At 48.0% G+C, this 139794-nt stretch overlaps 7 protein-coding genes, 1 long non-coding RNA gene, 1 other non-coding gene and 1 pseudogene across 27 annotated transcripts; 5 read left to right on the top strand and 5 right to left on the bottom strand.

Annotated features, from left to right (window-relative positions):
- Window positions 1-2361: 2361 nt before the first annotated feature.
- On the bottom strand, window positions 2362-10522 carry SNX12 (sorting nexin 12). Its single transcript, XM_064483072.1, has 4 exons — window positions 10248-10522; window positions 5326-5421; window positions 4640-4764; window positions 2362-4228 (listed from the first exon to the last, which is right to left on the bottom strand). Exons 1-4 carry the CDS (start codon window positions 10410-10412, stop codon window positions 4126-4128), a joined length of 489 nt encoding a protein of 162 aa, XP_064339142.1. The 5' UTR covers window positions 10413-10522; the 3' UTR covers window positions 2362-4125.
- Window positions 10523-30430: 19908 nt separating this feature from the next.
- On the top strand, window positions 30431-37762 carry FOXO4 (forkhead box O4). The gene is made up of 3 exons (XM_010978753.3): window positions 30431-31448; window positions 34940-35999; window positions 36328-37762. The coding sequence occupies exons 1-3, from the start codon at window positions 30984-30986 to the stop codon at window positions 36333-36335; spliced, it is 1533 nt and encodes a 510-aa protein (XP_010977055.2). The 5' UTR covers window positions 30431-30983; the 3' UTR covers window positions 36336-37762.
- A 454-nt stretch (window positions 37763-38216) lies between these two features.
- On the bottom strand, window positions 38217-40481 carry CXHXorf65 (chromosome X CXorf65 homolog). The gene is given in 6 exon segments (XM_010978754.2): window positions 38217-38336; window positions 38561-38667; window positions 39105-39173; window positions 39495-39629; window positions 39832-39918; window positions 40046-40481. Coding segments are annotated over 6 exon segments (543 nt in total). The 5' UTR covers window positions 40071-40481.
- Window positions 40482-40590: 109 nt separating this feature from the next.
- Window positions 40591-44265, bottom strand: IL2RG (interleukin 2 receptor subunit gamma). The gene is made up of 8 exons (XM_010978755.3): window positions 44102-44265; window positions 43725-43878; window positions 43316-43500; window positions 42977-43116; window positions 42422-42584; window positions 41778-41874; window positions 41454-41523; window positions 40591-41123 (listed from the first exon to the last, which is right to left on the bottom strand). Exons 1-8 carry the CDS (start codon window positions 44214-44216, stop codon window positions 40938-40940), a joined length of 1110 nt encoding a protein of 369 aa, XP_010977057.1. The 5' UTR covers window positions 44217-44265; the 3' UTR covers window positions 40591-40937.
- Window positions 44266-46473: 2208 nt separating this feature from the next.
- On the top strand, window positions 46474-68328 carry MED12 (mediator complex subunit 12). Of its 11 annotated transcripts, none has more exons than XM_064483069.1 (46): window positions 46474-46734; window positions 47243-47347; window positions 47555-47746; window positions 47883-48042; window positions 48592-48773; window positions 48965-49075; window positions 49191-49445; window positions 49801-49947; window positions 50106-50205; window positions 50336-50472; window positions 50699-50830; window positions 51190-51316; window positions 51912-52141; window positions 52668-52748; window positions 52879-53049; window positions 53256-53400; window positions 53567-53617; window positions 53956-54074; window positions 54250-54393; window positions 54840-55003; window positions 55194-55325; window positions 55758-55985; window positions 56161-56305; window positions 56477-56597; window positions 56951-57052; window positions 57154-57267; window positions 57523-57698; window positions 57878-58057; window positions 59119-59190; window positions 59636-59769; window positions 59937-60098; window positions 60634-60745; window positions 60912-61001; window positions 61460-61569; window positions 61797-61932; window positions 62210-62371; window positions 63517-63891; window positions 64109-64259; window positions 64414-64610; window positions 64777-64854; window positions 64947-65001; window positions 65077-65164; window positions 66841-67096; window positions 67448-67600; window positions 67767-67848; window positions 68053-68328. In XM_064483069.1, exons 1-46 carry the CDS (start codon window positions 46636-46638, stop codon window positions 68094-68096), a joined length of 6507 nt encoding a protein of 2168 aa, XP_064339139.1. In that variant the 5' UTR covers window positions 46474-46635; the 3' UTR covers window positions 68097-68328. The 11 variants fall into 11 exon arrangements, with proteins under 11 accessions (XP_064339139.1, XP_064339138.1, XP_064339137.1 ...); XM_064483068.1 differs by having other exon boundaries at window positions 64414-64619; window positions 64780-64854; XM_064483067.1 differs by having other exon boundaries at window positions 64414-64619.
- Window positions 66422-66493, top strand: TRNAT-GGU (transfer RNA threonine (anticodon GGU)). Its single transcript has one exon. It is a non-coding gene; the product is annotated as a tRNA-Thr (tRNA).
- A 1797-nt stretch (window positions 68329-70125) lies between the features above and the next one.
- On the top strand, window positions 70126-92165 carry NLGN3 (neuroligin 3). 3 transcript variants are annotated; one of them, XM_031446425.2, is made up of 8 exons: window positions 70126-70242; window positions 72834-73490; window positions 74134-74193; window positions 78061-78120; window positions 79841-79990; window positions 86392-86577; window positions 88707-89496; window positions 90298-92165. In XM_031446425.2, the coding sequence occupies exons 2-8, from the start codon at window positions 73034-73036 to the stop codon at window positions 91139-91141; spliced, it is 2547 nt and encodes an 848-aa protein (XP_031302285.1). In that variant the 5' UTR covers window positions 70126-70242; window positions 72834-73033; the 3' UTR covers window positions 91142-92165. The 3 variants fall into 3 exon arrangements, with proteins under 3 accessions (XP_031302285.1, XP_031302286.1, XP_031302287.1); XM_031446426.2 differs by lacking the exon at window positions 74134-74193; XM_031446427.2 differs by lacking the exons at window positions 74134-74193; window positions 78061-78120.
- On the bottom strand, window positions 83212-114008 carry LOC116150939 (uncharacterized). The gene is made up of 3 exons (XR_004134781.2): window positions 113790-114008; window positions 83937-84243; window positions 83212-83338 (listed from the first exon to the last, which is right to left on the bottom strand). It is a non-coding gene; the product is annotated as an uncharacterized LOC116150939 (long non-coding RNA).
- Window positions 114009-126042: 12034 nt separating this feature from the next.
- On the top strand, window positions 126043-133092 carry GJB1 (gap junction protein beta 1). Of its 7 annotated transcripts, none has more exons than XM_010978756.3 (2): window positions 126043-126144; window positions 131564-133092. In XM_010978756.3, exon 2 carries the CDS (start codon window positions 131580-131582, stop codon window positions 132432-132434), a length of 855 nt encoding a protein of 284 aa, XP_010977058.2. In that variant the 5' UTR covers window positions 126043-126144; window positions 131564-131579; the 3' UTR covers window positions 132435-133092. The 7 variants fall into 7 exon arrangements, with proteins under 7 accessions (XP_010977058.2, XP_031302282.1, XP_064339129.1 ...); XM_031446422.2 differs by lacking the exon at window positions 126043-126144 and adding an exon at window positions 128425-128501; XM_064483059.1 differs by lacking the exon at window positions 126043-126144 and adding an exon at window positions 129924-130012.
- On the bottom strand, window positions 129011-129136 carry LOC116151122 (U2 spliceosomal RNA; annotated as a pseudogene).
- Window positions 133093-139794: the final 6702 nt, after the last annotated feature.

The raw sequence follows: 139794 nt of genomic DNA, 5'->3' as shown, positions 1-139794 counted from the left end.
TTCTGATTGATCTTCAATTGGCAGTGCCTCTTAATTCTTTACGTTCAGTTTTTCTATATCAAGTAGTTGACAATCTATATATAAACACTTATAACAACCATAGGAAGCACCTATTTAAAGGAAGCCTGCCGTGATTTAAAGAACCTTTTATTCTGTATAATGTTAATAATTACCCAAGTTTGTCTCTTTGGTAAGGAATGAGTTTTCTGTTCTCAAAAGCAAAGATAGATAGACAGATAGATAGGTAGGTAGGTAGGTAGATAGGCAAGCAGGAGGGAGTGAGAAAATAAAAGTAAAATAGGGAATAATTTTCTATGTGTGCAGGGCAAAAAAAGGAAGAATAAGGGGCGGTGGGTGGTCGGGAAGGGAGTGGCAGAGAACCATAAGCTAAATTAGTCACAAAGTGTTTATATTTTAAAAGTAAGCTTGAATACTGCAATGTATAAATGGACTAACAACCACCCAAACTTCAGGCTATAATTAATGTCCAGTTTTAGACTCTGTGACTTAGGGACATGTAAGGACCTTGGAGAGATTTCAGAATAACAAAGATAAAAGGGTTAAAAACGAGCCAAGTGAAGAAAAATTAGAACTGTTATTGTGTCTAAGAAGAGAAGACCAAGAGTGACAACAGTCCTCAAGGACAGGGAGAAATACCCATTTCAGTGAGCAGCTGGTCTGCATTTCTACAGCAAAAAAGTAATTTTACTTAAATTATTACAGCACATATTTGAAGACAGAAGTGTCCTACGTAGGATATCTCATCAAACAAAAACTCCAGAAACACCTGAATGCTGTCCAACTTTCCCACCCTTCACTAGCTCAACTCATCTCAAAGAATGGTTCAAAGGGTAGATAAGACATCTTTGGAATGTGTAATCATAGAATGTGAAGATTTAGGCTTCTTTTGGCTCTAGGTACTATGTTCAAAATTTTTTGTTAGCTTCTGTCCCCTGGGTCCCAGTGTAAGGTTGAGCTGCTTCTGTGATATGGATAAAGGAGATTAATTAGTAGTAAAGACCTAGATGCATGCATAAACTTGAATTCCTTATAAAAGTATGCTTCTTCTCCTCAGTGTTGATGGGCTTGGATCTAGGGTTCTTTCAGGACAGTTACATTTGACTCCAAAAAGAGGGAATTTACCAGACCTAATAGTAAAAAAGACTGACAACTAACTAGATGTTTCTGAACTATTTTGTCTCTAGCATTTTTTTGCCTTGTATAGACATCTCCTAAACAAAGTGTAAGAAGTATAAGGTCTACGAAGAAAGAGAATGTAATCATTTTATTTGTACCATGAGCACCCCACCCTACCACAGCCCAGCTTTTAGCATAAGCCTGGGCACACAGGTAGCTATTAATTAGTATTTGTTAAATAATGTTACATGTCCAAAATTTTGTTAATATTTTACTTTATAGCTGCTTTTTCGAGTTAGTCTCTAATTCATTCTTCAACACTGCTGCCTATGAAGGTTGCATTTCTCTTATTACTCTTCCTTTCTCTAATCTCACAGAAACAGCTATTTTTCTCTATCCCCCCAGATATCTTTAGTCATCTAATTCCTGAACTACCAAAACCTCTTAACTTCAATTCAGCCCCCACTCTTCTACTTAAGATTCAAAGATCATTGTTAAGTCACCTTAATTCATAACATTTTGGCCACATCACTTTCTATACCTTCTTTCCCTGCTCAGTTACACAATTAAAATTAGTTCTGACTTCCCAAATGCCAAGATTCCTACTGACCTCTCATTCCAAACCTTTCCCAAAACCCCATTTGTGTATGAAGCCATTTCAGAACCCGTTGGTCATGTGAAAATATCCATCCGTCAGAAGTTCTCAGAGTTCACTCACCTTTCTGCCTGCATCAAATCTATCTGAAAGAAAAATGTCTCCATTAAGGTAAAAAGCCTCTGCAAGAAACAGTGTTTGTAGGTGAGTGGGTATGTTTGAGGATGAGCGCATGCACACATGTGTTTATGTACACAGACAGCATATGCATATACATACACACACACACATACTATAAATATATTCTGCCCAAATTAGCACAAACCCACAAGCTTAAAAACCAAATCTGCTAAATCTGACCCAAACCACAGTTACTGAGCCCTATGGCTACTTCCTGCAAGCAGATACATTTCTTCTGTGACAAAGTCAATTGCATGTTGCAAGAAGGATAGGTAAATATTGCTACAGGCAGCTAGGATTCAGCTTTCTTTCAACTTAAATGAATTTAAATGTAAAACTTACTTATCACTTCAGGACACTGACCATGTTGTATGATTTCTGCACAATACCCAGAATATCTGAGAAACTAAAAACTACTAAATTTACGACTTAAGCAGGAAAACAGAGGCTTGCTTCACAGTGGTTTAATATGAACAGAGTTGAATATGACATTGTCTGACAGAAGAATGAATATTTTGCTGAATAAAAGCCCCGAGTCAGGATATATACACAGCAGAAATGGGGCCTCAGGCTCTCAGAACTTGTGCACAATGAAAGAAGGAATCTTTAAAAAAATCAGTAACAGAGGATACAAATGAAAAAGGCAGCAACACCACCAACACTGGGGAGATGGGAAAGGGAGCAGAGCCTCTCTCTAGGCGCTGCTCAGCCCCTGGCACAGGCTCGGCAGCTGGAGAGCTGATCTGTCTCAGGGAACTTTAACATTTAGATGGACTCCAAATCTCATGTCAAACTCCAATCCTAATCTCTCCAATCATGGTCTTGTCCCTTTTCCCCAAGACCCTATATAAAAGAACTCCAATCCTCCCACGACAGGGAGTCTAAGCAAAGAGCCCTCACTTTTGACCTAACACCAGAGTTAACCTGCTCCCAACCCACCACTTGGGACAGATATCGGGCCCCAGCAAACAAACCACTACCTCTTAGACAGAAGCTCAGGAAAGTCGCCAGCCTCAAGAAGCTGCTTCAGACTCTAAGATTTTGGAAATCTATACCCAGCTGCTGTCCCTAGCTCAACTTCCAGGGAGAATGCTGGAGTCCCGTGGGAAACAAGTGCAGGCAGTTCATTAACCCTGTGACCAAGCTGGGGAGGGCAGTGACAACTCCTGCCCCTAAGCCCCATTCAACAGCTCAAAGTGCTTAGGAGAAGTCAGAACTGTGTGGTTTGCTCATGTGTTTCTGCCCCATGGCAGCACTAAATGGGATGAGGAGAAGGGAGAATGGAAGGAAGAGAATGGTGATGTCCTTCCCTACCACTGGGAGGTACCTAGAAAATGATCCACTCCCACCCTTCAGGGAGTTACCTGGCAGTGGTGAGTTTCCCCCAGCCCTCACACCACCAAACCTGCAAAGTTAACCCATAAGTAGCGAGGGCTTGGGGGAGGAAGAACTGCTTGCTCAGCCCATACTGACTCACCGCTGGTGAGCAAGAAAAGACAGCCAGAGCGGGGAGCCACAACGGAGAGGGGCTAGGCAACAGGAGCTCCCTTACTGCCCTATGGCTTTCTTCTGATCTGAAGCAGCCATGATGATGGGCCCAGAAAACCCACACACCTTGTGCCACTAAACAGACTGCTTAGACTGTAAGAGGATTACTGCCATGAAAAGCAACAAGGGAGAGAGAAAGTAACAAAAGAAACTGTTGAGAAAACTGGGAACAGGCCTAGAGAAAACAAGGAGAACTTTTGGGTCTCTGCCACCTTCCCAAAAAGGAAAAAAGTTCATGCAGGTAGGAAAGGCAGGGTCTTTCCCTGCTCAGCGTTCCTGGTTAAACCTAAGAGTAAGAAAAATCCCCTGAACTTGCAGCATCAGTATGTATCCAAGTGCCCCACCCCAGCACAAGACCCGCCCCCCTCAAGGTTAGCCTTCTGGCATGGGTAAATGCCCAAGAAATTGCCTTCCAGTCCAATCCCCCCACCCACTCCCCAACCCCAAGCAAAGGGCATCTGCCTGTGGTCTCCCACATCTCCTCAGAGAAGAGGATCCCAGCAGAGTGCCCACGGTATAGTCAGGTACCAAGGAACACAATGCCAGACAGTCTATCAGGCCAGGGGATGGGCACAGCCAACTTCAGATCAAAGAGAGAGAGAGGCTTAGTGTAAAAACCAATGTCATTTCAGCAGGAAAGTAGAGGGCAGGTGGTAGAGGGTCTCCTACTGGCGCACCTTCCCAGGGACGTAGTTCCTGTCAATTGCCTCCTCCTGCAGGAACATGTGTAGGCAGCGTTCATTCTGAGCCAGTGGGTGCCCAGCAATTCTATAAAGAGACCAAGATGGTTATCAGCAGTATTTGGGATCAGAGAGAATTCGCAGAAGGATGGTAGTGAGGATATGGAACAGGGGAAGAAGGACAAAGTCAGCTCTGAGGTTCAAGCAAGTAGAGGACAGCAGCAGGGCACCGCTTCAACCCTAACATTGTAGAGGGGAAGGGGACCGAGGGGTAAGGCACAGGGAAATCCCTACACACATCCAACATGCACTGCTTTCTCGGGCTCTGAGGGACAGGATCAGCATTCTGCTCAGTGGAAAGGAGTTTTACTGTCCACTTAGCCCACCACACAATCGGCACCACGTCATATTACCCATTACAAAAGAGGAGAGAGATGAAACATACAGAAAGATCAAGATGGCAAAAGTAGCAAGAGGAATCCCCAGGATCGTGGCTTACTTGTTAATAAACTGTTCGAGGCCCTGCCTCCTTTCTTCAATAAAGGATTCCTCAAAGATGCCTTCGTCTCCTCGGAAAGGGAGCTGCCGCTTCAAGGCTTTCCCAGGCAGTGGTGGTACTACAATCTGCAGGCAGACACAAAATATCAGTCACACGGGAGAGGACAGAGAGGGGACGAGATGATAAAGCACTGTATACTTCATTTCCTATTAGGCATAGGGTCCATCCTATGCCATAGCCAGCAACTTGCAAAAACTGAGACCATAAGAACAGTCAGGATGCCTCAGGTCAAAAATTAATCCAGCTCAGTTTTTGTGGGAGGACAGGTTTACCATCTCAAAAGAAAGGAAATAAACTCCAAATATTCTTCACTACCATCCAAGAATTTAGCCATACTTCCCATTTGTAGTACCTACAGGAATTAAGTTATATGACTTTACTAGCCACTAAGTCAAGTAATGATTTTTCTTTAAAATTTCTCCTGAACTTACCACTTTCAAGTTTCAATATATTGGATTCAATATATTGGATACTCAATATCCGATCCAATATATTGGGATTTGGTAGATAGAGTACGTCCACCCTCTCTACTGCCTTCGCGGTTTTATAGACTATGCCATCTTACGCCCTCTCAGCCTATGCAGATCTCCTCTCCCAAGGCTGCCACACAGGGCACAAGGCCATACCTTACTATCTCGTTCCAGCTCATTTTTCAGCCACTCAAAGTCACTGTAGCGCCGCCGAACACAGGACTCCTTCAGCTTGAAGATAGGTAGGTTTGTCTACAGGGAATAAAGAATGAGAGAAGAGAGATGGTTAGTAATGTTCAGCCTGTGATGGCCGCCTGTCAGAACCACTTGGAAAGGTCTTAAGAAACAGCTCCTATGGACCATGGTCCTACAACCCTTTCAAAACACCAGCGAGTGAATACCAATCCTTACCACATCCAGCCTTGTCACGGGTGGTGACCAGAAGTCCCTTGCTGCTTAGAATTTATCCTACAAGGAGACTTGAAGCTGTACATAAAAATGTATATACACTGTATAGGCATACCATAATTTACTTAACCAATTATCTATTGATGGACATTTATTATTACTGCAAATCAAATTCAGTGAAAACCCTTACATTTTGGTTTACATTGGTTAAATAAATTATGGTATGCCTATACAGTGGAATACAACTATGAAAAGAATGTGAAAGATACATATGACCCAGTATAGAAAGATATTAGGCATTAAAATCAAGGTACATAGGGAACTATGTAAATATCTTGTAGTAATTTATGGTGAAAAAGAATATGAAAATGAATATATGTATGTTTATGATGACTGAAGCATAATGCTGTATGCCAGACTGACACATTGCAAACTGCCTATACTTCAATAAAAAATATATATATACAAATGAAAAAAAATCAAGGTACAGAACAGTATATATCACCTGTCTCTATTTGTAGTTTTAAAAGGGATATGTACATGTGTATACATGTATATTTATGAATAAAATATTTATGAAAAGATACTGGTAATAGTGATTGACTTTGGAGAATAAGACTAGACAACTAGAATGGGTGGGTCATTTTTCACTGTAAAATTTGAATTTACCATCTGTATGTATTACATTTTCAACTGAAATGTGAATTTAAGTTCTCTGTAAAGAACAAGAGATAAGCACCCCCAAAGCATGGCTTCCTCTGCTTTTCCTGTCCAAATCCTCTCCACTCTACGAGTCCCAGCTCAAGTCCCACTTCATCCAGGAAGTCTTTCCTGACACCAGCTTAATTTATTGATCTCCCACTCCTCTGAACTCTTATGACACTTATACTTTTGTACTGCCTGACACACTATTGTTTTATGCATTGTGTTAGTCTTGCTACCTAACTAAACTATAATTTCATTGAAATCAGGAGTCATGACTACTCCTGCCATTTCCCTAAATGCAGACTATGCAAGTTACTCAATACTCAATCGATTAACAGAGGCCCTATGTATGTTCACCCTCTCCTTATCTAGCAAGCGCACCAGAAATAGCAATGTTTAAGTTGGTGTGCTCCCTGATGTAAATCAGCTTATTCTCACATCTTAATCATTGAGAATTTTCCCAAGGTTCCAAGGGCAACATGAACCCCAACAAGCAAAAAACCCTGATCCTCACTCCGATCTACAAGTTCTAAATGGAAATGGCCAACCAGAAGTATTAATACTAACTATATTTCCCTCCAGCCAATTCAAATCAGCAGATGGAAATAAAAGGAGTTAGTTCCTCTCCTTTCTCTACAACTGACTCAGAGCAGGAAAAGGGCATCCTGCCAGGATGCTATGCTAGAGCTTCTCACATTCCTCACTATGTCATGCCTTGTAGTCAGTCCTCAAGTCTGCAAGATGTCTTTTCAGGATCCAGTTCTAGGTATAGGGCATCAAAAGCCACATAACTGGTCATCTTACATTAGATACAACTCTACTGAGGATCAAGGTCCAAGGAATGTCAATGTTGAAGTGGAGTGAGATACATGTAAAGTAGTATTTTATTACCTAAACTATTCTTTAGGAGACTAAATTAAAAAGTAGAAACAGTTGTTTATTCAGAAAGAGGGCAGAGGGAGAGAGGGAGACTTTGTTTTTACAGTACAGTGACTGTTGAACAATACAGGTTTGAACCGTGCAGGTCCACTTATACATGGATTTTTTTTCAATAAATATAGTCTTTTTTCTACCTTTTGATTTTGTTCCATGTGCATGTATTAACTACTCAAAATAAACCATTATAGAGAACATTCTCAGATCCCTGCATGAAATACATGTGTATCAAATCATCACATTGTATACCTTAAACTTACATAATATTATTTGTCAATTATATCTCAATAAAGCTAGGGATAAAAATAATCATGCAAGAAAAAATGCCCTTCGATATCATGTGATTCTAAGTTTCCACCAGAATTCATGACACTGTGATCCCCAAACAGTAGAACCTTAACTAGCAGGCTTTTACAGAAGCCAACAGAAGGGCCTAAGAAAAGAAAAAAAATGCTGAGTAGATTCTTCCAAGACACAGTGAAAACCACTACTGCCATTTTGTGGACTTCCTTCTTTGACTTACAAAAATACTATTCTTTCCCTACCCCCACAGGATGGTGACAATAATGGCCTTTCATCTCAGCACCTAGCCATCTAAGGAAGGGGCTACTATGTACCAGGATACTCTCCCAGCTCCAACCTACAAATTGTATGAGGAAGACAAGATTGTGCACTACAGCATAGAGTCCTTCAGCTCTGATCAACAAAAAATCAAGGAAAAGGAGCGTAAGAAGCAAAATTTAAGTCCACAAGACAACTGACATTTGAAAAGTTCCATACATATCATGTGAAGTCACCAGGACACCTCTCCAGAATCCTTATTTCTTCCAGAGCAGGGGGATCCTTTCCTGAGCTATTACACAAAGAAAAGAAGTCAGTGCCATCTGCTTCTACCATACACAATACCTACCTCCCAAAGCCCATTCTCTGAGTCTCATGCTCCCTATCTATAATGCCTAACATGATTAGGCACTTAAAATAGCAATTTAAAACCAACTTATTTTACCAGTTTTCCCCAAAACAGAGTTAAGTAAAAATATCAAAAGCCTATATTGCCATACAAATTAACATAAACAATACAAATTAACTCAAACCCACAGAACTAGGAACTGCCATCAACCCTATCATCACCATATAATTAGTGATTGTGGAAAGGATGAAAAGCTCAGTGGGTAGAAAAATTCTGCATGCTAAAGTTTTGCAACTAAGCATTGCCAAAGAGACTAAAGTGTAGTGGAAAGCGTGTGATGGGCTTTGGAGTCTGACAGACCTGGGTTCAAATCCCAGGCCTATCACTTAGCTATGTGTACTTGGGCAAGTTACTTAAACTGCATTCCTCCTCAGTTTCTTATCTGTAAAGTGGTGTTTTGTAAGGATTTAGAAACTAAAACCTAGTTCAATGCCTGGCACATAGTAGGCACTAGATGAACACTGCCCGCTGCTATTAGTATGCCTGAACTAGAGAACAATTCCATTCACAATCCCTACGGGGCTCTTGGGTAATTTGTCAAGACAATGTCTCCAAAACTCCACAGCAGAGAGTTCTTACGCCCGGGCTTCCTCAGGTAATTAAGTTCTCTACCACTAACAGTTCCTAGCTTTTGTCATATGTTAAAGGCTCTAACTTGCATTCTTCCTCAAAGAGATGATTTCAAACAGTTCTTATGTGGATGAGTTTCTCTTTCTCTCTCTCTCTCTTTTTTTTTTTTTTTTTTTTTTTTTTGCTATTCACTTTTCTTTCTTCAGTTTGGACTTTGCCAAATCTGGAATTTGGAGATCATCATTTCTCAATCAGATTTCAAAGCCCAGAGAGGAGCACACTCTCATTCAATTCATTCATTCCAAAATGAAAGCACATACACTCTTTTAGGTCTTCAAATGCTGTTTGAGCAGCATGCTGTCCATAGAGAACATTCTGGCCCTCTAGTCTGAGAAGAAAACATAAGGAAAATTAGAAAATGGTCTTCAAACTTTCTTGCCTGTAACCACTTCAACTCGGCAAAAGAACTTGCAAACCATGTACTCTATCTCCACATTCCCTCTTTGCATTGTGGACTAAGAACTAGAGAATAAAGTCCTCTGTAGTGCACACTGTTAGAAGCCACTCCTAGGGCAGTCCTGAAATGTAATATATTAAAGTTAACTACGGACAAGGGGCTAAAAGAATGAATCCAAAAGGTTAGTCTAGGACCAAAAGGGCAAATGGCCATTCATATAGAGAAAACCCAAATGAAAGCCAATAAATATTGAAATAAACATTCTGGATACTTCAGATCTAAAGGCTCAGCAAAGGATGAGGGCAAACTTGACAATCCACCAATCCCCATGCAAGGCCAGGTTTCCCAGTGAGACTTGGCATGTGGTACATGTGAAAACTTAAACATAAAACACTTCTCTCCTTCAGATGTCAATTCTGCACAAGTCTGGGAAGCACTCAGTCTCAAGGAGACTCCCCTTATTTCTGCTCCACCAAGCCCACAATCTCCCTTTCCTGGAATCTATCTTCCCTTTATCCAGGCTTTGCTTAACTCCATCATTCAGGGAGACCTCATTAGGAAGAAGCCGGGCTTTTCTGTCCCCCGTCTTCAGACTGACTTCACACAATCTAGTTTAGTTATGGGACCCTGCGACATATCGCCTGGGCTTTCCATCCCCCAGCCCTCTTCCACTCTTCCTTTCCTCCTTCTGTCGCTACAGTCCTGATTCCTATTTTCTTGAATTCCTCACTCTAACCCTCTCCATCCTCCCCACCAGATCCAGCCATGCTTCACTTCTTGCTCATGGGTTCTTGTTTTCCCTCACGCCCGTCAGATGTCCCCCTCAGGAGTTTTCTGTAGCCTGGGGCCACAACCGAGTGTACAGACCTCTCCGCAAACCTAGTAAGCCCCTACCCCGCAGATGACCCCTCAAGCGTCTTCTGCACCGGCAGTCCTCCCTAGGGCAGCCTCCCCCCGCCCCCCCCCCGCCCCCTCCCTCCCCGCCCAGTCGCCGGGTCCTGGCTCAGCTGTCTCCCTCACCCCGTGACTCACCCGCATGCGAACCTCATAGGTGGTGAAGCGCGCGCGGCCCACGCCCACCGTCTGTGGATTAAAGATGTCGATCTCCAGGAAGTTACTTGGCGGCCCGTAAGCGTCGGTCAGGTCCTGCGGCTTCGAGTTAAGGCGCCGAGTATCAGCTACTGCTGTGTCCGACATCTTTCCGAAGGAGAGACCGGGACCAGGGAAGGGGGGGTGGGGGACAGAAGCCGGAGGCAGGAGCGCGCACGGCCCCTCCCGCTTGCAAAATCACCAGCCAACCCACAGACGGCGGCGCCGCGCACGCGCGCCCACGCACGCACGCACGCGCACGCGCACGCCGCCCCGGCCCGGGCCCGGCAATCTGAATAGCGGCCACGCTGACGACTGTAAGTCCTGCGCGGAAGAGGCCTCATTCAGACTTCCGGGCGGTGTTTGTGGCGGCCCGGGAACCTGCATCAACAATACGCACCTCCTCAGTAGCCTGGGAAGCACTACAGTCGAGATCCGCCAATCGCTGCTCCTCAAACCAAGAAATTGTCTTACACCTTGCATCAATCAGCAGTGGGCACTGCCCCGCAAGCTAGGATCCTGCAGTGATAGGCCGAAGCCCCGTGACCTGAATAATCTGGGTTGTGCGCGAAAATAGAAGGGTGGTCTCCGGAGGGTGGGGTTCCAACAATAGTACTAAGAACGTAGAACGCAGCCCCGCCACCGGTGCCACTGATAGTTTCAATTCATTTCACACGCAATTGAGCACTCAGCACAACTTATGGTTCCAGGAAAGCAGCGAGGATGGGATAAAGATGATTTCTCATTCTTACTTTTCAGGAAACTTCGGGCATATCTTCATCCTCCACTTGTTACCACATAAAAGCTAATTTCAGGTGTACTCAGTTAATTTCATTTCTCAGCAAATTGAGGGCATTTCTTTCATACCTTGTATCTCTACCCTACTCTGCAAAACTCCCTACTTGGCGCTGCTCTGGGGTTGCTTGCAGCTCACAATGGAGATAGAATGTATGTCTACATGAGACTATCTATAGAAATACTAATATTTATATGACTAATTTACACATGGCCCACATAAAGGGGTAGTGCCCATGTTAAAGGTGGGGCGGGGCGGGGGATGTAGCTCAGCGATTTAGTGCATGCTTAGCATACACACTGGGGATTGAACCCAGTACCTACTCTAAAAATAAATATGTAAACCTAATTACCTCCCCCCAAAATATAAAAAAATTAAATTAAATTTTTTAAAAGGTGGTGCCTTTAGGTCATCCTTTATTCTTGCACTGGCCTTTTGCTCAAAAAAAAAAAAAAATTCCCATATCATTGATGCCCGAAATTCTTTCAACCAAGTACAGGCCCTATAATTTCACAATTAAGTTATTCAATTCAATTTAACTGATATCTACTAAACAACTACTTATGTGTCAGGCACCATGCTAAACACTAGAGACCTAAAGTTCAATAAGAGAGTCCCTGCCCTCAAAGAGTTAACATTCTGAAAAGGGAGACAAGTAAATAAAACTAACATAATGTGACAAATATAAAATAAGTGAAAGTTCAAAGCAGCACATAGGACATGAATAATTGGAGGAATCAGGGAAGGCTTCCTGGAGGAGGAAACATCTGCGTTTGACAGACATGAAAAGATGTAAAGGGACAAACAGGAGTGGAAATTGGGAAAGGTAGTTTCTTGTAGAGGGAATAGCATATGCAAAGTCATCCTGATTAGAAGCAGCATGCTACTTTTAGGTAATTATCCTCAATTCAGATTTATAATGGAAGTGCTTAGAAAGGTAGTCTGGCTGGGGATGGGCAGATGAGAATGATCCTTCTATACTAAGCAAAGGATATTTGGCTTTATGGTGTAGGCAATAGGGAGCCACTGAATGATCTTCAACAGAAAAAAAAAGATGATCTGACTTATGTTTTAGGAGGATTATTTTGCAGTCAACATAGAAGATGTATTTGAGTTGAATGTGAGTAATGATAAAGAGTATCTACAATAATACTTGGAATCAGGCGGGGGTGGTGGGAATGGAGAAAAGAAAATAAAGAAGACTGAGATTGAGGAAATAAAATAGATAGGACTTGTATCTTATTAGATATGGTGGCCCTATAATAGAAAAGAACAAATCTGACTCCATGTTAGATCTGTTCCTTTAACTTTAACCCTATGCTCTGTTTCCTAGGCTTCGACTTGCTGATTCTGCACCTTTTGTAAAAGAATGTTGCCTATAGCCTGAAATATACAGGAGAGCCTTTTCTCAAGTCTCTGACCTTTAAGGATATTAATACTTTTTCATTCATATAAAGATAATAAGTTGCAGAATAGAAAATAACATTTGTTTTGTTGGAGGTTTACAGGGACACCATGATCTGACCCATGTGGACAGCTGCAAGAACAAAGGATTCCAAAAACAAACAATTCTCACACCAAAAAGTTTGCAACAACCAAGCAAACCCCCGTCCCCTTTTTATATTAAAGGAGCCTGAATTCTAACTTGGGAAAGATGGTTCTCCAGGACAGTAGTCTACCGTCTTCTTAGTCTGCCGGCTTTCTGAATAAAGTCATTACTCCTCGCCCCAACACCTCGTCTCTTAATTTATTGGCCTGTTGTGTGGCAAGCAGAACGAGTTTGGGCTCAGTAACAGTAGAATAGTATAGGGCTTAAATGTGTGAGCTATGGACTTAGGCTGCCTGGGTTTAAATCCTTGCTTCCTAGTTGTAAAATCTTGAGCATGTTATCCAACAAGTTTTCCTCCTCTGTAAAATGGAAATAAGCCTAAAACCTACCTCTGGGGTTTTCATAAGAATTAAATCAAATAAAATTTGTGCAAATAGTAAGTGCTCAGTTAACTATTAGCTATTATTACTATTTTAGGGGAGAGAGAGGAAATAGATAAAATGACTCCTAGGTTTCTAATTTGGGTAACTAGGTGGATGCTGGTACCACCAATCAAAATTGGAATTACAGAAAGAAAAGTAAGTTTAGGAGGGAAGACAATGAGTTCAGTTTAGGTAAATCAGAGGTGTTGGTAGGACATCCACATGTCCAGGAGGCAGCTGGAAATACTGGCCTGAAGCTCGAGAGTGTGATCAGGGCTAGAGATACAACAGAGACTTGGGAATCATCAGCATACAGTGTAGAAAGAAAACCGTGAAGAGGCAAGGACAAAATATTTTAAAATTGGTGAAGGCCTGCAGTGTTGATGAGAGTATAAGTCCATACAAACTTTCTGGGAGGCAAATTGGCAGTACGTATTAAAAATAAAAATCTTCGACCTCAAGAAACTTGTAATACTGGTTTTCTCTGGAGAGCAGAACTGGAGAACAGGAGTCAGGGACCACAGGGAGAGTTGTTTTTTACTTTCATTTCATTTCTGTTCAAGTACTTTCGTATTTTTTTTAATTAAAAATATTGCTTATCATGTAGGTCAAAAATTTCACTTTGATCATAAAACTCAGTATCTTGCGTAAATGGCCAAATCCAGGGTTCTCCTCTGTATCCACTTAAAATAATGTTCTATACTCATTGAGAAGGAATAATGCCCATGAAAAATTGGGGGGGGGAGCTGGTAAAATATTGTAATATGATACCATTTGTATTATAGTATATGTAATTTTTTAAGATTAGAAGGATATAAATCAAAATGTGTGGAGGTGGGGTTTCAGTTTTATGTTTTAATTTGTCATTTTCTGAAGGACTTGTTTTTTGGTTTTTTAGTGTAGGTACTGGGGAATGAACCCAGGACCCTGTGCATGCTAAGCACGCGCTCTACCACTGAGCTATGCCCTCCCCCAGGACCTGATTTTTAACAATAAACATATACCTTTTTTAAATCAGAAAAAATAAAACTATTTCCATTTGGGAAAAAAATTAAAGGACAGGCACAAGAAGAGAAGCTTGTGAAGGAAATCCTGGAAGGAGTTGTCAGAGAGGCAGAAAGAGAACCAGGAGACAATCGTGATCTGAAGGGGGGGGATAAAAATGTTTCCAAAAGGAGCAAGTAGGTGGTTAACAGTGTTTAATACAAGAGAACGGTCAAATAAGGTCTGAGAGATGTCGACTCAATTAGTCAATTACCTAAATGTGAGAGTTTTCGGTAGAGTGCAGGAAATAGAACCCTGATTGCAGTGGATTAAGAATTGAATCAGACGTGAAGTGGAAACATTTTATAGAGACTATTCTTTTGAGAAGCTTTCCCAAGATTCAAGGAATGCGGTAGTTAGAGGGCAATGCATTGTCAAAGAAGGATTTGTTTGTTTGTTTAAAGAGAAAAGAGACTTGAATGTATTTAACAGCTGGGGGGAAATGATTTTATAGAAAGTGAGAAGTTGAATATACAGGTAAGTAAAAGGAAAAGGCTTAAAATCAAACAGCCCTAGGAGCATTGTGAAAGTTAAATTCACAATGAGGTGTAAGTACAGTCTTTTTTAAGAGAAAGATTTGATAGGGTGGAGAGGCGAGGAGTACTGAGCTAGTTAAATCCTTTGCAATAATAACGGGATTAACAGCTATTATCAGCTGGCTCATATACACACACATGCACATGCACACACGCACACATGCACACACACACCTTTTTACTTTTCATAAGAGGCACAGAGCTTCACAGTTACCAAGTTGATGTTGGGCAAGTCACAGTTATCCTCTGTACTTCAATTATCACACACACACAAAGAATAAAATAGCCAAGTCAAATCTCTTGGCAAACAGGTGACATCAGAAGTTGATGTGAGAGCCATGTTCATTTTCCTCTCTATTGGGTTTCCTTGACTATGTTAATTCTTTGCCAAAAGGAGTCCAGAGTGGGGGGCAGGGGAATGAGGGAGAGAGATTTAGGATCCTCAAATTGGAAGGAATCTCATTAGTTCATCTTCCTGCCCACAGGCAATACTGTACCTTAATTAAACAGACATCTATCCATCTTCCTGCCCTTAAATTTTTCCCAAAGAAGATTGCACAATCTCCAGTTCAGTCATATGCAACCATACTGACAAGAACTTCTTTCTGGTCTCTATTCAGACTGTCTTGAGGAATTGGCAAATCAAGACCTCCTATAATTTGGGATGTTTGAGAACAGGGGGTCTGGAACTGTAGGGAGAGAGTAGGGGGAGGGTCTGAGTGTACAAGAGGTAGTGCAGTGAGGAAAACCAGAGAGCAGGGCTCATGATATACAGTCTCTCCAGGGAATACTGATCCAGCGTTTACCTGCCTTTCTGTGGAGCCCCGCTCTTTCTGCACACACCTATCCAGCTGCCAACTACCATTAGTGACTTCTCCCCTTGAAGTTCATTTAATGCTAATTTCACCTGGCACCTCCCTAGGGATCGTCTCTAGTTTAAACTAAATCCCTCCTGAAAGTTGTCAGTTCCCTCCATATGTTGATGAAATGTTCTTTAAATACTCAACTTGTCTACTTAAATTGGTAATTGTATTTATTTTACTAAAGTATCTCTGGATGGCGTAGGGGTTAGGGCAATCTAGGGGGAAATGGTGTGGCCTAAGAGTCTGTCTATGCATGTTTATCAGGTGTTGCTAAAGACCGAACCCTTTAGCTGACAAGAGTCTGACCTGCAACTTCCATACAGGTGTTTGTTAATTATATAATGAATTATCGAGCAACAATAAGACTGGGAAAGATAATAATGTTGCAATTAGCCAGCCTTCTTCCCTTCATAAAAGCTAACATTTATGGAACACTTACTATCTGCCAGGCACTCTCTAAAGTACTTTATATATTTTAACTCAGTTAATCCTCAAAACAGTCTTATTGTTACCGAGTCCAAACTCCTGCTCGCTGCACGACAGGCCAATAAATCAGGAGATGAGGTGTTGGAGCAAAGAATAGGGACTTTTGTAGGAAAGCAGGCAAACTGAGACGATGGCAGACTTCTTCTCCAAGTCAGAATACAGGCTCCTTCTATACTAAAAAGGTGTGGGGGGTGTGTAGTTGGTTGTTGCAAACTTCTTGGTGTAGGAATTCTTTGTTCTTACAGCTGTCTTTGTGGGTCAGATCATGGTACCCCTGTGAAACCTCCAACAAAACAAATGTTATTTTCTATTCTGCAACTTGTTATCTTCGTATAAGTGCAAAAGTGTTAATATCCTTAAAGGTCAGAGCCTTGAGAATAGGCTCTCCGGTATATTTCAGGCTATAGGCAATGTCCTTTTACAAAAGATGCAGCGCTAGCAAGACTAAGCCTAGAAAACAGGGCACAGGGTTAAAGCCAAAGGACCAGATCTAATATGGATTCAAATTTGTCTTTTTCTATTACATTATGACATAAGTGCTATTTTTATATCTGCATTTTATTGATGAGACACAGGCCAGTTAGGCAACTTGCCCCAAATCACACAGCTGATAAGTGGTAAAGCCAGGATTTGAACCCAGATAGTCTGATTTTGGAGCCCAAGTTTTCAACTTGCCTTCCAGAGAAGATTCTTTTAGCCCTGTATGTCACATAAAGGGAGTAAGATGGGGGAAAAATTAGGAAAGGAAAAAGAGAGAAAGAAAGACCAAAATGGTGGGAAGGGATAGAATGCCACTAACAACTAACTGCTCAGTAACATTCTGGTATAAGTTGCCTCCTCCTGCCTGGATGTTTTTCTTCATCTGCTTGGCCTTTAACTAGAAATGTTTTGTGTTGAATTTTTATCTTTTTAATACCTATGAGAACTTCAAGCCTATTTAATTTCTGCCCATCCTTCAAAGCTCAGTGCAGGTCCCACTTCCTCCATAAAGCCTCCATATCCATCCAGGCTACAATAATCTGTACTTTCAAGATTTCTTACAGACTTCTTGTCTGTAATGTTCATTGGCTCTGACTCGCATTCTTAATTAGCCTGTGTGCATTTATGTCTCATCTTACCAACCATGCTGTGAACTCCCAAAGAGAAGACACTGCAACTCTTATTCCTCTTGCATTTTGCATCCCTCATAATGCCTAGCATGGCATATTGTAAATAATAGGCATTCAGTAAATATTTGTTGGTTGACTGATTGACTGAAAAAGGCTACTTCAAATCTTGTTTAACGCCCGCATCATTTAGTGAAGAACTATGCACTCAATGTGTACTCAATAAACATTAATGATGATTACAAAATCATTCAGAAAGTCTTTATAGAGTTCCTACAGTATGTAGAGAATGGCTCTGTGGGGATAGAAATGAAATAGAGGACACAACTTCTGCTTTTGGAGAACTTGGCTTAGTCTTCTTTTACTACTTCAATGCACACTAGCTCCTCTCTCTGAATTGCATTTGAAGTCAGGAGCAGTTATCACTCAATTGTTGTCTCCCCCAATTCAATTTTGAGTACCTTAAAGGAAATGGATAGCACTGTGCTGGGAACATAATGGAATTGCAGAATTGGAAGGGACTTTAAAGCTTTCCCTATTGTCAAACCTCCCACCCAATGTAAGAATCCCTTTTGCAACAGCCCTGGATGCACCTATTATTTAATTATTTGCTTCCAGTATCAAGAATTAACCAAAATAAGCACAGGAGGAAGAGTAGGTTCAGGGTCTGGATAATAAGTTGGATTCTGACTACATGCAGTTTAATGTGATTGGTAGACAACCAGGTGAAGACAAACAACTGCAATTCAAGTCTCAATCTCAGGAGAGATGTCAGGACTGAAGATAGAGACCTGGGAATCTTGGCCATGGAAGTGATAGTTGAAACACTAAAACTGAGTAAAACTGCCAAGGACAAGAGAAGAAAGGAGCCAAGGACAAAGTCTCTGACAATTCTTCTATTTGGGAAATGAGAGGAGGAATCATTGAGGTGAGAGAACTGGAAGACAAAGAAGAGAGTTTTAAGGAGAGGCTGGTCACCAGAGTCAAAGGAGGATGGATCAATGAAGTTAGAAAGGATAAGACTGAGATAAGGTTATTTGATCTGGTGATTAAAAAACCAGACCTTTGAAGAGAGTGGTCTCAGTGAAGTAAGGTCTACTTTTTAAAAATAGTATCATTTTATTTTATTTTTTATTTTTAATGGTGCCATCTTAAAGCAGACAACTTAGAAATGTCTTTTTAAAATTCTTTTTGTGGGGAGTAATTATTTATTTATTTTTTCGATGGAGTTACTGGAGATCAAACCCATGACCTTGTGCATGGTAGGCATGTGCTCTACCACTGAGCTATACCCTCCCCCCAAGTAGGGTTAATTTTACTTTCTCTTTTTGCCTATAATGCCTAGCTCAATACATATTTGCTGAATAAATGGATGGAAGAATTGTAGTTCCTGTTAAAAAACAGGAGGTGTTGGGGAAAAGTAAACAAGCTAGCCTTTTTTTTCTCTGAAGCAAGAGGAGAATATGGGTAATAATGCAGAGAAATGTTAAGGTGAAAAAGAGAAGTTGAGGGCTATAATTTCCCCCAAAAGATGTGAAGTAAGCTCATTTGAGAATCTCTTAAAGTTTCCATTCTCAGTTTGATGGAATAAACTATCAACAGGTAACAACTACAAACACAAAATACGCACGCACGTGCGCGCACACAGACACACACACACAGCAGGAGCTACTCTCTGAAAGCTCCAGAGAGTAAACAAAAGCAGACAGATATTGGATGGAGATTGGAACTTGGAATAAGGGAACAGCATGGACCAGGTTTCCCATTTTTATGGATTTAGCCTGAGGGCAGGCTGCAGTCACCTACCACACTGCTAAAACTACATTAAGAAACCCTCATCTTTATAGCCTGAAGAACAGAGAAGAGGGTCTGGGGAAACTACAGTCTCCAGAAAATGAGGAAATATATCAGAAAGAGATCCTGAGAAAAGGACCCCTAAATTATCTGTATAAATTCCTCCCAAAACATATCCTGAACCATGCATGCACAGGGCAGGCTGAAAGCAACTTCTATCTAAGACTAAAAGAATGGAACTGAGATTTGAGCTGCCACCCATCACAGACAAGGCAGAGTTTCCAGTCTGAATCTAATCAAGTGCTAAAACAAATTCATCCTCACTCTTCAGAGAAATACAACAGAATCCAGAGATGCCACAACATAGACTTTACAATGTCCAGGAAACCCTCTAAAATTACTCAATATATGAAGAATCAGGAAAATGTGACCCATTCTCAAGGGAAAGACAATTAATGGAGGCCAACCCTGAGATGATGATGCTCAATGAAAAGGGAAAAATACCCTTGTAATGAATGAAAGCCTCAGCAGAGAAATAGAAAACATGAAAAAGAACTAAACGGTAATTCTAGAACTGAAAAACACAATATCTGACATTAAAAGAAATAACTAGATGGACTGACATTAAAAAAAAAGATAACTAGATGGACTTAATAGCAGAATAAAACAACAAAGGAAAGAGTGAGTGAACTTGAAGATATGGCAATTAAAAGAATCCAATTTGAAGAAGTAGGGGTGGTGGGAAAAAAATGAAGAAAGCCTTATAGACCTGTAGGAGAACATCAGAGATCTAAAATATGTGTGATTAGCATCCCATAAGGAGAGGAAAGAGAGAATGGGATCAGAAACATTATTGGAAGAAATAATGGTTGAACATTTCACAAATTTGGTGAAGGACATACATTTACAGATTTAAGTTCAGCAAAGCTCAAACAAAATAAATATGAGAAAACTGCACCTACGTGTTTCATGGTCAAACTGCTGAGAATCAAAGATCAAGAGAAAATCTTTAAAGCAGCCAGAGAAAAACAGCACATTACATATAATGATTCAAATAACAATGGACTTCTCCCCAGAAACTATGGATGCTGGAAGACAGTAGAAAAACATCTTTAAATTGCTGGGAAAATATCACTGTCAACCCAGAATTCTATGTTCAGTAAAAATATTCTTTAATAATGAAGGCAAAATAAAGACATCTTTAGGTAAAATAAGAGTCTCTCTCATACTTGTAAGCCTTTATTCTGCTGTTCCCTCTGTCTGAACACACAGTCTCTTCCCTAGTCCCCTCCCTATCTTCAGCCTGCTAACTCCTACTCATCCCTCACAACTAAACTTAGATGCCACTTCCTCCAGGAAGCCTTCCTGATCCCCCAAGTCCAAGTTATGTGTCCCTCATTGATACACCTATATAGCCCCTCATATTTCTCCAATATTAGTATTTATCATACTGGATGTAATTATGTGTTTGATTGCCTGTGAACTCCACTAGACTATATGTTCCATGAGGGCAAGCACTGTGTTTTCCTTATTGGTGTATTTACAGTCCCTGGCATGTAAAAGGCACTCTATTAATATTTATTGAATAAAGAAAAGAATGTCTGATTCCAAAGTATTTTTTTTCTATTATGCCAGGTGTCATCATAGAGGGGGAGGTCCTGACACTACTATTAGATTGACTACAATTATACTTTCTTAAACTTTATGGAGAAATCTACTGTGCTCTGAAAAACTGCAGCTTTCATTGAACTGTCATTTTCCTGTGATTTCATGGGCAATTACTGTTTGGGGACTATCCATATGTGCTTTACATAGATCCTTGGTAATCAATGCTTGTGAAAATCCTCATTTAATACTACTTCAAGATAAATAACTAACGATATGAAAATGACTAAACTATGGTACATCCAAATGCAAGAGTATTATGTAGGCACTAACATTATTTTTATGAACCTGTGTAATCATTTGAAAACATCCTTATATGTTAAGTGGGAGAAAGACAAAACGGAAAATACAAAACTGTGCGCAGTGTGATTACAACAACATTTTCTTTTTCCTGACCCTGTTCACACAGGAAGTTCTGACCTTCTTCACAGAGTCCCTTCCCTCTTCACACAGGGAGCGCTGACCCTTCTCACACGGAACCCGACCCTCTCCACACAGCAGAGGGTACTGACTCTAGTCACACACTGAGCTCCCACCCTCCCCACAAATAGGGTCCTGACCCTCCTCACACAGGAAATCATGACCCTGATCACACACTGAACCCCAAACCTTTTCACACAGAATCCAACCCTCTTCACACTTTTAGCTCTTACCCTGGTCACATACAGAACACCAATCTTCCTCACATTCGGAGCACTGACCTTCACACATGGAGCCCCCGACCCTCCTCACACAGGGAGCCCCCGACCCTCCTCACACAGGGAGCCCCGACCTTCCTCACACAGGGAGTTCTGACCCTGGTTGCACACAGAACCCCAACCTTCCTCACATATGGAGCACTGACCCTCTTCAGACACATGGAGCCTCTGACCTTCCTCACAGGAGAACCCAGACCCTCTTCACACAGGGATTCCCCAACCCTCCTCACACATGGAGCCCCCACCCTCTTCACACAGGGAGTCCCGCCCCTCCCCAAACAATTTTTTTTAATCTATGTAGAAGGGAAAAATAACAGTGGAAAGAAATACAGCAAAATTATTAACTGTGGTTTTCATTGGGTAATGGAATTACAGTTACTGTAAAAAACTGTTTTCTGTATTTCACAATTTGTCTTTAATAAACACACATTATTCTTATATAATGAGTGTGGGGGAACTTTCTTTTTAAAAACTTTAAAACAAAGTGTCAGGGTAGGTAGAAGTCCCCTGGTACACCAGACCACGATCGCAAGTAAAACAGGACTGTGTTTAAGCCTCCTTTCTCTTTAACTTGTACCTTAATGGCCTAATACCACTTACAGATTAACTGAGGGCGTGCAAGTCATGACCTTGTTGAAGGATGCTATAGGACTGGCCTCAGGAAAAGAAGAAAGGGGATCAGCAGTGGAAACTGCCAGAGGCAGAAGGAGAAAGACTAAGCAAAGAGATCACAGAAAGTAAACATAAAAGAACAGGAAGGGGGAGGGGAGAGGGAAAAACAAGAGGATAGGTATACACATATAGACATACTTTCATACATCAGCACCCATATGGAAAAGAAGAGCTGGTCATGGATTTTTATCACAGGCATAGCTAGCATATTTTTCATGTTATTTTATTATTATCTGTATTAAGAGTATGTGTGTTTGTGCCTCGTGCCTCACTGTTCCCCGGAGGCAGGCTGTGTATTTCTTCAACCCACATGTGCCGTCATATCTGCCTGATGTTGCCAGGGAAGATCAACTGGACACAAGGTCTGGACATTCTGGAGCCTACACTGGAAGCAAATTGCATAACCACGTGCCTATCTACGTGAGCTATAGATTTAGCAGACTATGTGGGACAGTCGGGAACATTCTGGGTGATAAAGGAGATCTGGTTGGGGATTCGGGAAGTCCCAGAGGCATTTGTGGAAAACAAGAAAGTAGATTAGTTCTCTCTGCGCCTAAACCCGATTTATGACAAACAACCCGACTAACCGGACAACGTTTGCTCATAGCCAAGACTGATTTTGTAAGGTGTTCATATTATTCTGTTGACTTTGTATACTACTTCTGTCATCCTTGAAGGTTTTACTGGGTTAATGGGATGACTGACGGGGGGGGGGGGTTAGTTTATTAAATGTCAAGTGAGGGAGTTGGGATTAGAAATTAATTTCTACCTGGTTTGGTTTGAGTATAGTCATTTCCCAGAAAAACAGGCTCTCTAACAACCTTGTCTTTTCCGTGTGATAATTCATCTTTTAACCCATCTGGATACCAGGAACAAGGAGACTTAACCTTAAAAGTAGAATGTGTAGAGGGATCAATACGTGATCTTAAAATCATCCATTGACCTTTAGAGAGTGGACATAATTGTCTCAGGGCTCCTGATGTAATTTGTAGTATAAAAGATTGTAGCTTCCAAAAATAATAATAAGCAAATTAAAAAATAAAAAAACAAATAAAAGATTGTGGCTTCCATTACCCTATGCTAGAGTCTTGCACCATCCAGTACAGTAGCCACTAGCCATATGTGACCAAATTAAAATTAAATTAAATTAAACCTTCAGCTCCTCAGTTGCCTGGGCCATTTCAAATGCTCCGTAGGCACATGTGGCTAATGACTACTGTACTGGACAGTGCAGATATAGAACATTTCCACCATCACAGAAAGTTCTGTTGGACAGAACTGTGAATCTAGACTCACAGGATGCTCATCTGGAGACCAGGCATCTCTACATCTGCATGTAAAGTGACTTTTTTTTCTTACTTCAGATTGTCTCTTTGCATAGATGTGCTCAGAATGACACCAGGGAAACTGAGGCAGTTTGGCAGACTGATTAGCCCTCTTGCCCCCCCCACACACGCACACACAAAGATAAGAATTCTCTTAGCGAATGGCTAAGTAAAATGTGGCATATTCATTCAATGGAATATAATAGAGCAGTTAAAGAGAATGAATTAGAAGTATCAATAAGGGTAGATCTCAAAAACATTTTTGTGTGAAAAAAGCAAGTTGCTGAATGTAATCATTTATTGCACACAAGACAATGCTACATTTTTCCTATGTAAGAGTATTTTTTTTTGGTGTGGGAAGGAGGTAATTAGGTTTATTTAGTTAATTAGTTAGTTATTTACTTATTTAATGGAAGTACTGGGGATTGAACCCAGGACCTCGTGCATGCTAAGCACACACTCTACCACTGAGCTATACCCTCCCCCCTCGTCTAGAGTATTTTTTAAAAGGTCTGGAAGAATATACATCAAACTCATAAGTGTTAACTTCAAGGAGGGAGGAAAAGTGAATGGGATAAGGGACCAAAGGGATTTTTTAGATTTTTATGTAATGTTCTAAAATTTTAAAGAAAAATATATTCATGCATTACTTGTGAATTGTGAAAATATTACTAAAACAAGACACAAGTTTATATACACAACATGAATACAAATATGTGAAAATATGGTGCTGATGAGAACAAGGGAAGGACACAAAATCCTGATGACAGTTGTATTAAGATAGTGGGTTTGTGGATAATTATTTTCTTCTATTTCTCTATTTTTATTTATTTGGGGGGGTAATTAGGTTTATTTATGTATATATTTCCATTTTTTAAATGGAGGTACTGGGGATTGAACCCAAGACCTCATGCATGCTAAGCACGTGCTTTACCACTGAGCTATACCTTCTCCCCTCTCTATTTTTAAAAAGTTTTGTCTTGTGGCTGTCATGCTAATACAATAAAAAATTTTTGAATAGAAAGATGAATCCTCCTTTATGCTGTTGACATAGTATTATCACACATGAGGCATAGTTCTTAAGAGGCAATGGGCCCTGGTATATAATTAGTAAGAAATAACAGCTCAACATCATTTATGTAAAAAATTTCAACCGTCCTTGGTGACAGTCTCCAAGATTCAGTTGGTCTCTAAAACCCCATTCTGCAGCTAATTCATACTGGCAGGCACACCCGGACCGTGCATTTCCTAAAAACAGAGGTTCCGTTTGCATATTCACGAGACTTCCCTTCTTATGTCCAGGCCACCTGACTGGTTACAGGCTTTGAAAATTGTTCAGATCCAAAATACCGACCCTGTGATGTGGAACTCATTTCTAAAAGCTGCTTCCTAAGAAAAATCTAGCTTCACCTGCACCTCCCTCCATGGGGATGTGAGGTAAACTTCCATGCAGGCAATAACACTGCTCAGGCTTCTCAACTTTCAAGCCAGAATGTTAACTCTGTCACCCAACCACCTGTCCATCTGGCTTCCAAAACCTATGGAGCCTGCCTCAGTCGACAACAGAGCAAGATACCCACACTTCTGGCCTCCATCAGAGAGTAAGTGTAGTCAGCCTCTGGGGTCCTGTCAAAAACCAGGCTGCGAGAAGAGATATTTATAGAATATATTGTAAGGGACATTCTATCCATCCATTCCTTTAGGTGGCATTTTAACTTGTGTCCTTGGGTCAAGTTCAAGCACCAGAAGGTTACATGCCTGAACCATATTAGCTCAGCCCCTGCAGCACAGCTTTAATGTTATACCCTTGGCTTTTAGCCAGGGCAGTTACAAGAACGTAATATGAAAATCTCTTCTGTGGGCATTCTAAAACTGTTACTAAGGACATTGTCCCTCATGGTAATTCCATGTGAGAAATTTCTTATGGAATTTAGCGCCAGCAATGAACCATTATGTAGCTGTTAAAAATTATAATTCTGGAAGACTAAATATGAAAATGTGTTTATGATATCTTCATTTAAAAAAAAGACAAAACGGTATAGAGACTCTAATTACAGTCATGTAAAATTATTTGTATCTGTGGACAAGGACTGAAAGCTATACGTGAAGATGAAAATTCTATGAGGGTAATAAATGTTTTGCTTTTTCCAAAAAAATTTGTTTGCTGTAGCCTGTCTTTTCAAGTTAGGGAAAAAAGAATTTAGTGACGAAAATCTCTATCTTTCGTTGAGGAATTGCCACGTGCCTTTCTTCCTGATAAGAAGAATTGTGTAACTTACTGTGTTTTCCCCTTTCCCCTGGGCGGCCCAGAAGATTAATTTAATGTTCAGTCATTGCACATTAGCTTCTTCTTCCTCTACACGCCTCTGATGTTCTACTTCTATAATCTTATGACATTTGTACTGTTTTTTTCTGGTAAAGTGCCTCAAATCCCTTATAGAACAAGGCAAAACAGAAAGCACTCCCCGCCCCAACCCAGTTTAAAAGTTACACGCAGTCATAGTAAATTGGAAAAATATAAGAAAGTAAAATGAAAAAAGAACCACTGTTAACACTTTTTGGCATGTTTTCCTATTTTTTCTCAATGTATTTTGAACAAAATTACGAGCAGAGTGTGTAAAGTTCCATCTTTTCATGGAACTTTAAAATACAAGCATCTTTCTGTGTATTGGAAACTCTTCTGGTAATAAGTCTAGTAAATAGCATGCTGGTAGGACTTTTGAAGGTTGGAACCATAGAGGCCTTCAAGAATGGTTAATGAGAAAGCTCAAAGGTCAGTTCAGAGAGCCTGAAACCTGAGAGATGAGGCTTTGTGGACCTTATTCCTGCCGGAGGCCAGGGCCGAATTTGTGTGAGTGTGAAGTGTGAGCTCAGGGCAGTCTCAAGCCAAAAGGGCAATCTGGGTCTCGTACCCATATTGAAGATCACAGAAAGTAGGATTTTAGACCTAGGAGAGACTGTAGAGGTCATCTAAAACCGCATTCCCATTTTACAACTGAAGAAACCAAAGCCAAAGAGGCAAATTGATTTGTGTAGGTTCTGGAGTCAGACTGCCTGGATCTGTAACTCTGTTCTACCACTTAGTAACTCTGGACCTTAAGTAGGTCCCTTTACCCTCTCTCTAAGTCTCATTTTCCTCCGTGAAATGAAAATAGTAATAGCATTTAATTTACATGCTTATTATGTGCATTAAATCAGCTAATCCGTGTAAAGCACTTAGCACAGTGCCTAAGACACAATGAAAAGTCAATTGGTGTTACTTATTAATAGTAGGGTAATTATTATCACTGTTCATCTAGTTAGTGACAGAGCTATGACAAGGACTCAGCTCTCCTGACTCAATCTAGTGCTCTTTTCACTATATCGGGCTGACTTCCAGGGTCCAGAGAGGACTGACTAGCTGCCTTGAACTTAGTAGTGGTGCCAAATCAGATCTACTTGGGGCTAAATCTGAGGACTTTAGTCTGGGGTGTACTTTATGTAAAAGCACGTAGCCTGGTGTCTGGAAAAGTAGACTCTTACGAAATGTTTATTAACTGAAAATATTTTCAAAAACAACGACAGGGTTGGGAGGTGCTGCTGGCTTCTAAGAGAAGAACAAGAAATCTTTCACGGAAACACATAAAGAAGGACTTAGGGAAGAAGGCTACACAAATATGTATGTTCCATACACATCTGTGAAGACCAAGGACAAGCAGAGGTGGTGTTTTCTGAGATTCCTTGAACTTGCTCATCGTTGTTTTTGTTAACCCCTGCGTCTTTCTCTGTGGTTACTAGCAAAAATCCTATTCAAACCCTAGGTGGAAGGGGGTGTTTTTTCAGAGCTGGGCAGGGTAAGAAAGAAGTGGGGAAATGTCTATCTCAATTCAAATGAATAAAGCCAGTTTGGCAGCCGGATTGGGGGGTGGCACCCAGTTTGAAGAAGAGTGGGCGGTTGTAGTGAAAGAGGCAAGAGGGCCAAACCCCTATGACCTTCAAGAGGAAAAAGAAAACACTGGGAATGCGGAGCGAGTTGAGACCATAAACTCTGGGGTTGCAACTGGGAAAAAGGGCTGTGCCCCCCTCCCCATATCCTGCCGTATCTCTTCGTGATTTGTGACTCCATCAGTTTTCTGGGGTCCTGCTGTTGGTCCTCTTTCATGATCGATGTGTCTTCTATGCTCCAAGGCCACCCTACTAACTCTGTCTCTTGGCTAATGTATATTCTAACACCGCCACAGTAATAAGCTGCATAGCTCTGACCTCTCTCATGCGTTGAAGTCGTGGTGTCCTTGCCATTCCACCACTCCTTCAGCTCACCCTCCTAAATCATCTGGTCCTATGGTCTATGGTCATTTTTATCTGTCCAGAGTTCCAAGGTGTACTCTCATCTTTTTATTTTTAATGGAGGACTGGGGATTGAACCCTCATAGTGCATGCATGTTAAGCACGCACTCTGCCACTGAGCTATACCCTCCCACCCAGTATATTCTCATCTTAACAGTAAAGGCTCAATAAGCATTTATGGGTTGATCACAGAGTTTATCACCTAGTTGGGGAGACAATACACGCTTGTGAAATGAAAAGCCATGTAACCACAAGCACAAAGTTAAAGAATACAAACTGAGCTCAGAGAGGTTCAGGAGATGCAGTGTTGTTAAGTGATCTGTCAGGTTGGGCTAGTTGGGGAAAGTTTCCAAGAGCATGGAGCAGGTAAGTTTTGAGCTTTGAATGGGAAATTTAAAGTGATGGACATGAGTTGGTGGAGAGGTGGACCTTTTCAAACAAATGCACAAAGGGAGACAATGCAAGATATAACTCAAGCCAAGACAGGTGCCTGCCCCGCCCTGCCATTTCCCTGTCTCAGCAGCTCTGCGTGATCTGCCACCACACCTGTTTCATTTAGAAGAGAGCTCCTTGCAACCTAGTGCCCACCAGGCTCTCTCTACCAAATTCACTGCTCAGGCAGCACTTACCAAGTACTGCAGGCTGTGCTGGAAGATACATAGGCAGGACCTGTTTGCAGACGTTGTGAGCAACTCTCTCCCATCTCTCTAGTCTGGACCTCAAGTAGGAATACAGTCTTCTTTTTACCGTCTATGTGACAAATGCATGGAACTGCTAGTAGGGTGCAAATGGAGCAGAAGGAAGCAGGAATACATAGATCCAAGATGGTTATGTTACCATGAGGAGACTAATACCACTTTGAAGGCTCAATGTGCTGGCACCTCTGAAAAAATCCCAGGTTGTATGGATAGGAGGAAGGCCTGGTCATCACAGAGTACATATCAAGCAATGCTGTCAATGGTACAACACTAGGCTCTATACAGACTAGTTAAATTCTAGTCCCTCCCCCTAGGAGCTTGCTGTCTAACAGGAAAAACGGGACATGGCCAGGCAGAAAATAAATACAATATTTAAAAGTTGTAAAATGTACAAGTGCAATGTCACTCGATTCCTGATCCCCATTTATTCAACTGACATTTACTGAATGTCTACTATGTGGGGTCACAGAGATATATACAACTTGTCTCTGCCTTCAAGGAGTTCACAGGTCAGTGGAAGAGACATACACCTAAGCAAATAATTACAATACAATATGGTTTATGCTATATAACATAAGCCTGCACAAAATGCCTGGGAATGCAGGAAACAGAGAACTAACTGTACCTGAGCAAGACAGGGAAGGCTGAATAGGAATTTTCCAGAATAAGAGACTTGGGGAGGGGATGATGAGAGGGAGGACATCCCAGGATGAGGAGGGAAAGGTATACAAGGGTATGTACGGTATTTCCAGGAAATAGTGTGACACTCGGACTGGTCAGAACTTAATGTGCCCAGTGAAAGAGGACGCAGGAAAGATGGGAAGTGGCCTGAACCTGAAGAGACCTGTATGCCTTGCTAAGTTTGAACTTTATCACACAGGCAGTGGGGAAAATTAAATGAAGTTTTAAGCAGGTAAATGCTATGATCACATGTAAGTGATATCCCAGGTCTCCTGCCTCCTAGTTGTGTGGCTTTGGGCAAGTCACTAAGTCTCTGAGCATTAGTGTCTTCTGTACAATGGGGACAACAGTGGTACCTACCTCACAGGGTTGATTGGAGGAGTAAATGAGCTAATGCCTGTAAAGCAATCAGCACAGCACCTGGCACATAGTAAGTGCTTCATAAATTTCAGTTGTTATTACCGGGAGTGTTTCTTAGAAAGGTTACTTTGTTGGCGGCACAGAATGTAAACAGCAGCTGGGAAAAGATTCTTGGTGTGAGGTCCAATTAAGACGCTGCTGCGTCTGATAAATTAAGATCTTGAACCGGGATTTCGATGTGGAAGGTTCGGGAGATGAAAAGATGAAGAGTAAGTCTAGTTTAGGAGACTGGGTAGGTTAGGACAACCATTAACCAAATTCAGAGATAAGAGTGTCCAGAGGATAGGGGTGTGGGTGCAGGAACAGATAATGAGTCCTGTTTGGAACCTGTTGAATGAGAAGTGAAGCCGCCGAAGATGGAAACCTGGAGAGTATCAATATTTTAAGGAGAGGCCAGAAGAGCCAGTGGGGAAAACAAGATTGGTCAGCAACCTCGTATCAGTGGGAACTGCGTGTGGGGAGTTGAGGGCAGCGGGGGAGACCCTATCATCAGCCAACCATTTGTTTATGTTCCCCAAGCCCTCCACCCAACTCCTCAACACGCATACAGCCTATTTTCTAGTCCAGTTCCTTGCTTCTCGCTTCTCGGTTTTCTGTTTCTTGCAGAGATCGCATTTTTTTCCTTTTGCCCTCTTCTGCCTGAAAGAGGGAAAGGTGTAGCATCTCTCAACGCGGTCATCCAGGCGACCCCTAATCACAAGGGAGGAGGTGGGAAGGGAGTAAGAGGAGGAAAATGATTTTTAAAGAAAAGAAAAAGTCCGCAACGACCTCTAAGGATTAAAGTGCCACCTCTCTATATCCTGCCACGCCGCTCTCCTGCCTCCCTTATCGGGCTCCTGGCAGCGAAGTAGGACGGGAAATGTAGTCCTCAAACCCGACCAGGGTGGCACGGCTGAAGAACTCGGTTTCCCAACCGGCTCTCCAGGCGCGTGCGCAGATGGCTGCCCCGGCGAGTGGTAAACAGAGACGTCAGGCGGGGGCCGCTGCTTGGAGCAAAACAAAAGGGAAACCCGGGGGGCGGGGGGTGGGGGGGTTGATAGGGGGATCGGTGCGGGAATTCGAGAGGCCGAGGCGGCGGGGACTTGGACCCGGTTGAGAGTCGGGGGGAGGGAAGAGGCGGAGGGAGGGGGAAGCAGGGGAGGGGCAAGTGACGCGAGGGAGCGGGGCGTGGGGGAGGGCAGTGATCCGGGTGGAGGAAATTTGGGAGGAGTGTCCGGGGGGCAGCAACTTAAAAGGGGGAGGGAACTGCGGCTAAGGAGACGTTCGGTGATGGGAGCGCGATGTGTGCATCAGGTTTAAAAGAGCAGGAAGCTGAGTGAGAGGTTGGGGAAAAAGTGTCTTCGCTAGGCGGAGGTTACAGGTGGTGTCTCGGAAAGAGCTCCGAGGCTGCAGGCAGTAGTGGAGAAGAGGATCAGAGAACTGTGTGGAAGGGACAGCTTAAGGGCTAGCGTCCTGGGGCGAGGGGGAAGTTCGAGACTTTCTGAGGACTGGTAGGAATGTGCCTCCTGGCCCTCGGTGCTTCCCCCCTGGGGGGAGGCATCGCGAGGTACGGTGGCAGGCTCCTCTGAACGCTGAGCGCCGGAGGTCCAACTCCACGTATGGATCCAGGGAATGAGAATTCAGCCACAGAGGCTGCCGCGATCGTAGACCTCGATCCCGACTTCGAACCCCAGAGCCGTCCCCGCTCCTGCACCTGGCCCCTTCCCCGACCAGAGCTCGCTCCCGAGCCATCCGAGTCGCCCGAGGTGGAGTCAGGTCTGGGAGAGAAGGTACACACGGAGGGGCGCTCGGAGGGGCGCTCCGAGCCGACCCTGTTGCCCTCCCGGCTCCCAGACCCGGCAGGGGGCCCCCAGCCCGGGATCCTGGGGGCTGTAACAGGTCCTCGGAAGGGAGGCTCCCGCCGGAATGCCTGGGGAAATCAGTCATATGCAGAACTCATCAGCCAGGCCATTGAAAGCGCCCCCGAGAAGCGACTGACACTCGCCCAGATCTATGAGTGGATGGTCCGCACTGTGCCCTACTTCAAGGACAAGGGTGACAGCAACAGCTCCGCAGGATGGAAGGTAACTATGACCCCCTTACCTCCGTCCCAATACCCGTCTGCCCCTGAGCCCTCCAGTCTCCTTACTGCTACTCCTTTTACACCCCTACCCCAGAGATCCACCTTCAGTCGTGAATTAGACAAACATTTACTTAGTCCATAGTATATTCCATGCTCGGTGCTTGATGCTGGAGGATCATAAATGAATAAGACACTGTCCTTGCCCTGGAGAAAATTGAATTCTCTGCTCACTGCTCAACACTCCCAGTACTTTGGCTTGGGCTGCCCCAAACACTTATCCCCACAGAGAAGTCTTTATCCTATGTACAGCAGGAACTGTGTGGATTCCCTGCAGGAACCTAGCCTTCCCTCCTCCCCCACCTCCCACCCCAACACCTTTTCTCCCATTTCTGTGGGGTTACTTGGATTCCCTGCTTGCCTCTCAACACCTCAGGGTAGAAGTACTATTCTAGAACTCTGCTACCCAAGAAGATGGAGTGGAGTGGCAAAAGGTAAAAAGAGCGATACCCAGGGGGTAAGGTAGCTGATCCTGCGCACTGAGAAAAAACAGGGTGTGGGGGGCTGTGAGCGACTGTCTGTCTCAGTTTACCCTATATAATGCCAAGAATATCTCCCTGGTAAGGGGCTCTCCAAGTTGTGGGGGGAAGTTTTCACTCCCTGTTGAGGAATATTCGTGAAAAAAAAGATAGGGCTCTGATGGGAGAGCACAAGGTTGGGAGTTCCTTGGCCTTCCGTGAAGAAACTGTGAGGAGAGATCTCACTAGATGCTCTGAAACTTGTCCTGAGAAATATGGGGCTCTGATCACGAAATTGGGGTGCTTCAACTCCTATCGAAGTCTTGGACACTGGTAAGTGGTGAGATCAGGATGCAAGGAAATACAGAGGATCAAATGAGCAGAGGGTCTTACCTGAGGTGTAAGAGATCAAGGGATCAGATCTGCAGTATCCCTAGGGGTTGGGCAGAACAGAAAACGGGACAGCTGAATGAGACCCTTGGCACTATTTCTGGGTAGACTGCCACGCCACAGTCTCAGCTCATAAAGAGCTCCCCTCCTTGGACCCAGCCTACACAGCTGTTTTTCTTTTCCCTTAGGTTCATTTTCCAGGGTAGAAGAAATAACCATGAGTTGTTAGTTATGCTGTGGGAGTGTAGTCCCTCCTTATAATTTATACTTATAGGGGGGTTTTTTTGTTTGTTTACAAAGTAATTAATTTTTTTATTTTATTAGTCTTTACAGCAATTCCGAGATTCCTCATTTGACAAATTAATTAGGAGACTCAGGTCTAGAAAGCTTAGGAAACTTGCCAAGATCAATAGAATGAGAACTTGAACTCAGGTCTAAGCTCTTTCTGTTAATCCATGCTGTCATAGAATAATGGCAAAGCCAAATCAGGCCAAGTCTGGGGCCTCCAATGCTCTCACCTCTCACTCCCCACCCCTGCCCTGGTCCAAGGTAGCCTCAAGCCTGAACTGGCTTCCCTGGTGATGGGCCAAGGTTACTACCACCCCACCAGGGGGCGGCACTCACATAGAACAAGAAGGCTTAGTTTAGGTGGTTAGGGGAACAGTGTGCAGTCACCCCTCTTCCAACAGGTAAGAATTATAGGCTTCTAGGGAGCCGATCTTTCCAGGTAGGAGGCTGTACCACGTACTAGTTCCAAGGTCTAAAGAAGAGGGGATGAACAAATGGGCCTCACCGGTACTGAGTAGTAGGGAAAGGAATGAGCCTTCTCAATAGACCCAGAGTTAGAGGCTGCAAAAGGGTGGGGGGGAAATCATGGTGCCGGAAGTCACTGTGGTTCTCAGTTACTAAGCTCAGGCTGGATGGACAAGTGTGATTCCTTGAAGGAACCAAAAATACTAATGCAGCCAAAGTAGTTGGAGTGCCATTACTGCAGGGTCCCAGGGAGACAAGGAGTTCTTCAGCTAAAGAGCCCTGGAGCAAGAAGCTACTTAAGCATCTTTCCCCAGGCAAAGAGTCCCCTTATCTCCAGCATCAGTCTGAAACACATGAAGTGATTTCTGACTGTCCAAAGCTTCAGCCTCCTAGCTGCTCCAAGCCCTTCTGGGCTCTTCCCAAGTTTCTAAACACCAAAGAGCTTCATGTGGGAGGTCAAATGCCCCTAAGGTTGGAGATATTCTGCACAAATTCCTGAGAAGTAGGGGAAAGGAGGTAGGAAAGAGAAGGGAGGTTCTTGGGGGGGGGGGGCGGAGCCGGAGGGGGGCGGGACACAAAAGGATGGTGTAAGTAGCCTGAGGCAGCCAGTGAAAATAAGCTGCTCTGGGGGCCCAAGAAGCTGCGAATCTCAGCTCCCTGGGCCCCTGGGAAAAAATACTTATCTCTAGCAGAATATCTGCAGCGAGGGAGGAAGGAAGAACACAGCTCCTAATACCCAAGGCACTCAAGAGCTGACGGAGCCTCAAGGGGAGATTCACCATCTGTCACCTGAGGGCCACCCACCAATCAGGCAACAAATATTGATTATATACTGGGAGGTTGGCACTCTGAGGGGGGCACTGCTGGGGGCTGCCCACCTGGACAACGTGATCTGTGTCTTGGAAGTTACACTTGATAAGGCAGATTGCATGGAAATGAAGAACAATATACTATAGATTGGGCCTGTTTGAGGGGAACAGCTTTAAATACTGTACCAGAATTTTGGCTGCAGGAGTCAAGCCACCACTTCATAAAACGGGGCACTTAAGCTCGGTTTGGTCTTGATGAACTAGGAGAATTTTAGAGAGGGGAGATCCTTCCCCGGACCAGGAAGGCTGGAGGAATGTGTTTTGGGTATTCGAGGCACTAGGAGAAGCCTGGCCTGAATGTAGTTGAGGGTGTGCGTCCAGAAACTGAGAGAAATCGGAAAAAAAGGAATCTTCAAATCCTACAGAGAGCCAGGACCCAAATGCCCAGTGGGAGAGTGGAGCATCAGCCGTGCTGAGGTTCCAGCCCCTCAGCCTCTTCAGAAAACTGGCTTGGGACAGGGTGGGTCAGTCCTGGGCTGGTGTTGCGCCACTGTCCTGTCAACTCCACCCAAGCAGGCGCTCAAGGAAAGGGGTGGAGCTGTGGAATGCTCTTTTCCATCTGAGCCGAGTTCTTGCTGAACCCGGAGTGTGTCTTCCCGATGCTGGCCAGCCCCCAGAGACTTGGGAGGACTAGAGTGCTGTGAGCTTTTCGGGGGGGTGGGGAGGAGGGGCGCAGTGCCTTCTGAATTGGTGGTTGCTCGGGTTGTCTCCTGGGATCCCTGTGCAGAGAAGTCCGGAGCAGAGACCAAGCAGCTGGTCTTCAGGTGGGAACAGTGTATGGTCTCCTCCCCTACCGCCACCCTCCACTCCTACCCTGGCCTGTCTGCCCCTTGGATTTGACTAGCTTTGAGTTTCCAGGAATGTCCCTGCTGTGTCCCACCCAGCATCCTTGTAGACTGGACTGCTGGCCCCTGACTCCCCTCCATACATCTCATGCCCCTTTCCTGTTGCCTCTGCCCCTCCAGAACTCAATCCGCCACAACCTGTCGCTGCACAGCAAGTTCATCAAGGTTCACAACGAGGCGACTGGCAAGAGTTCGTGGTGGATGCTGAACCCCGAGGGAGGCAAGAGCGGCAAGGCGCCCCGCCGCCGGGCAGCCTCCATGGATAGCAGCAGCAAGCTGCTCCGAGGCCGCAGCAAGGCCCCCAAGAAGAAACCCGCTGTGCTGCCAGCTCCACCGGAAAGCGCCACTCCGAGGAGCCCCACTGGCCACTTCGCCAAGTGGTCGGGCAGCCCCGGCTCTCGCAACCGTGAGGAAGCTGATGTGTGGAGCACCTTCCGTCCGCGGAGCAGTTCCAATGCCAGCACTGTCAGCACTCGGCCCTCCCCCAGGAGACCAGAGCCTGAGGTGCTGGCAGAAGAAGAAATACCAGCCTCAGCCAGCGGCTATGCAGGGGGTGTTCCACCCACCCTGAAAGAAGATCTCGAGCTGTTAGATGGGCTCAATCTCACATCTCCCCATTCCCTGCTATCTCGGAGCAGCCTCTCCGGCTTCTCTTTGCAGCATCCTGGGGTTTCGGGCCCGTTACACACCTACAGCACCTCCCTCTTCAGCCCAGCAGAGGGGTCCCTGTCAGCAGGAGAAGGGTGCTTCTCAAGCTCCCAGTCTCTCGAGGCCCTGCTCACCTCTGATACGCCACCACCCCCTGCTGACGTCCTCATGACCCAGGTAGATCCCATTCTGTCCCAGGCTCCGACACTTCTGTTGCTGGGGGGGATGCCTTCCTCCAGTAAGCTAGCCCCGGGGGTCGGCTTATGCCCTAAGCCCCCAGAGGCTCCAGGCCCCAGCAGTCTGGTTCCCAGCCTCTCGATGATAGCACCGCCTCCAGTCATGGCCGGCGCTCCAGTCCCCAAGCCCCTGGGGGCTCCTGTGCTCACCCCTCCAACTGAAGCTGTAAGCCAAGACCGAATGCCTCAGGATCTCGATCTTGATATGTATATGGAGAACCTGGAGTGTGACATGGATAACATCATCAGTGACCTCATGGACGGGGACGAAGGACTGGACTTCAACTTTGAGCCAGGTACGGCACCCCATAATCACAGCAGCATCTCGCAACCTATACCCACTCCTTAGGGGCCCACCAGGCCTGTGATTTGAGCAAGGGGGAGATTTAGAACATGGCGGTGTCTGGGGCCCCTGGGGAATTGGAGGGAGGATGTCATATTAGAATGGCATCGTTTCCGGATGGGACCCCCCCCAGGCCCCTCAGTGCCTACCCCTACAAAGTAGCCCAGGAGAGGTGGGGGGAAGGGCTGTCTCTGTTTCCCTTGGTCTGAATCCTGATGATGGAAAGTCATCACACCGCAGACGAGCCTCTTACCTTGTCCTCCCATTTGTTCTTCCCACAGATCCCTGAGCCATGGCCAGAAGCTTTGTTCCCTGCATCAGAGGTGGAGCCAGGCGTGCCCATATTCACTCTTTACCCTTGACCCCTCCCCGGGAATTTGGGACCCTGCTTTAGGGCTAGGGTAGGGTCTGCTCACAGGGGTGTTGAGGAAATCATAAAGCTGCCCCATATGGGAACTCTAGGGGGTGGGGAGGGGGAGAGGGAGAGGGTTTATTCTCACTGTGCCAATTAGGGGGTAAGGCCCCCCTCTCAGGAGCCAGCCCCGGCTCCCCCCATCCCCACCCTCTAGGTCTTGCAGCAGGGGCAGGCAATGCTGTTGGAAATGCGAAGTCACCAGTGGCCTTACCCCTGCCTTTGGGAGCAGGATTTTTTGTAGAGTCTTATCTGAGCTGGTCCAGGCTGAGTCCAGCCTGGGATTTTTATGCCGTGGCCCCTTCGGCCAGCGGTGTGGGGTTGGGAGGGGGTTAGTGGGGACCTAGAAGGGCCAAGGTCTGAGCACTGGAGTAGCTCACCAGGCCAAATCCCCCTTGGAAGGCTGCAGATAACAGAAAGGCTTTTTATAAACTTTTAAAGAAATATAAACACAAATCTAGAGATTTTTAACAGTGGCAAGGTGCTAGTGATGGGGAGAATGCTTTTTTTCTTTCTGAAGGCTTTGTCATAGTGACATGATGTAAACACTACAGACATTACTACGGGAAACAGAGGGGAAGTGACAGAGAACTCCAGGCCAGCAGGGTGCAGGGAGCAAGTGTGGACTGGATCTAGAACAAGGTCTGTGCAGCACTAGCTTGGCGGTACCCTGAGGAAAAGCTAAGCCAGGGCCTCTCGTTCTGTCACCTTGTGCCTGGGAGTGTGTGGCATTGGGGTGCAGCCACCCTCTCACGTGACCCCCTGTGGCTTAGTGCTCCAGTGGGAGAGTGCGTTGAAGGCCTGGAATTAGTTTGTGGCCTGGGAAGGGGGTGGGAGGAGGGAGAAGAGGAGGGAAGGATTTAGGGTGGTAAAGTTAGGCACAGAGACCTCCCTGTTCAAGGCCCCAGGCAGCTGTCCCTGCCCTTCTTCCCCTTGCCTGACTGCAGGGGTTATGTGGAAGTGTGTGTGGTAGCAGGCAGGGGGAGGGGCGGAACAGGGAAGGGGGAGCTGGGGAGCTTGGCTGAGGGTCTGGGAAATGAGCAGGGATGGAGGGGAATGTGGATCAGGTTTACTAGCACCTGCTAGGGAGGCCATCTGGGGCTCCTTCTCCACCCCAACCCCCAAAGCAGCCCCTCCCCCAGTCCCCTTTGCCTTGTCCCCTTCCCCCGCCCCTGCTGTGGGTTCCCATCACTTCCTGTGTCAGCGCCTGGCCTACCCAGATTGTATCATGTGCTAGATTGGAGTGGGGAAGTGTGTCAAATCAATAAATGAATAAATTCAATAAATAAATGCCTATAACCAGCTCTGGTTTTTGCTGCCTCACTGTTCTTGGATAAGGAGGGGAGGGTGGGTGGTAGGGACTGCCCAGAGGCAGACCGGTGGGGGGTGGGGGAATTTCAGCCGGGGACTGAGGTGGAGTGTGGTGGGGGGAGGGAAGATGCTCAGAAGTCACCTAACCCCAGCAGGAGTAGGCGGGCTTCGATAGGCCTCCCAAAGGGAGGTAGTCTGGTTGGAGAAGACCCCACCCCCTACTCTGTCCCTCAAAGGCTCATTGTACTGGACTTCGCTGTCTTTCCTCGCCCCCACAGCCCCCACCCATGTGCTGGTCCCTGCCCTCTCCCGCTGCTCCTCCCCACCGTTAGAGCCTCCTCAGTGCTGGGCGACTTAAGCCTTGGTGCAGATAACTGGGAGAAGTCTTTCTTGAAAACAGGAACCCCACGTTCAATCCCACTAATTTCATACCTAGTATTACTGCTCTCACTTGGTCACTTTATTTGGTCAGCGATATTTATCCCTCCTAGTGACAAAGTCCACTCTATTCTTAAGGATTGGACCCCTGCGAGTGGGCCCCTCTTCGTCTGATCGTCCTGATCTGGACTGGAAAAGGAAAGGGTCAGTGAGCAGATAAAGAAGTCCCTTTGCATGGCAGCTTGCTTCAAACTAGGGCCAAAGGCTGGACAAAAGAGGTTAGAGGCAGGTCTTGGGAATGGGTGTTGGATTTGGAAAGGAAATTCATCCCAGAAGGCCGGGGTAGAGGAGCCTTGGGTTGGCTGGGGCGGGGAAGGAGGTTGCTGGGAGAGACCACATTTGGGAAGTCTTACTGGGGGGTTCATGGAGGAGTCAGTTGAAACAATTCTTCTGGCTTCTTGGCTTCTAAGCATTTTCATTTGGTTCCTCTCCAGGACTTCACATTGTGTACGCAAGGCATCTAGGAACCAGGAAAAGGCACCCCACCACCACTGAAAACTAGAGACCTTACCTACCCATCCTGTCCTTCCCGCCATTCAAATGATCCCTTGGAGTAACCGAGCCGAAAGCTACGCTTTGCTCTCTTCAGCAGAAATTGGGACACCCAGACTCCAAGAGAAAAGGATGAAGGGAAAGATGGAAATGATGTGGTGGTGATAGGGAGGTGTACTGAGGAGATGGTTGAGAAATGGTGAGGAGGGGTGAGCAACACACGCACACTCCTCCTGGTTTGAGCTAAACATCCCTCCTAAAGCGGACCTCAACCCGATCCCCCCTTTCCGAGAATCCTGTGACCCAACCTGCTGTATTCTAGCAGTCCCACCTGCCCTATATTCTCCATCACCTAGCTGTGTACAGTACTATCTGTGTTCCTCCTTCCTCCATCATACTCCTTACCAATTAGCTCAGGTTCTGGATTCTTCAGGAGGGGCACAAAAGCTCGGTAGATTTTCTCAAATCGAGTTCCTGTGAACACAGCAGTATGCACTCCCCAGCTTCCCGTCACCCAGTCTCCAACCTTCCAAAGCCCAAGATTTCAGGACTTTCACAATCAACACTACCTTGAACTGGTGTCCCTTATTTCCTCCCCTCAGGTCCATCCCTAGGATCAGGTGAGGGGCAAAGAATGTGCTAACCTACCCATGGTCATAGTGGCAGTGCCCTTTCTTTGGCTGACTAGAGACGGTCTATTTGGAGCTGGTTGAAGGTGCCTTATCTGAAGGACAAGGTTCCCAGGCCATCTCGAGGGCTTTGTTCTATCTCTAGGGAATGCTCCCAAGCCTCTACCTGGTGGCCCAAACTTCACCCTACAAACGTAGTAGGTGCTTCGAGCTGTAAGGAATTTGTTGGCATATTCTCCAGGGGTCTTCATCAGGAAAAGCAACTTCATGGTCCCCGTTTCATCGCACAAATCGATGGTGTCTGGAGGGAGGCCACAGGATAATTGGGGCAGCTAAGGAAGGAGAGTGGGAGCAAAAGGGGCCAGTGACCCTATCCAGAATGGGTTGGAGGAAGCTGTCAAGATTCAAGAAGCTCTCCTTTTGCCATCAGGAGGACTCAGGGGCTGGAGATGACCCTACCACTTCTGACCCTTGGGCATCAGTCCCCTCCCCACACTCCTCACCTCTTTTCGGCAGCCCCAGTTTACGGCGGGTATAAAGCAGCAACAGGAATACAGAACAATTAGTATTGGCCAGAAACTGCTGATCATCTGAGAAGAGATGGGATAGGGTGATGTGGCCCTTCTCTAGGTAGACACCATCCCTGAGATCTCCATTGCCCTCAAACACCCCTCACCCTCAGCCTAGACTGGATGCCAGCTCTGTGGTACTCCTCACCTCCATGTTTGATAAAGATGAACATGCTCTCAAGATCTTCTCACTCTTCGGAGGCAGGCTTGATGATTCATGGCAGAAGGAGGGAGTGTTCTAGGGGACTTGGGGGGCCATATGGGCCCATAAATTTGGGGGACCGGAGAGGCAGAGGGATTACATTGGCCCAGACTGGGCAGAGAGGAGAGAGCTATTGGCAGCTGCAAACAACCAGCATCCCTAGGGGTGGGGCCTGAGCCTGCAGATGAAGGATTATGAGGTCAGAAGTGGTATGTGTGGCAGAAGAGGGAGAAAGGATAAGGCGAGAAGAATCTGGGTAGGGTCTAGAAAAGGTTGGTTGGCAATGGGGGCAACATGGTAAATCTAACTCTAAGCGGCCCCTCAGAAGGAGCGCAGGACACCTAGAGAAAAGTAAGTTTCTGGCCCAGTCTTCTTTTCTAGTGAATTTCTACTGCCTCCACCACATGAGTCCACGTATCCATTCCCTGGCACCAGGCCTCCCACCCTCACTGCACCCCCGTTTCCTTTGCTCCCCGCCCCAACAACAGACATTCTTGAGGATTCTCAACAGAAATTTTATTTCCCATTGATTCTGGAACAACTGAAGGGTAGATGGAAAGAGGGAGGGCGGGAGGGATGGACATAAGAAGCAGTCCTCTGAGGAGGAAGAGCTGGGTTGGGGGAAATGAGATACCGGGCCATGTCGGGGGTAAAGGGGCAATTCTCAAGTAGGAGATATTGAATGAGGGGGCAGCTGGAGGGGGCACAAAATTCAAAATCAGCCACGGAGGGTGGGGCACAGGGTGAGGGGAGTGTTGGACCCAGGCTAGTTGGATGAGGAGAAGTTAGTACAGTTTAGGGCTACAGGACTGTCAGGGTTGCTGTAGGGTTTCAGGGCTCAGGTTTCAGGTTTCAGGGTGTAACATGGGGGAGCCCAGTAGGGGCTGCGCTGGCTGCAGGGGGAGCCCCCAGGCCCTTCCCCTAGAGTCTTTCCTTTGGGGGCAATCTCACTGACGTGGCAGAGCCGCTCACTGTAGTCTGGCTGTAGGCTCTCCGCCAATCCCTTAGAGACTCCACTCCAGGCCTAAAGACAGATATCGCCAGGTCAGGGGTCAATTAGGAGCAGGAAGTGAAAGAGCCAGGCTCTGTGCCAAGGGAACTCTCACAACATCTGCAACCCCTGTGATTACAGAAGGGACCCGCACATACTTCTGGGCCCCCCATACCACTGTTTCTGTCTGCCTCACCCAACCTAGGATCTGTCCTTCTGTGTGTCTTCCTCCACTAGCCCATCCCCCAATTGCTGGCCACATCCTAACTGTTAGTGCAGCCCCTCTCCAGCCCCCATACTCTGTCTAGCTGGCAGGCAGCTGGCAGTTGACAGACTGCAGTCAGCCTATGACAATGCGCTCACCGAAAAGTTTCCGTGGTATTCAGTAACCAGATCCTCTAGGTTCTTGAGGGTAGGAATTCGGGGCATAGTCCTGAGGGGGAGAATGAGGGAGCAGGGGAACATCGGTTATGCTCTTTTATTCCCCTTCTCTCAGTTCTCCCATCTGGAGTGAAGTGATTCTGTGTTCTCTGTGCTGGCATCTTCCTTCCATCACCGTGACCACTTGGATGATCCCTCATTCCTTACTGTCCTGCCCTCTACTCCTGGAGACCGGGTGATAACCCTCCTCTACTCTTCCCAGCCACCCGCCTCCCACCTCATTTTGCCAGGATTCTGAAATCTCACCGTTCCAGCCAGCAGTACACACAGATGAGGCTAACAATCAACCCCATGGAGCCAAGGGGGATAAGCACAGCTTCCAGTGCAAACCATAAAGGATTCTCTATAGAAAAGAAAAAGGGAAGAGACTGAACAAATGTAGTGCCCCTACTATGTGCCAAGATTTAGAGCCCCCACTTGGTGCCAGGCACTGTGCTATACACTTTCCATAGACTGAATGCTCAGAACTCCTGAGAGGGGGGAGCACTTACTATCTGCATTTTACAGATGAGGAAACAGAAGAAAGGAGGTGAGTGATGTGCCCAAGGTCAAAGAGGTGGTCAGTGGCAGAGGCAGCTTTCAACCCTAGATTTGCCTGGTTCCAAGGCCATCTTCACCAGGAAGGCTTTCTGGGAATGCTGAAGGCAAATCTACATTCTATACCCTCTTTGACTACCCCTCAGCCTCCTCCTCCTCCCTCTATCTTCCTACTCTAACACACCAGTCCCACCTTACACAGAAAATCCCTGCTTTCTGGGGGTTGGCGTTGCACACTCAGTGAGGGGAGATGGGCCACCAAGTTTGAGGGAGGTAGAACAAAAGATAGTGGTGCTAGAAAGGTTGAGGGTACTGGGCTCATGGGGTGGGGTGATGCCTTAGACTCATTTTACCCTTTGAAGTATTGCTGCCCCAATGGATTGGGTGGCTCCAGTCACTCCAGTGCTGAGCACTTCCACAGAGTGGGTTATAGCGGCTCCGAACACGGAACGTATAGAATTTCTGCGCATCCACACTAGGCAGAGAGAAGCTTTGTCTGTGGTACACGGATTGTTCCTTGGGAGAGAAAGAGGGCGAGGGAAAGATGGGTGTCTATACAAGTAGGGAGAATTTAAACTGCTGCCCCCCAACCCACCCCATGTCTTCTTCCAGTTCTTCCTAGTTTCTCCCTCTTCCCTTGACTACTCAAGCCACTCTGCTCCCTTCGCTGACTAGACTTGAATGCCTCCTCTCCAGACCCCCTTGAAGGCTTCCTTTTGTTTACTTGCCTGTCTGGTATTGGGAAGAGTAGGGGTAGGGAAACCTTAAGGAAAACTCACTGGCAATGATAGAGAAAGGAGTTGGCGGAGGGTGGAAGGTGGGCAGGGGAACTGGGAGGCAGGAGTTTGGCTGATTGAATCCTTTTATCCCCACTTGCTTGGCCTTCGCCACTATCCCCATGCACTCACAGTCCAGCCTCGGTCCCGGTCACTCCGGTACTGCACCAGGTGCTCCAAACAGTGGTCCAAATATCTGTTGCTCCAGCTCAGTTCCAGCTGGGATTCACTCAGGTTGCGAAGTGTCAGATTCTCTGGAGCCCAGGGGATCACTGGAGATATGTGTGCGTGTGTGGTCAGTCCCCTGGCCTAAACAAGTCAGGATCCTGAAGGTAGTGCCCCTGACCCCTCCTCCCTTCCCCATCCCATCCCTCACCTCCCCTCTTCTGCCCAAGTACTCTTATGGTGAAAGAACCCCATTCCATATACTTCAATTCCTCCCACTATCCCTTGGCCCCCTTTCCAAATTACCCAGATCCTGCAGTTTTAGCATTTGTTCATCCTGCCTCCTGGGTTCCTGTGGATCCTGGAGGTGGACAACAAATGTTTCGTAGAGACGGATCTCCTCTTTCCCCAACCAACAGCCGGAAGTGATCCCTTCAGAGAATAGATAGTGGCCACACTCCTGGACTTTACCATCGTCAGGGTTCTTGTACCTGGAAGAGGGTTTAAAGGCAGAATAACAGTGAGGTAAACTTGAGTACTACAGATTTGCACAGCCCAGCCTCAGCTCCTCTGAACTGACTTAGGACTTACCCCACGAGAAAACAGTGGGGAGCCTGGGAGGCTGGCTACCCTCCTTCTTGGTCCCCACGCAGTCTCTCATATCTAACCCACCTCCTCTCCCTCTTCTGTGCCATCCCCTCTTCCCTTCTCTTACCAATAGTGCAGAGTCAGGTTGGTGGGCTGGGGCTCGGAGCTGCTGTTCCAGGTGCAATTCATGTACTCAACATTGAACACGAAACACTGAACCTTTGGGAGGGGCAGAGTGGAAACGCTGAGGGTCCCGGAGGGTGTAGAGGTCAGGAAGAAACCTAGGTGAGGGAGAAAAAGAAGTGGGGGAGGGGAAGAGAAGACATGATGGTCAGCAGAAGCAACAGCCTGAGGCCGGGAATCTTTTTCCTCTTGCCCTCCCCCACAGTACTCTTAAGTTCTACCCACATCCTTCTAATGTCCAGTGGCAGGTTCCAGATTTCTGTACGACCCCTTCCTACAGCCTCCCTTCTCACCAATACCCTCCAGTCCCAGGTTTCCCACCAGTTGTGCTGTCTTCATTTCCATTGGGCGTGAGGACTGTGGGGTTCAGCCCCACCCCCAGCAGAGGCAGCTGCAGGAATAAGAGGGATCTGAGTGGCAATGGTGGCTTCAACATGGCGCTTACTCTTCGTTCCCTGGGTGTAGACTGTGTCAGGAACCCGGGCCCCTTACCCACTACCCCTCCCCACCCACACATTTCCTTCTGTCATAACTTCCGGTGGAAAGAACCTTAGAAACCAGGGCTTTACAGAGGGTGTGGCGAATGTGTGCTATGACACAGGCTAAATCCTCTGGGAGATTAGGTGTTAATCTAATCTGTAGGTGTAACACCACCACTGTAACGTGGTGTTAAGTAGAGACTAAAGTGGGGTATCCAATAATGTCACAGACTCAAGAATCCTCAGACTACCTAGATCCTGGGAAGGATTTATCACCACCACCACCACCATTCCCAACCACCTTCTCTTCTAAATCATTTTATCCTGTAGAGTGGAGGGTCTGAACTCTCCCCACCACATCCTATGCTATGCTTCTTCCTTGGCGTAGTCACCTTGAAACTTCTATCAAAGCTCTACCATCTTGGCTGGATGGAAAATACAGTCTTGGGTCTTGTGGGCACGTCTATAGCTACCTTTCCTCTGACCTAATTCAAACCAGAATATCCACCCTTAGCTGTTGTTGGAGCTGGGTCCCTGTTGAGACTGGTAAGGAAGCTGGGACTTAGAAGTAGATTCTGGAAATAGTAGAACAGATACTAGCTCAAACTCCTTATCTTTGCCTGAATCTGCTTCTCTTCCTTTGTCGATATCTCAGTTAATGGTATCATCACCGTCTCAGTCACCCAGACTTGAAACTTCAATGTCATCTTCAATTCCTCCCTCTCTCTCACCCTGAGAATCCAATCAGCTCTACTACTTTGTGTTCCTCCCAGCAGTGTCCTCCTTTCCATGATCACAGTCACTGTGCTAAACCATCCTTTCATTCTCTCAACTCATGATTATTACTAGAACTCCCTTTCTAAAGGCCCCCTGCTCTCTCATCCATTCTTCATTCTGCTGTCAGATTTATCTTCCGCCAAACAGAGCTGATTTGAGACACTAGTTACAGGAATGGTTTCTTTAGTAAACATTTATCGAGCCTTTAATATGTGCCAGGCACTGTGCTTAAGTTCTAACTCACCCTAATTTTCTGAGGGTTAAAATTCCTCAGGGTTAGCTCAAATGTTACCTCTTCCAATGTTTTCCTCTTCCCCAATCAGAATGAATTTGTCTTCCGATTGTGATTCAATGGCATTTTGTTACTGTTACTTTTATTTGTTATTTGCTAGTTTTATTGTTTTAAATTTATTTTGGGGGGTGATTAGGTTTATGTATTTATTTAATGGAGGTACTGGGGATTGAACTCAGAACCTCATGCACGCTAGGCATGCACTCTACCGATGAGCTATATAGCCTTCCCCTATTTATCGTTATTTGTTATTTTTATTATAGCACTGTCTTTTCTCTAAAAGGCCATACATACCATCATAGAAAGGGTATCGAGAGTCAAGAAAAAATCCTGGTCTCCACTCTGTTATTCAATAGCTGTATGATATAGGGCAAGTGAACTTCAACCACAAAATGGAGACAGTAATAACCCCTAACTCATGGGGTTTTTTGCGGATTAAAGGAGGTAATGTCTGAAAAGCATCTGACACTTAGTAGGTGCCTCTTTAGATAGAGCAAGGGTTCTTAACCTGGAGTTCACCGACACTCAGAGGACATATGTTTTAATTTCGGGGGGGGAGGTTGGAATCTAAGAATCTCCCTGGAAAGTGTCTACCATTTTGTATATCTCTACGTGCATTTTTCTGGGAAGAAGGGCCATAGCTTCCACCAGCATTTTAAAGGTATTGTGAATCAGAAAAGGTTAAGAACCTCACTGCTAGACCATAAAAACCTTGAGGTATTAAAGCCGGCCTTTCAGGCTTTAATGGGTGCTTTCTTATGCATACATAGTCTCTAATCTTCACGATAGTCCCTCTGAAGGAGGTGTTAGTACACCCATTTTTCAGATGCGGAAACTAAGACATGAAGAAGGGGTTTGTAAAAGGCAGAGTTCCTACTCAAGGCACAGACGATCGAGCACTTATTCTAGGCCAAGAACTGAGCGAGGCGCTGGGAACCCTGTTCCAGTCGGCTCCCGCCTCGCAGGTTCGTATCCCCAAACGCAGCGCACACGGCTGGCGGATGTTGCCGAGCTACTCACAGCGTGAAACCGATCTTCGGCCGCGGGGCCGAAAAGCTCCGGGCGCGGAGCTCCGCCCCACGCCGGCTGGGTCCCGCCCCCCGCTGCGGTCGGTATTGTCCGACAGTTCCCGGCGTCCCTCGGTTTCCCTCGGTAGTTTCCGGCAATGATCGAGAGTTTCTAACGTGCCGCCTTGTTGTCTCTCGGCTGCCGTCCTCGCAACCGCCGCCCCCTCCTTTTCGGCTCCCTCTCCCCCTCCCTCCGCGGCCGGGCCCGGCTGGCGCCTCTGGCGCTACGGGCTGGGTAAGATGGCGGCCTTCGGGATCTTGAGCTACGAACACCGGCCCCTGAAGCGGCCGCGGCTGGGGCCTCCCGATGTGTACCCTCAAGATCCCAAACAGAAGGAGGTGCGTTCAAAAATCAAGGCTTTCGATGGGCCAGGGGCCAGCGATCGGCAAAGGAGGAAGCACTGATGGCTCGGGAAAGGGGGGGGCGGGGCGGTTTGGTGAGAGCGAAAGTCCCGAAAGGGGGAAGAGTAAAGTGGGCTGGTGGAGGAGAGTAGGACCTGGGGGTCGGGGGTCGGAGGAGTGGTCCCTGGGTGCGAATAGGGAGTGATGTAGGGGCTGCGCTGGAGGCGCCCCCCTCTACGCACACATACCTCAGAAAGTTGTCTGAGGCAGCTTGGTGAGCTACGGCTGCTTGCAAGGGAAGAGTGCTGTGGAGCGAGCTCTGGGGGATTGGGAATCTTAGTGACTGTGGGGGTGAGGGTGGGGTCCAATGACTATAAGGGCCTAGCTTTAAGTAACAGTCTGTTCTACTCAAAAATTTCCGCCTTGTTCCCTTCTCTTCTGCCCTCCTCTCCCACCACTCCCCGCCCAGGGGAAAAAAAGCTAAAATGTCGTTTTCTTGCCTCAGGATGAACTCACGGCCTTGAATGTAAAACAAGGTTTCAATAACCAGCCTGCTGTCTCTGGGGATGAACATGGCAGTGCCAAGAACGTCAACTTCAATCCTGCCAAGGTGAGACAACCCTGCCAGGCTGAAGGAAAAGGCTGGAAGAATCTGAGAAGGAGCAAAGGCCCTGGGTTGGGAAGACTTAAAGGGACGACCTAAAGGGCCGAGTTTTCCTTCAAAACGTAATGCTACCATATTGGCATTTGCCCATCAGAGGCTCGACCACTTCTCTGCCCCTTCTTGCCACCCTGAGGTGTAGTTTTCTTCCCTCAGATCAGTTCCAACTTCAGCAGCATTATTGCAGAGAAGTTACGTTGTAACACCCTCCCTGACACTGGTCGCAGGAAGCCCCAAGTGAACCAGAAGGACAACTTCTGGCTGGTGACTCCACGATCCCAGAGTGCCATTAACACCTGGTTCACTGACCTGGCTGGCACCAAGCCACTTACACAACTAGCCAAAAAGGTGAGGTACTGTTTCCTGTTCTTCAGGCCAGGGAGGGGAGCCTGGGTGCCAAGTACCCTCCGATTCCTGAATTAAGCTACATGGATGCTAGCTCACGGGGGTAACAGAGGTCTCACCATTTGCCATGTCCATCCAGGTCCCCATTTTCAGTAAGAAGGACGAAGTGTTTGGGTACTTAGCCAAATACACAGTGCCTGTGATGCGGGCTGCCTGGCTCATTAAGATGACTTGTGCCTACTATGCAGCAATGTCTGAGACCAAGGTTAAGAAGCGACATGTCGTTGACCCCTTCACGGGTGAGTAACTCCTAATACCAGGCGTCCCACCATTGATCGCTTCAAGGAGTGGTAGAGAGATCCTTGAAATTATTCCCCTTCCTCATCTATATTCCTTGTATCTTGCATTTACTCAGTCAGTAAACATCAATTATCTTGAGTATCTACTGTGTGTGTGTGTGTGTGTGTGTGTGTGTGTGTGTGTGTGTGTGTGTGTGTGTGTACTGGGCTATAAAGATGACCACCACCCAACCCCTGCCCTTAGGATGCTTATAGCCTAGTAGAGATGCTAAGGCATGTGTGTGACTCATATGATTAAGTATAGGATGTAGTGTCAAAAGTAGAGGCAGAAGTTTCTTTGAGACTTCAGTGGACAGAAAGATGACTTTTTTTTAAAGATGTCTTTCTTCTGAGGACACCTAGGAAGGCTTTAGGAAGGTGGCATTTGACTAGAGCCTAAAAGGGATGAATAGGATTTAGAAGTATGGTGATTGGGGGTGGGGTGGGGGACAGAAGGTGTTCTAAGCAGAAGGACGGGATCAAATCGCCTTTTTCCCATCTTTCCCCTAGAATGGACTCAGATTATTACCAAGTACTTATGGGAGCAGCTGCAAAAGATGGCTGAATACTACCGGCCAGGGCCTGCTGGAAGTGGGGGCTGTGGTTCCACTATAGGGCCCTTGCCCCATGATGTAGAGGTGGCAATCCGGCAGTGGGACTACAACGAGAAGCTGGCCATGTTCATGTTTCAGGTAGGAAGGAGGGCGTGGCGTGTGGGGCGTGGGATTGAGCCTGCCCTCATACCCTGCCAGCATAGAACAGAATCCGCCTGCCACCTTGCCCCACTCATGGTTCTCTTTGTCCTTTCATTTGCTTTATCAATCTCATCTCTGTAAGAGTCCCTGGGTGAAACTAACCCTGTTCCGACCCCTGGTACCCATAGGACGGAATGCTGGACAGACATGAGTTCCTGACCTGGGTACTTGAGTGTTTTGAGAAAATCCGCCCTGGAGAGGATGAATTACTTAAACTACTGCTGCCTTTGCTGCTTCGAGTAAGGCCTAGGATATGGGGGGGGGGGGGTCTAGGGAGGATGTGAGGAGGAATAAAGCGTGAGAACAATGTCCCTTGGAGAGAACTAAGGGGGTTTGATGGTCATGTCTTCACAGTACTCTGGGGAATTCGTTCAGTCTGCGTACTTGTCTCGCCGCCTTGCGTACTTCTGTACGCGGAGACTGGCCCTACAGCTGGATGGCGTGAGCAGTCACTCGTCTCATGTGATGTCCACTCAGTCAACGAGCACACTGCCCACCACCCCTACTCCTCAGCCCCCAACTAGCAGCACACCCTCTACACCCTTTAGTGACCTGCTTATGTGCCCTCAGCACCGGCCCCTGGTTTTTGGCCTCAGCTGTATCCTTCAGGTAGGTACTATATGGGCCTGAGGAAGTATTAAGAGGCATCTTGAGAAGAGTTAGGTTCTTGTCCTGGAGAACAGGGGTGATTCTAAATTGGAGGTGACGGTAGGCACTGAGTACTTGCTTGGAGAGTGTTGCTTCTCGCTCATGGCGTGTTAGGTCCTTTTCAGTTAGTTAGTTCTCTTGTAGGTCCAAAGCCTTTAGGAGGGTGGATGAGGGGAGGGGCTCAGAAATGGACTGATGACACCCCAGGGATTCAGAATAACTTGGGATCAGAAATTTAAGGGTTGGGTCTTATGATGGGATTCTAGAGAGGTGGCCATGGTAGTGGAGTTTGACTTAACTGTTTCTGTCTTGGCAGACCATCCTCCTGTGTTGTCCTAGTGCCCTGGTTTGGCACTACTCACTGACTGATAGTCGAATCAAGACTGGCTCACCACTTGACCACCTGCCAATTGCCCCCTCCAACCTGCCCATGCCAGAGGGCAACAGTGCCTTCACTCAGCAGGTGAGTCTGACCCGTAGCCTGGTACCCCCAGATTGGGATGTGAGAGGCTTAAGTGACTCTTTTGGAAAGAGTGACTTGGAGTCTGGTGCTCTTGTTTTATCCTGGAGCCCCGGCCTTTTGTATGCCTTGCTACATCCTTAAAGCCTTCCTTCCTGCAGGTTCGTGCAAAGTTGCGGGAGATTGAGCAGCAGATCAAGGAGCGGGGACAGGCTGTTGAGGTTCGCTGGTCTTTTGATAAGTGCCAGGAAGCGACTGCAGGTGGGTGCCAGAGTACAGACAGTAAGAAGGATGCTTGAGGAAAGAATGGGGATGATAAGGACATATAGATCTGAGACTCGGAGTACATTGGACCTCTAATTAAGTCCCCTTTACCACTTTCCCTCCTTAGGCTTCACCATTGGACGAGTGCTCCATACTTTGGAAGTGCTGGACAGCCATAGTTTTGAACGTTCGGACTTCAGCAATTCACTTGACTCCCTTTGTAACCGAATCTTTGGATTGGGGCCTAGCAAGGATGGGCACGAGGTAATAAGCAAGAAGGGGAACAGAAGGAGTGCATAACATAGCAAGAGCAGCAGTATATATGAGGGGAAGGCATGGTGAGGCATTAAAACCAGGGGCTGTCTGAAGAGACGGATGGTCTTACTGGGCATCCGATGGTTTAAGATGGGGCCCAGTCATTGGGAAATTGGAACTCAACTCTTTGTCCCCAACCCTCCCTTACTTATCCCTGTCTTCCTTTGGTCTCCAGATCTCCTCAGATGATGATGCTGTGGTATCATTACTGTGTGAATGGGCTGTCAGCTGCAAGCGCTCTGGTCGGCATCGTGCTATGGTGGTAGCCAAACTGCTGGAGAAGAGGCAGGCAGAGATTGAGGCTGAGGTGAGGGGGCAGAGAAAAGAGAATGCAGTCAGCCAATGGGGCAGTGGCAGCTGGGGTCGGAGCCAGATTGAGCTGGTTGTGAGACCACAGTTGAAGTTGTGAGAGTAAAGAAGTGGTCGAGAATCTCAAGGGAAAGTTGAGGACATCAGGCGAAAGTAGAAAGGAGTTGATCAATGTCAGAGTTAGAGAAGCGATCCAGGCTGCAGCTGGGAGGTGGTCAAGAAAATGGAAGTCAAGGGGGGAGTGGACGTGAAAAGCTTGAGGTGGAGGCAAAACTGGTAGTAGTTCAAGGATTGCGCATGAAAGAGTGAAGAAACCAGTGAAACCTCCAAGCTTACCGTTTGCTCTCTCTCTTACAGCGTTGTGGAGAATCTGAAGCCTCAGATGAAAAGGGTTCCATCGCCTCTGGCTCCCTTTCTGCTCCCAGTGCTCCCATTTTCCAGGATGTCCTCCTACAGTTTCTGGACACACAGGCTCCCATGCTGAGTATGACCTCTGTCACCCTCTGTTACCTCTCCCGAGACTCAGTTACTCATCCCTGTCAGGAGAAAGCATTGTGAAGGGCCTTCTGGGGTATATTCTGTCTTGAGCTCAAGGCAGAATGACTTTTGGACATAATTCTAGTCTCTGATCACCTTACAGTTGAACAGAGTAGAGAAGTAAAGAGAAGAATCAAAATAAGAGCATACGGGGGGAGGGTATAGGTCAGTGGTAGAGTGTGTGCTTAGCATTCACAAGGTCCTGGGTTCAATCCCTAGTACCTCCATTAAATTAAAAAAAAAAAACCTAAATAAATAAATAAATAAACATAATTACCTCCCTCCCCCCAAAAAATTTTTTTAAAAAAACAAGAGCATATGATTGAAGCATTTTCATGTATAAATAACAGAGATGCTGTATTCCTTTATGAGATGGTGTGCGGGTGGGAGGTGGGGTAACTGAGCACACTTTGTCCCTCAACAATTTTGGAGGTTTTTTTGAAGGATATCATTCTTATTCTTGCCTTAGGTGTGTCCCTCTCTCTTTCTTCCCATCTCTTTCCCGCTCCCCTAACTCATCTTTTCTCATTGCTTGCCTCCAGCGGACCCCCGGAGTGAGAGTGAGCGGGTAGAATTCTTTAACCTGGTACTGCTGTTCTGTGAACTGATTCGACATGATGTTTTCTCCCACAACATGTATACTTGCACCCTCATCTCCCGAGGGGACCTTGCCTTTGGAGCCCCTGGTCCCCGGCCTCCCTCTCCTTTTGACGACCCTGCCGATGACCCTGAGCGCAAGGAGGCTGAGGGCAGCAGCAGCAGCAAGCTGGAGGTGAGCAGGCTTTTCCTTGCCCTAGTTTCTTCTGAGGTTCCATCTTCCTGGTTCCTAGAGTCCTCTGAAAACCCTTTACCTGGTAACGAGGGTAGGACCATCTTAGTGCTTCGCAGTTTACCAAGCCCACTTATGTCAGTTTTTTTTAATTTGATCCTCGCAGCATCCTTGTAAAGTGTTCTTTTTTTAAATTTTTGTTGTTGTTGAGGGAGGTAATTAGGTTTATTTGTTTTTATTTATTTATTAACAGAGGTACTAGGGATTGAACCCAGGACCTCGTGCATGCTAAGCACACACTCTACCACTGATCTATACCCTCCCCCTACTTGTGAGGTATTCTTATCCTCATTTTAAAGCTGAAGGAAACCAAGGCCTGTGGAGATTATGTGACCGGTCAAGGCCTGACCCAGATCTGGTGCTTTTCCCAATGTGATCTCCTCTCTCCAACTTCCCGGTCAGCTTTTCCTGATGGTGGGAAGCAGCCCCCTGGAGCTGAAGCAACTTCACATCTGTTCTCTGCCCTCAGGATCCAGGGCTCTCAGAGTCTATGGACATCGATCCTAGCTCCAGTGTGCTCTTTGAGGACATGGAGAAGCCTGACTTCTCAGTAAGTTAGATCCCGCTGTGGAAGAATCTGGCTCCTGAGGTCCTCCCGTGATGCCACTTTGGGGAATTTCTTTATGCCCCCAATCCCTTTGTCTTCCTCTAAACATTCTGCCCTCTCGCCTCTCTCTTAGTTGTTCTCCCCTACTATGCCCTGTGAGGGCAAGGGCAGTCCATCCCCTGGGAAGCCAGATGTTGAGAAGGAGGTGAAGCCCCCACCCAAGGAGAAGCTAGAAGGGACCCTTGGGGTTCTTTATGACCAGCCGCGGCATGTGCAGTATGCCACGCACTTTCCCATCCCCCAGGTACCGTTCCCCACCACCTCGCGACCATCTGTTCTGAGCCCAGGTTTCTGTCCAAGGACTGTGCCGAGGGGTTGGAGCTGTTCTTGAGGGTGTGGTATGCTGGGAAGGGCTTGAGCACTGGGATGCTGAGGGGCATGGAGCATGCTTTTAAGAGGAGGGAGAGCGATCCGTGCCTACTGGAGTCTGACGGTGCCGCTGGGATGCAGGAGGAGTCATGCAGCCATGAGTGCAACCAGCGGTTGGTCGTACTGTTTGGGGTGGGAAAGCAGCGCGATGATGCCCGCCATGCCATCAAGAAAATTACCAAGGATATCCTGAAGGTTCTGAACCGCAAGGGGACCGCGGAAACTGGTGGGTGTGAGGCTCCTGAAACAGATCTCCCCCCAAGAGCGCCCTAGTCAGTCTTCCCCTCCCCAGTGTAGGGAACTCCCAGTCATGTCCCGATGTCCTGTCTCTTGGAGTCTCCTGAGAGCTCTAGTCCTTTTGAAACTTCCCCCCTCATTCCCCTCCTCTGCAGACCAGCTTGCTCCTATTGTGCCTCTGAATCCTGGAGACCTGACATTCTTAGGTACCTCACAGTAAGCCCCATACTGCCCGCCCTCCCTCTCCCTTCCCTCCCTCCACCTAGCACCTCCCTGTACGTATTCCTCTAAGGTCCACATAGTCTGTGGTCCTCCAAACCTTTGCTTCGCTGTCCCCTTCCCTTCATCCCCTCACCCACCCCTCCCTTGACCCACCCTTCCCATGTCCCCTCTTCCTTCCTTCCCTCCCTGCCTCCCTCCTTCCCTTCCTTCCTTCCCCTTTCCCTCCCTGCCCCCATAGCCTTCTCTCCATACCCCCCTCCCCACCCCCAGTCACCTAGTCATCTTCCCTGTCCTGACTGGTCCCTTTCAACTGTCCCCTCAGGTGGGGAGGATGGGCAGAAGCGGCGACGCAACCGGCCTGAAGCCTTCCCCACTGCTGAGGACATCTTTGCTAAGTTCCAGCACCTTTCTCATTATGACCAACACCAGGTCACGGCTCAGGTATGGGCCTAAGTCCAGGCCGCTTTCCCACATTCTGGCCTCCTGTTCTGTGCTCCTTTCCTCCTTATCTTCCATCTACCCCCCAGGTTTATCCCTTTCCATCATCATCCTTTCTCGCTTCCTGAGTTCTCCCCGCCTCTCTCTGCTCCCATCTCACTCCCACTGCCCTTATCAGGTCTCCCGGAACGTTCTGGAGCAGATCACAAGCTTCGCCCTTGGCATGTCATACCACTTGCCTCTCGTGCAGCACGTGCAGTTCATCTTCGACCTCATGGAGTATTCACTCAGCATCAGTGGCCTCATCGACTTTGCCATACAGGTGGGGAAGTTGGGAAGAGAAGGGCGGAGGAAGGAGTTTGTGCTCCACAGGCTTGTGAGGACAGGGGAAGAAGCTCAGGCCAGTGGCGCGGGCTGTTTGTAAGGACTGAGAGACTAGTGTGGGGGGAGAGACCCATGAGCTAAGCCAGCAGGAATAGACTCAGGTGCTCCCTGGGGAGGCTGGAGAGACGGAATTGAGCATTGGGCCCAGACTGTCTTCCCATTGTGGAGTTCGTAGGATTGGATCCTGGAGACTGGTCACCTCATCGATGTGGCGTGTTTCGTGAATAAAATAAAGGACAGGCATATGACTGGGGCCCTCCTGTACTGAGGTGGCTTCTTTAGGAAGTGGCTCGGGCCGGCCTTGCCAGTTTCCTGGCGGGAAGGGGGTTTGCATGTAACCTGCAAGGCCTCTTCTGGTTTCTCATCCACCACTTGCTCTGCTAGCTACTGAATGAACTGAGTGTCGTGGAGGCCGAGTTGCTTCTCAAATCCTCGGACCTGGTGGGCAGCTACACTACCAGCCTGTGCCTGTGCATTGTGGCTGTCCTGAGGCACTACCACGCCTGCCTCATCCTCAACCAGGACCAGATGGCACAGGTCTTTGAGGGGTAAGCCAGCCTTCAAAATACCCGGAACACGCAGGGCTTGGGTGGAGGCTAGTGGAAGTGGCCTGCAGAGAACACACCGGGCTCTCACAGTGGGGAAATGCATGCTGTCCAGTCATGGGGGGAGTATTGCCAAGGGCCGGGCATCTTTGCTGCTCCAGGCACACCTCCTGACCTTGCCCCCTCGTGACAGGCTGTGTGGCGTCGTGAAGCATGGGATGAACCGGTCCGATGGCTCCTCTGCGGAACGCTGTATCCTTGCTTATCTCTATGATCTGTACACCTCCTGTAGCCATTTAAAGAGCAAATTTGGGGAGCTCTTCAGGTAAGAGAGGTGGGAGGTAAGGGGTAGAGAGAGTGGGACCTCGTCCCATCTTCCCGCTCTCACCCGACCCAGAAGCAGAGCACAGCCCAGGACCCTGCTGTTTCTGCTCTGCAGGGTCATTTGGGGACTGTGTCCACGTGTTCTTGGCTCCTGAGAGTGGGCCTCCTTCCTCCTCAGTCTGTCTCCAGCCCATCTCCATGGGGCCTGCACTCCTCCTCCCTGTCTCGGGAGGCCCCTGCGCCTTATTCTCACTGGGTTCCCTTCCTCCCCAGTCAGTCTGCTTTGTCCCATTTCCCTTTTTCTTGTCCTCAGGCCCCTGGTCCCTCCCTTTCTCCTTTTTTTTTTTTTTTGCTTTTCCCCCCTTTCCTGACCCTCCCTCTGCCTCTCCAGATCTTCCTCAACACTGCTTTCTCCTGTCCCCCACCCCTGCAGCGACTTCTGCTCCAAGGTGAAGAACACCATCTACTGCAACGTGGAGCCGTCAGAATCCAACATGCGCTGGGCGCCCGAGTTCATGATTGACACTCTGGAGAACCCGGCCGCTCACACCTTCACCTACACGGGGCTAGGCAAGAGTCTTAGTGAGAACCCTGCTAACCGCTACAGCTTTGTCTGCAATGCCCTTATGCACGTCTGTGTGGGGCACCATGATCCCGATAGGTATGGGGCGTACTGAGTGAGGCATGGGCACCACGCTCCCGCCTGATATTGGGAGGGATGAGATGCCCGGGAGGTACTGCAACCTTGGCGATTGCCGGGGTGGAGATGAAAACTTAATGAGTCTGAGGTTTTGCAGAACGAGGTTTTTCCTGAGGGCGTTTGTACTCCTCCCCAGGGTGAATGACATCGCCATCCTGTGTGCAGAGCTGACGGGCTATTGCAAGTCGCTGAGTGCGGAGTGGCTGGGGGTGCTTAAGGCCTTGTGCTGCTCCTCTAACAATGGCACCTGTGGTTTCAACGACCTCCTCTGCAACGTGGATGTGAGACTGGGGCTGGGGGCACACCAGGCACTGGGCAGTTCCCAGGGCGGAGGTCTGCTTCCAGAATCGGGGGAGCAGAGGGATGGAGTCTGGCAGAGTGGAGGCAAAGCGCTTTGAGTAGGCATCCTCCCGCCATACTGAGTTGCCGCCTATGTCTGCTTTTTCCTCCAGGTCAGTGACCTGTCGTTTCACGACTCACTGGCTACTTTTGTCGCCATCCTCATCGCTCGGCAGTGTTTGCTCTTAGAGGATCTGATTCGCTGCGCGGCCATCCCTTCCCTCCTTAATGCTGGTGAACTACCAATCTGTAACCCCTAGAATATCTAGACCCCACATCCCAATACACCTCGATGGCTGCTGCTGTTTGGTGTGGGGCTCCTGGTGGCAGCAGAGGCCAATCCTGTGGTGTGCCTCAGGCTGGGAGGGGCCTCTTTCTACCCCTGCATTGGCAGCCCTGATCTTTCCGGTTCCTGACCCTTCGAGGTACTCTCTTTATCCTGCAGACCAGTTCGCTGCCCCACCTCTCCTCCATTGTCCTGTTTTTCCTCCTTTCACCTGACCTCAGCTCCCCTTTTAGCCCCTCACCACCCACAAACCCACAGTCAGCCTTCATCCTTTCCCCCTGCTTTGTCTTCCTCTCTGTAGCCTGCAGTGAACAGGACTCGGAACCAGGGGCCCGGCTTACCTGCCGTATTCTCCTCCACCTTTTCAAGACACCTCAACTCAATCCTTGCCAGTCGGACGGAAGTAAGTGACCCCGATCCCCGCCAGGCAGCCATAGAAACGGTGGCTGCCCCACCCCCACTGTTTCTACTTTTGCTTCCCCCTGACTTGGGCTCCCTCCCCAGACAAGCCTACAGTAGGAATCCGCTCCTCCTGTGACCGCCACCTGCTGGCTGCCTCCCAGAACCGCATCGTGGATGGAGCTGTGTTTGCTGTTCTCAAGGCTGTGTTTGTACTTGGTATGAGGGTAGGAAGGGAGTGGTGCCAGAAGTGTGTATAGGGTGGAGTGCCAGCTAAACTACAAAGGACAGTCTTTCTCTCTCCTGAAGGTGGTCTCTCTGACCTTTGGGGAGGAGAGGAGGGCAGGAAGTATATTTCTGTCCCATAGGGCAGGATTTGGGGAGTTGCTGCGTCTGTGGGTCCGGGGCGGGTCTCCACACAGCATTCGTTCGAATCTCACTCTGCCCTCCCTATCTCCCGCCCGTGAACCACAGGGGATGCGGAACTGAAGGGGTCGGGCTTCACTGTGACAGGAGGAACAGAAGAACTTCCAGAGGAGGAGGGAGGAGGTGGCAGTGGCGGTCGGAGGCAGGGTGGCCGCAACATCTCTGTGGAGACAGCAAGTCTGGATGTCTATGCCAAGTACGTGCTACGCAGCATCTGCCAGCAGGTCAGTCTTACCGTCCCCCCACACCTCCTCAGCGCCACTGTGCGATAGCGTCCTGTTTCCAGCCATGATCCCACTACCTCCTGACCATACTTCGTGTCCCTCACTAACTCCCGGTCCATCCCCCTTATTCCTAACCCCCTCACCGGTCGCCCCAGTCTCCTGATTATCGGCTTCCTCAGGAATGGGTAGGAGAACGTTGCCTTAAATCGCTGTGTGAGGACAGCAATGACCTGCAAGACCCAGTGTTGAGTAGTGCCCAGGCCCAGCGCCTCATGCAGCTCATCTGCTACCCACATCGACTGCTAGACAACGAGGATGGGGAGAACCCCCAGCGGCAGCGCATTAAGCGTATTCTCCAGGTAAGCCAAGGTGACGGGGCTCTTGGAGGAGGTGGTGGGGCCTGAGTGTGGGGTGAAATGATGGGAAACCTTGAGAGAGAAAGAGGCGGAGAGTTAAGGAGGAGGACGGATGAGGATGTGGGTGGAAGATGGTGAGATAAACAACTCCAGCATGGGTTTCCACGTCAAGCCAATATGGTCCAGACTCTAGAGTTAACTGTGAGTGAGGGCACAGCTCTCTGGAGTAGGACTCTAGCTTATCCGTCGGAGGCATAGCATCCGGGAGACCTAGGTTTTGGCCTTGTGTGTTTGGCACGTTGGTCACGGCTCAGTAACGAGTAGCACCCCTATCGAAGAGCTCCCACTTGTCGAGTGTCTGCTTCATGCTGGGTGCTCTGCTCAATAGTCCTGGGACATCTTCCCATTTAATCTTTACAACCTGTGAAGTGATCTGAGCATCCCTGTTCGACCAGTGAGAAAACTGAGGCTTGAAGAGGCGAAGTGACCTGCCCAAGGTTAAGTAACTCACACAGCTGGTTAAGTTCAGAGTCAGCATATGAAGCTAGGTCTGCCTGTGTCCCTTCTGGCTGGCCACGGTGCTGCAGACACTCATGTGACTGGAGGGTGGAAAAAGAAAGCCGTTGTGGAAAAGCTCAAGGAATGAGGCCTGTTCAGCCCAGAGGAGATAATGACGAAGAGAGATTAGCTAAGACTAGCCTTCGGGTCTGTAAAGGACTTTGAGCAGCTGGTTTAAAACAGGAGCGGCAGACTTCAACTTCAACATCAAAGATTTAGGTTAAGCATTAAGCAGAACTTCCTGATGCTAAGGAATGTGAGGCTCTGGAACAGGAAACTGGGGAAAGATGTGAAGTCTTTCCAAAACCGCTTTTCAAGTAGGCTAGATTTTGCAGCCATTTTGGATTATTTATGTGTGATCTTTCCAAAAGAAGGGACGTCGAGGTCCCTTCAGACCCATGGGCGTATGTGATTTTAAGATTGTGAGAGATCAGGAACTGTCCTCTGGGTGATGAGTGGCTGGGGTGACATGCTGATGACTAGCCTGGGGTGGATCTCTATCGCAGAACTTGGACCAGTGGACCATGCGCCAGTCTTCCTTGGAGCTGCAGCTCATGATCAAGCAGACCCCTAAAAATGTGAGTGGTGCCCGGGCCCTGTCTTTCCTGTGCTCACTTCCAGCAACACATGTCAGAGAGGTGGGCCACCACAGAAGAACCTAGGTCCTACCTTTGGGTTCTGGAGATAAGACAGGATGGGAAGATGGCAGACGTGTGGCACTGATGATAAGGGAAATGGGTTGGGAGCACTGGGGCTCTGAGCTGTGGGGAAGGTTGGCACTGGCGACGGTAGAGGCTGTTTCTGTGGCCACAACCATAAGGAGGTATGTAAAGGAGAAGACAGTGGGGTGTGGGAGAAATCTGAGGTGCTGGAGGGCATGACTCCCAGAAGAGTGGTGTTACTAGCCTCCCATCAACCTCCACAGATGCCTTTCTCCATTCTCATCTCTCAGCTCTCCTACCATCTCTTTTCCTTTGCCCCCAGCTCCCTACTTAGCACCCCTGTGCCTTTCGTCCTCCTCAGGAGATGAATTCCCTCCTAGAGAACATCGCCAAGGCCACAATCGAGGTTTTCCAGCAATCAGCAGAGACAGGGTCATCTTCTGGAAACACTGCGAGCAACATGCCCAGCAGCAGCAAGACCAAGCCTGTGCTCAGGTTGGGTAGAAATATACTAGACCCCATCCCCTTGTGAGTGTCTCTCCTGGTGGCAGGAATGATTTTGGCCATGGGGAGGTACCAGGTATGTCTGTCTGCAGAGGAGAGGATGGATGATTCCAACCCTGCCTGGCTCTTCTGTAACCCCTTGTCTGCCATCTCTCCAGCTCCTTAGAGCGCTCTGGTGTATGGCTGGTGGCGCCTCTCATTGCCAAACTGCCCACCTCGGTCCAGGGGCACGTGTTAAAGGCTGCTGGGGAAGAACTGGAGAAGGGCCAGCACCTTGGTTCCTCTTCCCGCAAAGAACGTGATCGACAAAAGCAGAAGAGGTACAGCAGCTGTGGGGGCGCCAGGACTGAGGGGAAGAAAGGAGAGGCAGGCCCAGGGAAGAAGAAAAGTTGAGGCACAGGGGTGAGGAGCAAAATCAGAGAAAAGTGGACAGTTGGAGGATGAGAGTGGGTACGGTTGAGCAAGAGGCTAGATCTTTTTGTCTCTTTTCTTGAAGTATAGTTGATTTACAACGTAGTATTAGTTTCAGGTATACAGCAAAGTGTTTTAGTTATACGCACACACACACACACACACAAATATATATAGGGGGTAGATAATTGGTTTGTTTGTTCATTTGTTTGTTTTTTTAATGGAGATACTGGGTATTGAACGCAGGACCTTGTGCATGCTAAGCGGGCACTCTACCCCTGAGCTATACCCTCCCACTATGTATATATTGTTTTTCAGATTCTTTTTCATTTATGTGTGAAACTGGATCTTAAGAGAATAGAGTCTGAGGGCTCAGAGGAATGAGATTGGAATTTGCCTGATCTCCAACCCATGGTCCTGTTCTGTTCTGTTCCTCCCGTCTAGCATGTCCCTGTTGAGCCAGCAGCCCTTCTTATCCCTCGTGCTGACATGTCTCAAAGGGCAGGATGAGCAGCGTGAGGGACTCCTTACCTCCCTCTACAGCCAGGTGCACCAGGTACAAGTCTCTGGGCCCTGGAGCCGAGCAGGAGGGCAGACAAGGATGCAGCCACGAGGCCGCTTACATACTCCGAATCCACAGTATTTTCGGATGAATGCCCTGAGTGCTTCTCATGGCGATGAGAAGATCCTTGAACTGTGTGTTGTGCTTGTTTCTCTCTTAGATTGTGAATAATTGGCGAGATGACCAGTACTTAGATGATTGCAAACCAAAGCAGCTAATGCACGAGGCCCTCAAACTGCGGCTCAACCTGGTGAGAGGGGAGCAGGGGAGAAGAAAGCCTGGGGTGGGGCGAGGACCGCAGACAAAGAAGCCGCAGCCTGGGGAGGTGAGGGTGAGGATGGTGGGCCCAGGCTCTCCTAAAGGATGCAGGACCTGGAAGTGGTTAAGGGGACTGGATCCTTTCAGGGGCCCCACCTCAGGATCCTAGATTCGGGCTGGGTCTGAGCAGCCCTTGAAACCTACTGTGGAAGGCTGAATGGAATCTTGGACATTCTCTAGTCCAACTCCTATCATTTTATAAGTCAGGAAACCGAGGCCCAGAGATGTCAAGAATTAAGTCCTTGGCCTGAGGACGTGTAGCCAGTCATAGGTACAACTGGAACATTGACCTCAGGGGTCCCGCCTCCAACCCAAGTTCTAAGCTAAGCTTTCCTTAAATGCTGGGCTTTGCCCCTGAGCCATCTGACCGACTCATTGTGGCCCCGGCAGGTGGGGGGCATGTTTGACACGGTGCAGCGCAGCACCCAGCAGACCACAGAGTGGGCTGTGCTCCTCCTGGAGATCATCATCAGCGGCACTGTCGACATGCAGTCCAACAAGTAAAGCATCCCCGCCCCCTCCCTCCAGTTTGCTACCCGAGAGGATCCCCTCCCCCCACACCAGGTGACCAACCCACCAAGATTCGGTGTGGCTGGTACTGTGGACTCCGCAGTCCGGGGTTCCCCGCATTGTTTTGGCGCCCACTCCCTGCCTATGTCCAACCTGGAGCTCTCTGTCTGTCTGAACTTCTTTCTCCTCCGGTTTTCTCCCCGACTTCCTGCCACAGTGAGCTCTTCACCACAGTCTTGGACATGCTGAGTGTGCTCATCAATGGAACACTGGCCGCGGATATGTCCAGCATCTCCCAAGGCAGCATGGAGGAAAACAAACGTGCCTATATGAATCTGGTGAAGAAGCTGCAGGTTAGTGGAGGGGGCAAGGCCGAGGCCTGGGGGCCTGGAGTGTTGGCTCCCGCTCCCCTGACCTTGCTTTCGGGGGTCCCACCTCTATGGCCTTGTGCTGCCCAAGGCCCCCTACTCTCCCCTTGCGCTGCCCAGCCAGCCGAGTTTTCTTTGTTACTCATATGGTAAGGATTGACTAACTGTCTTCTTGGGGCTGGCTTCTGTGCTGTCCCCAGAGAATTCCTGTTCCTGTTTTCCCGTGTCCTTGAACTCTTGTCCCATTTTCCTGTGCCTGCAGAAGGAGTTGGGGGAGCGCCAGTCAGACAGTCTAGAAAAAGTTCGCCAGCTGCTGCCACTGCCTAAGCCGACCCGAGATGTCATCACATGTGAGCCACAGGGCTCCCTTATCGACACCAAGGGCAACAAGATTGCTGGCTTTGACTCCATCTTCAAGAAGGAGGCACGTTCCATTGTCTTCCCGTCCCCTGCTCCCTGCCCCACCCCAACTTTGTTCCCCTTTGGGCCGGAGCCTCCCCTGCATTAACCTTGTAGCTACAACAGACTCATCAGGCTCTGTTGATGAGAGCCATCCCTGGGGTGTTGAGCCAATCACGTAATTTTCCTCACATTTCTTCTCCCCACCTTGGGAGTCTTGCTCTCTTTCCTTGGTGTCTACCCACCTCCCCTCACCCCCTCTCCCCTGTTAACATACCACTCATTTCTCAGCACCCAACTCTCCTCTTTCCTCTGTTCCCCCCACCTCCTGTCCTGCTCTTCCCCAGCTGGCACCCCACCTCTCTGCCTGACTGACGGCCTGTACCTCTTTCATCCTGCGTTTCTCTCTCCCCACACCCACCCACCCATCTCTGCAGTTTTCTCTTTCCCTTCTCTCTGTCAGTTGCAGTATTTGTTGAGAAACCATAATCTTTGTGTGTAATAGAGAGAGAGAGAGAAAGGAAAAAGAGGATGTGGAGCTTAAAATCCAAAGTCCAGCATACTCATCTAGCCATCCTCTTTATTCCTTCCCAGGCCCATCTGTCTCTGTCTGTCATTCTGAGTGTCTCTGTCTCTCTGCCTTTCTCTCTCTTCCTGTTTTTCCCTCTCTCTCCCTGTCTCTGTCTCTCTCTGCCTGTCTCTAGTTTTACTGCCTTTTCTCTCTTTGCCTTCCTGTTTCTATATCTGTCTTCCTCTGTCAGTGTCTGTCTGTCTCTGTCTGCTCCCCCATCACCCTTCCCCTCTCAATTCTCTCTCCCTCCCCACCGTGTGTGTGTGGAGGGGTGGTCTGTGTGCCCATGTCCGTCTGTGTTCCTCTCATCATCTGCCCTGAATTTACCCATAACTTTTGGTGGGGGGGGGGGTTGGGGGTGCAGGGAGGTAATTAGGTTTATTTATTTTTATCTATTTTTTAATAGAGGTACTGGGGATTGAACCCAGGACCTCGTGCATGCTAAGCATGCTCTCTACCACTGAGCTATACTCTCCCCTCTACCCATGACTTTTTTCTTTTACTGCCGACAGATACTTTCCCCTCTCCTCCAAATCCTTAAGGTCTGTCTTCTATTTTCCAAGTTTCAACAGCTCACTGTTTCTCATTTTCTGGAGCAGGGTCTGCAGGTTTCCACCAAACAAAAGATCTCTCCCTGGGATCTTTTTGAGGGCTTGAAGCCATCAGCACCACTGTCTTGGGGCTGGTTTGGAACAGTGCGGGTGGACCGGCGCGTGGCCCGCGGAGAGGAGCAACAGCGGCTGCTGCTCTACCACACGCACCTGAGGCCGCGGCCCCGTGCCTATTACCTGGAGCCGCTGCCGCTGCCGCCGGAAGATGAAGAGCCCCCTGCCCCTGCCCTGCTGGAGCCTGAGAAAAAGGCTCCAGAACCCCCCAAAACCGACAAACCTGGGGCTGCCCCACCCAACACTGAGGAACGCAAGAAGAAGTCCACCAAGGGCAAGAAACGCAGCCAGCCTGCCGCCAAGACAGAGGTCAGTGCCCCCGCCCCGTCACCCCTCTTCCCCAGGCCCTCTCTCTTCCTGATTCTGTCCAGTGTCTACTTTGTGGGAGGGATGGGGGCCCTGGGGATGTACCTTTAAGATGAAAAGAATGAACCATGTCGATCCAGCTCCTGTCCCCACCCCCCGCACCCCACCTCACCCCACCTCACCCCAGCCCTCTCACTTCCATCCTCTGCTGTTGACCCAGGACTATGGAATGGGCCCGGGCCGCAGTGGCCCCTATGGAGTGACAGTGCCTCCAGACCTCCTGCACCACGCCAACCCTGGCTCCATATCCCACCTTAGCTACAGGCAGGGCTCCATAGGCCTGTATACCCAGAACCAGCCACTACCGGCAGGTGAGTGCCAGCCACGGGGCATGAGGGACTGACCTGAACATCCCTCCTGCCTGAGGAATGATACCAGTGCTCCCAGGAGCTCAGGATGCCTGGGGCACTGAGCAGGAGATGAGGCATGAGGAACCTAGAGAGGTCCACCTGCTCCCCTTTCCAGGCGGCCCTCGCGTGGACCCATACCGCCCTGTGCGGTTACCTATGCAGAAGATGCCAACCCGACCACCTTACCCTGGAGTGCTGCCCACGACCATGACTGGCGTCATGGGGCTGGAACCCTCCTCCTACAAGACCTCCGTGTACCGGCAGCAGCAGCCTGCGGTGCCCCAAGGACAGCGCCTTCGCCAACAGCTCCAGGCAAAGATAGTGAGAGGGGCAGTAAGGAGGGCCGTCAGGGAGAGGGGCTTTTGAGGACTGAGGGGACACTCGGGACCTTCACAAGGACACGGAGAGTGGGAGATTCAAGCAACGAGGTGGCAGAAAGCATTTCCTGAGTTTGAGTCGGTCTCCTTTTTCCCTTTAGCAGAGTCAGGGGATATTGGGACAGTCGTCTGTCCATCAGATGACTCCCAGCTCTTCCTACGGTTTGCAGACCTCCCAGGTAAGGGCACGAGGTGGTGGGACTCAGGGAGCTCGAGGCAGGTGGCTCTTCGCACTCTTGGCCCTGACACCCTCTCTCCTCCCTCCCCCCAGGGCTATACTCCTTATGTTTCTCATGTGGGATTACAGCAACACGCAGGCCCCGCAGGTACCATGGTGCCCCCCAGCTACTCCAGCCAGCCTTATCAGAGCACCCACCCTTCTACCAATCCTACTCTTGTAGATCCTACTCGCCACCTGCAACAGCGGCCCAGTGGCTATGTGCACCAGCAGGCCCCAACCTACGGACACGGGCTGACCTCCACTCAAAGGTACCCAAGGGAGCCGGAGGCTGTGAAGACACACTGAGGCGTTTGATCTGGGCCAACCTGTGCCTGGAGGTGATGGGACGGGTCAGAACTTTTGGAGGCGCCAAGAACACTTATCCGGCCACACAGCCTGTCGCCACAAAATGCCAGAGCCGGAAGGGACCCTGGCGACTAATAGTCTCACACCTGCTTCCCCAGCATTTCTTCTCGGACCAGAGAGGGGAAATGTTTTACGGGACTCTGAGAAGGCAAGACCTGGGGTTCACAGATGCGCTGTGGGATAAGGAGTCATCAAAATGCTGTTCGAGCCATTTAGCACTAGAATGGACTAGCGAACACATTCTCCCACCAGGCTGAGTGTTAGTCAAGCTTTAGTGAAGACATTGTACCCTTGACTTGAGGCTCTGCTGCTTAGGGTTTAGAACACTGTGGGGTGGACCAGAAGGAAAGTCCCTGACTTAGAAGTGTTGATGAACTGTCCACTGTGTGGCCAGCACTATGCTAGGACCAGGTGGGATGAGAAAAAGTATTTTTAAAAAATACAGAGTTCCTCACCACAAAGAGCTTTCACTATAGCTGGAGAGATGAGACACAGAACACTGAGGGAACACTGTGCTGACAGATGCAATCAGCTGTGTAGTTGTGTGCTGTGAAGGAAAATGGGAATTCAGGAAAAGTGTGGGATGAGATCACTGTGAGCCTGACTCATCAGAGAAAGTTTCGTGAAGGAGGTCAGACTTGAGTTGGCCTTTGAAGGCTAGCTGTGATTTGGATTTGTGGAGAGGAGGGGAAGGAGAGGGTTCCCTGGTAGAGAACGTAGCAAGAACAAAGGCATGGGGACCTGAAGAAATGGGTGACTGGGAGGCCAGGAAGGAAAAGAGCTTGGATGGGAGTGTAAGATTGGTGCCAGGGAAGTCATAGGGGATAGGCTGGGAGTGGGCAGGGGAGAGAGAGCCTTGAGTGCTCTGTGTAGAATTGAGACACAATCTCAGAAAGGGCTCTCCTGATCAGGAAAGTGATAGGATGTGTTGGGAGCCTTGAGAGATTAACATGGAATGCGTGGGGAGGATGTATAGGGAAGGTGAGAGGAGACTTGAGACCAGTAGCCTGTTACAGTGATTTCAGATCAGGGTCAGGAACGTGTCCGGAGCAGAAGAACTCAGCAGTTTTTAAGACCCTGAAATGCTATTGGGGCCCAATGACGACAATAACTGAAACAATTTCAGTGAGTGTTCATAGAATGCCTAGCCTGGGGGGCGGGGGAGTATAGCTTAGTGGTAGAGCACGTGCTTGGTGTGCACAAGTTCCTGGGTTCAATCCCCAGGGCCTCCACTGGGGGGAAAAAGTCAAATAAAATAAAACAATAAAGGGTGAACTTAAAAAAAAAAGGCCTAGCCCACACTCAGACCGTTTTTCATTTTCATAAGAGAAAAACAGCGACAGCAGAATTCAGAAGTTCCTGACCACAAAGGTTAGGAGACATTCAAATAGGGTGTTGCCTCTGCCCCTCACTCCCCAACTGAGAAATCTGTCAGAACGCAAAAGGGCCCTTCCGCTTGGTGACAGGAGGAGTGAATGAAATGGCTCGTTGACATTTCTTTCAGGTCAGGGACCTGGGGCTTATCCACCTCCTCTGTCCCCAGCCCACGCCTTGGTCTCTGGACCTCCTTGTCTTGTAGGTTTTCACACCAGACCCTGCAGCAAACGCCCATGATAGGCACCATGGCCCAGCTGGGCGCACAGGGCGTCCAGGCCGGCGTCCGGTCGGCTTCCATTCTGCCTGAGCAGCAGCAGCAGCAGCAGCAGCAGCAGCAACAGCAGCAGCAGCAACAGCAGCAGCAGCAGCAGCAGCAGCAGCAGCAGCAGCAGCAGCAGCAGCAGCAGCAGCAGCAACAGTACCACATCCGGCAGCAGCAGCAGCAGCAGATCCTGCGGGTGAGGCTCTGGGATTTCATCTGGGACCTGGGACCCCGAGGAGGAGGAGAAGGAGGAGAGGCACAGGCTCAAGGGTGCTTCTCAGGGCGCAATGAGGCAGCAGCTGGCATGCAGTGGGAGCTTAAAAACCAGTTTCCTCCCCTCCCCCCTTTTCCCAGGGGTCCTGGTGGGAGAGAGTTGGGGGATCGTCTGCTGGGTACTCCAGATTTGATTTTCCCTGCAGCTCTCTAAGCAGGGAGGGCAGGGGACCCAGAGTCCCCTCCATCTGCTTCACTCCTTTCCCCATCCCTCCGCCACTGAGGCTCAGCCCCATGGTCTCCTTAGACCTGCATCTCTCTTCTGTCTTCACAGCAGCAGCAGCAGCAGCAACAGCAGCAGCAGCAGCAGCAGCAGCAACAGCAGCAGCAGCAGCAGCAGCAGCAGCAGCAGCAGCAGCAACAACAAGCACACCAGCAGCAGCAGCAGGCGGCTCCGCCCCAGCCCCAGCCCCAGTCCCAGCCCCAGGTAGCTGCCAGCCAGCCCCAGGCTCAGGGACAGCGGCCCAGGGTGGGCAGGAGGCCAGTGAACCAGATGGGGGAAAGGTGGGAGGCAAGGCAGGGCCCTCGACATGAGGATGGAGAAGGACACTCAAGGTTCGAGTTCCATCTTCCACTTCCCATTTTCAACTCAGTTCCAGCGCCAGGGGCTTCAGCAGACGCAGCAACAACAACAGACAGCGGCTTTGGTCCGGCAACTCCAACAACAGCTCTCCAGTAAGCCCGCCTTCCTCCCCTAGGAGAGCCCCGTGGTGGGGGCAGTGGGGGAGGCCAAAGTAGCTGAGGTGGCTTGCTTCCAGCCCAGGTTGTGCGGGAAGTGTTGCACTCTATCCCCTCGCTCGGTACCTGAATGGCTCTCCTCATGCATGCCCACAGCCCCTGCTTGGCCTCGCACCCCTGACAATCTCTGGTTTTTCACAGATACCCAGCCACAGCCCAGTACCAACATATTTGGACGCTACTGAGCCACCCGGAGGAACTGCTTGTGCACTGGATGTGGCCCCACCCTTTCTTCTTAATCCCCAGCCCCCTTCCTGGGCTAGCACCAGTAGTGGTTGGGGCTCTTCCCTCAGGCTCCATTTTTAATGAGTTTTTAGTATTTTTGTTAATGTGAGGCATTGAGCTGTTGGGTTTTGTATATTATTTATATAGAGACCCCAGAGCTGTTGCACCCAATACACAGAGCTTCTTTGCAAAGGGATTGTGTGAGTTTTGCATGTCCGGGAAGGGCGGGCTTTCGGAGCTGGGTTGGGGGCTGGACTGATGACTCAGAGCCTTCATTCTGTTGGGCTCATCTCCCCTGTTTACCTTCTACCCCCCAAATTTTAAAACTCTTAATTGGATCGCTACCCACTCTTCCCTTCTCCAACCTGCCAACACATTAAGGGTTGGGACCTTAGTCTCTTAATGAGGACAGCATACCTCCTCGGCTAGATGGTGCGGCTGGTGTATGGCTTTTCTCCCTGGGAGCGTACACCACTGGGGTTGGGGAGGGGCCGTTGGGCCAGAGGAAAAAAATCACTGGAACCTGATTCTCCTTCCACCTGACCCATGTGCTGGGTTTTGAACAAGCTTCTGGGTGGAGGGTGTGACGGACATGGCCTTCTCTTTTTGCCACCTTGTGCGGTCCCCGTCATGCACCGAGTGGTACCCTAGACAGAGAACTTCCCTGAGTCACATTTGTGGGATGAAAAATTGCCCTCTGTTGGCAAGTGTCACCATCAGATAGGTGGTGGAAGGACAGACAGTGTGGTCCTAAGAGGAAAAGAAACCAGCCAAAGGAAGCACCCTTTTCTCTGCTCTCGCTGGAACGGCTTGTTTGCACACGACCCACCTTGTCAGTTACCCCGGATGACCTGCTCACTCGTATTTTACAGTAGAGAAAATGCAAAACTGGCTGCAGAGTCACATTTGGAGCTGTGGCAGGGCCATTCTCAGCCCCCTTGCCTTCAAGTTTGGGGCATTAGATCTAAGGCTCTGCAGGAGAGCCAACCGGTTTACTACAATGGAGTCTTCTGGTGTGCCCAGCTGGGGCTGGAAGAGGGCCAGCCCCAGCCTCGTGGGTGGGTGGTACCGGATGATTTGACAACTTCAGGACACCGTCCAGGCCGTAGAGTTGTACTCTATCATCACTGGGAAGTGTCAAGTGTGCTGGTAACACCAGGAGCATCAGTCAATACCCAAGTTATAAAACTTTTTAAAATTAAATCCCTCTTCAAAGTCCACAAAGCTCTTGCTCAGATGGGACTTAACCAAGTCTAAGAGTTGTGTGCGCAAGGAATGGAAATCCCCGACGGTAAAGGTGAACGTGACTAACTGAAGCTTACTTCTGACCAGTTCTGTCCCTGGCAGGAGCATTCTGAGGAGCTATGGGGGTGGAGGTTTGGCTGGGATAAGGGACACTCAAGAGGGGCTTGGGGGCAGGGGCTGAACAAACTGGACAGGTGCATGACACACAGAAACAGAAGACACAAAGACAGCCGGATCTGGAGGGGAGAGACTGAAATGGTCGGACAACTGGCATGCTGACAGTCCAAGTCTGACATGCCCCTACAGAAGCAGCAGAAAGGAACAGCACTGACCTTTGGGAGAGTGACGGGATGAGGGCAAAGCACCCCCCACCAACCTACTGGTTGCTGCTTGAGTAGCACTGGTGCTGAGGAGAGGTGAGGGATGCTGAGTGAGGCAGAGGCGGGTCTTTGTGGAGGATGACTGGAGACTCCTGCAGGCGGTGCCTCAGTTTCTCCCTTTGTTTCAAGGTCTCAAGCTTTGCAGGTAAAGTTTGGACTCGCTGCCTGGGACGATCACCTGTCTGATTTGAGGGGTGTGTGGGAGAGAGAAGGAGAGAGAGCTTAAGCAGAGCATGCTTGAGCCTGAGAGGAAGTGGGCCATGCCCCAGGACTTGAGCCATCTCTGGCACAAAAGGAGTTAATGGCAGGGACCGCGCCCCCCCGTGTCCGGGCACGCGCAGCGCGCCCCCTTGGTGCGCGGGCACAGCAGCCAGGCTGCCGGAGAGCAGATCTCGGGGATTCGGGTGCGGAGCCCTTGGCCTGGAAGCGATATGGGTGGTCCGTGGCCCGGTTCAGTCGCTCGCAACAGCCCGGGGAACAGGTGAGGCCGCCTGCCCCGGTCTCTCATCCTCTAGCTGCCCATACCTTGCCTCGATCCTGTCCTCTCCCCATCCCGGGGTCCTCCACTCCCCAGTCAGTGCTCCTCAACCTTCTCAACCCCATGTTCTCCATCGGCATCCCTGACCCCGCAATCCTCCCCCGCTTCTCTTTTCTTCTCCACCTCCTCCCTGAATCCCGCATCCCTATCATCCTCCTGTCCGTGGTCCCTCTATTTCCACAGCCCGGGCCGCATGCTCATCAAAATACCCCTCCTGAGGGCCCCCAGCCCCATTCCTGAACTGCACATCGACAGTCCCCCTCCCCCGCAGTGCAGCCCCATCCCTCTTCCATCATAGCATCTCACAGCCAGGCTCCCTCCCCCACTCTCTGCAGCCCCCCCCCCATCAACAGAGGCCTTTATCCTATCCTCCCCCATTCCAATGCAGCTCCGTCCCCCAATACCATTCTGAACCCGCGTAGCCCCCAAAATTGCAATTCTCAACACCAGTCCATTCCTGCACAATGCCCCTCGCCCAACACTGCTCCAGCCCCAGAAGTACCTCCAGATGCCATTCTAATCCCCGGCATTTCCGCCTCCCCTTGTCTTCTCCCAAATTGCAAGTTGGATCAGGATGGAGATCTTGGCCTTGGGGACTCACAGTGGGTCCTAGGGTACAGAGGGCGTTTGGGGGTCGGTCGATTTGTCTAGGTGTTCCCGGGGGAGGGGCTGCAGGGAATTGACTCAAAGGGGAATGGCATTTGGCGCCGAAGGGTTACTGGAGAGGTAGGCATCCTGAAAGGGTTAATGGAATTTGCGGGGAGGGGTGGCACTGAAAGGGTTAATGGTGTGGGGGGGGTTGCTGGCGGGGAAGCCGTGTGAATGAGCGGTCTGTGCCCCAGAGTTGCCATGGAGACGGTGAATGGGGGGATTGTGTGAACTCAGCTGCGGACTATCCCCCCCCAATACACACATACACACACACACACACACACACACACACACATACACACACACCCACTCCCTCCTGCCCCACCTCCCTACTCCTACCCCTTCCTTCCCCTTCCCCTCCTTCCCCCCACCCCGGGTGCATTCTGGGCTGTGTCTGGGATCTAACCACCCATACTTTGCTCCCCATTTCCTCTGAGCCCCCACCCCTTTAGTCGCTTTGCCCGCCCTCCCTCCTTCTCCTCCTCCTCCTCCTCCTCCTTCTTCTTCTTCTTCTTCTTCTTCTCTCTCTCTCTCTCTCTCTCTCTCTCTCTCTCTCTCTCTCTCTCTCTCACACACACACACACACACACACACACACACACACACACACACACACACACACACACACACACACATTGTCATTCCCCTCTCGTGGTGGCCGATTGCCGGGCGTTCCCAATCTCCCTCCCCCACCCCTTCAGCTAGTTCTTAAAGGAACAGGCCTACAATCTTGGAAGGCGGGAGAAATGGGGGGAAATGAAATTGTGTGTGTGTCCACGTGGGAGTGTCTGTGTGTGCCGGTGTATATGTGTTGACCGTACAACCATTGTGTCAGAAGGCCTGTGTGCCTTGAGTGTGTGGCTATTTCTGTTCCTGTCTCCACCTATGTGTCACCGTCATGCTGCATGTGTCTTTGGATATTTACCTATGCGGTGTGTATGATTATGTTTCAGTAAGTCTGTGTGTGTCTCTGAATGTATCTCTGTGATTCTCTGGCTCTGTGAAGCTCTCTGTCTCAGAACGTGGGACTGTACGAGGGGATCTCTATGGATTTGGAATGTATGTCTCTGTGAGTGAATATCACAGTGTCTGTGATCCTGGCTTGGTCTCTGTCACTCCCTCTTTGAGTCTTTGTGAGTTTATTTCTCTGAGTTTCTGAGTGTGTGTCCTCCACACTCCGTTGTTTCTTTTACACTGGCTGAGCATCCACAATGCCTAGGGTGCTAGGCAGAACACTTTCTGCCTCAGTTTCTGGCACCCCATGTGAATTAGAGATAGCCTACAGAAAGGACCAAGGCTTAAGGATTTAGGAGCAGTGAGGGCTGAGGAGAAATGTACAGGATGGTCTGGGGAGTCTGATGAATGGCCATCCTGCCCCTGCCCTGCCTGAGGAAGAGGGGGGATCTCTCCGTGGGACCCTTTGCCTATCCACTGCTTTCCCTTCTTCTGTCTTCGTCCTGGAATGAGGTTCTCAATTCTACCCTCTCCTGATGTAGCGGTCCCTGTGTGGGGTGACAGTCCCAGGGGCTAGAGAGCTCAGTATCCCCACAGTGTGCCCGGGGACCAGAGCTCCACTTCCCTGTGCTCCTCTGGCTCCAGCTGACCCCAGTGAGCTCCATTGGCTGAGGAGTTGAAGTTGGGGACTGGGCACTTGCAGTGGCAACTACTGTCCATCTGTCCATCCCCTTTGGCTTTTCCAACTGCAGCCAGGTGCAGTGAATGGCTCTGACTGGCAACAGAGATCATCTGTGGGTCCCTGGAACCCGGGCACTGGAAACCCCTCCTCCCAGGAGGAGAAGAGCCCAAGCCCAGCGGGGCCCCAAGCCCGACTCCCTAGCCCTCCCCAACCATCTTGGATGACGCATCCTTCCCTCTTTCCACAGGCCTGTCTGGCCCTGAGGGAGTCCCCTTTCTGAAGCTGTGGTGCTTGGACGACCTGCTCTCCACGGTGCTGGGCACCTGTAGGTGTCCCTCGAGAGCTCAGTTTTGAGGTTCAAGTCAGTGTGGTCATGAAGGGGCCGCCTGTCGGGCTGATGCTGTGACCCCGGAATCTGCCTTTCCTGCCAGTCCCCCGGCCCGGAACATGTGGCTGCGGCTTGGCCCGCCCTCGCTGTCCCTGAGCCCCAAGCCCACAGTTGGCCGGAGCCTGTGTCTCACCCTGTGGTTCCTCAGCTTGGTGCTGAGGGCCAGTACCCAGGCCCCAGCACCCACGGTCAACACTCACTTTGGGAAGTTAAGGGGTGCCCGGGTACCACTGCCCAGTGAGATCCTGGGGCCTGTGGACCAGTACCTGGGGGTGCCCTACGCAGCTCCCCCAATCGGCGAGAAACGCTTCCTGCCCCCTGAACCACCCCCATCCTGGTCGGGCATCCGGAACGCCACACACTTTCCCCCAGTGTGCCCCCAGAACATCCACACAGCGGTGCCCGAAGTCATGCTGCCTGTTTGGTTCACGGCCAACTTGGATATCGTGGCTACTTACATCCAGGAGCCCAACGAAGACTGCCTCTACCTGAACGTCTATGTGCCCACGGAGGATGGTGAGTGCGGCCAGGCACTGTGCCCTCCCCGCCTCCCACCTGCCCCGTGGTGTTTGTGGCTTGCATGTGGTGGTGTGCCCTGCAGCATGCCTCTGTCTGTCTGTAAAAAGGCTTCTCACCATCACTCTGCTTGGCCTCCCCCTTCCTCCTCCCTGTTCTTCCCTCTCCCAGCATTGTCTGAGCTCCCATGTGTGAGTGAACTGTTACCAGGAGGGGCCTGGCCAGGCCTGAGAGCTTTGACAGGTCTAGGGCCAGAGTGCTGGCTGGGGGTCCCCTGGGGGAGTATGGGTCACGGCTGGCAGCTGCCCGCGGGAGGATGCTGGCTCCACCGGGCCCACCCACCCCCGTCACCATTCCACCTGCTCTGAGAGGTGGTAGGTGCGTGTGGCCGAGGAAGCTGGGTGTGTGGGGGGCTGGGGGGCAAGCCCGGTGGGCAGTGCTTAGGTGCCTCCTCTTTCACTAGCTGATGCCTCCTCCCGCGGGGGTCACACTAAGGTAAGTGACAGAAACAAGGAGATGGTGGGACAGGCTCTCTGCCATGTGCCGCCTGCAGAGCAGCTCTTGGGGCCTGGGGGGGGTGGGGGGGTGCATGCCCCTGGGCAGAGGCCTCCTGTTATTTTTTAGTTTTTTATTCATTTTACAGTAAAGCGGATTTCCAAGGAATGCGCCCGAAAGCCCAACAAGAAAATTTGTAGGAAAGGAGGTAGGTAGCGAGCCGGCGGGGAGGGAGAGAGAGAGAGAGGGAGGGCTGCCTGCCCACCTGCCTTTGCCCCTGAAGACCCAGCCTTCCTTCAAGTAGCCCGGGCTTAGGGGGCGGTCGGTGAGCAGGCATAAGCTCCACCTCCGCCAGGGGCCCCGGCTGCTCTTCAGGGAGGATCTGGTGGCCTAAGTCAGATTCAGAGCAGAAGCAACCACCCCATTTCTTCCAACCTCCCCAGCCCCAAATTACACCCTAAAGTGTATGTTAAAGAGAGAGCCAGAGGTTGTCTCCGGGACACCTCAGGAGAAACTCTAGGCCGCCAAGATGGAGCCAGAGGCTCTGACCTTTTTCCTGGTGAAGGAGCCACCAGCTCATCCTCTCGTGCTCTTTCCTGGGGACAAAGTGGAGATTCAACTCTCCAGCCCTGGAGCTGAGACCAAACCACCCAGGTGTTAGTAATGCTGCCCCCGACTCCGCCCACCACCTCTGGCCATGGCATAGCTGAGCCGGCCTAGTCTGGTGGCAGACCTTGGGGGTTTCTGGGGAGCTGTGGACTCTACAGGATGCGTGCGATCCTGAATTTCAAATTCACCCTCTTGCTGGGAGGAATTTGTGCCCCCTGTTCAAATCCCCCTTTATGGTTTCTGCAAAGCACTTGCCTACTTAGCTCAGAAAATCCTCTCCACATCTCTGGAAGCTTATGAGGCAGGCATTGATATCCCAATTTACAGATGCGGAAACAGGCCCAGGAGAGTGACTTGCTGCTGCTCAAGGCCCCAATCGCTGGTCTGTGGCAGGGCCGGGACCCAAACCTGGGTCTCGTGACCCTCAGGGTGACGTTCTTTCCACTGTAGCATGTGAGGCCACTCTCATCTGGTCATTCCCACGTCCCCGACTCTGAAACAAATGGTGAAACGTGGATGGTTTAGGTCGAATTGGAAACAGAAACAGACTCAAGAACAGGTGGAAGAGCACAGCCTGGTCCCTATAACCCTTTGGCAAGCTTGCAGTTTGTTTTCCTTTGAAATCGTAGGGGCAGGGTTCCCCAAATGGGGTAGTCAGGATTCCTGGGGCTGGATGCTCCCTATTGAGTAAGAATCTCTGGGGACTGAGCCTGGCAATCTGCATGTCGAGCAGGAGCACTGAGTGCTTTCAATGCATCCAGAAGCTTTGAGTGAGGTCTGCTGCCCTGAGGATAAGTGGTCCATCACCTCCCGGCACCCAGCCCAGGACCTCACAGTCAAGAGGCAATCAGTAAACACGTTTTTGCACGAATGAAATATTGTGATGCTGCAAAAAGAGTCTGGGTCTGGAAGCCACTAGCTTGACTGAGTCCCAGACCTGCCGCTAACTCATGGGGAAACCTTAGGCACGTCTTTTCCTTTGAGAACCTCTGTTTCCGCATCGGAAGGTGGTAGGAGACGATTCTGGTCTTAACATTCCATTAACCTAGACATGAGTCCAGGAAGAGGGTGTCCTCAACCTGCTCCTACGAGGACTTACTTGGGTGCAGAGGTGAGGAGGTGCCCTTCACTGCAACCAGTTCCTAGGAGCAATGAGCCCTTCCCCCACCCCAGCCCCTGGCACCAGAACCTAAGTCCAGTCCAGAGAGTTTGCCTTGAGAGCTGACAGGAAGCTCCAAATCCAAACATTTACCAATCATGATTGTTGATTATGGGCAAGGCCGTGTGCTAGGTATTATTGAGATGTGGAGGGATGGGAAGGAGAGAAAAGAGTTAGAAATAACTAAAGAGCTGATTGCTACTCTGCCAAAGTCCCTAGCCTAGCTTAGCTAAGCCCCACAGCCCAAGCTGGGAAGTGGGTTCCAGACAGCATGGAAAAGGGGATCTGGTCACTTAGCTGTTCCAATTTGTTCTCTATCCAGGGCCTGTAGGCCATTTGGAACAGACTTAAAAAGCCTGCCTCCTGGGAGGTGCAGGGAGACCCGTCCCCAGAGGCAGTGAGGGTTGTGGTGGGCACAGGGCAGACAGGGACCCTGCAGCAGCAGCCCAGCGCTGGGATGAGGGACGGTTGTTGAACTAGCCTGGGAGACAGGCCTGGCCGCAAGCAGTTGCTGAAGGAGTGCTAAGCCAAGGGAGCAAAGGCATCTGTGTGGAGGAGGCTGAGACAAGGCAGGCAGCAACCCGGGGACCCTCCTAAAATGGGGCAAGAGGGACGCAGCTTCAAAGTCAGGGCCCAGGGGAGTTGAAGATGTGTCCTGTCCCCCCTAACCTTCACCCCCATCAAGTTGAAGGGAATTCGTGTTTCAGGATGAGTGATTCCTTTCCATTTGCTGGGGGGCTGTCCACTGGGTGAGTGATGATGCCCCAAGTCCCCTGGAGTTTCAGAGGGCAGTACCGTCGGCAAGTGTGAGGACAGTAGGCGCCACTGGAGGTGCGGGAAGCTCGGAGGCAGTTTCTGCCCCTCAGGCTGGGCTCTTGCCCTAGTTGAAAAGCCATTTTGTAATATGAGGGCGGCTTCTGTTTTGATTAATAGCTGTAAGGGAATTCAGTCACAGGAACCCAGACCAGCTGAGAAAGAGGGCTATTTGCTGCCTCCGGGCTGAGAGTATCTGGTGTCACAGGCAAGAGGGTAGAAGCCCCAGGGTGCCAGCAGAATGAGCTCTGTTTCCATACACTGACCAGCATCCAGGCAGTGGGTCCTCTTTCTCAAAGCCATTCTCGTCTCCTTAGACCAGGAAGGCAAATTGGTGCCAGCTCACCCGCGGGTCCTAAAGATCTCTCTTCTCTAGTCTCTTCTTTTCTCTCCTTTCCTCCCCTCCCCTCCATGCTCCACCTCTTTCCTGCCTGATTTTTCCCCTTCCCTCTCCCCCATCCCAGAAGGGTAGCATGATGCAGTGGAAAGACCATGGGCTTTGGAATCAAGCAGACCTGGGTTCGAATCTCACCTCTAGCACCTCCTAGCTGTGAGATCTGAAGCAAGTCACTTTACCTCTCTGAACCTCAGTTTCCCCATCAGTGAAACAGGAATAAAGATAGTATATTCCTCACTGGGGTGTAAGGATCAAACAATATGGCAGAAGTAGTGTTGGGCACATGGTAACTATTCGGTACATGGTAGGAGCTACTGCCATTATTCCTATCTTTCTGTTCCTCTCTCTCTCTCTCTCATATGCCCCTTTCTCCTTTTCCCCTTTCTTCTCTCCCTCTCTCCCTCCCTCTCTGGCTCTCTTTAGATCTCAGAGCAATGCTTGCTTCTCTCAGGCCTGGTTCCTGTGGGCAGGAACCCCATTTGCCATTACCCAGAGCAGGCCCCAGCGAGGAAGACCAGAGGGAAATATTCATCTCCCATTTCCTCCTGTGGGAATCAGGGTCAGCTGAGGCCCAGCTTGAGCCCGCCCACTGGGCCCAGGTAGCTCAGGGCTGGAATCCTAGGCTCTGCCCCAATAGCCCACATCCATATCTACACGTGCTGGCCACGCCGCCTCTCACCTTCGGTGCCTGCCCCTGCTCTCCAGCTTGGCCGGCCTGTGTACACACGTGCAGCCCCTTCCACCCGGGAGAAGTCCTTTCCCTGAGTGGGTCTCTGGCTCTGTGCCTGGGCCCACCCGCTGCTTCCTCCTTCCCAGCTGGGAAGGTAGTTGGTTGAGATGGGCTGTTGGGGACAGGGCGGGGGGGACAGGGAGGTGCAGGGAGGCCGGCACAGCAGGGGCCTGCAACACCATCATCCTGATGAAGGTCTGGGCCTCAGCCCACCCATTCCCTCAGTTCTTGCCATCCCTCCTGCCTGTCCTGGGCCCAGGCCCAGAGCTGGCTTGCTGGGCCACACTGCAATCATGCTGTTTTTGAATTCTCTCTCTGTTTTGTTCTCTGTTCTGTGCTGTTGTGTCTCCCCGTGTCTGGTCCCCAGGATCCGGCGCTAAGAAACAGGGCGAGGACTTAGCGGATAATGACGGGGATGAAGATGAAGGTATTTGGGGGCTGCAGGGCGCGGCGGCTGGTGCATGGCACAGAGCCCCTCCCCCTCTCGATGGGGAGAAGCCCCGTCTGTCTGTCTGTCCGTCCGTTGGTGTGTTTCTGTTCCTGTACAAGGCCGTTGGGCTATTCATCCATCTTTGGCCTGGTCGGCCACGGGGAGTTCCAGGGTGATGGACACGGCTGGGGGGAGCAGGGGACCATGAGCAGAACCATGGGGAGGGCATCCTCCTCGCCCGGGTCCTCCACTAACACTGCCTGGAGACAGCTTCCTCCTCCATCTTCTGTGGTTCACGGGCACCTGCCCCTACCGAGCAGCAGGGAGAGTGGAGAGAAAGCAGGGCTGAGGGAGGGCAAGGAGAGGCACAAAGGAAACTGGATGGCAAGGAGATGCCTGTGTTTCTCTCATTGAGGAGACACCTGTGTTCTGTGGGGAGACTGGCTCCTGGGAGAGGGGCCCAGCAGGCGGTTGAACTGAGGAGGGAGGCAGTGACCACTGAAGGGGCTGGGGCACAGCGCCACCTAGAACCTCCTCAGCCTTCTCCCAGAAAGCGAGAGATGGCCTGGGGGCCAGGGGCTGCAATAGGTTCAGGACAGGGCTCGAAGGACTGGGCTGCCACGCCAAGCTGAGGCCAGGACACCGCAGCCCAGTCCGTGGATGGCATAAGATCCTTGGGTGACAGTGGAACCAGTCTTCCTTCCTCCTTGGGAAAACAGGTGGTGTTTGCTCGGCAGCAGAGAGCATTCCGTTCTACCTCCAGGCCCTGGCCCTGCCCCGGGGGCCAGACAGCTCAGGGGGGCCCACTGGTGGCTGGAAGGGCTGTGCTGGTGTGGCAGAGTGTTGGTCCAACGCACAGACTGGGAGGCTGCGGGTCAAGGTGATCAGGCTGGGAGCCTTCTAGTGGCCGCCCCACCCTGATGCCTCCCTGCCTGGGGCTTGGGAGCGGCCGCTTAAAGGTCCCTGGTTGAATAGCCTCTGTGGAGGCACCATCTTCATCTTAATGCTGACTGGGGGAGGCTCTCTCGTTCTTAGTTCTGCCCCCTCCTCTTCTCCATCCCCAGCGTTGCCAGTTAAGTCAGCCTGATGCCCGGGGAGAGTGGGGTAAACGAGCACATGGCTGAGAAACCATGTCAGTAAGGTCCCCTCCACCCCATCTCTGCCATTCACTCCCCTGTCCCCACATTCTCCCTTGTTCTCTCCCTGTGCCACCCCTGATTCCCACCCCTCTTGTCTCTGTCTGCACTGGGGGGCCAGCTGCTGCCAATGGCCGTATTTCCATGTAACTGGTCTAGTCTCGGGGGTTTCAGGGCTCCCCCGTCCCTGCTATCTAAAGCCATGTCAGGTCCCAGGACTCCTGGGTGCCCAGGGCAGGGACTCACTGATCCAGCTAAGGGACCAGTCCTTCCTCTTCCTCCTGCTCCCTGTCCCCAGGGCCAGGCCACTGCCTCTCTAGGCCCAGCTGTACCAGGCATGCCTGGCTGCCTTGAGCTGGGAGGCACTTGAAACCAGAGTCTTTAAAAACATCACTGAAGTCAAACTGTCTCTGGCCAATGCTTGAGCTCCAGGCTGAGCGCCGGATGAGTCCCGCCCTCAGAGCAGGTGGTGGTGTCCTGGCACCTGGGATAGCTTTGCTTCCCGCACCCCCCCAGGGCTGGCGGGGGTCGGGGAGGACGGGCAGCTTACCCAGCCCGCGTCTCACCCCTTCTCCTTGCAGACATCCGGGACAGCGGCGCTAAGCCCGTCATGGTCTACATCCACGGAGGCTCTTACATGGAAGGCACGGGCAACATGATTGATGGCAGCGTCCTGGCCAGTTATGGCAATGTCATCGTCATCACCCTCAACTATCGGGTTGGGGTACTAGGTACGGTTCCCAGCTGGAGGCCTAGAAGGAAGCCTGGGTTCTCAGGGAGGGAGTTTCAGAATGCTGAGGAGTTAAAAGCAGGCCACCTGGGTTCTCTAGCTAGTGCTAACAAGCATAGTCACAATGTCGTCATCCCGTGGCCCCTGCCCAAGGGCCGGGAGCTTCCCGGCTTCCATAGGTCCTTTCCTGGAATGTTGAGATGCCATTGGAAATTCAGGTCAAACTTCACACCTTCTCTGAGGTCTGAAGCCAGGTCTCTGCTTCTAGGCTTGTGCTTGGCTGAGCTTTGGAGAGTCCATTAATTTTCTAGTGTCCTGTCCTCATCCCTACCCATCCACCCGTATTCCTTCTAGCTAATCATATATCCACACACCCACATACCCTCCCATGTCTGCACACATACAGTTATTTCTCTCACCCCCCACAAGCACACACACATACCCATACACTTATAGACCCTTACAGCCACATCCACAGACCCCCTCACCTATATATACTCCCCCACTGCTCCATACACACTCCACACAGATAGTCTCCCCTGTGCACATGTCCACATACCCATATACCTCTAGACACTCCACATCTGTACCCCACATCTACACAGATTTCTCACACCTTCCATGCGTGTGTACACACACGTTCCCATAGATCTCTCCCTCCACATCACTATATTCACATCTATACCCATATGCACTACACATGCCCACACTCACACTTTCCTCTACCCCCAGATGTACATACTACACAAAGATCCACGCCCTGCACATTCTCATCCACACACAAACCCCACACATATATACCTTCAATGTATATAAATATTCCTTCGGCACATACACAGACATGTCCCTGTCCCCCAAAACACCCCATTTCCACATCTACTCCAACACCTACATACACACAGATGTCCCTCACCTTCCCCACACAAACAAAAACCAACATCCCCCCTCCCTAGACATACAGGAGTCATACCTGCATGTCCACACCCCCCCCACAATATACAAAAGCAACCCCCACACAACTCCTATCCCTGCTTCCACATCTACACACACATCCCATGCACTACACTTCTATATCCCCCATATACACACACCCGCAGACCAACCCCCCGTACTCCCACACACACACATACACACATTCTTCCAAAAAATATTTGGCACATATATATTCAATACATATATATGTACATATTCCCCCTCCCTACCCCACAAATATATTATGTGTCCACGTATCCATATCCCCGCACCTGGCCATCCATATCTATACACTCACCTCCACTCATCCCATGCTCGTGCACACCCCAGATATACACACTGCACATCTTCTACTCTCTCCACACGTACATCCCCATACACTCCCACCTGTCACACAAATGCACGCCCACCCCTATACACTTATCTCCCAAAGGCTTCACAGACACCTACATGCCCTTCCCCACACATACTCTGTCACCCACAGGCTTATTTTGATTATTATATATGCTTATTATATATTACTTGGTCATTATATATGCTTAGTTAGGCTGCCCCACTAGCCTGTGCCTTCCCTGGTAACTGTTAACGCCTAACTGTGCCCAAGGCCTTGAGGTAGACCTGTGCCTCAGGGAGAGCAACTAAGCACACAGGGCCTTGCCCCCTGCTGGATGCCCACCTAGGCCGCTGAGGGTGCACACGGCCCACAGCCCTTGGAGTGGTGCAAAAAGAAGCCAACTTCTTGCCCAGAGGGCTGGTGTCCTCAGAGTGCTGGTGGGAGTCTGGGTCTAGGCGGTTTGTCAGGTCTGCAGGCCTGGGGTCTGAACCAGCAATTGGACCTGGCTGACGCCAGGGCTGGTTGGCTGACAGGACCTTATTTTAATTTGCTTTTGAGTGTGTTGCTTTGCCAGTTCAAATCCCAGAGGCCCTGGAGCTGCGTTTCACTTCTGGGTACAGTTATGTATGCAGAAAGTCCATCTCCTCTTGACTTCCCCATAATGCCATGTGGGATAGCAAGACATCTTTTGGGGGTTCAGGCTGGAGAAAGGATAGTCCCTGAGAAAAGTGGAGCCTGCATCCCCTTCAGGGGTGTCTGGCTATTGGGTGTGACGTACACGGGGCATCTCCCTGGTCTTACTACAGTCCAGTGGGCTTTGGGTTTCAGGGTTCTGCTGCTGCTCCTCTGTCTCACTAAGTTGCCCCAGACATCATGGCAAAGCTCCTGTAACATGTTCTGTCTTGAGTCTCCAACAGTAAAAATGGTACCATGAAGGTGGCTGCAAACCCACACGCTAGGGCTGCACAGTTCTTGAAGAGTAGTGAATATACAAATGTAATCACACCTAGATACACAGACACACGAGCATGGGAGTTGAAGGCCAGAAGCCATGTGGTTACTTTATTTTCTTAATGAAAGTGATAGAAAATGTGCAACTCAGCTGCTTTTAAAAATTATCAATACAGCCACTGTGCGGGTCCGGCTGAGCCCCCAGGGTTGGGCCAAACGTGAATCAGGCCTGGCGTGGCAGGAGAACTGACAGCTGTGCAGGACTGCGGGCCAGGTGGTGACCCACGTCCCCCCAGTGCGGGTAAGGCCTGCACGGCCGGGGGTCTGCGCCCCAGAGCATGAGTGTGTCGGGGCCTGACCGGGCCTGACCCCCGTCTCCTCCAAGGCCAGTCAGACCTAGTGCATGATCTATTCCCACATCAGTTCAAGCAAAAAAAAAAAATTGTCAATACAAAGCACCATGCCATAAGGATCATTGGAAAGCGCGGAGACTGCTAAGAATATGCTTCAGTTCCAAATGATCAGACCAGGAATGAAGGGAAAGAGAGAGTGGAGGGTCGGGGAAAAGAGGAGAGAAACTAAGGAAGAGAAGGAAAGGACGGGGGAGAGAAAAGAGGACACGAGTGACACAGAGGAAGGAGGCAAGAAAGAGGCAGAGGAGAGACACAGGATCTGAAGTGTCAGTTGGGAGCTGTGAGCCGTACAGGAATGATATCCTGGTTTGCTGATTACTTCACAACCCTTCAGCTGCCCTAATCCTTAAGCTTGTATATCAGAAGTTTTTAACTTGTGGGGGAGTCTTCGACCCCTTTGAAAATTCTGATGAAAGCTATGGACTCTCCCCCAGAAAAATGCGCATGCGCACACACACGCACACAAACATCCCACTGAAACTCATCCATGAAATTCAGGTTGAGACCCCACCACCGCCGTTTCAATAACCAGAACAGCACATCTTGGGGCAGGATTTTTATTCTTTGGGCTTAAATAGTTAATAATCAAAATAATATTACCCAAACTTCAGAAGGAGCCATAAACCGAGATTTGGCCAGAAGTTCTCCACCACTTTCTCTGTCCCCTTCAGTGCCTGCCCTGGAACACAAATGTAATCAGTAAGCCCTTGATTGGATTCTAGGTCCATACAAGATGGTTTGGTCTCTTGGAGCCAGATATAGAAGATGGGTTTGACCTGACTTTTGGGGATTTTGCTGTATAGCTGAAGCTTTATTGTTTTGTTTCCCAAAACATCCTGGAACAGGAGGCCAGTTTTGGACCTCAATTATATGTATTCATTCACCTTCCCTCTCAACAGCTTCTCTGGAGCCCTGAGCTTCTCTGGTTCCCTCTAAGGAGCTTCTTTAGACATCTTGGGTTTTTCATGTATTTGGAGAATGCCACAGGCTAGTCCACGGATCCCGTCCAAGGCAGAGGGGTGGCTATTATTTCAGATGCCCCGACACCTTGAGACCCACAAAAGAAAGGGACCCCAGCAGGATTTAGGCTGTGGTTATCCCTGGGGCTGAGAAATTAGGGGCTTGCCAAGTTTTATTCCGGGTTTTGGAATTTGATACTACATCCTTGCTCAGGTACCCTTCAGGCAAACTGAAAACCTGGTCAACACCAAGCCTTGAGATATCTGGTTTTGCTACAGTGCGCCAGATCCTCTGTCTTCTGTTGACAAGCAGCTTACCATGTACTGCAGTAGAAACTTGGGTCCGGGAAGACTGGCTCAGATTTGCTCTGACAGTTTCTGGAGTTTGGTATTTCAGCCCTCATTCTCACATGGTTTCTGTCGATGGCTGAGTTACTGGGGAGCTAGCAGCAAGTGACTGCTCTCCCAGACTGCCAGGTTTTGCGTGCTTGTGGTCAGTGGGGTTTGCTCTATTGTCCACCTGAGCCTGTTGGGTAGAGCACTTCAAGGAGAATGCTTGTAGCAAGATGGCTGACATGGCGTCATCCACGTACTTCAGTGCCTTTTATCCCGAGGTTTGTGGGATCTGAGAGAGAGCAGAGAGTGATGGTTAAATCCTCCACTCTGCCCTTTCGGGCCTTTGTTCCTAACCCAGAAAATTGGTACATGTCGGAGAAATCGACTTTACTACATCCCAATGCAGGCTCTTCCTGCTGATTAGGATGGACATATTTGACACATTTCACCAAACGATACCTTGGCAAAGGCTGAAGTCGAGTCTGCTATTGCCTAGATAAGAGAACAGGAAGAGAGAAAATGGGGGAAGGAGAGAGGCGGGAAGGAGGACAGGCAGGCTGAGAGAAGCACGTAGTGATTTTTGCTGGAGGGTCTTAAGGCTTGGACAGCCAGGTTGGATCTCGGTCAGCACACTTTTTCAGACTTGCGGGAGCAGCATCAGCCTGTGAACGGGCCAGGCAGAGGAGAAGCTGGTTCCCTTGTCTAGAGGAACACGGGCTCCAGCGTTCATCCTCATTCAGGCTTTCTCTAATTCCTTCTCATTTCCTCATCGGGAACCTGGGGCTAAAGAGGGCTTGTGACTAGGTCCTGAGAGGAATAACTAAGTACTTTACATACTTAATTGCACCAAGAGTAAATTAATAACACACGTGAAGATGGGGAAATGAGCTCTTTTGCAGAAGCTAGAAACAGAAGGACTCGAGAAAGTCAGTGATGAGGTCTTGTGCCTGCTTGAGTCTATTTGAATTCAGCTTCTGCCCGTGGACTGCCAGGACTGTCAGAGAACACTCTGTGAGCTGAGGGAGCCTCCTCAAACGTGGCCTCCCACAAAGTTGATCCCAGGTGCCGTGAATGAGCTTTTAAGTGTGGAGTCAAAAAATACTGACCTGGGTATGGGTTTCCAGTGCATAGGAGTGCCACAACTACCCACTTGGAAAGAACCTTTCCGAAAGCCTAAGGCAGGAGAAGACAGAGCCTTCCAAGGAGCCGAAGGATCAAGGAAGAGAGATGAAACGAAGCAGCAAGATCAGACTAAAATGGAAGCAGGGTAGGGGGGGGAATATAGGACATCTCTGTGGGATAGCCAGCAGGTGGGCGGGAAGGTAGTCTCCATGGCAACAAGTCTCCACAGCAGCAAATCCCAGCAGGTGGGTGGGAAGGTAGTCTCCATGGTGACATGTCTCCTCAGCAGCAAATCCCAGTGGGTGGGCGGGAAGACCTGTTTCTGTGGTAACATGCTGCACTGACTTCCCCATTTCTCCACCCGACAAAAAAGATGGTCTAACCCAGCAGTTTTCCAACTTGAGGAGGCAGCAGAATTACCTGGCGAGCTTGTTAAACACACAGACTGCTGGGTCCCCTCCCCAAAGTTTCTGATTTATTAGGTCTTGGAGGCAGGGGAGATGAGGACCTGCCCTGAGAATGAGGAGAAGGGGTCATCTGAGGCCCTGGAAGGAAGTGGAGATGGACGAACTTGGACAGGAAGGGCAAGGAGAGCTTAGGGATTGCTGCCTCTTGGGATCTTCACTTCCTCCAGAGAGAAAAGGAAGGAGAGAGAGAAGTAACTATAGATTTACAATATGCTGGGCATATTAGAGATGTTCCTGTTGGTTTTATCCTTGTTACATCCCTCTGAAGTGTTTTTTTTTTTTCTCCCTTGACGGAGGTACTGGGGACTGAAACCAGGACTTCGTGCACGCCAAGCACATGCTCTACCCCTGAGCTATACCCACACCCTCCCCCTTTGAAGTATTTTATCCCCATTTCACTGAAGAGGAAACTAGAGCCCAGAGATTGTAAACAATTTGCCCAAACCTACATGGCCAGGAAGTGGTAGGGCTAGGACTCAAACCAAGGACTATTTGACTCCAGGGTCCCTGCTCTTCCCCTCTCTCTTGCCAGGTGCTAGGGTAAGGTCCTGGCTAGCACATCAGGGCAGAGAATTTGCAGTTCCTGCAGTTTGTCTCCCACCTGGAGGCATCCCCTTTGAGTGGTCTGGTGACCCCTCCTTCTGAACTGGAGAATGGGTGGGAGGTAGGGAGCAGACCCTTCTTACAGTGATGCTGCTAGACCTTGCAGAAAAGAGCAATGGTGAACACTAGCTCGGTGGAGAGAACTATGCTGCATGCTCATCCTCTGTCCTCACGCCCCTGACTGCCATCGTCGTCCAAATCCTCCATCCCTCCGCCTTCACTGTCATGCCCTTTGTTGAATCCAGGTTTCCTGAGCACTGGCGATCAGGCCGCCAAGGGCAACTATGGGCTCCTTGACCAAATCCAGGCCCTCCGCTGGGTGAGCGAGAATATCGCCTTCTTCGGTGGTGATCCCCGCCGTATTACTGTCTTTGGCTCAGGCATCGGCGCATCCTGTGTCAGCCTCCTCACGCTGTCACATCACTCTGAGGGTGAGTAGCTCTTGGGACAAAACACGAACTAGCCAAGCACTGGCTGCCTGCCCTGAGGATCCAGGGTGCCCAGCTCCATGTCCTCAGAGCACCCAGGGGAATGAGGAGCCCTGACCTGCCACCTGGCTATCTCTTTGGGTAGAAGTGGAGGGGAAATGTTTCTCTAGGGGTAGACATAATTCTCCCAGTGTGAGAGAGCGAAGGAAAGGATCCCGTTTACCTCTTGAGAGAGGAGGGTTCTCCTTCTAACGGAGTCTTATTTAGGAGTGTGGGAGTAGAATGTCTCTCTCTGCAGGGACGATGGCTCTTTTGGGGTGGGGGAAATCTTTCTGTGTGGGAAGGACACGTGACTTTGGGGAGTGATCTAGGGTGGAAATTAGTTTTTAGGTGTAAGAAACACTCATTCTCTGCCCTTCTCTCTGAAGACCAAGTCTGTGCAAGTAGGGGACTGTCCTGGATGCAGGAGGTAGGACCGAAGTGAGGGTTACTAACCTGCAAGTGGGCTTTCTCTGAGGGATGGGTAACTCTGATCAGACTCCAGATCTGCCCGCCATGGCAGTATGACCCCACCCCAAGGGAGACTCATTTTTAGCCTGAAGGGAAACCTCTCTCCTTGCTGTGGGTCCCTCTGCCAGTGACCCCTCCAAAGCGGCCGACAAGGCCCCTTTTTTGCTCAGCAGGAAATCTTCTCTTCACCTTTGGACTACAGAGTACTCTTGATCTCTGAGAGGCAAAGTTGAGCTTCTCACAAAGAAGAGATCTTCCCGAAATAGGTGCCCTTCTAGGAAGTAAGGAAATCTGGGAGACAGGAGATTTTTCACTGAGATCAACCTTAGGAGATCGAGATAGTCTCACAGGAAGACTTGCAGTTTCTCTTTGAAGAAGGCCTGTCTCTCTGAGAAAGAAAAATCACCTTCTCTGACCTAGAAATTCTATCTCAGTCCCTCCAGGGACTCCCCTGGTGAGAGAAGCCTAAGGTGGGATGTAGGGGATGTAGGATCTACATCCCAGATTAGAATGCGCTTCTAGGTGACAGCAGGAGCATGGAAATCTCTTTCTTCCACAGAGGAGGGTGGAGTGACTGGCTATGAGGGTGCCTCTCTCTCTGAAAAGAGGAACGGTGCCTCCTCTGTGACGCTCTATTTCCCTGGGAGGAGATAGCCTTGCTCGGTGTGCTGCTGTTCTGTCTCACAGCGGGCCTGTGACCCTGGAAGCCCGGCTGCTTTAAAGATTTGTTCTCTCTGTCTTTCTGTAATTGATCAATGGAGAATAATCTTTTGAAAAGTGAGGCTCTCTTAAGTAGTAATCTATATTTCTCTACCCATCTTTTCACCTGTGCACACCGCCTTCCTCTTAGAGGAGCAGAACTGTGCACCTTAGGGCTGGATTCTCCCTTCCTTGGGAATGTTGGGACTGGAGAGAGAATGGTACCTTTTTTTTTTCCCTTGCGTGGAGGAATAATTTCCTTTTTGAGTTCGGGGGACTGGCTTCCTCTCGGTGAGGGGAAAATACGGATCTGAGGCAGCAGTAGCTTCAGAAAAAGCAAATTCTCTGTGGAGACTATGGACTGGGAGGTCAGGTTCCCTGGAGACTTTCAGACCACAAGGCCTTTGCCCTCGGGACTCCTTCCCCAAACTCCCAGCATGTGAAGCTCTCTCCTGCCTGCATTTCTCATCTCTCATGAAAAAGACCCCTTTGTGGTGGAAGCGCCAGCTCCCTGGTGGTATGCTGGCACAGAGCTGGGCCCAGCTGGGCAGGAAGCAAGAGGGGAAGACAAGGAGAGATAAAGAGAGGGAGTATCAGGAAGCTGATGTCTGGGACTCAAGGGGTTAATTCTTCCTGGCATGTCCTTAACCCCCAAGTTACCAACCACCACCCCAGAAGAAGGAAGCGAGAAGCAGGCAGGAACCAGTCGGGAAAGGGGCCCAGCAACCCCTCCTCTGGTCCTCACCCATCATTCTGGCCAAAAGGGTTATTCTTCCTTCACAACCCGTTCAACCCAGAGGGCAGTCTTGGTAACAGAGGAGTCAGAAGCCATCTGGTTTGTCCATCAGGGACAGGCCGGGGGGGGGGGGGCTGGGTCGTGGGTGACATGACAGATCTGACCTGGTGCTGCCGATTTTCTGTAGGGCTTTTCCAGAGGGCCATTATCCAGAGCGGTTCTGCTCTGTCCAGCTGGGCCGTAAACTACCAACCAGTGAAATACACCAGCCTGCTGGCAGACAAGGTGGGCTGTAACGTGCTTGACACAGTGGACATGGTGGACTGTCTTCGGCAAAAGAGTGCTAAGGAGCTGGTGGAGCAGGACATCCAGCCGGCCCGCTACCACGTGGCCTTCGGCCCCGTGATTGACGGAGATGTAATTCCCGATGACCCTGAGATTCTCATGGAACAGGGCGAGTTCCTCAACTATGACATCATGCTCGGTGTCAACCAGGGTGAGGGGCTCAAGTTTGTGGAAGGGGTGGTGGACCCTGAGGATGGGGTCTCTGGCACCGACTTTGACTACTCAGTCTCCAACTTTGTGGACAATCTGTATGGCTATCCTGAGGGTAAGGACACTCTGCGGGAGACCATCAAGTTCATGTACACAGACTGGGCAGATCGGGACAATCCTGAGACCCGCCGGAAAACCCTGGTGGCGCTCTTCACTGACCACCAGTGGGTGGAGCCCTCAGTGGTGACAGCTGATCTGCATGCTCGCTACGGCTCACCCACCTACTTCTACGCCTTCTACCATCACTGCCAGAGCCTCATGAAGCCGGCTTGGTCAGATGCAGCTCATGGGGATGAAGTGCCCTATGTTTTCGGTGTCCCCATGGTAGGCCCCACTGACCTCTTCCCCTGCAACTTCTCCAAGAACGACGTCATGCTCAGTGCTGTTGTCATGACCTACTGGACCAACTTTGCCAAGACCGGGTAAGGAGAAAGTAGTTCTTCTTCTTCAAGACCCCAGCACACCCTCCCCTCTGCTCCTCTATCTAAATCTCTTCCATTAGCTCCCTTCCTAAGACAGTCCCCAAATCTTGACTGGTAACCCTTCTCCCACCTCCTACATGCCCCTTTTGAGTCTTTCATGTCGTTTTTCTTCCCCCCAAAATTTTGTTGAGGCTTAGAACTCGGTTAGCATTAGGACTGAGCAGGAGTGAGAGTTACTGGCAGAACTACGGGATTCAAGGTTAGATGGTTAGAGGCCCTGTGAAGTGGGAATAAACTCCATTCAGAAACAGTCTTTAGCGGGGGAGGGTATAGCTCAGTGGTAAAGCGCATGCATGCACAAGGTCATGGGTTCAATCCCCAGTACCTCTATTAAATATAATAATAATAATAATAATAATAATAATAATAATAATAATAAATAAACCTAATTATCTCCCCCATTCCCTCCGCAAAGAAAGTCTTTAAAGGGTTCTTGGAGAAACTGGGCAGCTGAGAATATTGACGGGTGCTCTGTAGCATGTGAGAGTCCGATAGTTTGATCTTACAGGACGGGTACAGGGAAGGTTGAGATGGTTTCCATGATGCCATGGGCTATTGGAGCGAACGCCTGGGGAAGAGGAGGGGTATGGACAGAGGGAGGGACCCTGCAAAAGATGGAAATGGTGGGAAGTTTTGGACTGGGGAAGAGGTTGAGGGGTGGGTGGGAGAGGAAGAATGTTGGGAGGCCCTTTGCCCATCTAGGTAGAGTGGTGACCCCAGATTTCCCATGTGGTATTTCAGGGATCCCAACAAGCCGGTCCCCCAGGACACCAAGTTCATTCACACCAAGGCCAACCGCTTTGAGGAAGTGGCCTGGTCCAAATACAATCCCCGAGACCAGCTCTACCTTCACATCGGGCTGAAGCCAAGGGTCCGCGATCATTACCGGGCCACTAAGGTGGCCTTTTGGAAACACCTGGTGCCCCACCTATACAACCTGCATGACATGTTCCACTACACGTCCACGACCACCAAAGTGCCGCCCCCGGATACCACGCACAGCTCCCACATCACCCGCAGGCCCAACGGCAAGACCTGGAGCACCAAGCGGCCAGCCATCTCCCCTGCCTACAGCAACGAGAACGCCCAAGGGTCCTGGAATGGGGACCAGGATGCAGGGCCACTCTTGGTGGAGAACCCTCGTGACTACTCCACTGAATTAAGTGTCACCATCGCTGTGGGGGCCTCCCTCCTGTTCCTTAACGTTCTGGCCTTCGCTGCCCTCTACTACCGGAAGGACAAGCGGCGTCAGGAGCCCCTGCGGCAGCCGAGCCCTCAGAGGGGAGCCGGGGCCCCTGAATTGGGAGCAGCTCCTGAGGAGGAGCTGGCCGCCTTGCAGCTGGGCCCCACCCACCACGAGTGCGAGGCGGGTCCCCCCCATGACACCCTGCGCCTAACTGCGCTGCCCGACTACACGCTGACCCTGCGGCGCTCCCCGGATGACATCCCACTCATGACCCCCAACACTATCACTATGATCCCCAACTCCCTGGTGGGGCTGCAGACATTGCACCCCTATAACACCTTCGCCGCCGGGTTCAACAGTACCGGGCTGCCCCACTCACACTCCACTACCCGGGTATAGCTCCAGCCCAGAGCGCAGCCTGTATCCCGGCTCCGTCCCGCCCAGATCCACGAACGCGCACATGCGCACTCGCGCACACAGACACACCCCCCTCCCCCCCCCCACAGAGACATATATGTATACACACACCCCCACACCCTACAGCAGACCCACCTGCACAAACACAGACAGATGTGGACATGCACCCGCATGTACAATGACACAAATAAGCAAGTGAACCTGAACAAACCCTTCAAATGGGGACGCAAACGAGTCCTCGGGAAACCCCGAGGACCTGTGGAAAAGCAGCTGAAGCTGGCTCCCTGCGCCTGACTATAGTCACTCCTGGGGAGCCTGAAGCACCAGCTGGACACTCCCTTGGTGCTCACCTTCCGCCTCTCTTGGAACTGCACCACCGACCAACTCCAGACTTGGGAGCTTTAAAGAGCAGAGTCGCTCTTTCTCCCCCAGACTTGGTCTTTTTCTGGGTCTTGTTTTTGTTGATTTTTAAAAACAAATTTTGGAACCAATGCATCTCCAACCTGTGGGAGCAGAGAGGCTCCAGAAGGGAGGGCTCCAGGCCCAGGTCTCCCTGGCTCTGGAACTCCCAGTGCTCACACAATCCGACCAAGGAACATGACCCCCAAGAAGGAAACGGTTTTGAGCAAGACTATGGGGTAGAAGGAGGAAGGGGCTGCCACTGGATGGGGTTGGAGGGCCGCAGGGGACGACTCCCCAGCCATCTCTGTATCCCTGCGGAGGGCTGCAGAGACCTGCTTGCCCCCAGAGACCAGGTACATCGGCCTGGCTAGACCAGGGGACCCCAGATGTGGTGAATGAGGTTTTGCAGAGGCCGTGTTATTATCAGGGGGGCCCCCGGGTATAATCTGGGTCCTGCCTCTGCCCTTGGGGTAATGCTATCAGAAATTTGCCCCATTTTCTTTACCAGAGTCTCTTTTGTGTCTGTCATTTCTCTTTCCAAAAGGCGGTGTTTTTTGGTTGTTGTTGGCTTTTTTTTTTTAAAGAAAAATTCTTAAAACACTAACGGAAACCCATGGAGTTTGTCCTTTGTAAAAATTTTAAACACAGTGTCTTGACAAAAATAAAAATTCCAGTTAGCACTCCCAACCTGCCTCCCTTGCACAGGCCCAGCCCCAACAGACCTCCCAGTAGGGCGCCTCAGTGGGGCTGGGAATCGCAGCCTCCCTCTGCATCCTGTGCCTTTAAGCTGAGACAAGTCCGGGCGGGCACCTCTCCAATCTTAATCAGGTTGCTGTCCCCAGCCCCCCACTCCCGGCCCCCCCGACGCTCTGGGTTCCTGCGGCTGAAGCCTTCTCTCAGCACCTCGGGCCTCCTAATGAAACGGCAAAAATAACACTTCCTTCTCTGCTGCACTGCTGCCACCGCCTCGACACCCGCCACCGCCACCGCTGCCTCTCCACTGCCACCGGCGCCACCACCATGCCCTCCTCCTGGACCAGGGGCTGGGAGGAGGTCTGCCCTCTAACATGCTGAAATCCTTTTTCGTATCTGAATCCAGTGCAGCATCAGCTCTGTGGACTCCCTGGCTTTGGGTGACTGACAGGGCAGGGGCCTTCTCCTCCCCAGGGATACTGGTTTTCTGTTTTGTGACTTAGAATTGGAGAAGCCCTTGGGGCCCTGGGAGCGATTTCTCTCCAGGACTGTGATCAGTGGCTCCCTGTCAACCCCCCGGGGGACAGATTCAATGGGCTCCACAGAGTTAACGTTATGGTGTCTCACATTCTCCTCAGTGACTTGAAGGACTGAACCAGGAGTCTGCTCATCAAGTGTGACAGTTGGGCGGGGTTGCTGAAACCTCAGAAACCGGGAATAGAATTTTTCAAAGTGACCCTGACAAAATGAGGGAGATGAACAACACCACAGGAGGATGTTCAGAGGGGACGAACACGAGGTGGTACAAAGACCAAAACCGAGAACTAATATACTAATATGGTACGTGGGGGACGAGAGAGATAGGCAACGATTGTCTTGACACAGGTTAGTTCAAAAAGAAAAAAAACTGGGGGGAGGGTGTCAGGGTGGGTCACGAGTTGACAGAGTTCATAGTGTAGAACTGGTTTTTTCCTCCTCCCTCCTCCCTCCCACCCTCTCCCTTCTCCCCTCCCCCACTCCCTCCCTCCCTCCCTCCCTCCCTTCTTTCTAAAACTAATGCGAATACTAGCATATAAGATAGCATGGAGTTGCTGGGAAGTAACCAGAGTCTGAGTTTTTAGAATTAGAAGTAACCTCAGAGTCATCTAGTCCAACCCGCTTCTTTTATAATTGGGGAAATGGGCTCAGAAAAGCACAATGTCACAGTTAGTGTTAGAAACAGACCTAGAATGCCGGCCAGTAATGTGGGACCTTTCCCACGGTCCTCAACTTTCCCCACTCTACCTAGTATCGCTTCGTTCTTTGGGAACAGTAAGGGGTCTTGCCCTCGGTCAACCCATTTTCCTCACCTGTGGAAAAGCTGGAGAGGGTCTGGAGAAGAGCAAAATCAACCCGCCAAAGGACTAGGGTTTTTGTCTTTTTGTTTTTTAATTTAGAAAGGAAGAAGCCAATGAGGTAACATTCAATCATTGTGGAGCACCTACTGTTTGACAAGTGTGGTATAGCATCTTCAAAAATGGAACTCGTAAATAAGGACAGAGCTGATGATCTAGTCTCCATTTCTTCTGAGAGGGATAGAGGGGGAAAGATTAAGTTAGACACAGGGCCAAACTTGGCTGGAGATAGGAGTTGATCACGGCACAGAGTAAGTCCTCCATAGCAGTTGCCGAATTGAATGAATGACACTAAGGGAAGCACTGGTGCTCATCTTCCTGAAAGCAGAGGGCTGGGTTACATGACCATTTTAGATCGATTCAGAGTCTTTGCTGTTAGGATCCTTTGATTGCTCAGATATTACCAAATTGGGCCTCCTCTTCTAGGGTATGTGTGTCTGTCTGTCTGTCTGTCTGTGTGTACCTCCATATTAGGAGGCTTTCTATTTGGGGAGGATTTAGACATTGCCTCTCCTCTAAGAACTCAAGGTGCCATAGCAAACCCAGCTCCAATCCTACTTAGGATCCATCAGTGAGAGATTACAGTTGGTCTTCACAGCTTTGAAAGGTCTGGGTAGAAGTGACCTCCAAGGCAGGCAGGGTTTCAGTCGAATTGGCAGTCAGCACTGTGCCCAGAGAGGGGTTTGAGTGTTCTCGGCCCCCTTGCTGACAGCCAGCCCTGAGTCCCGCTAAAAAGCCCAGGTCCTTGTTTGAAGAAGGGCTGGGAATATACTTGGATTTTATTTCACACTGCAAAAATCACTGGTGCCTAGACTGGGTCCAGTCTGCATCCCTAGATTTATCTAGTTTCTCTATTAGTCCTTTGGGGAGCTGGACACAGCTATCTTGGGATCTGAACTTGTGGTGGGTGTGAAAGGCCAGAGGTTGATCACTGTGGAACTATCCAGAGGAAACAAGGATGGCTATCAGGACTGTAGGCCCGGCCCTGTGCTGATTTATATACTATGAGAGATAAAAGATACCCCCGTTGGGGTGCATACTATCAGGAAGACAAAGCTGAACTATGATCAAATGAATGAATTGTATAATCTATGTGACTTCAATTGTATGGTAAAGGTTAAAGGGGCTGAGAAGTTGCAAGGAAGGCTATGGTGAGATTTGGGTGGGTGGGTAGAACAGTGGGGATCCCAAATTGGGAGAAGGGCCTCAGCCAGAGCATGGAGATAGGTTGAGACATGCATGAGGTGTAGTGAGGGGTCGGACTTGATCCACATAGAGGGTTCAAGTTAAATGGTGGGAAATCAGATTGGAGAGGTAGGCTGTGGTGGTCTTCAGAACAGCAGAGGAGTTCTGAGTGTTCCTGGATGAGTTATGGGGCGCCCTAACTTTTTCTTTGGCTAATGATCTTCCAGAGAGGAAACAAAACCTCCTCAGCAACTCTTGTGTTCCTTGTCTTCTGCAAGGAGAAGGATTTTTGGAGTAGAAGGGACAAAGTGAGCACCAGAGACAGGCTCCTCAAGGCAGTCTAGTCCCAGGGAGCCCTTAGCTGCTCTCTGCACCTCCATCTCATAGTCTGGGTCAATAACAGCCTCAGGCATTGTGATGACCTGCAGCTCAAGTTGCAGGACAACTGGTGGTGGCTTTGAAAATCCCACATAGAGTGAAGGGGACAACACACAGCCGCTTCACGGAGATCAATGAGTTTCATATTGATTGAGGGCAAGATTCTAGAACAAATGATGAAAAGGAGGGTTGGTGAGCATTTCCAAAAGGCAGAGATCACTCAGCCCCTGCACAGATTCCGGAAAAACAGATCATTCCCCAATCAGCTCATTTCCTTTGATAGGGTGACTTGATGGGTAGATGAGGAGAATGCTACACCTACAGTGTATCCGGCATTCAATGGAACATTCGCTAATCACACTCTTGGGACAATATGAAGAAATGCGGGGATTCTAGGCAGATTCTTAACCGGTTGAATGACTACACACAAAGGGGTTCTGTTTTCACATTGCTAGATCAAATTTGAAAATTACACATAGCTGCGAGAGAGAGCCAAAATGTGAGATGACAGAATAAGAATTCATAGAGATGTCAAGAGGCCGCTATGATGGACTCACTGTAGCAGAATCAAAGTTTCCAAGGACAAAGATGAAGTCACCTATTTGAGTTCCAAAATGTAACAGTACAACTGTAGGAAGTGAGAGATGGGGCTTAGAGGGGTTTAGAGTAAATGAAAGCCCATTGTGAGCCATGAGTCAAAAGCGTAGTTTGGTTGTTACAGAAAATATTGTGACCTTGGGCTGTATTAATGGAAGTATAATGTCCAGAAAAAAGGAGGTGATCATCTGGTGCTACTCTGCACTGGTCAGACCACAGTCGAGGCCCTCTGTTCAGTGCGGACATCACACTTCAAGGGAAATGTCAACAAAAGTATAGCCAGAGAAAGAGTGGTGAGAATAGTGAGGGGACTAGAAAATCCCAAGAGAAAGCTGTCTACTGTCAGCAAATCATTACTGGGCTCATGGTGAAGAGGAAGCTGTAGATTTATTCTGTGTATGACTCCAAGGGCTCCGGGATCTAATGGGTAGAAGTTACAGGAAAGCAGATTTGGGTTCAACATAAGGAAGAGGCTTTTTTTTCTTTCTTTTTTATAATGAAAAAATGATAATAAAAGTTTTGGCTCATGATTCCAGCTTCTTGAAGTCTTTTTAAAATTTAACATCAACAGGGGAGTGGGGGGATAGCCCAGTGGTAAAGCACGTGCTTGGCATGAACAAGGTCCTGGGTTCAATTCCCAGTACCTCTATTTAAAAAATTCTTTAATAAAATAAAATTGATTACCGACAGTTTCAAAAACAGAGAAGAAAAAATTCCTAATGTCAACATCCTGATAGAAGCATTTTTGCTGTGTTTAGGAAGACCTTTCTCATGATTAGTCATGCTCTCTGAAATGAGACTGGGACTACCCCAAAAGGTAGGCAGCTCGCCATCCCCAGAGATATTCAAGCCGTGACTGGACAACCGCTCAACGTGGGTGATTCAAAGCATCTGATAAAGGACTGAGCCAGATGACCTCTAGCATTTCTGGGATTTGATGATACGTGAGCTGGAAAGTCTCATGATAAAGTATTCAGAAAAATATTTCTGGAGCCTATGGGCACGGTAGGCTGGAAACAAAGATAATTACTAGCCAAGAGGTACCTACTCTGAGGGCCTCAACTATTTTCACCTCTAGCCCCCACCCCTACCCTTGACTTGAATCCCCAAATTACAGTGTCAGAAGCCGACTTAATGGTTGCCTAATTCCTCACCCTTATGATCTGATGCTTGATTCCCTCTGCAACCTCCTTGCCAAATAGTTATCTTGTCTCTGTTTAAATACCTCTAGTGATGGGAATATCTTGTCCTTTCAAAGCAGACCGTTGCATAATATTTGGTCATCTTAAACTATCATAAAGTTCTTTTTCAGGTTGAGTCAAAATATGTTTTCCCAGAGCACATGCCCTTTGCCCATCTTCTAGAGCAAAACAAGATGACTCCTTCTTCGTATGATGAACCTTCCAGTATTTGAAAACTTGAGCCCAAACCACCACCATCCCCCTTATTGATCCCTTCTCCAGGTTAAACAGTTCCAGTGGTTCCTATACGATGACTCTGATGTCCTCTCACACTCCCGGCCCCTCTCTGTTGTGCATGCTCCAGGTTGCTAACGTCCCTGTTCCTGTGTGGTGTCCAAGGCTCAAGACAGTCCTCCACTGTGGTCTAATGAGCAGAGAAGAAAGCACAACTGTAATCTCCCGCATCCTAGACCCGAATTCATTAGCATTTCGGGCAGTTAGTGTCAAAAATAATGAGCTTACAAGCACCACAGACACCTGAAACCTTTTCACACAGAGTCATGTCTCTCCTACCTTGCACTTAAGCATTTGTTTTTGACAGATTTGATGATGAAACTTAACATTTCATTTTCCTGGTTCATTATGGCCTCTTGGGATCTTCCTGAAACCAGCATCATGTCATTTACAAATTTGATCAGCATGCCATCAGTGTCCTGATCCAAGACGTTAATTAAATTAGTGGACAGGCCAGGGGCCTCTGAAGAGCCATTAATCACCGGCTGTGAATATACCTTACCGTCCTATCTTCACCCCACATTTTTTCTTCTTATCCACAAGGACATCTCACACCAGGACATTCTTAAACAAAGTGAGATTGCCTTCTGAAATCCTCTTTGGAAACAAGGGAGAGGGGAGTAAAGAGAGCCGAGATGAAAGGAGTTTGACCTTTAGATCTTCCCCCTCCCTTTTCCCCAGTCCCATGATGAGTTCCATGACCTCAGTCTCCATGAAGGAATTTCTAGCCAACAGCGCAGGTAGAGAAAGTTGAAAGAACTGAATTTAGGGTCAGAAAACCTGCCTGCAGACCCATCTCTGCCTCTTCCCAGCTGTATGACCTTGGGCCAGTTCTTTAACTTCTTGGGGCCTCTTTGCTCATCTGTTAAATAGGGATGCTAACACCTACCTCACAGGGTTGTTGTGAAGATTCAATGGGAAAATGGATGTGAATGTGCTTCGTAAACTGTAAGAACCATGTAAATGTAAGATATGACTATCACTATTATCTATTGAGGGTTGACTATGCATCAATAGAAGGTATAAAAAGATAAGTAGGCTATGATCCTTCCCCTTGGGGAGCTCACAGTTCTGTAGCGGAGATATGTTCACAAACAACTGTAACGTGAAGTAGAAGAAGAGGGCAAGTGGCACAAAGTGTCATGGGAATTTAGAAAAGCGGAGGTCCCTTTGGACTGGGGGACATCAAAGAAGGCCTCATGGAGTTCTTCTATCTGCGCCTCAACAAGTTGGTTGGAGCTGACAGACAGAAATGGCTGAGAGAGGACCGCATTCCAGGTGGAGCCTGGAATGGGAATTTATGGAGCATGTTTGAGGGGCTGGAAGCAGCCCTGTCTGACAGTAAGAGGCGATGAGGGTGGTTGGCCACGGCACAGCTTTAGACCTGGTCATTGCTGACATGCCGATGATGGAGCGCTCAGCCCTCCAGAAGGAGGACCAGCATTTGAGCAGAACCCCCTAGGTCTCATGTCTGCCACTCTTCAGCTGACCTCCTTGAAGGAAAACAACTCTTCTGGAGGGTGGAGGCATCTGAAATGATTCCAGGAAAGTCACCATTTTCCTTATCTGCAGCTGAGAACTAGGTCTCCAGGAAGGGTGGGGACTAAGATGGTGTTTAAATCCTAGGAATCTTCAGCTGGAAGTGGCTCTAGCTTAAGGATTTAAGTGTTTTCACTGAATGAGAGTCATCCACCATATCTGAAAGGCTTCTTATTTTTCAATTCCATGTGGGGAGCGGGGAGGGAGAGGAAAATAGTTCAAGGGCTCTCAAGGTCCATTTCCTTCCAGGTTCTTAGGAGTTATGGTTATAATTTGGTGCCACCTGGTGTCAGAGACGGACTATAACAGCCACCTTCCCGCCTTCCCAAAGTTAGAGCGCGGTACTGGCACCCATCATCTAGGATGGGGCTAGCTTCCTTCCAGTTGGGTAGAGCTAGCCATTCGGAGGCACTCCGGGGTCTGGGTAACAAGAAAGAAGAGGGAGAAAGGGAAAGTGCTGCTCTAGGTCTCATGACTGTCCTTTCCTCTGTCGCTAAAATTTCTATTCTCCCCAGATTATCCCTGGAGATGTGTATTTTCCCAAATACTACAGGATTGTGTTTGCCATGTCCCCCTCTTCCCACCCACGCCATTCACACATTTTTAAAGATGGCTTGAATACCTATAACAGATACTAATGCTACAAGATCTTTTTCAGACTTGACCAAGAGACACTGTTGTGAGCTTCTAGGGTGGCCAAGGGAGTAACAGTAAAAGGGCCTGGTTCCCCCTACAAGCTCAGGTTTAAGTGTCTCCTTCTGAGTGAGCAGCTATACTGTTCTAGAACAACTAGGCCCAAACTCTTTCATAAGAAATCTGTTCCCAGGGGGCTGGAGGGTGGGTATAGTGCATGCTTAATATCCCTCAGGTCCTGGGTTCAATCCTCTGTGCCTCTATTTTTAAAAAAAACTGTTCCCTACACTTCTAAAAGACTAGGTGAGAGAGAATGGGGGGCCTCAGAGAATAGAACAGGTGGTGGCCCCTTTTTCCTTCAAACCCCATTCCTGAACAGAGTCAAAGTGATCAGTAGGGGGAGGGAGAGTGTAGCTCAGTGGTAGAGCACATGCTTAACATGCCTGAGGTCAATCCCTAATACCTCCCTTAAATAAATAATTTTAAAAACCCAAAGTGATCATTAAAACTAAAAACCGGATTGGTCTGATGAGGTCTCAAAATAGAGTAATAGTAGAGGGTAGATTGAAGCCAGCGCTAAGTAAAGACAAGACTGGGCTAGCGAAAAGGTGCATCTTCTGGCACTGCCTCCATCCTAAGGTACCCTGGAAATCTGCTTTTCTGTTGTGCCCCATCTTCTTAGGCACAGCTCTGCAGGCTCTTCTGAGTGCCTGGGCCAGCTCTCAGTTTGGAGTATGGATCGTGGAAGCATGAAAATGGCTGAAGTGCAAAAAGAAGGAATCGGTAAGATTAGAACGCTTCAATTCTCCGATCCCAACTTTTGTAAGTCCCAGCTCTTCCCTGGTCCCTACAATACAGGGAGGCAGGAGTGAAGGCCCCCTAACTGGACTGGCCAAAAATTTAGCAAATCTCTTTTTATCCCGTAGTTTAGCTACAACAGGGTTGCCTTTTTTTTTTTTTTAAGTAATATTTGCTATGAAACTAACAGATAAGAACAGGAACAAAAGAACACACAAACAAATGGGTTTATGGGTTAACTAACATTTCTTACCCTATCCTAGATCAGCTAAAGTCTAACTGTAGGTGAGCTTATCTGGTGCATTATACAGGACACCCAACCAAGTCCTTTTGTGTCAGGGCAACCTTGCAAAACAGGTGAGAGGTCAGAGGTGAGACCAAGCTGCTTAGACTTCAGCCTGACATAGATCTGATGAGCCTGGCGGTCCCCGGCAGAATCGGCGTCCCACCGTTGCCTTCTTTCCTGGCCCCGGGCTGCCTTCTGGTTCTGCAGTCACCCTGGCCCCTGGGCTCCCCGACCCTTTCCTGCTCCGTGAGAGAGAAGAGACTCAGTGAAACTCCACTCGTTCACATATTGTTCTGATGTTTCTTAGGACATATGTTTTGGCAAATAGAAGTGTGCTTGTGAGCCTCATCGGAAAAAAATTTGGATTCGAGATTGCTTCTGAAAACCTGCTTCCTTTCGTGGCCGTTCCTATTATTCTCATTGGTGTCCCGTTTAGTCCCCTAAAGTGGCCATGTGACCTTGATGGCAAACGCCATCTTTCTAAGAAGCCTGCGTGTGCTGCATCAGACTCCTCTGACGGCTGCTCGCGGCTCGGTCTTTTCCGATTTCAAAGCCTTAAGACCGCCCACCGAGACCCTTTTTCCGGTCTGAGAGGCCTGGGAGGCTCTCAGGTCATTTGTGGAGGAGATGTGATTGACACGGCCTGTGTCTAATGAATGCTCTTCTCCTTCCCAGCTCAGATTACAAGTTCCGCTCTCCTTCCCAGCTCCTTTTTGATGACTCACCTCTCAAACTCCTCGCGTTCTCTCCTTCCTTATATTCGCCCCACCCGTCCTTTCTCTCTTGGCTCCTCGTTGTCCCCCACCTTTAAGGGAATGGTTCTTGTGAATCCTCTCTGGTGTAGTTTTTACTTTAAACATATAGAAGCAAAAAACATAATTTCCGCGCAGAAAAGTGAATGTTCATTTCCTTATAAGGAGCTTAACCCGTGACTGTTCGGTGAGGTTTCCCTTTCTCATGATGGGGATGGCTTCTGCCTCTGTTTCCAGTTCCACTCCAAACCCCAGGCAGCTCTGAGTTGCTAGCAAAGGTCAAGCAGCCCCGTTCTAACTGCTGGTGTCGCTGAGGGAGGAGTCCGAGGAGGCAACGACCAGGGTTGGAAGTTTTCAAACACTTCCTTGGGTCTCTGGGGCATCTGCATCAGGTACATATGACAGCTTTCCTGGGGACTGCAGCCCTAAAGGGGAAATAGACCTTGAGTCGTGGAGAGCAAAGTGGGGGGTGGGCAAGTAGGGGGCTGAGACAACTTAGAAGTTGTCCTGGACCCAGTCTATTTAAAGAGGTGAATGAATGGACTTTCACCTGGGCAAGGGTCCTCACAGCATGCTTTCCTGGACAGGCCAGTGAAGCCAGTAGGAAGTTGGCAAGGAACGGCCTAAGTTTGTCCCCCTTGGGTGCTTGTAGGCTCAGTTGCTCTTTAGTGCTCACACATTCATCACCCCTTCTCTGCTGTGTATTATGCCACAGCTAAAGTCTGTGACTGAGAGCTTCAGTTCACCTAGGTTTAACACTGCCTGTATAGGGCTTTGGGCATAGTTGGAGTCTGAGCATCATACCAAAGGCTAGAGACTCAGGGACAACCCAGTCTGCAGACTGCGCTCAGACCCAGGCATCTATTCGGAGGGGATTTATACGCTTGGGTATTGTGTCTCTGGGAAAAGAGAGGAGTTTGTCGCTTGGGGGAAAGAAGGTGCTGAGAAATAGGTAGGCACCTTCCTTTTCTATTCCCTTCTCGCCGGCCCGCTGCTCTCCCTTTGGAGGCCCCTGGGCTAAGTCCCGTCCGCAGCTCAATTGCATTGTCCAGGCTTGCCCCTCGGCCTCTGAGAGGAATGTAGCCAATGAACAAGAAAGAGGAGGCATGCTTTCTGCCCCTGCTGGGGTGAAAAGTAAGTGGAGACACAAATCTTATCCCCTCCCCAGCTTCTGCTCCCACCTCCTCTCCTTCATCTTCATCACAAGACAGTTCGGAAGCATTTCTCTGCCCAAGGCTCTGTCCTCATTAGTTTACACCCAGTCTTAGCCCTGACAATCAGAGGCAACAAGGGCTGAGTGACACTGACAATGCAGAAAAGCACTTACACATAGAGGTGGTGCCGAGGGGAGAAGTGGGCTAATGTGGTCAGATGTGTGGTCCAGAGATGTTCACGCCGGTGTCATATCTGGGGGTCAATGCAGTTTGGGGCTGAGGAATCAGGGTAAATGCATGTAATTGTGATGAAATGTCAGAGTGGGCAATTGTGAGAGTTTTAGATCTAGGTAGATTGGGGCAAGCAAAACTATTGGCTCTCAACTGTAAAGGATTCTTAGAGGAGGTGAGATTTCAGAAATAGCTGAGTGACAGGACCAAATGGCCATAAGGTATTTACATCCTGAGGTGGGAGTGGAATTAGCAGATGGACTAGACCTTGGTCAGGAAAGCTTGAATAACCACTGATTGTTAGTCCTCCTCCTCCTCCCTTCTCAACACACGTGTTGAGTGCCAATTCTGTCCTAGTACACAGGGAACCTAAAAATACTCATGATCGCAAGTGGTTATTGAGTATGTCCTGTGTGCCAGGTACTGTGTTAAACACGTTGTCTTATTTACATCTCACATTTGCCTTATGATGTAGGTATCATTATTATGCCCATGTCGCACATTAGTTCAAAGAGATGATGTGATTTGCCCCCAAATCACGCAGCGGGCTGTAAGTGGAAGAGGTGAGATTCGAATAGAGGCAGGTAGCATCTAGAACCCATGAATTTAATCAGTGTGCTCTACCTAATATTCTAGTTGGACAATGATAGAATGCAACTTTTTTTTTAAATTTTGAGGAGGAGGTAAGTAGATTTATTTGTTTGTGTTTTTAATGAAGGTACTGAGAATTGAACCCAGGACCTCATGCATGCTAAGCATGCCCTCTACCACTGAGCTATACCCTCCCCACTAGTTGGACAGTGATAGAAATGGTGGCTGAGGAAGCTTGAAGAGGGAGGACCAGGACTTTGAAAGCAGACCAGGTAAGGCAGAAGCTCCCAGAAGCAAAGGTAGAGCCTCTGGCCAGCTATTTAGACAGACAGGTAGAGCAAGCTTCTGGGTAACCAGGATGCAGCAGAAACTAGGAGGAAGTCCAGCCAGGCAGGTGGTTGGCAGCCAGAGATTCTGGCAGCCAGTAACAGAAGTTCTGCCATGGGGCCTGGGCTTACAGCGCAGGATGCCAGATGTCAAAAGGTCTGGCAAGAGCTAGATGAAGTACTATTCTGGCAATGACTAAGGTGCCAGACAGGCCACTGAGGTAAGACTAAGGAGCTGGAGTCACTTGAATAGGGGCTTCAAGTATGGGCTGTTCAATAACAAACCAGGAAACAGCCCAGTTATTATAGCTAGGAATCAGCTCCATTCATTCATCCTCCCATTTCTTCTTTCAACCACATTTTTTGGGCTCTCCCTAGGTGGTAAGTGCCATGCGAGGCTCTGGGGTAAGACCCAGTCTAGTCGGGGAGCCAGACCTATAAAACGGGTAGCTACAATACTATGGTTAGTTCTGTTAGAGGCACAAGTGGACTGTTGTGTGTGGAGGAGGCAGATGAGACTAACTTTCCTTGGGAGAGTTCACAAAGAATATGAACTCTGAGCTGGGTCTTCAAGGAAGATGAGAAGTTTCCCAGGCTCTGAAGTGGTGGAGAGAATTTCAGGCAGAGGGAATAACCTGGGCCAAGGTACAAAGTCTTGAAAGAGTAAGCCACATTTGGGGAACAATAAGCAATTCATACACGGCAGGGAGCAGGGGAATGTGCATCTGAAGAAGACCAGAGGCCAGGTTATGAAGGCTTTTGTGGCTGCTGCTGGCAATCTTGGACATTCTCCCACAGGTAAAGGAGACCCAGCTGCGGGCTCTATGTGGGCAAGTGACAGGATTGCATTGAGGTGTTTCAGGAAGACTGCATGGGAATAGTGCCCAGATGTACCGGAGGCAGGCAGATCACTCAGGAGGTGATTGAAATTGTGCAGGCAAAAAATGATGGACGCTTGAACTAAGACAGTGACAGAGAGGATTAGTTCAAGAAAACATTTCTACAGGGAGTGCTGACAAGACTCAGTGACTGATGTGGTTGGTGACTGATGGGAAGAAAGAAGTCATGGACAACGCCAACGATTTCTTGCTTGACAACTGAGTCTAGGGTGACATTATTCACGTAAAGACTGGGACTGTAGGGCCAGGAGTGGGTTTTATGGGAGGAGATAGAGTTCAGTTTGGGATCTGTTGAATCAGAGGTGCCCAGTGTTGTGCTTGTAAATGTTTAACTACCAGCTCTGTGTAGTGATGAGACTCTGGTTTACTGATTTCTGTGGTATAAATATACCTACCATGGCCAATTTCAAGCTACCCAATGTGATGTCAACCTGCTCACAAAATTCCTGAAAATTTAACAATCAGTCTCAGAAACCTGGAAAGGACTGTGCTAGGCTATCTGGGGCACAGGCTTATGATGGCATTAGTTAAATAATTTTGAGACCACACCACTGGACTGAGTCAGGATTTTCAGAACTCCAGTAGAGAAGCTAATGGGTTCTTTAAGCAGCTAACCCAAGATCAAGCAGAACAAGAATTAATTATATGGTACTGAATGAACTGATGAAGAATGATTATGGCTTTTGTTTGGAATATTGCTGCTGGATTTAAGGAACCCCTTTCTCTTTTCTCTTAAGTTATCTGTACTCATAACAACCAGTAGATTATACCTCTGCAGTCAAATGCTCTACCACCGAACCAGTAGATTATACTTCTGTAAACAGAAATGAAACTTACCTTTTCTCTGTAACTGATCTCACCAGAATTTGAAAACTTATATTGAGTATTCTTATTTCCATGACAATATGATTATTTGCATAAGTTGAATAAGACTCTATCTTCCTTATAACAGGACATAGTTAGAAACATTGCATATATAACCAAGGCTTTGATTGGAATGTCATATTTGAAAATGATGTGCACAGAATCAGATATGGCCAGACAGTTCTTAGGAACTCAGGTTGACTTAATGGAGCCAATGCTTACAAAGCCCTCTTGAGAAAACTGGCCTGGTACCTGACTTACAGGGTCCCCAGCCTTACAGGTGAGAAAGGAAGGTCCTGGAAGGAAGGCTCAGGAATCTTGGGCTATTTTAAGGACCTCAGGAAAAGAGGAATTCACCGACATCTACAGGTATTGCAGGTGAAATCTGGTGGCAAGTTCTTGGCTTCCAGAAGGTTTTTGAAAGTCTAATGTGAGTTTCTTCATGAAGAGCTCCAGCAAAGCAAACTTTAAAAGGCGTACGTGGTGAATTACCACTTTTGCTGCATTTATGTAAATAATCAGGCCAAATCTCATGAGATGAGACATATTTTGTAAACAAGAATCAAAAAGGTGGGGGTGATTGTAGAGAGAAATTTTGCGTTCCAGAGAAAACTAGAGTAGACTTTTATGGGTTATTAGATTCTAGTCCTGTTCATTGTCATTGAGCTGTTTTTCACCTCTTGATAAACTACATTTTATTTTCTACTTTGTTATCTACCTGTACATTGGATTGGATCCTGTCATCTTGCACATTTTGTCAGCCCTTACCAATTTCTTAATTCTCCTAGTGTCCCTCAATAGCTGGTTACTCTCCAAATTGGCATTTCAAATTTTTCTCCCACCCTCTTGACTTGGTACCACTGAGAACTAAAACATGACTCTCCAGATCCTTACTGGGGTTCAAGGTTGTCTTGTACCTGAACATCCCCGCGGGATCTAAAGAAGCCACGTAAGCTGAAGCTGGACAACCTGATATAAACCTCAAAGGGGTCATCACCACAGCAGATCACATATGGGCGTTGGTGCCTACTCTCATGTGGGCCACTCAGGAAGTTCACTGGAACACCTGCACCTTCCATGCTCTGCTCCAGGAAATAACCATGCAAACTGCAAGCTAGAAAACCTGTCAGATAGCCACCACCGTCTGCATTCCACTAATGTATAGATAGCTTCTTTGAGTCCAGTGTATAGAAATCTTGTGACTGGCTGACTTCTGGACTCAGAAACTGGGTTTATAATCTGCTCCAACCACTAATCTTTCTATTTCTTTTGTATTCATAGAAATCCCCTTCATTAAATGCCCGATGGTTTACATTATCCAATGAATATCCTCTACTACCTAGTCTAAACATATGGTTCAGTTGATCCTTAATAAACAAAAGGCAACCAGATGAGAAATGGATTTAAATTGCTTAGAGGAAAGAAGCATGTCTCTTCTTTGGTCTGTCCAGCCCAGTCTTAGCAAAGAATTCTGCTAAGTCATCCTCCCATCCTTGGTGAGTGATCACCCTTGATATCTGATCAGGTTCTTCATCCTCCACTTTAAGGGGATTTGTTTCGTTTTGTTTTGTTTTCTCTGGGGGGAGGTAATTAGGTTTATTTATTTATTTATTTCAGTGGAGGTACTGGGGATTGAACCCAAGACCTCCTGCTTGCTAAGTACATGCTCTACCACTGAGCCATTCCCTCCCCTTCATCCTCCACTTTAGATGTGTAAGTCCTTGGTCTGCTTTAGCAAGAGTGTTAGGTCAGTTTAGTGAGAATCCCCCATCCTTGACATCTCCTCTTAGTAACTGTCCATCCACTGACTGCTTTACTCTGGTCATTGGGCTATAAATCCCCACTCATCCTTGTTCAGACTTGAGCCCAATCTCTCCTCCATACTGAAAGTCTTCTTTATCATTATGTAAGGCAAAATCTATAAACTTCAAGGAGAAATAGATAAATCCACTATTACAGCTGGAGACTGTAAAACCCCTCTATCATAAATGGACAGATCCAGTAGGCAGAAAATAAGTAAGGACAGAGTTCAGTTCAACAGCACCATCAAAAAACTGAATATAATTGACATTTTTGGCTACTTTTTCCAAAAACAGCAGAATACACATCTTTCTCAAGCTCATATGGAACATTCACATAGACCGCATTCTGGCCATAAAACACACCTTAAAAAATTTAAAAGAATAGAAATCAAACAATGGCTGCTCTTAGACCACAGTGGAATTAAAATAGAAATCAATAACAAAAAGATAATTAGAAAATCCAAAAATACATAGAGATTAAACAACACACTTCTGAATAATACAAAGGTCAAAGAAGATATCACAAGATAAATTTTAAAATATTTACAGCTAAATGATGATGGAGATATCAAAAGCTTCACAGATAAACAACAGCTAGAAGCATTCAGCATCACCAAATCAGCTTTACAACAAATGTTAAAGGAACTCCATCAAACCATAAGAAAAGAGAACAAAAAGAAGAAAGAGAAAAAAAAAGACCTACAAAAGATTGCTTTGGTAGTTCGGGGTCTTTTATGGTCCCATATAAATTTTGGAATTGTTTGTTCTAGTTCTGTGAAGAACATCTTGAGTATATTGACAAGAGTTGCATTGAATCTGTAAATTGCTTTGGGTAGTATGGCCATTTTGATAATGTTGATTCTTCTAATCCAACAGCACAAGATATCTTTCCATTTCTTTATATCATCTTCAATTTCCTTCATCAATGTTCTACAGTTTTTAGAGTATAGGTAACCTCTTGGTTAAGTTTATTTGTAGGTATTTTGTTGTTTTTGATGCAATGGAAATGTTTATGCCAGTTATACAATTCTGGTTTTTGAAGTGAAAAAAAAAGCAAATGAAGGGCCACAAATGGCAAAATATCCTTCTTTCTTCTGGGTGAGTTGTATTTCATTATGTATATATGCTGCATCTTCTTTATTCATTCATCTATTGATGTGCACTTAGGATGCTTCCATATCTTGGCAATTATAAATAATGTTGCTGCTGATAGCGGGGTGTATGTATCTTTAAAAATTTTTTTAAGTATCAACCACTTTACTGTTTATCATACTTTATCTGTAAGCTGGATTGATTTGATTTTTTTAAACATTTTTTATTGAGTTATAGTCATTTTACAATGTTGTGTCAAATTCTAGTGTAGAGCACAATTTTTCAGTTATACATGAACATGCATACATTCATTGTTACTGTATCTTTTTTAAATTAATTCTTATTTTGTGGTTGGCTTTATTCCTTTAATAACTATGTAAGTTTAAAAAGCTAAAGCTCTAAGTGTTCTTAGAAACAATGAACAGTACATATATGTAAATTTTAAAAATATGTGCAGTGTATTGTGTATATGTATTTATATGCAATATATTGTATATGTGCAGTCAAATTGTAACAATTCTACCTAATAAAACTGAAAAATGAAAAAAATATTTACAGCTAAATGAAAATGAATACACAAATTACCAAAATGTGTGGAATGCAGCAACAGCAGCACTTAGAGGGAAATTTATAGCATTGAGTGCTTGTATTAGAAAAGAAGAAAGCTCTAAACCCAGTAATCTAGGGAGTGGTGGTTATAGCCCAGTGGTAGAGCATATGCTTAGCATGCATGAGGTCCTGGGTTCAATCCCCAGTATATCCACTAACAAAATATAAACTAATAAAATAATAACCAAATAATTCAAATAAACAAAATAATCTAACTTTCCACCATAGGAAACTAGGAAAAAAGAGCAAATTAAATTCAAAATAAGCAGAAGAAAGGAAATAGCAAAAATTAGAGCAGAAATCAATAATATTGAAAACAGAAAATGATTGGAGAAAATCAACAAAAACAAGCTGAGACTTTGAAACTATCAATAAAATTTGTAAGCCTCCAGCCAGGCTAACTAAGAAAAAAGAGTTACTAATATCAGAAATGAAAGAGGGGTCATTCCTATAGATCCATAAGGATAAAAGAGGAATGCCACGAATAACTCTATGCCCACAAATTTGACAACCTAGGTGAAATGGACCCATTCCTTGAAAGACACAAGCAGCCAAAACTCACACAAGGAGAAACAGACAATCTGAATAGGCATAATTATTGATGAAATTGAATCCATAGCCTTCCAAAAACAGAAAACACCAGACCCAGATGGGTTCACTGGTGAATTCAAACAAACATTTAAGGAACAAATTATACCAATTCTCTACAATCTCTTTCAGATGTTAGGAGCAAAAGGAATACTTCCTAAATCATTCTATGAGGCCAGCATTGCCCTAATATGAAAACCAGACTAAGACATTACAAGAAAAGAAAACTACAGACAAATATCTCTAATGAATGTAGATGCAAAAATCATCAACAAAATAGTAGCAAATCAACTTCAACAATGGGTAAAAAGAATTATACACCATGACCAAGTGGGATTTATCCCAGGTATGTAAAGCTGGTACAACATTAGAAAATTAATACAGCCAATCACATCATGATCATATAAATATATGCAAAAAAGCATTTGAAAAAATCCAACACTGATTGATGATAAAAACTCTCAGTTAAACTAAGAATAGAGGGAAACTTCCTCTACTTGATAAATAATATCTACAAAAAAACCTACAGCTAACATCATACCTAATGGTAAGAAACTTGAAGCATTCCCACCAAGATCAAGAACAAAGCAAGGATGTCCCGTCACCACCCCTTTTCAACATTGTACTAGTAGTTCTACCTAATGCAATAAGACAAGAAAAAAGAAGAAAAGTTATACAGATTAGGAAGAAAGAAATAAAACTGTCTTTGTTTGCCAATGACATGATCATCTAGGTAGAAAATCTAAAAGAATCATAAACAAGAAACTCCTAGAACTAATACACAATTATAGCAAGGTTGCAGGATACAAGGTTAATATATAAAAGTCAGTCACTTTCCTAAATACCAGTAATGAACATATGAAATTTGAAATTGAAAACACAATACCACTTACATTAGCACCCCCCAAAATAAAATACTTAGATATAAATCCTACAAAATAAGTATGAGATATATATGAGGAAAACTACAAAATTCTGATGAACGAAAGCAAAGAAGAACTAAATAAATGGAGAGATGTGCCATGTTCATGGACTGGAAGACTCAATATTGTCAAGATGTCAGTTCTTCACAGCTTGATGTGTATATTTAAAGCACCTCCTCCAATGAAGACATACAAATGATAGCCAATAAGCACATGAAAAATGCTCAAAATTGCTATTAGAGAAATGCAAATCAAAACTACAATGAGTCAGGATGGCCATCATTAAAAAGTCCACAGATGATAAATACTGGAGAAGGTGTGGAGAAAAGGAACCCTCCTACACTGTTGGTGGGAATGTAGTTTGGTGCAGCCATTATGGAAAACAGTATGGAGATTCCTTTAAAAACTAAAAATAGACTTACCATATCATCCTGCAATCCTACTCCCGGGTATATATTCCAGAGGGAACTCTAATTCAAAAAGACACCTGCACCTCAATGTTCATAGCAGCACTATTTACAATAGCCAAGACATGGAAGCAACCTAAATGTCCATCAATAGATGACTGGATAAAGAAGTTGTGGTGTATAGATATACAATGGAATACTACTCAGCCACAAAAAAATAAAATAATGCCATTTGCAGCAACATGGATGGACCTGGAGACTGCCATACTAAGTGAAGTAAGCTAGAAAGAGAAAGAAAAATACTATATGATATCACTTATATGTGAAATCTAAAAAAGTAAGACAGATGAACTTATTTACAAAACAGAAACAGAATCACAGACATAGAAAACAAACTTGAGGTTACCAGGGGTGAAAGGAGGAGGTGGAGGGATAAATTGGGAGTTTGGTATTTAAAGGTACTAACTACTATATATAAAACAGATAAACAGCAAAGTCCTACTGTATAGCACAGGGAACTATATTCAATACCTTATAATAGCCTCTAATAAAAAAGAATATGAAAAGGAATGTGTGTATATATATATATATATATATATATATCTGAATCATTATGCTGTACACAAGAAACTAACACATTATAAACAGACTATTCTTCCATAAAAAATAAAAGAAAATTACAAAAAAAACCCCACAAAGCAACTCCAATCAAAATCCCAGCAAATTATTTTGTGGATATCAGCAAACTGATTCTAAAGTTTATATGGAGAGGCAAAAGACCAAAATAGCCAACACAATGCTGAAGGAGAAGAACAAAGTTGATGGACCAACTATCCAATGTCAAGACTTACTATAAAACTACAATAATTAAGACATTGTGGTATTGGTGAAGGACTAGACAAAGAGATCAATGGAGCAGAATATAAAGCCCAGAAATAGACCCACACAAATATAGTCAATTGATCTTTGACAGAGGAACAAAGGCAATAAAATGGAGCAAAGGTAATCTTTTCAACAAGTGGTGCTAGAACTGGGCATCTACATCCCCCCAAAATGAATCTAGAAACTGATCTTACACTCTTCACAAAAAAATAACTCAAAATGGATCATAGACATAAACATAAGATTCAAAACTATAAAACTCCTAGGAGATAACATAGGAGAAAGCCTAGATGACTTTGGGTATGGCAGTGACTTTAGATACAACACCAAAAGCACAATCCATGAAAGAAAGAAAGCTTAAAATGAAAAACTTCTTTATGAAAGACAATGTCAAGAGAATCAGAACACAAGCTATAGACTAGGAAAAAATATTTGCAAAAGACACATCTGATGAAGGACTGTCATTCAAAATATATAAAGATCTCTTTAAAAGTATTTTTGGAGGGGAAGGAAATAGCTCAGTGGTAGAGTGCACGGTTAGCATGCATGAGGTCCTGGGTTCAATCCCCAGTACCTCTACTTAAAAAAAGGAAAGACTCAAATAAATCACTCAGCAAGAGTCTTAGAGTAAGAAGACACTGAGGCTAGAATTCTGGGGAGCATCTACAGAGGAGGACAACGCAGAGGAAAATCATGAGCATGATATCATGGCAGCCAAAGGAGGAGTAATTTTCTAGAAATGGGATTTGTTCATAGAATCAGTTACTACTGGGAAGTTCTCTCTGAAGTATGTCTGTGGCTTTTCTGATATGGAAGTCACTTATGAGCATAACGAAAGCTGATGGTTGGGGCAGAGACCAGAATGCAACAATTGAATTATTATGGGAAGTAAGGCAGTAAAGATAGTGAATGGGAACTATTTTTTCTGAAAATCAGAATCTGGGCATCTCTTTTCACAGTAGCAATGCCAGTTACCCTATGTTAGATAACAAATATACAGAAAGTGAGTGTTACAATTTCTTTCAATACCAGCAAGCATTTTTTGGGGTGCTTTGGCCACTGGGGATATGGAGAAGAACAAGTTGAGGTCAGTGCCCCCAAGGCGCTCCTAGTGTAGTAGGAGACAGAGAAGTCTGCAAGCCCAGAGGAGGAAACAGTTTCTGCCAGGAGAAGGGGCTGGGAATTTGCGAAGTCTTAACAGAGGAAATGCCATTAGAGCTGGGATTTGAAAAATGAGTGGAGGTTCTCCTGGTGAAGGGCTGGGAGGGCATTCTAGATAGAGGGACACATAGGCAAAGGCTTGTAGGTGGAAATGTCTCTGCCATGTTTGGGGATGACTAGTGGCTCAGTGCAGGGGCATGGCTGGACTGTAAAGGGGGTCTTTCAGCCATGTTAGTGGGTTTGGACTTTAACATAGATCATGGGAAGCTTTCAGAGCTTTTTTTAAGCTAGATGGGTCACATGTCCAGAATTGGAAGGATAAAATTGCAAGTGGGGAGACCCACTGAGGGACTTCCATAATTATCCGAGCACGAGGAGATGAGAACCTGTTCTAAGAGAGTGGCATGATCTTGGAGGAGAATGAAACAGAAATAGCAAAGTAAGGTAGTTGACTGAACTTGATTTAGGAAATAAAGATGATGACTTGAGATTGATCATAGTGAAATTATTAAGCTCTCGAGCTCTGGAATCGGGAAGAATCCTGGTTCTGCAACGTCACAGTTGTGTGTCCTTAAACATCTCTTTAACATAAACATGTTCTTTAACATCTCTGAGCCTCTACTTCCTCATCTGCAGAGTGGGGATAATAAAATGCCTACCGTATAAGACAAAACTGAGTAAGTACTCAATAAATGTTAGCTATTATTTTTAATATGATTATTCTTATTGCCCACTGAATTTCAGTGGCTGACAGAAATCTCCAAGAGGCAGTTGGAAATGTGAGTTGAAGTGTAAAAGGAAGATATGGACCAGAGGTTTCTGATTCACCTTATAAATATAATAGTTGATCTCGGAGAGCAGCTGAGCCACTGTGACAGGCAGAGAACAAAATTTTGCAGAATATTCATATTTAGAAGTGGTAGAGTACAGAAAATTAGTGGCATGAGAGAGAGAGGGAGAGGTCCTTACCTTGGAGAGGATCCTTAAATTGCTAAATGCAGTGGCTTCATCTAAGTCCTCAGTCCCTGACACCTCTGCACCATTGGATGCAAGTGACCTCTTCAAGCCTTCTTTTAGAAACTCTTCTTCAGTTTCCATGGCATCCTAGCTTCTCTGATTATGCATAGGATGTCTCAGCCTTATCACTTTCTTGCGCCAACCCCCTCATTTTACAAATGAGGAGACTAAAGAGCCAGAAAATGGAAGTAGCTTGTTCAAGGTTCACAGTCAGTTGTTCCTTCTTTGGTTTTTTTTTCCCTTTTCTCACTTCCCACAGTTCTTTTCTCTTTGTTCTCTTATACTCACTTCCTCTTTCTAAAGATTCATCTGTTTGCATGGCTTCTGGGATAGCCTTTAGGTTTTTGATGGCCAAATTGAAATCTCACCCCCTTGCCTCTCTCCAGAGCTGCTATCCCAGCCTTTCAACAGTTAGTCAGATGTTCCACTGAAACCTCACGCTCAGCATGTCTGAAATATCATCTTTCCCCACAAGGCTAACTTTCCTCTTTTGCTCCATTATCCTCTCAGTGGCACCTCCATTCTCCTAGTCAGTTAATCCCTTACCAAATCTGATCAATTAGCCTATATACATGTCCACATAGTGCAGTAGTTAAGCACACTGCCTCTAGGGACAAGACTGCTTGGGACCCAATCCTGGCTCTGTAACATTGGGCAAGTGACTTAGTCTGAACCAGAGGCCATTAGAGCTGGAAGAGAGCTTAAAGATAATTACTTCTCCAAGCTTCACCTTTTTTGGAAAAGAAAACTGCACCATAAAAGGGAAATCCCCACAGCCTGTAAATCAGAGTTAGGACTGTAAGCCAAGGCTGTTGGCGCCCCAGTCCAATGCATTTGGACTACACCATATTGCCTCTTGCAATCTTATTGGATCTGTCACCACTGCCCCCTCCCTAGATTGAATATTTACAGCTTCATGCCTGGATTATTGACCCAGCCTTCTGCTTACTCTTGCAACTTCTCCTTTACCCCATCCTCAGTTCATCCTGCCAAGTTAATCTCCTGAAAGCATCATTTCCATCTTGTCATTCCCCTCATCAAAAAGCTTTTAGGGGGTTGGGTACGGCTCAGTGGTAGAGCGCATGCTTTGCATGCACAACATCCTGGGTTCAATCCCCAGTACCTCCATTAAAAATTTTTTTTTAAAAAAAAGAAAAGCTTTTAGTGGCTCCTCATTGCCTCTTAAATAAAATTCAAATGTCCAAGCTAGGCATCAAAACTCCTCCAAAATCTGGTGCCAATCCACATTTCCATGCCTCATAACCCACACTGCCCTTTCATACTTCGTGGCCCAGCCATGCCCCATACTGTGTGTTCCTTGAACAGCTCCTGCACTTTCATGCCCTGTTGCCTTTTTACATAATGTTCTCTCAACTTTGAGTGCCTGACTTTGATTTTCCTCCTATCGAATTCTTATTCATCTTTCAAGGCCCAACCAAATGTCTTAGTGGATGAAGATTTTTCAGATTCCCCTAGTCCAAATTCATCTCTATGATAATATATGTGACAGGAGTTCTCAACACAGATAGGTGTTTAGTGAGTTCCTGTCTCCCTTCCTTTTTTCACCTGTGTTCCTACATCATATTGCTGATACCTCTGTTTAACACTTATTTCACTTACCTTATATTCAAACTGGTTATTTCGACAACTTGTAAGACTTGTCTCATTCATCTCTGCATCCTCCATAGCCCCTAACAAGAGTTCCTGGCACACAACAGGTACTTAACAAATAGTTATTGAAATGAAAGGAAAGGAAAACTGTGGAGCCAAGTCTTGAGACATCACTTCATTAGTAATTCAGCAAGACCAACTCCTGTTGCTGAACATGGAGTGATGATGTTGAGAGAAGGAAAATCCGGGAAACCTTGTTGGCAAATCTTCAACAATGTGCTTTGGAGAAGCCTTGGTAACTTTCGACCTGACAGTTTGCTTGAGGGTGTTAAGGTAGGAAATGTAACACAACTTAGATTAAGTTCTTATCCATACGTGGTTTAAAATAAGATGAGGTCAAGGCAGGTCCATTGTCCCTAGTCAGTGGGTTTACAAGTAGCTGGAGAGCACAGTGGTGTTGAAGAGGGGGAAGGTGGATGTGGAACCTCTTTGGAGCCATTTGCAAAAGGAGGCTACCATGATCCAGAAATTAATCTTTCCCTGGAAAAGGATCCTTTTTTCACTTTTAATTTTTTAAATGGAGGTACTGGGGATTGAACCCAGGACCTCAAGCATGCAAAGCACACACTCTATCACTGAGTTCTACCCTCACTCCCAAAAAGGATTCTTGACCGAGCTCCCTGGATCACTTCCCTTGGAAGAGTGGGTAACTGTGATGGGTGATGCAGGCTGAGTAGGTTGGCATGTGTGACACATCTTTATGATGTCAGGGTCTCTCGGTACCAGGGTCTGTTCCAGGCCATACTGGACACAGCTTTTAGCTAAGGCTACTGTGCTGATCATTCCAGTTCTGGAAGTGATGCCTGGAGTATAGCCAAGGTAAAAGATGACTGCATTCTCATGTTGGCAGTTTAAGGACAGGTTGAGTCCTCAAGTTCATTTCTTTGTTTTGTCCACTCCCGTTCATTAATTCAATTGTCATTCATAAAATGTTTTCTAAACACTTACTATGTGCCAGGTACGTAGGTGCTGAAACAGAGGTGAATGGTCCCTGCCCTTAAAAAGTATAATTCTAATGGAGACACACAAGTAAACAGCCAATATGATGAACTTTGATAAGTGCGATCACAGAGATATGCAGCACAAGAGAAACCGTGGGATAGAGAAAGTGGAGGGAATAAAACCTAAACTCCCGAATTTAGCACAAAAGGCCACTGACTACCTCTCATGACTCCTCAGCCTTTGTATGTTAAGGGCAAACTACCTGAGCTGAGTTTCAAAGAATGAAGAAGAGTTGGTAAAGAAATAGGAAAAAAATGTGGGGGGAGGATGTAGCTCAGTGGTAGGGTGCATGCATAGCATGCACGATCCATATAAATAAATAAATAAATAAATAAATAAATAAATAAATAAATAAATAAATAAATAAATACCTCCCCCCCAAAAAATTTTTAAAAGAAATTGGAAAAAGATACTATAGGTAGATTTTATCCTAAAGACAGTGAGCAAGGGGAGGAAGCTAGTGCTAACTCCTCAGATCCCTGGTGTGGGCAATTGTGTGGATATGAGACCATTCAATGGGATAAGGGAACATTGGAGGGGCAGCAGGTGTGGGAGCAGAAGAAATGAGATGGACACTATATATATATATGGAGATGAGAAGTGAGGTCTGGACTGAAGACACAGATTTGGATCTATCAGTAGTTGAAGCCATGGGTTAGATGAGACTGCACAGGGAGAGTCTGAAAAGCGACAGAAATTGGGGGGAGGGTATAGCTCAAGTAGTAAGGCACATGTTTAGCATGCATGAGCCCTGGGTTCAATCCCCAGTAACTCCTCTTTAAAAATAAACACATAAGTAGACCTAGTTACCTCCTTCACCCCCACAAAAAATCTTTTAAAAAATGGCAGGAACAGAGTGCATGGAACTCTGAGAAGCATCAACATTTAAGGGGCAGAAGACAAGGAAAGCATGGAGTAGTCGGAGAGATAAGAGAGAGATCAGTAGAGAAAAGTGTAACAAAATTCAAAGGAGACTAATGTGGCCATTAAAAATCATGTTTCAGAAAAGACAAACTACAGAATGGGAGAAAATATTTGCAAATGATGCAACTGACAAGGGACTAATTTCCAAAATATACAAACAGTTCATACACCTTAATATCAAAGAAACAAGCAACCCAATCCAAAAATGGGCAGAAGACCTAAACAAACAATTCTCCAATGAAGACATACAAACGGCCAATAAGCACATGAAAAAATGCTCAGCATTGCTAATTGTCAGAGAAATGCAAATCAAAACTACAATAAGATATCACCTCACACTAGCCAGAATGGCCATCACTGAAAAGCCTACAAATGATAGATGCTGGAGAGGGTGTGGAGAAAAGGGAACTCTCCTACACTGTTGGTGGGAGTGTAGATTGGTGCAGCCACTATGGAGGACAGTAAGGAGGTTCCTTAAAAAACTGAAAATAGACTTACCATGTAATCCAGCAATCCCACTCCTGGGCATATATCCAGAGAAAAATAAAATTCAAAAAGACACATGCACCTCAATGTTCATAGCAGCACTATTTACAATAGCCAAGACATGGAAATAACCCAAATGTCCATCAACAGATGACTGGATAAAGAAGTTGTGGTACATATATACAATGGAACACTACTCAGCCATGAAAAAGAATAAAATAATGCCATTTGCAGCAATATGGATGGACCTGAAGGTCGTCATTCTAAGTGAAGTGGGCCAGAAAAAGAAAGAAAAATGCCATATGACATAATTTATATGAGGAATCTAAATAAAATAATAGTAAGGACACAAATGAACTACTTATTATTTATAACTTAGATGATTGGTTTCTTGAATATGTGTAAGCACATTTGACTGTCCTTTATGATTAGATTACTGCATTCTGTTGATTCTTATTTTATAGTTGGCTTTATTCCTTTGATAACTATGTAAGTTTAAAAAGCTAAAGCTCTAAACTGTTCTTAGAAACAATGATCAGTACATATACGTAAACTAAAAAATCTGCAGTATACGACGTATATGTATCTACATGCAATATAATGTATATGTGCAGTCAAACTGTAATAATTCCACCTAATAAAACTGAAAAAGGAAAAAAATCATGTTTTAGAGAAAAATTTAATTACATTTTAAATGGTCATGATATAATAACAAGTGAAAGAGGATATAAAATAATGTGCATTGCAGAGAACAGATTAGTGGTTGCCAGAGGTGGAGGGGGTGGGTGGAAGGCGGGCAAAATGGGTGAAGGAGGTCAAAAGGTACAAACTTCCAGTTATGAAATAATGAAGTCCTGAGGATTTAATGTGCAGCATGGTGACTGTAGTAAATAATACCATATTGCATACTTGAAAGTTGTTACAAGAATAGATGTTAAATTCTCATCACAAGGAAAAGAAAATTCTATGTATGGTGATGGATGTTAACTAGAGTTACTGTGTGATCATTTCACCATGAATACAAATATTAAATCATTATGTTGTACACCTGAAATTAATCAATGTCACATGTCAGTTATACCTCAACAAAAATAATATGTATTATATAATGACAATTTTATTTTCATTGAAAACTGAATGGAAGATTTCACACCCATTAGTAATGGTTATCTCTGGGTAGTGGTGTTACAGACTACTTTAATTTTCATCCTTATGATTTTTAAAAAATATTTTCCAGTTTTCCATAAAGAACATGCATTACTGTTGTAACAGCAAACATACAAATGAATAGGAACGGGAGGAAAAAAAATCAAAGAAAGTTTAGAGAAGGTGGGAGTGGTCAACTGGATCAAACACCTCAGAGGCAGTAAGGCTGGTTCTGAAGGGTGTCCATTGAATTGAGCAGCAAAATGGCCTTGGTGAAAACTATTTCAGGGGAGTAGGGACTTGGGGGAAAGCCAGATTGGAGTGGAACTGAAGAGTGAATGGGAGATGAAGAATTGCAGACGGCAAGTATAGAAGTGTCATTCCAAAAATGTGGTTAATAAGGAAAAAAGATAGGGCAGAAGCCCAGTTTAAGATACCATCCAGTTTAAGAATCCCACACTCTGTGTGATGGCTTTGAGTACTCTAAAGAGAAGTAGGTTATGAAGGTCTTTGGACACTCAGATTTTCAGTCCAAGGGGTACAGTGTAGTGTGGAATTGGAAGCAGCAGCCAGCTCAAGGAATCAACATCAGAAATTGCTCTTCTGGGCTCAGAGGCAAACTTATCATCATTAGAACTGAACAAAACACTCCAAGAGGGAGGGTGTAGCTCAGTGGTAGAGCACATGCCTAGCATGCTCAAGGTCCTGGGTTCAATCCCCAGTACCTCCATTATTTAAATAAATAAATAAACCTAAATACCTCTGCCCCAAAATAAATATAAATACAAAATTAAAAAAAAAAAACACTCCAATGCTCCATGTGCAGCTACATTATTTAGAGTGTGGGTTAATACTTAGAAAAGAACACTACCCAAAAGCTTGTGATAAGTATGAAAAAGTTGGGGAAGTTCTTATGACTCATGTGATAACAGTCAAGGTGTGTAGCTCATTTTCGCACGTTCTCTAGGAATAATGCCAAACCTCAGTGCCTGCTGTGGTTCAACCCATTCCCAACCCTGGGAGGCGGAATGTCAACAAGGAGAAAGAGCAGTTTGTGTTTATTAAAGCACTAACTCAGATTCAGCCATCAATAACTGCCTGATGTTCTGAAAAGCCCCCTCATGTTGACAAATCCAATGCCACTGAACACCCATTTCCTAGGAAACAATGAAGTAGCTCAACCATCCCTGTCTTTCGTAGGAGGAAAAAACTACCAAAATGGAGGTCCTTTCAGAGGATCTGAAGCTTTTACTTGATATCTGAAGCAGAGGCCCCACAGATTATGGAATCCTGGTTCTGGATGTGTCTGCTTCTGGGATGAGCAGAAGGGAAGGATCACAGGGGCAGCCAAATAGGAGGGCTTTGGGGGGGGGGAGGGTATAGCTCAGTGGCAGAGCGCATGCTTAGCATGCACAAGGTCCTGGGTTCAATCTCCAGTACCTCCGTTTAAAAAAAAAATAGGAAAGATTTTCACATGAGGCGGCCCAGGGCAGCAGAGCCACAGAGGAGAGCCAAAATCTTTAAATAAAAGGCAAGATGAAGATGCAGATATAGGAAGGGAGACAAAACCTTGTCTGAGAGGCTTGGGAGCAAGATTGTCCTGTTCATATGCAAGGAACAGATTAAGGAAAGTAGGTAACTTAGAATGAAGACTGTGAAGGATGGAGATGAATGAGAGCGCCCTCTTTTATACAGTGCTTGGAGCCTGTTGCAGGGACTGATTTGGCAGTTTAAAGAGGGTCTATAGGAGGAGATCTTATCTTCCCTTACACACACACACACACACACACACACACACACACACACACACACACACACACACTGTATTGGCTGGAGCTGGAGCTGAGTTAGCACAAAGCATTATGGATGAGAGTTAAGGCTGCACTCAAGCTCTTGTGGGTACCTGTCTGGCCCACAGTTCTCTCCCTAGACCAGATGCTGGAATCCACATAGGTGGGGCCATCCAGGAATCCCTGTACCACATGCGCTGACTCCCCATCCCTGATAGGATGGATGGACATGAGCGGACAGGAAGGAGGGTGGGTTTCAGGCAGAAGGCAATGGAGTTCATTATCTCAGGGATCTGAATGGGCCTAGGAATCAATCTTCTCACTGGCAGCAGAGTTGGCTGGGGCAGGGGCAGGTGGAGTAGGCGGAAAGCGCCTGGTTTCCTACCTAGACAGCCCACAGTCCCTCCTAGGAGCAATGCGTGTCATCAGTAGCCTGGAATTTCCCTAGGTGTTGACCTGCGAGTGCTGAGTGGTTCAGGGAAATAGCAGGGTTAGTGGTTGTGATTGCTGAGGCAGGGGGATTCTGAAGGAGGCATTCATGGTGTTATTGTGGGCAAACTTGGTTGTTAGAGGGAAGGGCAGAGGAATCCGAAGATTAGACAGAAAGGATGAGCCCCAGGGCTTCTATTTGGAGCCTGGTATATATGTTTTATTGGATTATCAGTTTGAGGGGTAGGTGATGGATCAATACAGTTCTACATGGAATTCCTGGAAAAGGATCCTATGGAAAAAAATCTCCTTTATATACAATGTGATTTCTGTGATAGGTGTGTATATAAAACAAGGAAACTGGAAGGAAAGAAGTAAGCTGTTAAGAGCTTAATGGGCAGGGTATCAGTCCATCAGGTTGGACAATCAACAAAAGTAGACAATTAGCAGAACAGGCTAAATTCTTCTGGATCCTTTTTGCTTCACCTTTGAAACTTGACACTTTGGCCCCATTTTTCCGGCTATGACCTGGATGCCTCTCGGATTCCTCACCCCCACCACACTACCTCTAGTCCCCTTGGGATTGGATTCAACCTGGGAACTTTCTTCCCCTGTATCACACTCTGTGGGTCCTACAGTGCCCTATACCCCAAAGTAGAAAGATCAAGAAATGGACATCAAGCTATATTGGCTGAATATGAGCAACATTAATATGTAGCTCAGTGGTAGAGTGTGTGCTTAGCATGCATGAGGTCCTGGGTTCAATCCCCAGTACCTCCATTAAAAAAATTAATCTCAAAAGTTCTCATTTCACTGTTTTCACTTGGATACCTGGTCTAGTGAAATGATGTGGAACTTTCTGGTGTCTTTTGCAAGTAGACCCTCTGTTAATGCAGTGATCAGACATCAGTCAAAGACAGTCCTGGTCCTCAAACCCCAGGAATTTGGATCTTCATAAAATACAAAAAACAGAGGTCAAATTAATCTCAAACCGCTGTAAGTGGATATCGTGCTGCTTAACGTTCTTACTCCCAGCAAGCGTAGAAGCTCCAAAGAAGCACCACCTCAACTTTAGGCTTTACTGTTGATAGAACGAGTGTGCTGTCCTGACTACATGGGGTTGGTTTTAGGATATTTCATACTATTAGGTCTTTTGAGGGGGAGGGCTGAAGCAAATTAGCTTTGTTCCTCACTCCAAACTGTCTGTAGAGCAAAAAGTATATGCCGAATGTCAAGTGATTTGGGTACACTTCTTCAGAAACCCTCTTGGAAAAATAGTGATAACTCCCCCTGCCTGACCTGTTCTAAGAATATGAATCCCTGGGGCCAAACTCATTCACATAACTATGTGTCCTTTAAAGAGGATTTGTGCAAACCAATAACGATTATGAATACAGGACAACTTGTATCTTTCCCTAGCAGCCCTGACTGGAAACAGTTGGTGTAACCTTCCACAGCCTGAGCTGGGGTGGGCACTTTTGAAATGTTCTTCAGATTTTCAGGGTGAGCCATTTCCTTAATCCTGTGGACCCATTTGGGAGGAGTTTTGTGCCTGTGTGTCTTAAGCAACATTTATAGTGGAAGCTGTCCCCTTTGATTTCTGAGCCATACAGCGATGCTGTCCCATTGATCAAAGCCATACAAAATGCCACATTTTGTTCGGTAATGAGGCCCAGGGACGGGCTGGATGATGGACTCCACATGTGAGGCAGAGTTGCTGCATGCCAGCCAAGGAAGCCTCAAGATCGCCGGGCCAAGGCGGCTGGCAGTGCTCCGGGATGTCGACAGCAGAGCTTCCACCAGCCTGCTGATTCTGCTGATGAGGTCCGAACTTCTGAACTATGATGGTGTTTTTGGAGAGATGTGCTCTTAAATAACATGAACAGTTTCTTCCAGCAACTGTCATGGTCCTGGGCAGAACAGGAATGGGGGAAGCCCTTGTTTGGGCTGATGTCTGAGCAGTGCCAGAGACAGCAGGCTTACAGTTTAGGGCCTCTTATCTTGTATGTTTCAAGATCTAATGAAAACAGAGGAGAATGCTACTTGTGTGACATCTTGCAAATAAGCTGAATGCTGAGTGCTAAAAAAAAAAAAAAAATAGAATGAAGATCTCCCGGAGTGAATCTGAGGAAGTAAACAGGCTGATGAAAATTTTTCAAATATGCTCCCAAAACATCCTTTGTAAAAAGAAAGTCTGCTTAGGATTCAAGGCAGACACTGATTTTAGCTGCTTACCAGAAGCAAATGGATTTGCACTGCTCGCTATAGTCCAGTTTTCCTCCCCCTCTTTCCCCTCTCATGCCCTGCCTTCTCTCCCCTTGCCTCTCCTCTCTCTTGCAGCAGGACCCCACGCAGAAGATGTCTTCAAGTAGCAGTAAACAGGCAGAGGACAAGTTGATTCTAGCAGCGGTATTTTTTATACAGCTACAAACTACTCCAAAAGACTTCCTGGAGCCTGGAACTACAAGCACCCCAGAGAAACCCTGCCAGAACTCCAAGACACAATGAGTACACACTGATATTGACCTGTATTTTCCCTTCCTTGGAGCTCTGTTTAAGGAGCTTTCTCTTCTGGTCAAACAGGTCTGCCCACCATTCCCTAAACACATCTCACAGCTTCCTGTCACCTGGAAAGCCTGGCCTCTCAATATCCTCTACAACCCACGTCTGACTCTGCCTCTTCCAATAAAAGCTACCTTTTACTCCTACATCTGAATGCCTTCTGGCCCCTCGTATCTCCGTGTGTCATTTAGGACATACTCCCTTGCCGTAGGTACTCAGGTATCGATCTCATCTCTCCTGCCAGCTTAGAACCTTCTAGAGTCAAGGACTAGTTCTCACTCAGATTCTCCACGGGACCTGTAGAGCCCATCAGCTGTGACATAGTGGTTCCCCGAACAAGTTCTGGAGCCAGACTGGCAGGGTTCAAATCTCTCTTTGTCACTTGCTAGCTGGGTGACCTTAGTTATGTCACTTAACCCCTGTGTGCCTTAATGCCCCCTGTAACATGGTAATATTAATGATACCCTCCGCAGAGGGTTATTTTGAGGATCCAAGGAATACTTGCAAAGCACTTTGAACGTTGCCTTTCACGCATTAAGTTCTCAAGAAATGCTGTTCTCTTTATCTGCTCCTAGTCATACTCTCAGCAGGAATTGCTAAGCACCAAAGAATGGTGTTCAGCCTCTCCCCAGCGGTGTGTAACTCAGTTTTGCATTCTACCAAGTCTGCCAGACACTCACTAAAGGAATTTCCTACCTGACTTTAAACACCCTTCCTACTCAGCTGACTGATGGTATCTTCCACAGTCACCTGACACGGTCTTGCCTCCTTTCTGTCTCCCAAACAGGCCCTGCTCATTCCAACCTCTGTGCCTTTACTCTCACTGTTCCTCCTCCCTGGAATGCTAGCCCTACCCTTCCCCTTTCCAACTCCTACCCATCCTTTACTTCTCCACTCAAGCCTCACCTCCTCTGGGAAGCCTTCCGTGATTACCTACATTTCCTCTCATCTTCCCCTTCTTCGAACTCCCTCAGCCATCCAAGGCAGAACCACATAACTGAACCCACACTGATATTTTTCATGGCAACTTCTTGAGTCTTGGTCTCATCTCCCCTCCTCAAGAAGTTGATAAAATCCCTAAGAACCATCAAGAGGTTTCCCTCTCTTCTTCCACTTGCCCTTGACATGTATCCAGGGCGAGGTATCCAATAGGTGTCCAGTCAAGACTTATCAATTGAGGTATCCATATGGCCGAGCCGAGGCTCTTTTTCTGGAATTGAGCTCAGGCTGGGGTGAAGAGCAGAAAGGCAAAGGACCAGTTTCTGCTGACTTCACTTATTTCTTCACTGCCAGTTAGGCCACAGAATCAGCAGGGTCTTCAGGTAAACCCTCCTTCAAACTGGACTGATCCCTCAGTTAATGGTTGACAGTCTCTGTTTACCTTAATGATTGCCAAGATCTGTTACTGTGCACGGTATGCTTTGTGGTTCAACTGCCTTTGCCCCGAGGGTAGAAGGCACTTTTGAAGAGGTTTTAGGGTTGTGGGATGGGATTGGAAATATTCTGGTCCAGCCCTAGCCACTCAGGACACGAACAACAAGCAGAGGGCCAAAGAATGCCCAGGTACTGCCATATGGGGGGAAGCACTGCCATCCCTCACCTCGATCACAAGGTGCCAGTAAGCATTGCCCATGGCTTTTTTTTTTAATTGAAGTATATTTGATTTACAATGTTGTTTGTTTCAGGTGTACAGTAAAGTGATTCATTTTATATATATATATATATTCTTTTTCATTATAGGTTATTACAAGCTATTGAATATAGTTCCCTGTGCTAGACAGTAGGACCCTGTTGTTTATCTGCCCATGGCTTTATTTTTTCTCCCCATAGTCACATTGTTTTGGAAGCCAAGAGCTGGAAGGGATGGAAGGGATGGCATCCAGAGCCAGAGCCCACTCTGGAGCTTGCTTATGCCCTGGCTCTCCCTATGGCCAGGAGTTGGGGGAAGGCTGAGGGCTGGTGTTGAGCCCAGACCCACTTCAGTCTCCCAGGTGGGCTGAACATGGGTGCATGGGTGATAATAACGCCTCTCTTCCTCTGGGACTGGGCAGTAGCTCCAGATTATGTGATCTGTCTCTCCCAAGCCACTGGGAGCCCAGGGGATCAATCTTATTTAATGATTGTATGTAGGAGGAGGCAGGGCTGGTTAATGTTTGTCTGGTTCCTCTTGGGCTGTGGGCCATATCTGGCTTCAGCCCTGGGCTCTTTGTCCCTCCCCTGGACTGGGCTGACAGTACCTAGTGACATAGTGCAGACACGCCTGCAGACATTCCTTGGGAAAGGGCAGCAGCCACCAGGTGAGGAAGCTGGGGGCTGAGGGAGGTGGGCCCTGCGGGCTGGTGTAGCCAGGGGTCAGCAGTGGGGGCTGGGGCGAGGCCTGGGTCTTGCTTTCTCTTGGCCTCAGCATTCAGTCACTTTGATCCCTTCTGTGTTTCCCTCTGAGCTGGGGTGAGGCCCCTCCTGCAGGTGCCAGTCTCTCTCGGTAGCCCCAACTTTCAACCTCTTTTCAGGTTGAAAGTTGATTCACTGCTCACTCTTTTTAATCCCAGACAAGGACTCCCCTCATCCCCACAGGGTGGAATCCTCAGGAAGACTTGAGGGCACCCCCTCCCTCCCAGGCGCAGGGTGGCCAAGTTTGTCTCTTTGAGACATCTCCTGCCACACAGGGTTAGGGCTCGGTGGGACTGCCGGACACTGCCAGGTGCTATTTTCCTTCCCTGATTAGAAGGTAAACCAGACATGCAACCGACATGGGGGCTGTGGGCCGATGCATACAGTGCACTCAGCAGGCAAAGAGGAATAGCCAACGGGGCCAAGATTTGGGTGCGTGTGTTTCCATTTTCTCGAGGGAGGCAGGGAGACTCCAGCTGAGCTTGGAGTAACTAATGATTTGGAGATCTAAAGGAGGGGTAGCCCGTCAGCTGTCTGAAAGTTGTTCCAGCTGTTGGGAATGGCACAGCAGAACGCATGGGCTTAGACATGAGATGAGGAGAGCAGAATAGAGGCAAGAGGGGTTTGAATGGAGAGAAGTATAGATGAGGATGCGGTGGAGCAATGGGGAAGGGACCCAGGCTTTGGTGAGGGGCCAATATAAGTCCTAATCCGAGCTCCAGTGCTGGCTTAGCAGCTGTATGATAAGTTTGTCAGCTTCTTTCAGCCTCCACTGCCTCATCTGTGAACTGAAGACAATAACCCACAGCTCACAGGGTTGTTGTGAGAGTTAATGAACATACAGCTCCTAGCACACAATAGATATTCCGTAAACGGTAGCTGTGATAATAAATCCAAGTAGAGAACAGCAGGAAGTCAGATAGCTGATGGAGGAGTAAGAGGGTATAGTCCAAACAGTGAGGAAGGGAGCTGATATTAGCAGGCGTTCCATGAGAAGACCATGGCAGAGCGAGAGAAGGAGAAAACTGATCCCAGCCCGGCCACTGAATACATATGGCAGAGTGGAGGGGACGGTGCAGTGAGTGAGATGCTGTGGAACCACAGGATGGAGGCAGGGAAGAGAAGCAGGCGAAGAGGAAGAGGGCTAGAGGAGTTTGGTCTTCGTGGCGCCAAACTGATGAAGGCAGCCCAAAATTGAGAACAAAATCTCAAAGAAAGCCCCCTGTCCTTTCCTGGCCAGAGGCTGCCTGTGAAATGGGGGAGGGAGCATGGAGCCTGAGGCTGAATATAACCTCATCCAGCCCAGCCAGGCCCTCCTTCCCCAAACCAAAAAAACACAAGGATTTCCTGTAGTTGGAAAAGGGGACAGGGGAGAGGTGGGAGCAGAAAGAGACAGACTTGATGAACGTATGTGCACATGCACGTGTGCATGTGCTCATGTATGCGTGTGTGTGTGTGTGTGTGTGTGTGTGTGTGTGTGTGTGTGTGTGTGTGTGTGTGTGTGTGTGGAAGAGCACATAACCACGTGTGCAGGCACATGTGGGAAGGAGAAGACGTTTTTGAGTTATGGGCCTGGTCTCAGAACGCCATGTCCTTAAAGGAAGAGAGGCTGCCAAAGGCAGTGCAATGTACAAAGGCTTTGGGGTCAGAGGAGAACAAATTTGAAACTTGGCTCCACCATTTAACAGCAGTGCAGTTGCTAGTGAGGCAACTTATTTAATCTCTCTAAGCCTCAACTTCCTTGTCTGAGACGTGGGTATAACATTCGTTGGAGGCACTAAGGACATCTGATTTTGATCTGTGCTTGACTACTTGGGCAAGTCAGAAACCGAGGACAAGGCTAGAGCCTGACGTGGTCAGAGAAGTCTTGTCTAATTAAATATGACCACAAAGCATGCCTGTAGCAACACAGAGCTTAGCAATACTTGGACTTTAACCCAAAGTCACAAAAACAGTTTGGATTTCAAAATCAGGTAACTCCCCTGGATGTTTTTGAAACAAAACCCTTGAGGTATTGGTGTTTACATAAGGATCAGCTCTCTTTCCAAAGGGAGAGCAAAAATTGAGATCCCAGTGCCCACACAAGTGTCCTTAGGGGCCCAAAGGGAGCTACTGGCTATGTCCCAGAGGGCTCAGGAGGTTAAGAGGCGGAGAGCTATAAGAATCTAGAAATTCACGGGTGGCCAGACTGTCTGTGTGCCAACCTGAGGGGCAGAGAGAAGAGAACAGCTGACCTTTGCTTTGGGGAAGCAGCCCAAGACAGGTAAGGAAGGAAAAAAAGAACCGAAAGCCCTGGGAAGGGAGGAGAAGGAAAGAGCGGTCAGTGACAGGAAAGGGAAGAAGGGCTGGAGAAGAGGAAAAGCCAGACCAGTCTTGAATCTCTCTATTTCTAAAAACACTCATAGAATGAAAAATTCTCATTGCAGCTGAGGCAGTAAAGCTTATGGGCTCTGGAGTCAGCTTGACCTGGCTCAAATCCCAGCTCTGTCACGTACTAACTATGTGACCCTTGTGAGCCTGGGACGATTCCCTTCATCTTGCTTTACCTCAGTTTTTTCAGGGGTGACGTGAGAATTACAAATAACACCTACCTCTTGGGATTGTTCTCAGGTTTACGTGAGCTAGTGTGCATGCAAGGGTCTGGCGCATCACAGTGCTCAGTAAATGGTTGTTCTTTTTTTTTTTTTTTTTAACGAATGTACTGGGGATTGAACTCAGGACCTTGTGCATGCTAAGCAGGCACTCTACCCTGAGCGTATTACTCCCTCCCCCAGTTATTTTTTTCCCTAGTCCCCAAAATCCATTTACTATATTGTCCTCAGATAGAGGACATATCAGATATTAAACTGATAAGAACAGATACTACACTTGATCTTAGCCAAAAGGCCGAGAGGCGATTGGTTATTCTTAATAATGGTCCTCAACTACCAGTTTTTTAATCTAGCATGTCTCCTTAGATGCAGCATTTCTTTACGTGGGACCTGCTGTAGCAGCTCTGCTTTCAGAATCCCAGGTTTGGGAGAAAGGGCACCTGTGTTCCTGCTTTCCCACACTGGTTTAGGCCCACAGCATGAACTTACTGAGGCTTTTTTTTTTAAGCTAAATGAAGAAGCCTGTTCAGAGAAGTAATCTATGTCCCATGGACTGTCCCTTTGGGTCCCCTAGTCTCTTTCATTCCATTCCTCAACTTTTCCAGTTGCTAATACCCTATCCCTTCCCCCGACAACAGAGAGGACCATCTGCAACTGAATATAGGCCTTTTGCCACAACCACTGCCCCTGTGTTGAGGGGTAGAAACGCAGGCTATTTCCTACCAGTCCAGGCCTGTGTGTTCTCACAGCCAGTTCCCTGCTTCCCATATGATCTCCTTACAACTTAACGGCAGAAGTGGTGGGAGGTAGAGGGAGGCCTTCTTTGCCTGCCTAAGGGACAGAGGGGAATTTCTTCCCTGGAACAACTGGCCAGCTCAGGAGACCAGGAGTTACAATGTACACTTGACGTTTGGGGCAGGGCAGCAACGGAACAGTCTGTTCTATCTCAGACAGACACTATAGGTCAACAATAGCACTGGGAAGAAAGAAAGGGGGATATTGGGTTTGGCCACTGAGTTCCCCTGAAGCAACATTGTTTCTCTCCCTGATAAGGTTTTTACTTCCTCTGATTGCCATTGCAGGTTGCTACATTGAACTTCACAATAACCCTGTATAGAGGAGCAAGCAGATTCAGAAGTTCAGCAACTCACCCCACAGAGGCAGGGGGTGATAGAGCTCAGTGGTAAAGCACATGCTTAGCATGTAAGAGGTCCTGGGTTTCAACCCCCAGTAGCTCCATTAAAAAACAACAACAAAGAGTAAAACTGTAACTAACCCAAAGTCTGGTAGGTGGAGAACCAGAATCCAAATCCAAACCTCTTACTTACTCATTCTACCTTCTAACCGTTTGCTTGGTTAACTTTTGCTTTCTCCTTCTGGCTTGTAATCACCTGGCCACCCTCTGTATGGGTTCCCTTTCCTGAAGCTCAAGGACGGATGGTCAGGGTTTGCTCCATGACACTGGAGTTGGACTGTACTCACAGGTTGGCAGCCTCCCTGTTTCTTGTGCTTTTATGAGTAGCATTAGCCTTTGCTATTGTTGTTGTTGTTAACGGCTAGCCTTGGCTTTTGCTGACACCATCTGCAAAAGCATGAGGAGTATACGGTGGAAAGAGCCTAGACTTCTGCTTCAGATACTTTTGTGTCTCATCTTACTCCAACACTTGCTAGCTGTGTGACCTTGAGTGAGTTACTTCACTTATCTGAGCTTCAGCTTCCTCAGCTGGAAAGGCTGGGCTAACAGTCCTTAGAGGCTTGCTAAGTGGGTCAAAAGAAAGAATGGATGGGAAAACGCTTAGCACAGCTCCTGGCTTAATAACTGTGCTTTCCCTTTCCTAACCTCCAGCTCTCCCATACGCTGAAGGGGATCTAAGTCAAGGAAAATTCCTGCTGGATCTAAATTTCTAGTAAGGTCATGGGAGAGGGCCTCAGCCCAGAGCCTCCTGGTTCCCCCCCACCCTGGGTCCCCTCTTACATGCACCTGCCTTTGTTCTGTCCTCCCCCCAACCGTGGCCATTCTTCTGGTGGGGCTATGGGGCGGGTGCGGCGATGGACCGGGCGGGCACAGAACAGGTGGGTGCAGGCTGGGTGTCCGGCGCTGGGACACAAGTGCTCTGTGTGTAGGGTGGGCGGAAGTCAGGGCGTTTGATCTGAATTCTAAAGGGCGTTGTTCAGAGCCCCACAAAGGTTCCATTGTGCAGACACTGGGTATAAAGCAGCATATGACTCCCCAGCACCGGGCGGCGATGAATTGGGACGCAGGCGTGGACCCAGGGACCACTCCCCCTGCACAGACATGAGACCATAGGGGACCTGTCTGGGTGGCCTCAGGGATAGGCGCTCCCCAAGGTAACGGGGCTTTGTTGGGTTGGTCCCAGGTCCAGACTTAAGGAGCTGGCGGGGGTGGGGGCGCTAAAGAGGATGGCCGATGGCAGAAAAAGATGGGCCTGGCCAAGAAGGGCTGGAGAGGAAAGAATGTTGGACGAGAGTGAAGAAGGGAGACGGGGCTCAGGGAGGTCAAGTCATCAAGTGAGTGAGTGAGTAGGAGAGGAGGCAAGGAGGAGAGGCTGGCAAGGGAGAGGGGGGCGGCGAGGAAAGCTCTGACTCTCCTTCTCCCTTTCTTGTCACTGGCTCTTGGAAGGGGTGAGGAGGGGTAGGGTGTCAGGCAGTGTCATGGTGTCTGGCTCCCTGGCCCAGCTTTCTGACAGCTTGCTCTGTGGCTCGTGTCTTGCAGGTGTGAATGAGGCAGGATGAACTGGACGGGTTTGTACACCTTGCTCAGTGGTGTGAACCGGCATTCTACGGCCATTGGCCGAGTATGGCTCTCCGTCATCTTCATCTTCAGAATCATGGTGCTGGTGGTGGCTGCGGAGAGCGTGTGGGGTGACGAGAAGTCTTCCTTCATCTGCAACACCCTCCAGCCTGGCTGCAACAGTGTCTGCTACGACCACTTTTTCCCCATTTCCCATGTGCGTCTGTGGTCTCTGCAGCTCATCTTGGTTTCTACGCCGGCTCTCCTTGTGGCCATGCACGTGGCTCACCAGCAGCACATAGAAAAGAAGATGCTGCGACTTGAAGGCCACGGGGACCCGCTACACCTCGAGGAGGTCAAGAGGCACAAGGTCCACATCTCAGGGACACTGTGGTGGACCTATGTCATCAGCGTGGTCTTCCGGCTGCTGTTCGAGGCTGCCTTCATGTACGTCTTTTATCTGCTGTACCCTGGCTACGCCATGGTGCGGCTGGTCAAGTGTGATGCATACCCCTGCCCCAACACGGTGGATTGCTTCGTGTCCCGCCCCACCGAGAAAACCGTCTTCACCGTCTTTATGCTGGCCGCCTCCGGCATCTGCATCATCCTCAACGTGGCCGAGGTGGTGTACCTCATCTTCCGGGCTTGTGCCCGTCGAGCCCAGCGCCGCTCCAATCCGCCCTCCCGCAAGGGCTCCGGGGGCTTCGGCCACCGCTTATCCCCTGAATACAAGCAGAACGAGATCAACAAGCTGCTGAGCGAGCAGGACGGCTCCTTGAAAGACATACTGCGCCGCAGCCCCGGCACCGGGGCTGGGCTGGCTGAGAAGAGCGACCGCTGCTCGGCCTGCTGATGCCACCGACCAGGCAACCTCCCATCCCACGCTCCCCCCACCCCCCTACCCCCGCCCCCGGGCTCACCCCCCTCTCGCCTGCAGGTGCGATGCGCAGGCCTCTGCCTGCGAGGGATCGCTAGATCAAAATCTTCCTTCCCTCCCGACCTCCCTTCCTCCCGGGGGCCTTCCGTCTCAGGCGCTGAAGGGGTAGGGAGCTGGAGGCCACCCACGCCAGGGCTCAAGGCTGCTGGGGATGTGGGCAGCTCTCGTTGCTGTGTCCCTTCCTCTTCCCTCTCTCTCTCCCTGGGACCACTGAGGACCAGAGGTAGGATGCTCTGACGGCATCTCCAATGATGAAACTAATCTTAACCCCGTGCTGTCAGAGACCCTCTTTCTGGCGTCACCTCGGTGGGGAGGGGTGCGGGCAAGTGGAGTGGAAGGAAGGTGCGGTGGGCACATGGTGGAGGAGGGAGGGTAGCAGATGCTAGGGAAGGAGGAATAGCCCTTGCTGGCCATGAGGAAAAGGGGGACATGCCTGGGGTGGAGGCGCTAGGGAGGGAGAAGCAGGCAGATCAGTTGGAGTGGGGGGTTGGTCAGGGCTGCCTTTGCCTCTAGTCCCTAAGGCCTCTCTCTGCCTGAAATGTTACACATTAAACAGGATTTTACAGTAAACGAAGAGGTGGCTTGTGTGTTTGTGAAGTTCTTTCTCCTGCAACCTCTGACCTCCCCTGGATGAGCTGGTCTTGGCTTTTTGTTGTCCAAGAAAGGAATGGGTAAAAGAAATAGTGATTTGAGTTGCACAGAAGGATCAGCCACCCACCATGGCCCGGCAAAACCAGGCCCTGAGCCATTCTTTCCTGATTTATTTTTTGGGGGGTGGGTATTATTCCTTTCATTTTTTAATAATAGCTTTATGGGGCTCTAATTCACTTACCCCCTTCCTGTGATTTGATTTTTTTCATCTATTTTAAGTATACAATTTCTTGAGTTTTGGTCATTTTGTGCCATTTTGTAAACATGATCACAATCTATTATAAAACATCTACATCACCTCCAAAAGTTTCCCTGGGCCCCTTCCTCTGATTTTGAAAAGATTAAAATGACAACTCCCTCTGGAGACAGGAAATGATAGAGAAAGTTTCCAAGTCCGAGCCGGTAGCATACATTCCCTTGGCGAGGCCTGTCTCTGGCACTCCTGGGAGAAATAGGCCCTGTCCTTCCTGGAAACTCAGGGTTCACTGCCAACTGCTGCCTCCCAAACCACCTGTTGGATTGTACAGTGACTCTGACCCCTCTCATCGGACATGGCCCCTGATTCGACCTTCTTCCCCAATTTTCTTCGGTCAGGAATCAATGCCTCCCATCCTGGAGAGGCCTCTAACACAGGTCAAATGTTTCCCAGCAGCAGTTTCCTCGTCAGCATCACTCACCGGAACAGCAGGGAGCCTCCCCTCCCTCAGTCAGCTGTGGTGGGAAGAGCCCCAGGCTGGGACTTGATAAAGCTGGTTCAAGTCCTGGTTCTGTCACTTTTAGTAGCAAGGCATTCTTTTCCCCAAGCTTCAATCTCCTTGTGGGCCAACAAGGGCGGGTCTAGCACCTCTCTAAGCTCCCTTTAACAGTCTGGGCTCCTCAGATTCCTCAAAGACTTCCCCAGTCTCGTGGGGGTTCCGGGTCAGGTTGCAGAGTCACTGGCCTCACAGATGGCTCCTCAGAGTAAGAGTTTCCCGCCCCCCCAGCAAGTTTCTCCCCTCCATTTCCCTACCTCTCAGCAGAAAAAATTCTTTGCCACTCCCTCTCAGAGAATGCTGACTCCCTGTGGGAAGTATATTAGAAAGGAAGAGAAAATCAGGCATAATCTTATCAGAGCTATTCTCTAGAAACAGTCTTTCCTCTTCAGACAGAAAGTATGGAAGGTTCCCTCATTCCAGGAGGTTTCTCTTTTAGAAAAGGAGAGAGTAAGTATTCCTTTCCCACACATCCAGCAATCTTGAGAGCGAGCGAGCTTCCTTCTTAAAAGAGAGGCATTCCTTTCTTGCAAGAAATTTCCTTCCTCCTTAGCAACCGATATCATCCCCTGTCAGAGGAAAGGCCCCCACCCCGTCACGGTGGGGGAGATTTCTTTTCTTACTGAAATCCATCCCCGTTCCACAACACAACACGACAAACAACAGCATCTCCTCTCTGTCCAAAAGGCCATCAAGAGAAAGATTTTCTTTGTAAAATTCCATCCTGGTTCCACCAAGGAACCTCACGTGCTTCCCACATGGAGAAATGTTCAATCCATCACCTCAGAAATCTAGTTTCTCTTCAAAAGATTCTATGAAGCCCTGTTGGAAAGAGGCTCCAAGTCCAGATTGAAACTTTCCTCTCCAGGGGGCAGTGGTGGGACAAACAAGTTCCTGGGCTGGGTGTTCAGCCAAAAGGAGGAGGCTTATTCCTTTTTTTTTAATGGAGGTACTGGGGGTTGAAACCAGGACGTTGTGCATGCCAAACACTCACTTTACCACTGAGCTATACCCACAACCTCCCAAAATTTTGTTTGCAATTTTTTTTTGTTTGGGGGGGTGGTAAATTAAATTATTTATTTTGTAATGGAAGTGCTGGAGATTGAACCCAGGACCTCATGCATGCTAAGCACACACTTATACCCCCACCCTCGAAATGGTTTGGTTTTTTAGGGGGGAGTAATTAGGTTTGTTTGTTTGTTTGTTTATTTGTAATGATGGTACTGAGGACAGAATCCAGGACCTCGTGCATGATAAGCATGTGCTCTACCACTGAGCTCTACTCTCCCGCTAAGGATGCTTACTCTTGTGTCCTGTGAAGCTTATTCTTGTCTCCTGGTGGGAGAAGGCCAAAGGAACCTTGAAGGGAACTGGTGTATGCAGTACAGCACAGAGGGAGGAGGATGAGTCAGGTGAACCCCAGGACTGATGATTTTATTTGAGGCTCCATCACAAGAGTGTAAGAAAGAGCAGGCAAGTAAGGCTTAGTCCCTGCCACAGAGTAGACACTCAGTTGAGTGACCAGGATAGTGAAGACAGCAAGGGAATTAGGAGACCTGGTTCTCCATTTATTAGCTCAATCCCCTTGGACACTTCATTTTTTATTTTTTTATTTTGGGGGGAGGTAATTAGGTTCATTTATTTTTAAAGGAGGTACTGGGGATTGAACCCAGGACCTCGTGCATGCTAAGCATGCGCTCTACCACTTGAGCTTTACTTTCCCCCACCCCGGACACTTCACACTTAATGGTCTCCCAGTCTCAGCTTCCTCATCGGCAACAGAAGGTTGATGAGAATCTCTCTGCAGCTTGCACGGAGCTTTTGTGAGAATCAAACAAGATGTGTTCCAAAGCCAGTGATACACTGTAAAGTGAGGTCTGATAGTATCAGAAGCGCTGAGACCACAGCCTTAGGGCATGCTAGAACTCACAAGGAGCCAAAAGGAATGAAGCTGGTTCAGCTATGCTTGTGGTTCAGAATGCTTGTGCCATTTACTGGAGCAAGCAGAAGGAACTTGGCAACAATAGGGATAGCTCCCCTAGGGAATGGACAGCTGTCTAAATGGCAAAATCCAAGAGATGTTGCAAATTTCTCTTGAGCATGATTCATTTGAGGATCAATTTTTTAAAGAATTTATTTAATTTTAAATGGAGGTACTGGGGATTGAACCCAGGGCTCTGTGCATGCTAAACATGAGCATTACCATTGAGCTATTTCCCCTCTTTCCTCAGGATCAATATTTATGGGGTCTTATTTAGGGGCAGAAAAGACCGAGTAACGGGAGCTTCTTGCACTCTCTCATGGTAGTGATGCTTCTAAGAACGTTCATGGTCTTTTAGAGGCATCTGTGTGCAGAGATACCCAGAGTTAGGGGCAAAGAAACAGAGTTAGCTCCTGGATGAAGGGGCTGGCCCAACTAGGAGAGTAGTCAAGGCCCCAGCCAGCTGAGTTGGGATTTCCAAGCAGGCTGCAGTCTCCATAGAGAATTGGCATGGCAACCATGAACTTATTCAGATGCCCAGTCAGATAGCCTGGGTGCACACAGTGGTGGCCAGAGGGGAATGCTTGTACCATTTACTGATTCCACAATAGTTAAATGCCAGACCAGACCTGTGAGAGAGAGGGGGCTATAAAAGCCCACCACACTTGGCTCCCTTTGATTCCTGGACTAGGCTAGTCTGAACTTGTCAGGTGGGGAAAGGATTGGGGCATTCTAGGAACAGGGAATAAAGCAGGCAGAAAACACACAGATATCTGAAAGGGTATGCCATTGTCTTCAGAGTTAGACAAATAATCCGCTGTAAAGGATGGGAGGAGTAGAGTAGCTCGTGGGGAGGTGGGAAAGATAAAACCATGAGAAAGATAAGATAAACTGTGACCAGCTTATGAGGGGCCTTGTGTGTCATTATAAGGGGTTAAGACGGTCCTATAGTTGGTGGAAACCATGCAGGGTTTTGAGGAGGGGAGTGCCACCTGCAGCTTTGTGCTTTGGGAGCTCACTCTGGCAGCCGCAGAGAGAGTGGGCCAGGGGTTGGGAAGACCAGAGGCCACATGACCACTGTGGAGCTATGGCAATAGCCCAAGTGGGGCCCATGGGACTAGGACTGTGACAGGAGGAATAAGAGGAGACAAAGGTGAGAGACACTCTGGACGTAGAATCAACACGAGGACTTGATGTCTGAGTGTGGGGAGATGGAGGATCCAAAGATCATTGGGCAATTTCCCTCCCCTTCCTTGATCGGTAGCCTCCTAATCAGTCAAGACTCAGCTCCAAAGTCATTTCCGATGTGAAGCCTTCAATGGTCTTCTCCTTGCCCCTCCCCACCAGTCCCTCTGAGAGAGTCTTCCCGCCATTCTGAAGACCTGAAGGATACCCGAGTGCACATTGATTAGAGTGCTTATCAAATTGTGTAGTAATTACTTGCATAACCTTAACACAGAGTAGGTGCTTAGGCTGTTCAATGGAGGGCAGTCGGGAAGAGGTTATAGGCATGCACAAAGTTTCAGAGTCTTGAAAGAGTAGAGTGTGTTCTAGAGCAGAGAATGCCTGGGAGGGTGCATGGGGCAGGTCGTAGTAGGAGGTGAGACTGGCAAAGCAGGTTGGGTCAGGTCATGAAGGGTCTCCTATGCTGTGTGTAGAAGTTGGCGCATGCATTAAGGTTGACAGTGAACTACGGAAGAAAGGGCAGAGTGATTTGACAGTAGACTTCAAAGAGAAAGGGTAATTACTCAGGATGGTGACCAACTGCTCTCCATGTCAACTGAAGACTCTCTGAAAAGTCCGTATAGTAATAGTCACTGTCGCCAAGTTACCTGGCCACTCTGTGCCTCAGTTTCCTCTTCTGTAAAACAGAGATAATAATAGTACCTATGTCACAGGGCTGCAGTGAGGATCAAATGCACTAATTATATATGAAGTACTTAGAACAGGGCCTATTCGATAGTAAATTCTGCACAAGTGTGTGCTGTTTTTATTTCCTCTCCCCATCTTTGCCATGCTCCAACGATTCACCAAATCTTTCAAACACTGAGCTAACCTCCGTCTCACCCAAATAATATGCTTTCTTGACTGTCTAGTTGTCAGTTGCCGTGTGTGTGCTGAAGTAGGCAAGTCTGCCTGTCTGCACACACATGTGTGTTTGGGGGTGCCTAAGGTTAAGACAGAAATGGTGAAAGCTGAGTAAGGGGCTGCCTTGTGCTCAGACGAGGTAGGGCAGTCTGGAGGGAGGGGACTTCTCCAGAGATCTCTGCCTGAAGCAGGATCCAGAAATTGTCCATCCCTGGGAAGCAAGGGAATCTGGGGAGTGCAGGGAAGGTGGGGAGAGAGTTATTCAGAACCCCCACCTTCCAAATTCCTCAATCAAGATAAGCTTTTGAGGGTGAGCGTATAGCTCAGTGGTAGAGCGTGTGCTTAGCATGCATGAGGTCCTGGGTTCAGTTCCCAGTACCTCCATTAAGAAAAATAAATAAAGGTCTCTCTCTCTTGCCTTCTAAGACAGCCCGCACTCTGTCTATGGAGTGTGTATCTACCTTTACTTTAACCGCCCCCCTCCCTGTGTACATCTCTCTAAATAAATCTACTTTTATTCGACTATGGGGAAAAGAAAACCTAATTACCACCCCCCCCCCAAAAAAAAACCTTAGTTTTAAAAAGATAAGCTTTTGAAATCTCCACTATTTCTCTCCCTTAACCTTAGGGATCTCAAACACATGCTTGGTTTTCCAGCAGTTCCCTTATTCGTTTTTCTTTCCCCTCCACCTTCCCTGCAAGGGACAAAGCCTTTCATTCCATAATTAGAGATAAAAGTCTTGAGATGCAGCTACCTCAGAGGATTTATGCCCAGAAAAACTCATTCGCGCTAAAATATAATCAATTAACCAACAAAGAAAGGTTTCCCAAATCCTTTCCAAGTCTCTTTCCTCCTCTACATTCCCCTCGTGCTGCTGCCTTCCTTCAGGCCTTGAAATGATCTCCTAACTGATACCGTGGACAATAAAAGCTAATGTTTATTAAGTGCTTGCTGTGTGCTGGGCCCTGTGCTAATCAGTATCTCCCTTAATCCTCACCTTTCAGTGATGGAAGTACCATTATTGTCCCCATTTTACAGATGAGGAAACAGGCCCACAGAGGTTAAGTAACTTGCTCAGGCCAAAGAGCTAGGAAAGAGGGCTGAGCCGGGGAACTGGAACTCGTGTTGGCCAGATGCCAAAGGTGAAGCTTGTACCCATTTCTAGACCACTGGCTCCCCGGAACTGGCCTCCTGGCTTTCTTCAGTACCCAATCCTCCTCCATTCCCCCAGACACGCTAGTGTCACCTTAAAACATGACGCCGGTCCTGCCAATTCTTTGGGAAAATCCTTTAATGGCTTTCCACTGCTTGGAGGATAAAGTATGACTGTTTTGGTTTGCCAGGATGCTGGACTTTCATTGCTAAAACTAGAAAGGCCCTGGGCAAACAGACATGGTTGCTTACCCTAGCAGGGCATGGTATTTGATGCCTTTCACCACCTGATCCCCGTTTCCCCAGGACCACCTCCCACCACTCCTCACCCTTTTCACTGTGCCTTCTCCACCTCCTCTGCAGCCCAACCACCCTTCCCTGAAGACGCTCCCAGGTCTCTTTTACCTCCGTACCTTTGTGCGCACTGATCCCTGCAGCTCTCCTCTGCCTGACAAACTGCCCACTCCTCATGAGAACCTAGCTCCCATGTCACCTCTGTAGTCTTTCTTGATTTCCTGGGATGGAAGGAGTAACAATTACCTTCTACCTTGGTCATCTTATTGGCGAATGAGTCTTCACCAGGGTCGGACTAGGGTGAGGCAATCCAGGCACCTAGTGTGAAAAATTTAAGGAGGCACTCACTCTCCCGGT

Source organism: Camelus dromedarius, chromosome X, assembly GCF_036321535.1.
Source record: "Camelus dromedarius isolate mCamDro1 chromosome X, mCamDro1.pat, whole genome shotgun sequence".
Classification (NCBI taxonomy): Eukaryota; Metazoa; Chordata; class Mammalia; order Artiodactyla; family Camelidae; genus Camelus; species Camelus dromedarius.
Note: the sequence above shows the minus strand (reverse complement) of the source record. Positions and strands in the feature narration are given on the sequence as shown.

Coding starts and splice junctions, on each gene's coding strand:
- SNX12 (XM_064483072.1), bottom strand. CDS start 10,412: ATGTCGGACACAGCAGTAGCTGATACTCGGCGCCTTAACTCGAAGCCG. Junction 5,422..10,247: donor CCTATGAGGTTCGCATGCGG/GTGAGTCACGGG, acceptor TATTCCCTGTAG/ACAAACCTACCTATCTTCAA. Junction 4,765..5,325: donor AGCTGGAACGAGATAGTAAG/GTATGGCCTTGT, acceptor GTCTGCCTGCAG/ATTGTAGTACCACCACTGCC.
- FOXO4 (XM_010978753.3), top strand. CDS start 30,984: ATGGATCCAGGGAATGAGAATTCAGCCACAGAGGCTGCCGCGATCGTA. Junction 31,449..34,939: donor ACAGCTCCGCAGGATGGAAG/GTAACTATGACC, acceptor CTGCCCCTCCAG/AACTCAATCCGCCACAACCT.
- IL2RG (XM_010978755.3), bottom strand. CDS start 44,216: ATGTTGAAGCCACCATTGCCACTCAGATCCCTCTTATTCCTGCAGCTG. Junction 43,879..44,101: donor AAATGAAGACAGCACAACTG/GTGGGAAACCTG, acceptor TCCCTCACCTAG/GTTTCTTCCTGACCTCTACA. Junction 43,117..43,315: donor GCTAAAACTGCAGGATCTGG/GTAATTTGGAAA, acceptor ACATATCTCCAG/TGATCCCCTGGGCTCCAGAG.
- MED12 (XM_064483061.1), top strand. CDS start 46,636: ATGGCGGCCTTCGGGATCTTGAGCTACGAACACCGGCCCCTGAAGCGG. Junction 50,831..51,189: donor AGGCAGAGATTGAGGCTGAG/GTGAGGGGGCAG, acceptor TCTCTCTTACAG/CGTTGTGGAGAATCTGAAGC. Junction 57,268..57,522: donor CAAGGCTGTGTTTGTACTTG/GTATGAGGGTAG, acceptor CGTGAACCACAG/GGGATGCGGAACTGAAGGGG.
- NLGN3 (XM_031446425.2), top strand. CDS start 73,034: ATGTGGCTGCGGCTTGGCCCGCCCTCGCTGTCCCTGAGCCCCAAGCCC. Junction 73,491..74,133: donor CTATGTGCCCACGGAGGATG/GTGAGTGCGGCC, acceptor TTCATTTTACAG/TAAAGCGGATTTCCAAGGAA. Junction 89,497..90,297: donor ACCAACTTTGCCAAGACCGG/GTAAGGAGAAAG, acceptor GTGGTATTTCAG/GGATCCCAACAAGCCGGTCC.
- GJB1 (XM_010978756.3), top strand. CDS start 131,580: ATGAACTGGACGGGTTTGTACACCTTGCTCAGTGGTGTGAACCGGCAT.